The sequence below is a fragment of the Excalfactoria chinensis genome, chromosome 12, assembly GCF_039878825.1.
Source record: "Excalfactoria chinensis isolate bCotChi1 chromosome 12, bCotChi1.hap2, whole genome shotgun sequence".
Lineage (NCBI taxonomy): Eukaryota > Metazoa > Chordata > Aves > Galliformes > Phasianidae > Excalfactoria > Excalfactoria chinensis.
The window spans coordinates 5,463,226-5,588,330 of record NC_092836.1 but is presented as its reverse complement, the minus strand read 5'-3'; the positions used below and the strand labels follow the sequence as shown (position 1 = coordinate 5,588,330).

At 43.9% G+C, this 125,105-nt stretch overlaps 2 protein-coding genes and 1 long non-coding RNA gene across 4 annotated transcripts; 2 read left to right on the top strand and 1 right to left on the bottom strand.

Annotated features, from left to right (window-relative positions):
- The first annotated feature begins 44,703 nt into the window (after positions 1-44,703).
- Positions 44,704-54,752, top strand: KBTBD8 (kelch repeat and BTB domain containing 8). The gene is made up of 4 exons (XM_072347647.1): positions 44,704-44,845; positions 46,658-46,868; positions 47,377-48,491; positions 51,081-54,752. Exons 1-4 carry the CDS (start codon positions 44,830-44,832, stop codon positions 51,542-51,544), a joined length of 1,806 nt encoding a protein of 601 aa, XP_072203748.1. The 5' UTR covers positions 44,704-44,829; the 3' UTR covers positions 51,545-54,752.
- A 9,298-nt stretch (positions 54,753-64,050) lies between these two features.
- LOC140257802 (monocarboxylate transporter 2-like) lies at positions 64,051-92,605 on the top strand. Of its 2 annotated transcripts, none has more exons than XM_072347418.1 (4): positions 64,051-64,302; positions 83,904-84,047; positions 87,799-88,674; positions 90,477-92,605. In XM_072347418.1, exons 1-4 carry the CDS (start codon positions 64,086-64,088, stop codon positions 90,767-90,769), a joined length of 1,530 nt encoding a protein of 509 aa, XP_072203519.1. In that variant the 5' UTR covers positions 64,051-64,085; the 3' UTR covers positions 90,770-92,605. The 2 variants fall into 2 exon arrangements, with proteins under 2 accessions (XP_072203519.1, XP_072203520.1); XM_072347419.1 differs by lacking the exon at positions 64,051-64,302 and adding an exon at positions 75,703-75,919 and having other exon boundaries at positions 90,477-90,769.
- LOC140257803 (uncharacterized) lies at positions 88,881-94,018 on the bottom strand. The gene is made up of 3 exons (XR_011905126.1): positions 93,873-94,018; positions 91,143-91,217; positions 88,881-88,987 (listed from the first exon to the last, which is right to left on the bottom strand). It is a non-coding gene; the product is annotated as an uncharacterized lncRNA (long non-coding RNA).
- Between the last annotated feature and the right edge of the window lie 31,087 nt (positions 94,019-125,105).

Sequence of the window (125,105 nt, the reverse complement as noted above, 5' to 3'; positions counted from 1 at the left end):
TGGCCTGGCTGAGCTTTCTGAATGATGATTTCATGACCTCCCCATGCCAAGAGTGGCCTTGAGATGATCTCCAGAGGTCCCTTCCAGCCCCTGGGTGATTGGATGAGAACAAGCCGTGCTCATGCTTTATGCACAACATATGCCACTGATTTTTTCTGCCAGTACACAGCTAAAATCTTTCACTGGTTGGACAGAGGTGTGTGGATAATGCATATTAGCGATACCAATATCTCATCTTTAGGGTAAAAGGCAGATCTCCTTTAAAGCGACTGCTCTAAAGATTTATGAAACACCTGCTGTTGCTTCACGCTTGATGTTCGACTACAGCCTGCTCTGAACAGCAATCAATTCTGCTTCTGAACACAATATCTGGCATTTTAAAGCACCTTAGTCCACACCAAATGAAAAAAAAACCTTTTCCTCTTAAAAGCTGGGATATTTGTTCTCCTGCTGGTCTGAACATGTGGATGTTTCTTTCCATTCTCTCACTCTGGCCAGCTGTGATTTCCCTCTTTGTCTTCAGACATGTCCAGGCCCCACTTGGGCATGAGCAAAGCTGGATGGCGATGCCAGCTCTTCTCACACAGCTGCTCTGAGGGCTCAGCCCATTGCCACCACACATCTCTGCTGCCCTCCTGTACCATGCATCCCACACCCCCTTTCATGGCTTTGCCAGGACTGCTAATCTCATTTCTCACCCTTCTGGGGGGTTAAACCATTTGACCCGTGACCCCGAGCTGGTCAGAAGCCCCCATCAATCCTTCTGAACAGTTTTGCTGCAATCAGGGCTTTCAAATCACTCTTTACATCGTTCCTAAAAGGAAGAAAAGGGAAAGAAAAAAAAAAGACAAAGAAACACCAGAAAAATTCCCCCAGCCGTGTGCTGTTTTCTGTTGTTCTAGCAGGAACCAAACATCACTCATAAAAACACAGGCAAGAAAAATAGAGCACGCTGGTTGCCAGAAAAACAAACCGTAGCAGAACACAGAGGGGCCTCTCAGAGGGAGGAGGCAAGGAAGAAACACCTGTGATTTCCATCGAAACTCCGCTGAGAGCCCCGTTCCCCCCGTTCTGCTCCAGTGAAAGCTCTAGCCCTGACCCTGGGGCAGGGTCTCCATTGAAGGGTCCCTCCTGGTTGGGCTCCGAGTGCGGGACCGCTGAATCACAGAGCACAGCTGATGAGCACAGAGCGTGCCTGCCAATGTCCTCATGTCATTGCTATGGTTATCTGAAAGTGCGCTGCAGATGTTTGCCTGCTTGGAGAAAAAAAAATAAAAGAGAATCAAGAGAGGGAGATGAAAACAAAGCTTTACATTTTTCCCCACAACTGTTCTACCGCAGCTGTTATAAAGCTCGGATGGAAGCAGAGCTGTTGTTGGGTTTTGGACCGTGGTGTTCTGCTGTGAATGTAGTTACTGAAGAGTTCTTTGGGCCTCAAAATCTGTAAGGAGTGGGTGACTGAAGTGGGTGTCACACTGTGGGCACCAGTCCTCAGGGGTCTCCCAACACTGAGCCTCCAGGGTTGGGAAGTACAACTGCATCAGACTGGCTTCTTGCTGGCAAAGCAGCTGCACCCTTTGGGACCCTTTGGGCCACTGTGCAGTGCAGATGTTTCCACTGGGTGCTCACAGCTCTAGGCTTTAGGAGACAGCTAATTTACCATAAGGAAAGGAATCCAGACAGCTTGGGATATTCTATGTTTGTATGCTGTTGCAAATATGGTCTCTTAGTTGCCTGGTAATGTAATCCCAGCGACTGGGACAACAGTAACGTTGCACGTTTCTGATCACCCTTCTCCAAGTGCTCCTAGATTACAACACACAGACTTGGAGGAGAGATCTGAGGCTTAATATGAACCCAAGCATGGAGCTTAAACATTTGTCTGTTTTATGGCTTTACCAGACTTGGTGTTTATAAGAGACGGGAGGATAAATTATGAGAGAGGTACACACTGAGGATGTAACATGGAAGGTGTATCAAACAGGCCCTCAAGGAACTGTTTTGTGTTGCAGCACTTCTCCCAGCAAGATAAATGCAACTGAGTACAACCAAATGCCCTGCAGGCGTGTGAGAGGAGTGTCCAGCTCAAGCCCACTGGAACCAAAAGATTTGTCCTTCCATTCACATAAGCCCTGAACTATGTTAGAAATGAGGGTGCACACCCTCTGCCCAGCAGCAGCCCACCAGGCTCAGGGGTCTCATGGCAGGAGATGATCCCATGGACAGTGGTGAGGAAGCTGTCCTTAACACTTTACAGAAAGAGAAACATCCCAGGGAGAAAGCTCCCTTGTTATTACACGGGCACACAGTGTGCTCAAGAACATTTGGTGAGGCTGGGCTGGCTACATGTCATTTTGAAATGCAGATTTTTCTTTGCAAAAGGGGATGAAAAATCATGTTTAGAAAAGCAGAGCCCAATTTGTTTGAATAGAAAATGGTCTCTGGAACGCCAGTCCATGCACATAAACGGCTCAAATCAGCAGCACATGCAATGCTTCGGTGACCTGTCAGCAGAGCTGCCTGACTTACCTCGTGCATGGCAAAAGAGGGAGCTCCTGCTACAGCTACAGGAGAAATGATGTATGAGATAAGACTCTACTGAGTAGAGGTGGACCCCAAGGTCTCTGGTACCTGAAGTTTTCCTTGGTGTGCTGAGAGCTCCCTGAGCATGTCCGTGGATGAGGAGTTTCCACTGATACAAGTTTATTTCAACGTTGGAAAACTGTGTAAAGAAACTGCCAATTTATTGAGAAGTTCTTGATTTGGGCTGTCTGTCAAAGTTATCAATGTATTGAGGATGCTCACTAGGATGGTTATTTCTTCCCTGCCTTCTCTTATCCTTCTCCTCCTTCCCTGTCCATGAAAAACATCAGCAAACACCAGCCCAGCTGACAGAGAAAAAGGGCTTCAGGCAAGAGAAGAAATCAGGAAACATTTTAGAAAGTAGTTCAGTAAACATTGGCTAAAACAGGGAGGAAGTGGGTTTCTTTGCATCTTGGAGTAGAGAATGCCTCTTTCATACACTCTGGTAAATTATTTCCCATTTTTTGGTACATTTTCCCCATTTCAGTAGGAGCTTTGCTTTGCAAATGGGTGCCATGTGTCTGTTGAAGCTCTTTTCCCCCGACAGCTGAAGTGCACACATGCACAGTGCCCAGTCCCATTCCTTGCCAGACACCACTCAGCCTGCAGCCAGGCACTCATCCCATCGCTGGATGAGGTTTGAGCAGATTGAAAATGACCCCAAGGAAATTTATAAATAAGGAAAAATTCTTGAATCGACACCAAAATTTCACACTCCTGCAATATTCTGGATAAATGTTGTTTATAAAAGGGAAGGCTGTGCGGCCTGTGCAGTACTGTTGGGCTGTCTCTGAAGCTTGCAGAGATCTGGTGCAGCCAGAGCTTGTGCTTCTGCTTCTTAGCTAATGTTACCACCAGCTCATTGTTTCAGCTTGGTTCTCCATCTGAGGAGATCACTGTCCAGAGAGGGATAAAGGGTTCCTTTCTTCTGGGTAACATCTGAAATCACAGCCCGGGCTTTGGTAATGGGATACGGGTGGCTTCAGTTCTTGCAATAAGGGGAATGCTTCTTTTCCTTGTTGTTGTTAATCCTGGGAGTGGAGATCAGTTGCAGTGCAGGTGTCTGATTTTCATTAAAATTGCAAATTGGACTGGATGCTTGATCAGATAACAAAGACATCATTGAAACCATGTGTCTTCCTTCAGCAGCAGAACAGGGGACAAGACAAAGAGTTTCCCAGTGTATGTCCACTTGTGCATATTTACTGCAGAGAGCAAGTCTTAATACTTTGGTCATGGGTGAATAAATAGCTTCTAAGAAATGCCAACCCTATCAAGCTTGCTGCAGCTTTGCAACAGCTTTTGAGCTGAATACAAGAACTACAGTATTAGCCCTTTGGGGAGAGTATAGGATGTTCTCAAAGGAAATCAATTAACTGTAGCATTTCTCTGGTCCCACTTTGGTGGATCTTCCCTTTTTATCAAAGCACTTAAGTGTTTTCTCAGTTTTAAGCATGGGCTTAAGTGCTTTGTTGAAAAGGATGAACTTCCACACGTGCTGCTGACCACTCCAGAAGTAAGACCATGTGCTTTCTACTATGGGAAAGAGATCAAGTTAGAGAGGTCCAACCATTCCAACCATCTAGAAATCATATGCAAAAAGCTCACCTGGGGTAGGAAAGAGTGAGAGCTGACAGCAGTGGCCTGTTTGCATGGTGTCTGCAAAGCTTTGAAAGGTGTGCTGATAACAGAGTACTTTAAATGACTACGTCACATTAGAGTGAGCTGGAATGACCTTATCTTGGTCATAGGTGGATTTAGGTGCACCAAAATCATAATGCTTGCCCATTTAGGGGTTAAATAAACTGTTTCTGTTGCAGAGCAGCAGGGATTGCCCATGTTAAAAATGCCATTTTTGGAGCCTTTTGACGAAATTTGCTCTGTTTTCCAGTGAATGTTGCAGGAGGTATTTCTCAGGGAGCTTAAACAGGTCCTAGCTTGGGAGGGAAAACAATGCTGAACTTTTACATAGAGGCAGAAATGAGAAGTTCATTGTGCTATGCACGTACCATGAGGAACTCAGCTGCTGAAGTATAATTTGCTGTCCTGGTGTCCTTGAGAAAAACTCATCCACAGCTGTCTGCATTTACCATCTTATCTGCTGGGCAGCCTGGCTTGCTCTGCAGGAGGAACGTGATCTGGGCCGTGCTTGGCCCTGGAAAGAAACTTGGGCAGAGATGGTGCTGCCCAGCACCCAGTGTGCTGCCTGCTGCTAGAGAAGGGCTACAGTCAGCTCTGAGAAATAGTTGAACTTCCTACTCCCAAAATGCTGTGAAAAGACTACAAATGACTATGAAACGATTTGTTTGCCAAGAAATGAGCATCACTGGAATATCACAGAAATATTTCTCTGGGACTAAGACAGTATAGACATACAAACTGATTGCTCTGACAGCTTTCCATGCAACGAGCATCCGTGGTTACTGCTCACTCCCATCCCCCTGTAAGTAGGAGGTAATCTGAAGATATTTTCATTCCTCTCTGAGCATCACTTGGGATATCTGTAGAAACACTGAACATCACAGTTCTGAGAGATCTGCCAGGTTTGTGCTCTGAAGTTTGCTTTGGACAAAAAAGGACTCTAAAGGTCACAGATTATCCCAGAACATATCAAAACACGCATTACAAATTTCCATGTTCTTGATCTTGCAGTGAGAATCAGCCCTGTTTGCTCAGCTTTGCTCAAGTTTGAAACTCAAGGGAACTTCTCTCTGCTTGCCAGTGTGTCAGCTTTTGCTTTAACTTAGTAGGATTTCCAGTCTCTTCAACATGCAGAAAGACAGTGCTGGCTTCCTCACTGCCTTTCCCCTTACCAGCTCTTACCTTTCTCCATGAGTAAGGTGAAGGCAGCACAACAGTGCTACTGCTGTACCTATAGAATATCAATGGATGTTGGTGCAGAAACAAATCTTGCAGATGACCATTAATTTAGCTGTGCCCACCCCTTGGGGTCAGATGTGTTGTCAGAAGATCATCTCTAACTACAGAAGAATGGCTGCAAGAGGAGGATGAAGTCATCGTTGGGCTACAGCTGTAAGATCAGTGTAAGCCCTGTGGCCAAAACTGTCTCATAAATGGAAGTGGGCCAGAACTCCAGCACCAGTGACCCAGAGACTGTTTGGGTTGGGTTTTTTTGGTTTTGTTTTTTGTATCAGCTTAAACAACCTTGTCTGGCAACTTCGCTCTAAACAAAAGCAGGGATTTGTGGCCATCCTCAATGCTTTTCGCCTGTGCTACAGTGGCAAGCCGTGTTTCAGAAGGTCAGTAATGGAGAACAGATGTTTAAACGTCTATAGCAAAAAAGCAAGTACTGCGAGCACGAAGCCTGTCATGACAAGGAGGGTATCTCTGGATTATAGCAATAAAAAACACACATTATGAAACACAGGGCTAGATAAACTGCTATTTTCTAATTGTTGTGCACAGCTGCTCTCATGGCTATAAAATCACAGCCCTTGTAATAAGCCTGAACCAGAACCTTATTTTAGTATCCTGCACTCCTGGTTCATGCAGGGATAAACTACTGCACAAGAAGTGTTGCAGGAGAGAGCTCTGCTGCCAGAAAGACAATACAAGATGAATCATTTGCCCAGCACACTGCTGCCAGGCTCTGAAGAATGATGCTATGTATTCTTTTAATTAAGAAGAGATACTTCCACTGAGTAACAGAGAGACCTACTTTGAAATCCGAGAATTTCCAATCTTTCAGAATTAGTTTCCATTCCAAGCTGGATTTCTAAAATGTGTCTATTCAGAAAGGTTTTTTTGGTAGGGTCAAAACAGAATGCAAGTCAAAATACGGATCTGCTGCAAGACGCCACAGATGAACATTTAGAAATCATTGTCATGAAAAAGAACCCATGTGAATATTCCTTCTCCTTTAAGCATCCATACGCACTCCTGGAGTGCATTACTTGAGGCATGCTTAATTTTTGTACAGAAAACAGCTTCTATTTATTTCCATATGCCAACAGTAGCAATGTCTTTGTGTGTTTCTTTTTCTTTCTTCTTGTCAAAGGAATGTGATGTGAAAAATGGAAGTAAGTGAATTCCTAAAGCTGCTTTCATGGGATGCATATAGACATATAGAACTACAGTGATACGGTGAAAAGAAAGATTGGAATCCTTCTATTTGAAATGATAAAGATCATCTTGTTCTCTTCCAGCTTGTTTCCCTGCTATTCTTGGGTGAGGAATAAACAGTCTCTGAGTAAATGTTGCATTGAAATCCATTGAGAAAAAAATTAAACTTTTATATTACTTACTGGGAAAAATGATGATTCTACAAGCTGACATTAAGGGACAGATTTTCAACATTATTCACCCATTGAAAATAGCTCCTATTGTTTCCAAGTTCAAAAGCCTCTCTGCTTATTGCAGCTTTGTCTTAAATGAGCAGTTGGGCTCAGACTCTCCAAATGCAGCTGCAAAGCTGTGCAACTTGGCCATACAGTTATAGCTGTACAATGCAGGGATGGTGCCCAGCACTGGGTTACAAGGAGCTGCCACCTTCACTCCTGAACCTCCATAAATTCACTCAGCATGAAAATCTGATTTGCTGTGAGATTACAGGAGCATAATCTCAATAGTCACTATATACCACACCGGCCCAACCTGCCACCTACTTTGCACCCTCATCATTCTGGGGATGCACAGCGAGTTGGGGCTTTGATTAAAGGCTTATTGCACAGACAAGCGATCCTACCAGCTCTGCTGGCATTGTGTGGAGCTGTGCAGGTGTGCGCTGGTTTGTCCTCATACGTGGTGGTCTCTGAAGGACCGCTCACCGATTAACCCTCCTCCTGGATCATGCTTATCATAGAATCAGACAATTGTTTGAGTTGGAAGGGACCATTAAAGGCCATCTGGTCCAAACCCCTGCAAAGCGCAGGGACACCCACAGCTCCATCAAGTGCTCAGAGACCATCCAGCCTGATCTTGGATGTCTCCAGGGATGGGACACCCACCACCACCCCACGCAACCTGTGCCACTATTTCACTGCCCTAACTGTAAAAAGCTTTTTCCTTATATCCAGTCTAAATCTCCCCTCTTTGGGTTTGGAATCATTTCCCATAGTTCTGTCACATCAGACCCTGCTAAAATGTCTGTCTCCTTTCTTATAGCCTCTCTTAGATACTGAAAGGCCACTCTCAGGTCCCCCTGGAGCATTCCCTTCTCCAAGGTCAACCTTTCTCCATACAGACCCATCTCCACTAAATCTCTCCATCTCACTCATCTCAAAGGGCTCTTCCTACCAGTAATGCTATCTAGCATGCCTGCATCTCTGTGCAGAACAGTTTCCAAAATATCCCATAGTTTTTACCTGTTTTTCTTCCTGTTAGAAGGCAAATCACTCTGATTTGAGTTTTCAAAATTAATATTAACGTGTTAGTGATCATACTCATGGTGCATGCACTGATTCTTACTGGAAAAACCTGGGAAAGACTAGGATCCAAATTGTGTGACCGGTGTTACAGGTAACAGGACCACAGAACCGCAGGACTGTAGGGGTTGGGAGGGACCTCTGGAGATCTCAGTTCAGCCTCTCTTCTAATGCAGGTTTCCTACAGTGAGCTGCAGCTCTCTTGGTGACAGCAATAAAAAAGGAGGCAATTCTCCAGGTTTTCCAGGAGTTCGTTTACTCACATTCCTTTCTGGCGTGTGGGACCGAAATGCTTCTTTAATTACAATTGCTCCCAAGACCCCATTGCAGCGGCACTGAGCTGGGCCACACTGGGTACCGCGCACTGTAACTATGAGCTGCAGGGTGCATCCTCCCATTTCCATCAGCCTCATGCAGCCCCTTCAGGACAGGTTGTGGATCTCCTTACATAGATCAGAAAAGAAGAAAACAGGACAGTTTCCAGCATGAATGCACCACCCCAGAGCTGCCAAGGGTGCCTGCAAACAGCCACGGCGCCACGTCTGCGCCCCGGCACTCTGCTTTATTTCTTCTCAGCAAAGCGGCTCAAACACTTCCCTGAAATGCAAAATATTTTGGAAGCTAAAGATAGTTCAGGCTGAAAGGCAGACATCTGACTGACCCTGAGCACAAAAAAAATATGAGTTATGAAGAATTCTAAGTGAAAATAAATCCCCATAGGAATGGAGCTCGTTACTGAAGCAGGCCTGCAGCCACTGCAGCCTCCACCCGTAAACATCCGTCCATTCATTGGAACCCTTCTGGGGATGGGGAGAACCCACAGTTTCTGCTAATGGCATCAAAACATGCTGCAGATGAAGGAAATTCACAATGCTGCCATACGTTGCGATGGACCTGTTTTGTCCTCTAGATTTGGTGACTGCAAACACTACTAACAGAGACTGATGTCCTTTCTTTGAGCTTTGTTGCTGTTGTTTGAGGAGGCAGTGGAATCAGGTGGAACTCTAGGAAAGCGTAAGACTGATAGCAGAAAATATCCTTCTTTTAAGCATATAAAGTTTTGGGTGTGTGCTGTTACCACGTGGGCACGGTGCTGATGGTTTTACAAGATAGTCTTAGTCATGTTTTCCAACCTTGGTTATTCTATGATTACCTTCTTCACCTGCTTCTAATGAAGACTGTGTTGGATTGCAGCTGCTATTGATCGCTTACTGATGGTGGTAGGATATTGATGCTGAGCAGAAGTTACCAATGTACTTTCTATGCTGTCCTGATACTTGACAAAAAAAAGAAGTATAGTTGGTTATATAAATTGAGAAAAGACACCAGAGATCCAGGAATGTGTTTGTAGAGTGCAAATCCTTTTGTCTACCTTTCAGTGGCAAGCTAGATTGGTCTCATGGGTTGAAGCCTCATTTTCCCATGAGATCGCTTCTGATTTCCCTGCTGTGAGGCTGTCTCCCTTGGATTGAGGGGATCAAAAGCAATGCCCAGTGCTTACAAGCATGCACCCATGGTACTGATCACAGGCAGACACATCTTCAGTCCTTGGGAACAGAGAACTGATGAAATGATGGAAAAGATTGGCACAGTCAGGTCAGAAAATCTTCTCCTACTTGACAGTGCTGATAGCTGCTGTAGTTTTTATTTCCATTTTGCACCAAGTGGGAGGAAACCCCATTTTGAAATATCACAATGAATATTAGCTGTTAGAAATGCCATGATAGAAACACCAGATACAGCCACAGCAACCAAGAGGAATATGCCAGAGATGATTTCACTGCCTCAGAAGCTGATGAGCTTATTGGAGGAAGGCACTATTATTAGCTCTAGCAGACTTGCAGCTTGCTTTGCTCAATACACTGTTCATGGGAGCTGTTTTCCAGTGTGGTTTATCACAGAGCACGAGCCTCATGTGGTCTCCATCCCGTGAAGCCACCCTGCATGAGATATACCACAGGCTCCATGGACAACTCCACGCACCTACTGCAGCTGCTTTGGCTCCATATTTCTGCATAGAACACAGGAATTTGAGTGAGGGGATTACATTATGCTGTTCTTGTTGGAAGGTGTAGAGAGGAACCTACTGTGGAGTTTAATTCCTTGGGCAGCTCTGGGATGCTGCTTAGGAAGGATATTGCTCCAGCCTTTGCTGACCTGGTAGCTTCTTCATTTTATATAGTGGTGATAAGCAATGAGTCCTACAGCCATACTGGAATCCTGTTCGTGACCTGCATCTCAGAGCAGCCCCGTACAAGGACAAGGCCAGCTGGCAGACACCACAGCAGTGTCCATTGTCAAGCTTTGACCACATTTGATGTCAGGGAGAGATGGACGTAATGGCTCAGCTCAGCTTGAAAGCTGGTGGATGTGAGACCGTTCGCTTTCTCGTTTAGCCAAGGCAGATTCGTTTTACTTAATGTGTCCAGTGCTGCTGGGTAGGGCAGGGAGGGAAACAAGATCAAAGTTTGCCCGATGCCTTCAAAGCCAACCTACATATCTTCTGATTTGGCTCTTAACTAAAAGCCGTACAGCTACCCTTTGAAAATGCAAAGACCTGAGTGTAAATGTTCCATTATGCATGGGAAAAACCGACAGCCAGTGCTTTTATCAGCAAGAGCGATCGGGGCTGGCCATTAGCCTAACGCAGCACTGAGAGGACAAAAAGTGGTCCCGTTGGCATGGTTCAGTAGTATACAATGAGTTTTCCTCCTCGAGAGGAAGAATTTGGGCAGCTACTGAGCTGCAAATGGTGAATTCAGCCAGTATAGCAAAGCCTAAGCACTTTGCATGGCAGTTTGGTATACAAGGGATCTCCACTGACTCTCAATCTCTAGATGTGATATCTTTGATGAAGAAGTGATTTTAAACCACTGAGGTTTTGGCCCTGAATGTCTTTTGGTCATGGCTCTCTCTTGGTAGATGGAAAATGCTTTCTTGTCTCCAAGGGGCTTTGAGCAACGCAGCAGTTCTCACCACTGAGGTGCTTGCTGACCGAGGTGATGAGAAACCTATAAAAACAAATCCCGCTTGCTCAGAGCTGAAGGAAATGAAATGGGAAACAAATGTTTGCCCCAGATCAAAATGAGTGCAGAGGAATTGCTCCTTCAGTTGGACAAAAAAAAAAAAAAAAAAAAAAAAAAAAAAAAAGCAAGAAGAAAAGAAAAGAAAAAAAAAAGCAGCAATTTTGCACATTTCGGTCTCCATTTGGTGTCAAACTGCACAGCTGTGAGTACTCCGGGGTGGAACGACAACCAATCCCTGAGGTTGCTGTTACGAATCCCGCGCCTTCAGAAATACGACAGTTTTAAACAATTTGTTCCTAATTGAAAGAGGTCACATGAGACTGACTTTACGAAGTTTACATAACAAAGAGTAATTCTGTTAAGCAAAATGATTAATTCCTGTCATTGCACATCAAACAGCGCAGTTACAAAACAGTATTGTCTATATTCGCGTTGCACTGAAAGCCATTTTTTTTCCCTCCAGTTTCCCTTCCCATAACGCAACCTTTTGACAGAGCCTTAACTCTTTGGTGTTATTCAGCGGAGGAATTTGTGAATGGGAAGCAAGTAGGCTGCTGCAGATGTGTGAGATGTGTGACACTGGTGTGGTGGCAGGCAAAAGACAACAGCTCTTTAGAGGGGGCCCAGCTTACCCGGGATCCCAGTACACTGAGAAATGCTTGCCCATACAATGCGTTGGTTGTCGCCTTTCCGTGGTACAATAAGGCATTGAGGCAGAGTCACAGCCCCAAAATGGCAGATTGTTTCTTTGAAATGCTTCCACGGTGTGCTGCACAGATGTGCTAAGGACTCAGAATGCCAACAGCTTTTCATGCTTGGGCTGTCTGGGAGAACACGAGGAGTACCTTCATGTCCATTAAGCTGCTGGCTTACAAGTGCATGGGGTGAGATGCTGGCTGTGCAGAGGGACTGAGAAACTTGCATAGTCCTTACATAATATGCATAGATCTGACGCCAAGGGAACCTCTGGATTTGGAGCAGCTCTGTTACTGCTGTAGGGCTGGAAGGGAAGCTGTCTACATGCCCATGACGGTGCAAGGAGGCTGCTTCAGGATGGGGAGCTTGGTTGTCCTAGGGGCAAAGCCATGTCTCTGGGTGCTGGAGGACATGTTCTCAACTCACTGGGCAATGGGATGGTCTCTTCAGCTTGTACATGCTGCTACTGATGAGCATAGGCAGACTGGGAAAGGCTGAGAAGCACTGGGGTGTGCAGAGAACCTTACTTGTAGTTTGGGTTGGTGATAAAGCCCACTGCTGGATTTTAATGCAAAGCCTCCAACACACCATGAAGCTTTGTGACTCTCCTGTTCCCACCTGCTTGCCCCTCTGTTCACCTTTCTATCCCCAAGAAAATCTCTTTCTTACTTGGCCAGTGACAGAGATAGGAACTACTGGACAGGTGAGAGTATGAGGGAGAGATGACATAAATCTATATTTAATCAGGCTTTAGTTCTTTAGCTCCTGGAATTCCCTGTTTGTTCAAACAGTTTGGGATATGCTTGTGTCTAAATCTCCTTTTGACTAGTCTGTAGTGTAGAACTGACTCACTTTTAAGAACTTTTTCTCTCTCACTTCTTTTATGGAGAGTGCATATGTGCTCATTTTGTACTTTTTTTCCCTTCTTATTACAGTCCCTTTCATTCCCTTTCTCCAGACTCCTCTTGTGTCTGTCCTTCCCTGCTTGCCTTTCAATTCAAAGCCCTGTTGGAGTTCTTCATTCTCTTCTAGGGCTGAGTCACTGACTTTTGTCAGTCTCCCACCATGGATAGCAGAGGGGAGGGAGAATAGAAAGAAGAAACAGACAGAAATTGCTTCAACACCAGCCAAAAGTTGCATAAAAAGGCCCAAATGTTATGGCATCTGAAACAAAATCAAGTACAAGCAATTCCTGCCAAATCTCCCTTGAAATGCTGGAAATCTGGAAGCATTCAGTACGGCTAAATGGCAGCTTTCTAGCCTGGATGCCAGTGGGGGGGTTAGGGTAAGAATCTTGCTTTGCAGGTGGGATGTCCATGTTCTTGATCCAATCCAGGCAGCCAGGCTCTGCACCTCTTCCCTGTTGGGAGGACATTTGCTTTGCAAAGAGGAGATGCCAAAGCTGTTGTTGCAATTTGGTGGACTGATCTCCGACTCGAGTCAGGGCCTGGGTCAATCTGGTGAGCACATGCTGGAGCAATGCAGAGGACTTCTGTCTGTTTCAGCCCTGGTTGTGCAAACACCAAGCCAGAGACTTCAGCTTTTTTGAGGTCTTCCCAACCTGTGTGCTCAGGTTGCCAGGTAAGCAGAAAAAATTTGTCTCCCATGCAAATTATCCAGTACATCTTTTTCCTATTTTTCATAGTAATTGATCTTGTATTCAGTTACTTAGAAACCTGCCAAGTCTAATTAACATGTCTTGGATGAGGGCAAGCTTCGCCATACTGAAATCAGACTCCTTTTTATTCTAGAAGAAAGCCCTGGGTTCTTTGTGGAACTCAAGAGTCCCAAACCTTGCTGAAAGTCTTTCAGTTGGACCATTGCTTTCCCCATTCAATGGGAAATGATGGAACAAATTCTTGCTGGCTTGCAGCACGGGGAATCAATTCTCCCAGGTCTTTTCTTTGGGAAACAAAGATTAAGAGTTGCTCCACAAGGACTTTTCAGCTAGATTTTGTCCTTGTTTTCTGTTTACCTCCCAGGAGAGGCATTCTTTTCTTCATTGACTATGGGAGTGCTAACCTCATGTCACATCTCCTATGTCAAACACCAGTCCCCTTGACACCTACCTCCTTACTGTTTTTTGGGGCCCCATGACAAACCCTACAAGGCTCACAGTCAGCTCTGAACGTAGGGAGTAGGTGAAGGTTCGTCTCAATGTATGTGCACTAAAATCCACTTTGGCCATAAAAGGGTAACACTTGCAAGTCCCAGGCATTTTCTACACCTCTTGCTATAAATCTAAGCAGTTTAAACTATATGTACTTATTTATTTGTGCCACCAGCTAATCTGTTCAGTTGGGAAAGCAGATTTTGTATTGCTTGCCATTTCAGACTTTTTCCCATCTCTTTCATGTGCTAAATCTCAAGATCTGTAATGTTGCAATCCATTTTTCTCCATAAAAGTGTTTAGTAACGATAGATTAGATTGGCCCTTCTGACAGATTAGATAGGTTTTTCATCTTTGCCTTTGATGAAATTACAAGGAGAGCACGAGGCAAGTAGTAAAAAATGGCCTCGCAGTGAAAGGTTTGACTTCTTATCTTCATAGATTAGCACCCTGCCTCTGCAAACAGCTTCAAGAAAGCTTAATGAGTCTGTGGGGACTGGCTGTTATCAAGAATAGTTGCTCTCCGGGGACTTGAAGGCCAAGGAGCAGCCACTTTGATTTAATGAGTAAAAATATACTGCACTGCCCACTGCAAGGGCTGTATGACATACAGCCATGGGCTCTCTTACTGCGGCACAGACATTGTCTTCCCTCTCTGGGTCTCATCTACATTTATCTCAGAATATTTTGGAAAAGCCCAAAACCAGTGTGATTAGGGCAAGTAAAAGGGATGGCCAGGCAGAAAAGGGACAGTAAGCCTGGTGTCTTGAACAGGGAACAATTTGGCAAAACAGTGTGATTTCCTCCTAATAGAGACAAGACTAAAGACAACACCAGGTCTACCTACACCTCTCCCATGATATGTATTCATGGCAGACCAACATGGACCATCTCCGCCATTCCCTGTGAGCTGGGTGGGATGTTTGGGGAGCTGTGAGATGAATACACTGAGTACATGTGACGATCCACACTCTGCAGCTGTCACCAGCATTCAGAGGACGTTGAGCACCAGAAGGGCACTGGGTGAATGGGCAAAGCATAAACCAAAGCTTTTCTTGTCTTCTACAGTGGAAAACATGTTGGAAGAGCTTTTGGTGAAAACTCCTTGCAGAGAGTCTGTGACACATGAAACGTGCTGTCAGAATGACACAAGTCAGTTGTTTCTAGGAAAAACAGGAGTGGGTTGAGATTGTAGAAGCCATGGATTTTGGTCACTCACATTCAAAGCCTGGTAGCTGAAATGGATGTGTAGAAAGGGCAAGTGAGGGCAATGAGAACTTGGATGGGGAAGAAGCTGGAGCAGCTTGTTTAGTCTGGCAAGGACAAAGGGCGAGAGGGTGGTCTTTATAAATATACATTTGCAAGGCAAGGCCCCATATTTATTTATTTTTTAATTAGCTCGTGTTTAAAAATGGGAAACCTGATTTTGTGTTTTGAGAAATAAATGTCGTAGAGATCCCAGCCATTTCCACACCTCAGAATCCTGAAATGGCTCTATGTGATGGAACTTTCTAAGCAGTCCCTTATCACTTTTATCTCATTTTCCCGAGGCCCACGTACTCTGGTAGTGGGAGGCAAAGGGTCCTACAGAGGGGACCCTTTATCTGCAGGCTCTGTGGGAATCTGTTTCCAGGTCAAAAGAGGACGATATCCTCCTGTGTGACATTTCTGATCCCCAAATGTTCCCTGTGCTTCCTCCCACAGCAAGAGCATCGCATGGAATATCTCATGGCAGCTCCACCCCAGACTACTGCTTTTATTTTTAATGAACTCAGAATGTTCTCATTTCAACGGGCCTTTGCATTGTGGCTCAGAGCCTCGAGGACTGTCCTGGTCTCAGAACGGCTGCATGATCGCATCCCTACAGGGCAGAGTCCCGGTTTTCATCTGGCTGTGTGGTGCAGTGTCCTATGGCAGCAGGACCTTCTTTGGGGCCAAGCTGGGCGCAGAGCCGCCAACCCAGCACAGAGCTGCTGGGATGCTGAGAGGGCTCTCACAAAGCACAGCAGGTGACTGCGCTGAGCTCAGGAATGCCAGAGTTGCTTTTTTCCCCCCCTTTTTTCCTCTATTTCTTTTTTTCTTCTTTTCTTTTTTTTTTTTTTCCTCCATTCTTTTTGGCCAAAAGAAAGAAAAGATCAGCATGAAGCATTTGTAGATTTCTGAAGCCGTCCTCACCCTGCAACTCCCACCCATGGAAAAAGTCTATGGGGTGTCAAAGCGACATCTCTTCCCTGCAGCAGAGCCCTCCCTAGAAATGGAGATCTGGCTCCCTTTGGGCTCTTCTTGCAGAGAAGAACTTCTCCATTTTATTTATCGTTTTGGAGGCAGTGCCCCTAATTCACATTTCAGCTTCTTACTTCCAGCAGGATTCGTACCTTCCAAACCCGGCGATTCCAACGCAATTTTTCAAATGAGCTATTTAGTTTAGGAACAGCACCTCAGCCTCAGGGAACCACTACCTGTGCAAGTGGCTTTTATTAAGTGTGGAGAGGGATTCCTTGGTGGGGAGTTGGGGGGGGTGGTGAAAAGAAAAGCTTTCTGGAGACGAGAACACAGCCCTAATTTGTACTTCTTCATTTCTTTTACAGAAGGCATGGAAATTGCACAGCGTCCCAAGGATCAGCTCCATCTCCTCTCCTTACTCTGATTACTTCTTGAATTCTGGGGAAATCACTTGAAATTTCAGAGCTGTCTCCTTGCACAAAGGTTATGTCATTAACGTGCATGTTCTTTGGCAGAGGCTTCACATGATTTTCGAACCAGGAAGGTATTTTTTATCTTGCTTGCATTTGAAAGGTGGAAAAGCTGTTTTTCCATTAGGGCAGATCATCAAGGGAAATATTTCGGGCTGGAAGAAATCAGTCATGGGAGTGTCGGCTCAGCTGTGCAGGGCCCCCTAGGAGAGCTTGGAGGAGTTTGCCTCTGTCTGGACTCGGTCTCACACAGCCTCCCACTGAGCCCAATGGCTTTTTGGGAGAGAGAGTTCCCAGGCAGCTTCTGTGAGGATTTCTAGTCACCCATGTATGTATGGGATGTAGCAGCAGGGTCCCCCATAGCTCCTCCAGGTCCCTGGTGCAGAGCTCTGGGCTCTGCCTGCCCTGCACTGCTGTACACCCCCTGGATGAGTTCATCTTTTGGCCTGAAAATACACACAGTTGTTTTACTGTTTGCTCTGCTCCTGTAACAAACACTCCTGATAACGCCTCGCTGCTGTTTTGCAAAACCTTCTCTTTTAGGAGTGCTCTCATACATCAGGGATGCTCAGTTACTGAGAAAACGAGAGCTGCTTTTTTGGGGGGAAACAGGATTGCAGAGACATGGTGGGTCTTTGAAACTGCACAGCAAAGCTGGGGACAGAGGCACAAAGGGACACGGCTGTTCTGCCATCCAGATCTCCTTCCTGGGGCTGCAGTGGTAGTGGGCAAGGCGGACCCATGGTGCAAGGACTGACTGTGAGGCCCCAGCGCTGCTCTGCGACAGAGCATGAGACCCCTGGGGCACTAACTAGGTGCTGGCTCTACTGCCAACCCCATTTCCAGCCACCACTGACCAAAATAACCTCCTCAGCTGATTCTGTTTCTCTCCCTAGAGAAAGGGCACACACAAAAAGGCAAGGGGACAGGGAGGGCCACAACCGGCTGTCCTCTGCTTGGTGGGTGAACCAAAGATGCGTCCCCCGTTCCTCATGATGTGCAGGCACTGCCCTCTAGTGCTTCTGCCTTTGGACATCACTGGAAATATTAAAGAAAGAAAAAATGCTATCACAATGAAAGCGAAGCTCCCATTTGACCCCAGGATGTTACCCTCATAGAGTCACTGGGAGAACTGAGATGTGTGGATGATTGATGTTCCTCTCCCAGTGGTGCCTCATGTCCATGTTGTAGTGTCCAGGATCCCTGCAAGATTGTGGCATATCTGTGCTGGGATGTGCCCACGCAGATCTGTGCTGGGTTATGCCCATACATTCCTCCGCTGGGATATGCCCACACAACCCACCACGCTTTGCTGACACATAAATGGCACTTTGCAACCAACAGGTGGTTTCCTGGAACATGTAGCTGAATTCCTGCTGAAACAAATGCCATTGGCATAAATGTGGAGTACATTTGAATGCTCTCAGAATTAAGAAAATAGCACTGTTGATTTACATTAGGAGCGTATTTCGTATTCACCTTCCTTTTCTTTTTTTCCTTTAAGGAATGCTTTTTCTTATCTTGTAAGTGTTAACTTTTTATTGCTTCGTTTCTATTTCTCAATCACAACTTGTTTGCTGTTGGCTCCCAGTTTTAATCAGTTCTGCTTTCCTAAACAGAACAACACTTTCATCTGGATGCAGGTACGTTTAATAGCAAAAAAAGAAGAAGAAAAAAAAAGAGAGGTAAAAAAAAAAAAAAACCCTCTGGGTTTAAAAGAAATTTTTATTGGTACTCTTGGGAAAAGGCAAAAAGCTTTTCTATTAAAACACAATGAAAGAGGAAATTTGATTCATACGATTCAGCACACGGCCTCTTCCTTCTCATTTCTGGCAGCATCCACCGAGGATATCTTTTATTTTCATGTCATCTTGGCTGACATCAGCCCCAACCCATGTACCACTTCCAACACACCTGAGCACAGTCTTGCTGCTGAAAATGCCTCCCTTTCCTCAGCAAGGATGATGCTGGATGGGCTGACGGTAACAAGAGGTGTGCCGCTTGAAAAGTGATGCTCTGGGAAGTGCCTCAGTTCCTCTGAATGAATGCAGTTTCACTTTGGATAAAACTTGGTTTTTGCCCTAAGTTGCAAGTGACTGAACTGCTTCCACTGAGACATCCTTTCCAAAACCAAAGTGACTTTGGTTGACACATAAATATCCTGGGATGCTGTGATTGTCTATGGATAGTGCTCTGCACTTTCCTGTTGCAATTGGTACTTTGGTACTTCATCCCCAGTGTAGATGGTGCAACATTAACAAAAGAGATTGAAGAGAACCATATTTCCACATCACCATCTTCATTATAGGGCGAAAAAGTAACTCTTTCTTTTTGGTGTGTTGAAGCTCTTAGTTAAGACTCACTTCTTCTTCATTGATATTTCACTGCTACAGTAAATGATCAATTTCTGCTCCTTGTAGCCAAGGTCAGGTGTGAGAGAATAATAGTCTCCTACCTTAGCTTTGCACACCACGTAGAAATGATTTATTGCATTTCTAAAAGAGGATGCTTGACATTTTGAAAATGCAATGTAGTGCAACAGTAATTAAGCAAAAAGCAGACTGCTGAACAATTGATTGCCACTGTCAGCAAATCCTGATTAACTCAGATGCTTGAAGAACTGTTTCTGCCACCTATGAATTAAAGATTAGTAATTAAATTTATGGGCCATGGCCACTGTCTCTGGATGGTACTTCACTTATAAAGGTCCCAATGAGGAACAATCAGATGGAAAAAAAATGCAAGTTGTTAACTCAAAGGCTTTCTACTGAGAGACAGAAGGAAGAGCTCCTGAGGACGGAGTCATGGAGTGACTGAGTTGAGCACCTCAGTGTTGTCAAGGCGTCACATTTCAGTTCTTTTCTTGTGCAGGCTGAGCAACAAGAAGGGCTCAGGGAAACTTTACAACCTTTAAAGACCCCAGATTCAAGGCTTGGGTGTCTATGGATTCAGGCCATGCTTTGGGCAGGGGTTGCTTCAGTCAGGACTCACTGACCCCAGGGTAAACAAAGGGCCAGTAGGTTTTAATGGGAACTGACAAACTTTTTGGTGAAATGAGACTTTGGGGTTGGTTAAACACATGATTTTTGTCCAGATTCAGGAAAGCCATGCCTTCATCATCTGGATTTATTGCAAGTCTATTGAGGTTAGCTCTTCCTACCTGGAAAAGGTTGCAATAACCATGGTTGGCATTGACTCTTGCCCATCTTTGGGGTCCCTCCATCACCCTTCATCGCAGGAATCTGGGGCTCTTCACTGATCCTACATGCTGAGTATCACTGTAAAACAGATTCTGCAAACAATCTATACTCCCATATATATTTCAGTGTGCTTCAGGTGCCGAAATGGAATCAGTTTTTGGGGTAATGAACACCTCAAAGGCCATATTTTGAGTGTTACAGGCCTGTGAAAGCCAAGAGCCCTGGACCTCACAGCTGCTCACACAAACTGTCCATTCTGAAGCATCTCACTGCAAAATGAACTCCATTCCTTTGTGCTCCATGTGAGCACAGCCTTATCCCCATCCAGGGGAGGCACAGAGCTGCTCCAAAGTGTGTTGAGAATTACACCACACACTATGAGGACATCAAAACATCCCCATCGGGCAGACTGGGTTGGGCAGGGCCACGTGGCCAGGGCAACATCATTCACGCACGCAGCCTGAATGGGATAAATAGGCAGCAATTCATATTTCCGTGAGTTTGCACACATTCACACAGCCGTACTGAAAGGAGAAGAAAGAGTTATTTATGATGTGTTCTGAACTATAAATTATATCAAAGTCAAAGCTCAGGGTAATTGCTGCTGAAGTGGATCCAAAGGTTGGCACTATGATTAAATAGTGCTGCTGCCTTTTAGGGGAAATCTAGTTACAGACAAACAACATGGAGGTCAGAAGCAAAATATAATTCAATTCTTAGCTATGAATTAATGAATGTGTTTTAGATTAATTTAAATCCACAAAGAGACTTTGTGTTGCAGAAATATTCATTATGAAGTTTACCAGATTATTCTTCTGGCAGGGATTCAGCTTCCTGGGCTCCTGCAGGTGAACCCATGTCATGTGAAATGAAGCACAAGGAAAGCGCCAGCTTTGCCTGCAAAATGTGTCAGCTTGGGTTCTTCTCTGGGAATGCTTTCTCTCCCTTCCAGCTGACCTGTATGATACCTGTGGCTGCCCTGGCTTGGTGAAAGATTGATGGTCGGACTAGATGATTTTAAAGGTCTTTTCTAACCTTAATGATTCTATGATTCTATAAAGGTGAAATAGAACAAAAAAGTCTGGAAGTGCCATACATGAGCGAAAGGCATTCTTCCATTTTCTGTTCTGGGAGCACGGCCTCCTGCAGGAGAGCTGGGGCTTAAGTCTGTCCTTCAGTGTTTCTGGAATAGTGAAGCTCTTCCCAACTGGTGTTTAAGGGCGTATGTGCTGGCAATCTTTTACATTTGAGGTTACTTGGAACACCTCCTACAGGATGATAGTCTCTGGCTGCCTTCCTCATTGTGCAAGAAAGGAGCTCATACAGCCAGTGACAATCCAGGGGATGAAACAAGATGTTTGCAGTGGTCAAAGGAGAGGGGACAAGCTGTACCAGCAGGCTCACAGCCCTGCCAAGGGCTGCCAAACCCCAGTCCTTCCTCCAGGGATGGTGCCAACATGGGGAGGACCCTTGACCCCACTGTTCTGTCCTCAGAGGGAGAGGAGACCGGGAGGGTCTGGCAAAACATGAAAGTGGCTCCAACACTGCCTTGGTTTCACTGTCTCTCCTCTTCTCTGCACTCTCTGTGCTGCTTCTCAGCACTGCAGGGATCTGTGATGAGCTTCCACTAGGGCAGAAGGTTGCACCCGAAATACCATGAGCACATCTTCCTGTCCCCACTCTGAGCACTGATGGCTTTGGGTTTGCACGAGCTCCTGCCATGGTATTTACAGCTCTCCTTAGCTGTAATCTGGTGATTTCAGATCAGCTTTTGCTGCAATTCTCGCTTTGTAAATTGTTAGTGGCTGAGACAATGCCTATGTATATTATTTGAACATCCGGATTTTTATGACTTGGCATCTCGCTTCTCAATTAACAGCGATGTAACACGGCCTTGCAGGGACCTCCAGTGAGGGCAACTGCTGTGGCCAGCACTGGCTCTCATTTGTGACATCACCCATTGCCCCAGGGATTCTGCATGCTAGAGGGAAGCACTGCAGATCCTAAACATGGCTTGGTCAATTTTATTTTATTTCATCTTACTTTTAAGCAGGACATTTTTCTCCTCTTCCTGTAGTTTTATTTGGTTTCTTTCACAGAAAGCTGTGCTAGCCCTGGGTAGCCCTACCCTTCCCAGCCCACTGCTCCAGATGGTTTTGCTTTCCTTCAACAGCAAGATCTTTGGTTACAGAGGCCAGCAAGTAATAATTCATCAGCTGTTTTTGGCTGCTTTTAGCTCACAGTCAGGAACCAGGGTGGAAATGCATTTATCATGGACAAGCTCTAGCCATTTAACTTGGACTTTGCCTTCCAAGCACGGCAGTCATTTCTCACCCCCAAGTTTCTCTCTTTTCTAACAGTAGGGAATCAGCTGCAGCAGTCTGGGATGCTCAGGACATGGCTTCCTTCACCCCTTGGGTATGACCATGACTGCAGGAACAGATGGAGACTCTTCCATAGCAATAAAATGGTGATTTCCAGCAGTCACTGACTCAGCCCTGGGCTTTCTGGAAAGCATTCGCTTGGCTGAATGCAGACTGTTTCCAGACTCTGTTCACTTCAACTTCCTAAACAGGAATTTAAAATTCTGACAGTCCCTAGCATGAGGACGTGGTTTAATGGGAATGGTGGGGATGGGATGATGATCTTAGTGGTCTTTTCCAGCCTTAAAGATTCAGTGATTCTGTCTGTCTGCCTATGTACGTATGTACATATGTACATATGTACATATGTACGTATCTATATCTATCTATCTATCTATCTATCTATCTATCTATCTATCTATCCATCCATCCATCTAGTGATCACCTAAATACTTGGAAGAGGGCAATGTCTGAATTCCCCATCCCTAGAAGTTCTCAAGGCCAAATTGGACAGGGCTCTGGGCAGCCTGGTCTAGTGACTAGCAACCAAAGCATGGCAGGGACATGGAACTAAATCAGATTTAAGGTCTCTTTCAACCCAAGCCATTCTGTGATTCTATGGTATTTGTAACCCTGTTCTACTAAAGGCCCCAGATGGGAAATAAGCGACACATTGTGATAAATGGGTTTGGCTTATGGAGACTTCTCAAAAACCATAAAATTAATTGGATCAGGCATGATACTGGGGTCTCCAAGGAATAGATGTAGCAGAAGAATTTTGGCCCCTGAGCTGTAGCCCTCCTGCCTCTAAGTTTCTCTAAGCCTCCCCAGCCCTCTATGGAGAGCAATCTCCCAGTGTCCCCATGTTCCCTCACAGAAACTGTTCCCATTTCACTCCATGGGATGCAGATGCTCTTGCAGATCAGTTAAGTGGGAGGTGAGGAAGGAGTTGAAAGACTGAACAATGGAAAATGTGTCAGCTGGAGGTGTATCACCTGCCACCAAGCCATCGCCAACTGTTCAGTGCTCTTCCTTTCAAGGTCACCTGGGGAACCTGGAGGGAGCTTAGCTCCAGCCAGAAGCCCCACTGCTGACAGCCCTAGCAGGAAAGTTGTATCTTGGAGGACAACCAGACTGGAGCTGGTTGTAGGAGCACACCTGGAGGACTTGCTGGGCTCTGATCCTCTGCTAGCTCCCCTACATCAGGCCATCCCCAAAAGGGCATCTCGCCCTGACTCCGGTGCCAGAGGGCAATGCCTGCCACCTCTGCAGACTCAACCTGCCAGATGTTTATCTTCATTAGACATGTCAACTTTATTGCCAGATTTGGAGAATGTAGGATTGTGTGTGCTCACTGACCTCTCCTGGCCAGCTCAGGATGCTTGTCAGGGCTGCACCACATACCTAAGAACCTGCTGGAAGGGTTCCACCAACCACAGCCAGTATATTGCCTCCAGGAATAGGGCAACACAGCAGTGGCAGCCCTTGGGGAAACACAGAAGGTCTTCAGGGTTGTCTTCAGTTAACAAACTATCTCATCCATGTCTGTGACTGCAAGTAGAGCAGAGCTCACAATTGGAATAGAGATCACAGCAACAACCAACAACTGCACAGAGGTTACAGGGAGACCTGGAAGCAACAAAACTCCATCCCTGCCCTGCAGTCCTTGCTGGGGAAAAGGGAGGAGTGAAGTAAAGAACGCAAAATTGGGCTCATAGTGAAAAAGGACAGCCTTGAAAATGCTAAAGGAAGATCAGCCAAGCCTACAGCTTCAGTATTAAAAAGCAACTGGTGTGTTTTCTTCTCTGTGCCTTCTGCTGCTGTACTAAAAGCATCTTTTCTTTGTGTGAGAATGCCTTTGTTTGCCTGAAACAGGTTTTCCCACCCCAAATAAATACTGCTTTGAAAAATCTCATTGCAAAACCTGCAGCACTGGGCATTAGGAAGAGAGCACAGAACATCCATGTCGAGGAGAGCTGGCTTTCATCTGACAGTGCTTAAGGATGATTTGACCTCTCCGTTCCTTTACATGCTGGGAGTTAACTTCTCATGTAAGTGTCCAGCATAAATTCTTCTAATGCAAATTTCCTTGTCAAAACTACAAACAGACATTTGATCAAAGGTCAGCTCTCCTTTGTGTTCCCGTTTGATATAGAAATTTCTATTTCATCTTTGACTGTCATGGTCAGTTAAGGGAACTGCAGCCTGATGGGAAATTACTGATGCATTTCATGTCCCCTCTCTCCAATGAGGCTCTTCCCCTCCCCTCTTTCACATCTTATGGGTGTTTTAATTTGAATATGTTTTCATTTTTTAATGGAATAGTTAAATTAGCTTTGAAAATTTAGCAGTATGACACTGAAAATTGTCTGCTTATTAACTGAAGCTGCTATTTGATACCCCAGGAGCTGATCAAATAATGATTATTCCCTTCCTGCTGGCTTTATTTCATGCTTAACTTGTGGATCTTTCTTTATGGGGCAGAGCTTGAAGGACAGAGATTGCAACAAATGGAAGGTCTGGGAAAGCATGGTGCTTATTTTTGTGATCTCCTGGCTCGGATGGACCCAGAAGAGTTTGAGCTCAGCATGGGAATGAGTGCTGCCAGCTCATCCAGCCCCAGCACTGTGAGGAGCACAAACCCCCGTTTATCATCCTCAAAGACAGCAAAAGGAACCGGGATGAGTGAGTCCCTCTGTTGGCAACACTTAAGACTTACACCTGGGTTTTCTGTCCCGAATTGTCTCCTGAGGGAACAGGAAGCTGCACACCATCTTCTCTTGGAAGGTCACCTGGGTCTCGCAGCATCCAAGAACGCCGCTCTGTAAAAGCCCACGCTGAGAGAGATGTCCTTCACAGTGACAAGAGGCACAACATTTCATTGCCACTGATCTCTTTGAAATAAATCACTCCTTGAAGTGCCATAAACTCTTCCCATAAATCAGGAGATCATCACCTGCCAACATGGCTCAGTGGAATGTGTTTAGATGCATCCAAGGCTGAGTGATGCCATCAGACAGCACGTCCCTGGCGCTCCTGAAACCCGGCCCTCCCCCAAGGTCTGTGCTGGTGCACAAGGGGCAAATTCTCATGCTGGTGGCAAATGCAAAGGAGTTGTGTTGTTTTGTGGTCTTATGTTTTGGTTTTTTCCCCCCCGATCACTGCAATTTATTTTGTTTTCCTGTTGATTAAAATATGCAGTTATGCATCACAGCCAGATGAAGTAGCATGAGAAAGTCAGCTCATTAACGTCAGCTGACCGGATCCGAAGTGACCGAACTGTGCGGTTGTGTGGCTGCCTGCAGGGAGCGGGGCAGCCGGCGCTGGATGTTCCTGTTCAGTTCTCAGCTCAGCCCCAAATGCCGCCTCGGATGGGTAACGTAGGGCTGCTGCAGCCCGGAGGCAAAGGGAGGGAAGTGGGCTGGAAGCTCGGAGCAGGACGCGACGCGGATGTTGGCCGTGCTTCGCCGGAAAGACCCCGTCCTTCCTCGCGTTTGCACACCCCGCGGTCCGCTCTCCTGCCAGGCGGGTGACAGTGACACCAGATGGCAGCAGTGGCCTTCGGATCCCAGCAGCTCCCAGCCAAGAGAAAGGTGAGCGTTTCCCCGCGGCCGGCTACCCGAGCCCAGCATCCCTCCGCTTTCCCTGAGCTGGATCCTGCTCTGCATCCTGCATCCTGCCCTCAGGGCTGCCAGAACATCACTGCGCAGAGTAGCTGTGCGCTGGAGTTGTTCCACGTGTCAAAACAACATCGAGACCCTCAACATTTCAAGGCAAAGGAGACAATCCATGTCTTGGGCTGGGCTTTTGGAGAAGCACTCACCAAGCAAAATTCCCTTGAAGGTGGAGAACATGGGATCTTGCAGAAGCCTTTTGAGATGGGTGATAAACCATACCAACATGCATCAGTGGAAAGAGTGCTTATTTAAACCTTACATTCCTTTTCTCACTGTAGTGCTTTAACCTCCTGAATAAGTTTTGCTTGTGGTAACACCCAAATGTCATTGATTTCTATGCTGATTTAGGGGCTATCCATTTAGCTGTTCACCTCTGTGTCACCCCAGAAATTATTAGTGCACTAACTGCCAACAGAAAAGCAAACCCAAAACACCGGAGTGACCAATGTGTGAGACTGGATAGAGAGTACAGCAAGGAACAACCAGAAATAAATCCTTTTGTCTTCCTCCGTATACGCAGGGCAGTGACCCAGCAAACAGCAGGTCAAGAGGTCTGGGTTCAGCTCTGCTTATACCCAGAAGCTTGGACAAGCCCAGCAGAACCTCCTGTACTGAGAGAATCTCAGAAACACCAATAATGTTGGATCACAGTCTCAGTTTCTTCTCATTCCTCCACTGCTCTGCTCTTTGGGTTTTCCCATCACAGCTGGTATGAGCCCAGGACAGGCTGGGATTGATCCCTTTGGAAGTGTTACACAACCAGAAGACAACAGGCAGCACATGAACAAAACTGTGGGTGTTGGCATGTCCAACAGGAGCTTGCAGTGGCAGTGGATAGCAATAGCATTCCGGCTTTGCAACTTGGGATGCTAAGAAGGTGCTGCAGCATATTGCCTTGTAATAACACGAAGCAAAAGCTCAGCAGAAAGGCTGTGAACCAGATAAGATTGATTAAACAATTTCTAACCAACGGGGTTGCACATAAAAATTTTATTAAAACCTCAAGTGCTAAATTTATTTCCTGGGTCTGTCACTGCTACTTTTTTTTTTTTTTTTTATTCAGTAGTGATAATTACTACATTAGAAATTAAATGAACCTCATATACTACATCTCTCAGACCTCCTAGGAGAGTTGTGAAAGTGATTTAGGGAAGTGAATTTGCTATTGTGCCTAATCAAGTTACAGTAATTGTCACCTATAATTTTAACTTGACTGCTATGTGTTTAATCGGGAGCTTTACCTTTGGATTTTTGTAACCGAGCTTCTCTGTGTTTTCCTACTTCCCAGCCCCTCCCAAAATGCACTGACAGGAAACAAATCACTGCACACAGCTGTGCTGTTATCAGCATTGCCCTTAATGAGTCCCTGATACTGGTTCTGCCAGTATGGATCTGCATCATTCTTCAAGGAGCTCTGTGGAGCAGTACACAGTCCAAAGCCTTCTGAGAAGAGCAGTACGGGACCTCCAGGTGAGTGACAATATAGGATGTATGGGAGCCAAAGGCATGTGAGCATCTCTCAGCAAGAGCCCAGGTGGGAAGATGAGTCACTGGTAGGCTTGTGGAGGCTTCTTGTGCCTTCCCATGTTCCAGCTATGCACAGTGAGCTAAACCCACAGGTTCCCTTCTGTGGTCTGTGATGTGGGCAATGGTTCTGGTTACTCAGCTCTCTAATGGGCTCTTTGGATGGCCACAAGCCTGCTTCTTCCTCTTTCCCTTCTCTTACTAAAGAAATGTGCCATGTATATGCATGTCATGTATATTTTCAAGCTTTGTCAGGACTCTGATGACCTGTGGTGCCTGTGACGAGTGCATTACGAGCTGCCTGTGGTGCTGCTGGGAGTTCCTGTCCAGGCACTGCAACCAGCCTGCTCTACCTGCCCTGGAGCATGCAGAGCTATTGCTTGCCTAGATCCCTGGTTTAGCAGGGCCAGTGGCTGGCCTGTTCATTGATACTCTGCTGTTGGACAACTTCAATAGTATGACTAGGCAGAGAGCATGTTTACTCCAACCTGACTATCTTCAGCAGCAATGCAGAAAGCAAAAGGGGTGCATTTCAGGCTGTAAGCAGACAAACTTTCTTCTGGATTTCAGGAAGGTGGTGATGATTGTGACCGTGGAAACCTTAAATGGGTTCATGGTTCTGAAGCACTCCCAGACAGTTGGCCAATATTAGTTTGAAACAATGGGTCTGCTTCTGACTATAACTAGATGTAGTAAAGGAACACTTGTCCTGCTTGAGTTTTGTACTATATAAAACCTATTTAATTTAGATTGAGATCAGGCCCTCCCTATTTAAAGCTACAGATCTTTACAGATGCAGGGAGGACATATTGTGTTGCTGCAATTAAAGGAGTTCGTCTGGATTTATTTTATCACAGTAGCATTCACAGAAATGATTTTGCTTCCACAGCTTGGAGCTCGCATTATGAAGCGATGTGTGTAGAATAGCAGTAACCTTGCCCCTGAATAATGCATAGTGTTTGTTAGCCACTTTTTAAGCCTTTCTGCTTAACCACAGAAGATTAGCATTTTTGTTGCTTTTTTTTCAGTCTAAGTTTGGAGGGGGGGAGTGGAGGGGAGCAGGAGGGAGAACGTTGGCTTTCTTCTTAGCTTACTTTAAACAGTTCCCCAGGCTTTCAGTATACAACTTAGCTATTCAAATTGGGATATTTTGGCCTTAGAAACATGTTAGCTAGTTCTCAGGCTCGCTCTATTATACAGCTTTCTAGTAAATCATGAATAAGTTGAAAGGCTGTAGAGCTTTTTCCCTAATTTCTCAAGGGCCCTTTTACTACCAAATTTGTTTTCATCCCATGTTATTTACTGACTAGCTCTAATAAGCTCCTCTGGTGTTGTTCCAGTCTGCAAGCGTGGGAGTTCAGCAGGTAATGCGTGGCAGCACGGGGAGTTTGAAAGATCCTGGCTTTGAAATGAATATTGCTGGTTAGAAATGGGACTGTGTTCGTTACCTGCCGGAGCTTTTCTGAGCTCTGTCTTTAGGATGTGTATTGGTTTTAAATGTACAGATGGAAACAAAATGTACAGAAGGTATATAAGTGAATGAGTAAAGGGAAAACTCACCAACGGTGGTGCCTTGACCGAAGCAGCTGAGGCAGTCCTCCCTGGTGAGCGATCTCCAAGAGATACTGCTCCAGTGGGAGTCAGCCCTTAAATGAGGTCTCAGAGGGGATGGAGTCAAGCTCCACCCCTTCCGGGAGCACAGCTACATCACTCTCACCTGTGCTCCCACAGCTGACCCCATACTTGCCTCAGCTGATTAATCAGAGGTTCAGGCTGTGATTACCAATCTCCCATACACTCCACCCCTTCACAGCGTGAACCAATGATTAGGTGAGTTTTCCCTTATCACAGAGACCCAACGCGACGCTGATACAATTTCCCGTCGCACCGAATGCTGATGTTATTCAAATGATGATTGGATGGGTATTCACGATCTTCCGTGGGCCAGTGCTTGATAGATGTTACTGGAGACAAGCCATCTCGAGGTGCAGGTCCATTTGCGTTTCATCAGTCCACACAAATTGTTCTCTGATGGTCCTAGAGGCTTAGAATCTTAGGGAGAGTAATACAGATGTTTCAAGGGTACCAGGAGAGGAAGGTCTGCCCTCCAGGGCAAGATACAGGCCGTATTCTTGTCTTGGGTCAATACTTCTGCTCGCACCGGATTATGTCCCGGCCTCCGATACCATACCCTCTGGCCAGATATCTGTGGCTGTATAACTATATCTGGCACCAGAGGAGGAGTCCTGATCTGCCATAGGGACATGATGGGTGTCCCTTTAGCAATAAAGACCGGAGTATTGACCACGATGTCAGTAGGCCATGTACCTATCACCGAGGGGGTAACTGAACCTCCCACCTCCAATAGTCTCCCCCAAGGTGCAAGTAGGCCACACCACTTAGGTCCTACTTGCACCTTCCAGGGCCAATTTATCTTATGGATTCCTGGTTTTAGATTCTCAGGGGCAGGGAGCAGAAGATTATTGTCATTACCAACCTGCGGTTTTACCTCATTATCAGCACCTGTAATTTGAATCCTAAGAGGGGAGGCCCATATAGTGTGTAACATTTTCAGAGCACTGGGTCTGCCATCCCGAGGTCTTTCGTTCAAGTCCCGCAGGGTTTCGTATAATCTTTTTGTCCACCCCTGCAGGGACTGGGAGTCTGTCTTCAGGGCAGCCTTAAGAATACCATTGTAGCGTTCAATAAGGCCTGCCCCTGTTGGATTATATGGCAGATGGAATCGCCATTCAATGTTGTTCTCTTCTGCCCAGCGCTGTATCATCGCTCCAGTAAAGTGAGTCCCTTGGTCGCTCTCGATGACTTGAGGTGTCCCATATGCAGACATTAGTTTAGTGAGTGCCTTAATTGTATATGCTTGATTTGCCTTTGGTACGGGATAGGCTTGCAGCAGTCCACTTACAGTATCAACGCAGGTCAGGGCATATCTCGCCCCCTCAGACCGAGGGAGGGGCCCAATGTAATCAACCTGCCATCTCTGAAGAGGACTATATCCTCTAGCAATGTGGGATGTTGTTTCAGGCAACGGTCTTGGTCTCATCTTCGAGCAAGCGTCACAGTCCTGACATGCTTGGACGATATCAGATAACTGTACAGGCAGCCCCCATGCTTTAGCAGCTGCCCACATTATCTTTTGTCCAGCATGCCGTAGCTTCTGATGTAACCATCGGGCAATATTTTCGGATTGTGAATTCCCAATCCATCGAACTCGGGCCAGTGTGTCCGCTTCATCGTTTCCTGGTGACTGCAGGGGTTGATGACCAGAGACATGGTAGACACATACCGTCCTGTGTTTGACTGTATTCCAAATGTCTACCCACATGTCTTTCCCCCAGATCGGTCGGGCGTGGATAGTCCATTCCTGGGTAGCCCACTGCGTAATCCACAGAGTAAGCCCCCGGTACACGGCCCAGCTATCCGTACAGATGTTCAGGATGCCATCACCAGGTTCTTTAGTTATAACCATCCACACGGCTCGTAATTCTGCCCATTGGCTGCTCTGACCATCCCCCTCATCAAACCAGATTGTCTCAGTAGAGGGATGGTATGCTATAGCTCGCCACTTGCTCGGGTTGCCTCTGCTGGACCCATCCGTATACCAGGCATCTTCAGGAATAGGATATCTTCCTTCCTGAACAGGGCTCTTCTCTGGTGGAGCGACCATTGGTTCTTTCGGCGTATCACTGCGATATGTCACTGGGCCTAAGATCTTCTGTAATTCCTCCTTGAGTGGAGACGAAGACAAGCTGCTTCTTTGACTTAGATAGGCGACCCATCGTGCTACCGTCTGTGCTTGGGCCACCCCTGTCTTAGGAAGGTGAGTTAGATCTCTTACCCACCCCTGGATCGGTAATGTAGTTTTAACTATAACCTCTGCTGTTTGCGTTATTGGCTCTACCGCTTGTAACGCTGAATAGGCAGCCAATAACTGTTTTTCAATCATGCTGTATCTTTCTTCTGCTCCGTGCCAAACCTGAGACCAGAATCCAATGGGGGTTCGAACAGAACTCTGGCGTTGCCACAGGCCCCAGCCAAAACCATCCTGGGTAACATGAACGTCTAGTTCAGCTGGGAGGGTCGGATCAAATATACCCAATGCCTGGGCTTGTTTAACTGCCAGCTTTGCCTGTTGGAAAGCATCTTGTTCTACCTTCCCCCAGTTCCACGATTGACCCTTCTTGGTAAGCTTATACAATGGCCTCAACAACTGAGCTAAGTGAGGTATAAAGGAGCGCCAATACCCTAATATACCTAAGAACTCTTGTAGCTGTTTTGATGTTGTAGGGACTGGGAACGCTTGGACTTTATCCACTACTGCACTGGGTAGTACTTTGGTTTTTCCGGACCAAATTACTCCCAGGAATTTTACAGATAACCCCGGACCTTGCACCTTCTGTGGGTTTATAGCCCACCCTCTCTTTTGCAGATAAGCTATCAATAAATCTGCTGCTTGTCTCACCGCCTCTAATGAATCGGATGTTAACAGGAGGTCATCAATATAATGATATAAATTTACATTATGTGGCTTCTGCCACTTAGCCAGATCACGCGCCACCAAATTATGACAAAAAGTAGGTGAATGCACGTACCCTTGCGGCAGAACCTGAAAAGTCCACTGCCTGCCTTCCCATGTGAATGCAAACTGGTCTTGTGATTCTTCACTAATCGGAATACTGAAGAATGCATTCGCTAAGTCTAGGACACAGTGATACGTTTTAATTTCTCTACTTAGTGTGTCCATTAGGGAGGCAATATTGGGTACGGCTGCATGAACGGGCGGCGTGACCTTGTTTAATTCCCTGTAATCCACTGTCATCCTCCATGTTCCATCCGATTTTCGCACTGGCCATATTGGGGAGTTGTACGGGCTATGTGCAGGCCTTATAATACCCACTCTTTCTAATTCCTGCACTGTTTTTGTTATTTCATCCTGCCCACCTGGGAGTCTGTACTGTTTTACATTAGTAATCCGACGTGGCTTGGGCAGACAAATAGGCTCATGTTTTGCATGGCCTCTCAATATTGTCTGAATTGCCCGGATACTAATGCATCTCTGCCGCAACCGGAACTCTCCCACTGTTGTGTGGAGAGCCAGACCCCACAAGATATCAATTCCCAATATGTACTCCGGAATTGGGGCAATAGATACCTTGTACTCCCGTGGTGGGAGGCGCCCGACCCCCAATTTTACCCAAGTTTGGGTGACTGGAACGGTCTGTCCCCCAAAGCCTCCAATCATTACTTTGTTCCCTCTGAATTTTGTTGGATCTCCATAAATTATAGATGTTTCCGCCCCCGTATCAACGAGGGCCATAACCTTCTGCACATTTTCTCGGGACCAATATATTGTCAATTCCACATAGGGCCTCCGGTCCCGTCTAGAGGCCCTAGGGTGACTGACGTCCCTCATCACGCCATAAACTGGGCCAGATTCAGGTCTTTTACCTCTGATGCCTCTGGTACTGTGACCCGAGGCACCTGAGGTGGCCTCTTTTTCCTATTTGGCACGATAAAGTCTTCTAGATTCCAAACTGTTGTTGGTCGTCGTTCTATAAGCCTTATCCCCGGTCTTTTGGGGCGGTTTTGAAATTTTTGTTCATCCTTCAGCTGTTTCCACAACTGAAGCAGAACGTGATTGGGCTGCCCATCAATTTTGGCAAATTGAACACCTGCTCGGAGTAGATCATTAAACATTTGTTTTCGGGACACCCTAATGGGTCCCGCCCGAGGGGTTCGTGGAGCCGATCTTCTGGCTCGGGCTATTGGAAAAACTTCAGGATCTTCAATTACTCTAATATTGCGCTTGGTTCTTAGGCGCTCCGTTTCCCCCAGGTCCGCTACCAATTGGGCAGCATGTTGGACTGCTGCCTCTGCGGCCACTAGAGGATTCAATATAGAAACCAATGTTCCATACATATGTGAGGGAGCCTGTTGTAAGATTAGGTCCCTCATTCCCGCGGAAAACTTCACCATGTCCGGACTAACAGATACATCTTCATAGACAGCCTCTCGCATGCCTAGTTCCCAGATATAATTTTGTAGGTCTTCCATAGAAGACCACATTCCTGTATGTATTGGCATGTCTGTTTTATTTGACCATACCATACGGCAGGCAGCCATTATCCAATCTACGATCGAATGATTCTCTTCAGGGAACTGGGACCCTGAGTACAATCTCTGCCTCAGGGCAGGATGGACTGTTATAGTTGCTAGTTTAGATACCTCGGAGCCGCTAACTATTACACTTTCTGCTCCCGAGTCCCATAATCGTAACAGCCAGGCTGGGACACTTTCCCTTGGTCTTTGCCTGAAGCGCTGTACTAGATCCATAAGTTCGGTGGGCGTATATGGACGTGCTGTTACGTGTAAATAGGAGTCAGCAGGGGTCCATTGATCAGGAGGCACCCCTGCTGGTCGCTCCTGGACTTTTTTTGTTTTTTGGGTTACCATAGGACGGACTTCTAATAAGTCTGTCTTAAGTGGCTCTTCTAGGTCAGATTTAGTGACCTTAGTTTGATCCGATGTTTCAGGATCCTTACTATCATCCATTGTAATGTATCTAATTTGGGGGGTGTTTGAAAAAAATGATGAATTTTTCCCCGTTAATAGATTAATTTCGCCCTCCAATTTTTCAATGCGGGCTTTTAATAATTGATTTTCATGTTCAATCTTATCTGATTTAACCTCTGCCTGATTTAAAGCATTCAATAAAGGCCAAGCAGCCATGGATGCAGCCATTTGCCTTTCTTTGGTTGTCAAAATATCTTTTTGCAACCCCTGAAAGTATTCAGTTAGATGGTAAGGGGACATATTGCCCGTTACCCGTAAGGGCCCCCATTGTTCGATAATCGTCGCTAATTGAAAATATGGGGATGCCTCAAACCCTGGTATTTGTCCAGGGAGGATTTTCCCTAAGGGGGTGATCTTCTCCCCCTTGAACCAACTAAACACATTCCACAGGAAAGACATTTTTTTTTTTTCCGATATTCGCAGGCTCCTGCCTGGCTCGCCAAATGTATTGGTTTTAAATGTACAGATGGAAACAAAATGTACAGAAGGTATATAAGTGAATGAGTAAAGGGAAAACTCACCAACGGTGGTGCCTTGACCGAAGCAGCTGAGGCAGTCCTCCCTGGTGAGCGATCTCCAAGAGATACTGCTCCAGTGGGAGTCAGCCCTTAAATGAGGTCTCAGAGGGGATGGAGTCAAGCTCCACCCCTTCCGGGAGCACAGCTACATCACTCTCACCTGTGCTCCCACAGCTGACCCCATACTTGCCTCAGCTGATTAATCAGAGGTTCAGGCTGTGATTACCAATCTCCCATACAGGATGGGATGCTCCAGTGGTGTAAAACAGCAGAGCTCTGCTATGGCTCTTTAGTGATGTTGAATTTCACAGCTTCAGATATGAAATGCTTTGCCTCAGAGTCAACAGGACAGTGGTAAAAGCTGAAGATTTGGGTCAGAGCAGAGTGAGAGGTCAACGCTAACCCTTGAAGATGCAGGATTGGGGTTTCCTTTGCTCTGCTTCCATTTCAGAGTAATGCAAAGCAGCAAATGTTACGTGTGTTTTCTTTACTGGATTTCTTTATTTTTAATCTCAAAGATTAGAAAGGAAGAATTGCATTAATGATACAAAATAGTGAATCAAAGTGGAAACTATCAGCTAGTAGTATTGTTGTAATGAGAGAGCGGGTATATTAGCCAAGCAAATTTTCTATAGGATAAAATATATATGTATTATATACATGTACAATATAGGTACATCAAGCTATACTTTGGAATCCAGTGGTGTGTGTATGGACATGTAAGCTTCCTTAAAAAAGTTCTACAAGACAGCATCTAGCCTTAAATATAACTCATGGTATCTCTCAGAAGGAAGTCTACCAAAATCAACATGTTTCTGCCTGAATTTTAACAGCACCACAAGTTCATAGTGGGAAGTTGGGAACCTTGAGTGGGAACCTCAAACCTATCAGCCCTCCATGCTGTGAAGTGAGCTGGCAGGGAAGCGTAGGTGTTTGTGTGCTCGGTCATTGGGTTTTTGTTTGTTTTAATTAGTTCAAATACATGCTTTGCCTGTTGCTGCAGGGTCTGATTTGTGGTCTTTACATGGCTTGTTGCATCCAGACTGGTGCTCAGAGAGTGGCTGATAATCAAAATGCAGGTCACCTCAATGGCTCAACAGGCATAACCTGTTGTGAGTAAACACTTTGTTCTGTCTGAACAGAAGTGGTAAATCCCAGTCAATGTGGACAGCGTCATCCCAAACAGAGCAGAATTATGGCTGTTGGCCAACGAGCTGCTGCAAAACCTAATGACAGAGCCTGTGTCCTGCAAAGCAGTGCTGAGAGGCATTTGGAGCTGATGACCTTTTGAAGAAGCTCAGATAAGGTCATTTGACAGCAGTCAGCACTGAACCTGGTTACTGAGCACAGAGAGCTGCAAGCAAAGCTGATGAGAATGTCTAGAGGATGTGTGTTGGCACAGACATGATCTCTGAAGGTGTGGTGTGACATTAATGCAAGGTCATTAATATAAGTAGATGCATCTAGTGCCACCAACAAGTAAGTCTAGTGAAAGGAAAAGATGATCTCTGAAGTTACCTCCAACTCCTGCAGCTGATGGGTCACCAGTAAGAAGCAGGTGGCTGACAGCAGCTTGTGAGCTGCTTCTGTCCAGGATGATACTACACAGATTACATGGTTCTTTGGGGATCTGCAGCAGCCTCTTCTGCTCAAGTGAACTAAAATCACTGGCATACAGCAGCCAAGACCAATGGGCAAGAGCGTCTTCCTGAAGGGGAGGATGTTTGGGTTGCTGTGCTGACAGATTTAACACTAACATCCATGTGTGCAGAGAGCTCTGTGGGCTTATTTGGTGGAGGAGAGTGAGATCACTGCTTTAGGAAAAAAATCCTCCCATCTCTGCAGGCACTTCTGCTCTGTTGTTCTGCTTTTCAGTACCTTTTCTTTGCAAACCCTGCTCTGACACACCAGGTGATCTCTGGCAGAGGACAGAGGTGATAGAAGTCGATATGTGGCCACAGCTGCCTGAGTGCAGAGTGCTGCTATGTGGCATTCACAGCTTCCTGCTGCCCTTATCTCACTTTTGTTATTGCTATTCTCCCCCTTACTCTATCACATTTAAGAATAAAAAACAGGGTTCTTCTGGAAAAACAGAACCAGGTTTTGAAAGACTGCTAAATCCTGAACTTTGCAATATAAACTTTCCAATCGAGCTAATTTTCCAAAACAATGGCACTGATTTATTTCTTTTCCTTCTCATGATATTGTTTGTTCCTCTTCTCTTGGAACTGCAGCTCATTCTGTTGTACACAGTTGCCAAGAACCAGTCCACAGCTCATGCTGATGTGTTGCTGGAATGACAGCTCCAGCTTTCACACGCTGGTGCACTGTATTAGCTGGGGAGTTTCTCTGTTCCTATTCCACTATTAGGTTTCAAACCTCCCTGCTGAGTAGCTGTCCTCAAGTCATATCAGGTAAGCTTAGCTATGCATTGAATTCAGGGAGTGGAACTAATCCCACACTTCAGCTTTAGAGAACAATGATGCAGGGAGCTAAGCCTGGCCTCTGTCTGAGAGGTAAGGCTTTTGTATGCTGAAAGAAACAGGTGCACTGTGCTTAAGCATGTGTTCTATCTATTTCAGGTCCATCTCTGCTTAGACAAATGCCTGCATGCTGGAGGCAAATAGTAAGTACATACAATAGTGTGTCTTAAATATACTTACATCATGTCTGTAATACATATAACACGTGCATGCCTCAGTTCATGACTCCTTCGCTAAAGCCAGCATTGCCTGTCTGCCCATACACTAGAAATGACAGAAAACAATATTACCACAGCAGATGAAAACAAACCTCAGTAAATGTCTGCTGTTGCTTGCCCGAGTATTGATATTTCTCTAAGTGGAGTAACTAAGTTCTGTCTTCTCAGTTTTCTCTCCCCTTCTCTCCCTTGGCACTCAGTGAATTTTCTCCCAGCACTCCCTTGGAGTCAAAGGGACATTCCTTACTGATGATGGTAGAATCGGGTTGAAGTTTTTTAATGATAGAAAGACGAATCTTTATTCAAATCTGAACTTATAAAATCCTTATTTATAAAGATCTGAGTCTCCTCCCTGAAATGAGCAGAAACGCTGGCTGCTAAAAATGGTGCTTAACTGTCTTATCAGACATTGAAGAACGTTTGTTATTTTTTTGGCAAATAGAGGAAAAAATTAATTTCCCCTCAGTTAAAGTGTAAGAAGAGTGGTGAGTATGAGTGACTGCCCTGAGATCTTGCCTGCACAGCACATGCTAGAAATGAGAGCAGTCTCTGTAAGAAGGAAGTGGCATTAAAATTACTTTCCCTTTTAGCATTTATACTGCTGAGTAAAAACTGGGTTCTCAGTGTCCTCCATGCATGCATGCAAGCATGATGAATCTGAAAAAGCAGCGATTGCTAGGATCACTATGTTAGATTAACATAGCAGAGCAAAAGAATTAAGACTTTAAATGAGAATAGATGTTATTGCAGGATAATGCAGGTATCTAGATATGAATCTCTACTTACCTTCATATGTCAGCTTATGATGTTTTTATCAAACAAGTCAAGGAAAGTTCTGTAGTTGAGATACAGTAATAATCAGTGTAATCCCTTAATAGTTAGCTTTGAAATCTTGGAAGCCCTCCCCCCAAGAAGCAAACAGTGATTGCCCTGCTTGCTGCAAGTACCATGAGCCATTTTATCTTAACTACTTTCCTAAGAAAGCTCCTCTTTATTCTGTTGGGTAGAAGAGCAGGCATGTTGTCGGAGTGCAGTTAAATCCCACAGCTTATTACCATGAAATATATGAGCTTAGAGGATATGAAAGTGTTCCATCCAAAAGGATATGAAAGTAGTTTGCCCAGAGAGAGTTCAAGGCCTTCTGTACAAGGAACACAGTTCCAGGCTTTAAAGTTGCACCATGTGTCAGGATTTCAAAAAAGACTGTTCTCAAAAATGGCCTTTTAAACTGACAATTATTTCCCATATATCATCAAGAGAGGCTTTAGAGGTGAAATAATGACCTTATAAAGGCTGTTTGGAAGGGCTTGTCTGCTGTTTCAGAGGTGCACTGGCAGGGTGTGTGGGGACAGCTGAGCTATGGCCGAAGTTTCCCTTGCCCTGAGACCCAGCCTTGACCACTGATGCTTTTGGAGCTGAATAGGGTGGCAGCTCTGTATTGCAGCTGGCACCACTGCAGTGCTACTGCTGCTGATATCCCCTTGGGCTGGGTTAAAGTTGTGGAAGATCTGAGCACCTTGGATTCACGCAATTGTAATCTGACTGTAGACTCTTTATTTGCCAGATCAAGCTACAGTGAGAAAAAGCCACCTATTTTGGGAGGGGGGTGATGAGACAGTGGAAAACCCTGAATCATTCAATTTAAATTCCAGAGTCATCTTCCTTTTATATTTCCAAGTGTAATTGCAGGCTATTTCTAGGGATCCCTCCTTCTGACTGATCTATTCTGTTGCACAGAGATTTCAGAGGCAATAGCATTTCATTTTTAATATGTAAATATTAAACACACTTCTGCAGTCAATACCAGACCAGGCATGCTGCCTGGACCTCAACCTAGTTCCATTCAATAATAAAGCTATTGACTACAATAAGGATCTAAAGCCACAAGGAGAAAATTAAAATAGCCAGTGCCAAGAAAAATGTAAACTGAAGTTTTCATAAACGTTCAAGTATTCCAAATGGAATCCACACAAGATAAATTATGCAACCGAACTTGGATGAGCCAAGTAAGATAATGGCAGGTAATGAGACATCTGTATCACAGCATGTTATGTAGAAAACCCAATATAACACATTAGACTGATTTCTTTACAAGAGCTGTCACAGTGAGCATTCTTCTCTATTAAAAAAAATAATAAAAAATGGGGAATTTTATTTAAAAAAAATTAAAAACCCAAACCTCTCTATTACCTTTAGGGCTGTTTATTGTTACCTTTCCCTATTCAGTGGCTGAGTCTGTAAAACCAACCTGTTTCGGTAATGCTAGATTTATTGTTTTATTTCATAGTAACAAAAAGAAAAGTGAACAAAAAAAACACCAAATAGGCCTCTGAAGTGATTGAAAAAAAAAAGGCTCCTGTATATTAAGCTTCAGGTTGAAAGTCTGATGGAAAGAGAGACGTCCCTTCCAGTTGTGGCTCCAGAGATCGACTTTCCCATATTCTAGCTCTTTTTTAAGAGGAAAAATAATTACTGTAGAGAGAAAGAAGTAGAAAACAAAGCAGCTTTGAGTGATACATTCAGAATGGCTCAGGGATACAGGATGGCTTTGAGTTATTTGTTTTTACTGTATTTCCCCTTAGAACAAACAAGTGTGGTTGCAGCCATGCCAGCTCCACTAGTTTGGAAGGAAAACTAATGTGCTCTGTCTTCTCTGCTTGTTTGAAGCAGAAGAGGGAGTTTAGAGAAAGCAGAGAACAAAAAGTAACCATTCTTGGGGGAGCATCTGCACCTTTCTTGCAGCTGTATTGCGTTCTGACTGGCAGCTGGATTGTTAGCATTAATATTATTGTATTATAGAGCAATGTCTTAATTGCTGGAGCTGACCAGGCTAATAATGAATTGGTTTTTTGGAGGTTCCTCCTCCCACCAGTTGAAGGGCTGTAACAAGCACACACAGAAGAGCAAAAATGGGTAGTGGAGACTGGAAGCAGCAAGAAGTCATTCCTTTTCTGTTGCCACCTTTCCTACAGTTGCAAGGGCCTGTCGGATCTGAGCCATGCTTTCTGCTTGCAGCTGGAGCATTAAAGCTTGCCCATGTAGCACAGCTGCCAGAAGCTCAGGGTTCCTGGCAATGTTAAGGAGGGAACATCACAGAAATTACACTTAGAGAACTGACAAATTGGACCAGAACTCGTACTGAGTCTGCTGTAACACAACCAAGGCTGTCTCCTTTGATATTACTGTTGGGTTACCTCTGCTGAGAATGAGATCTCACTGGGACCAAACCTGAAGGATCTCTTTCCTGTCCCCTGTGCTGAGCAGATCTGGCGCAGTACAGATTTCTCATCTCTGTGCAAAGCTGCAGTGACGGTGGATGAATGGGTATTCTGTTCTAAAGTGACTGTTCCAGAACACATCACTGTCACGTCACTTAAACACCACCAGTCATCCAGGTTTTCAGTAGCTGCTGGGACTTGCTGAAAACAGTAGGGCCCGTCATTCTGAGATTAAGGAGGGATTAGCTGTATGATTTCAGTCAGCCTTAAGAGAAAGGTTAAACACTCTGGGAGGAGGAAGTGTGTGCGCGCATATGCATCTTCCAAAACAACAGATGGTTTCAATAAAGTTGCTCCTGCTGCTAGGAAGTGGCACTTCTTGACATTAGCGGAGCCATATCTCATTAGGGTTCTTGTTTCTACCAGCCTGTCTCAGCGAGGCCAAATCCACTGTACAGTATGGGGTAATCAGAAAAGACACTCCAGTATCTGCCCCATTAATTGCCTCCTGCCAGTCTTCGCTCTGTTCTGATGTAATGCCCACTGTGCTCAGTATGGAACGATCAATTGGCTTTGAAGGGCAACTTCCCCTAATGATCTGCGATTCCCCCTACTTAAACTGCAGCAAGAAGAGTCTTTTTAAAGATTTTGCGAGAAATGTGTGATTTCTTGGAACCGCTAAATAAAAACTCTCTGCTTCAATCAATGTATCGATGTATTAAATTATTGTGCAACTAAATTAATGTGCCCCTTGGTGACAGAGCTGCAGAAAATGAGCGGTGTTTTATGCATTAAAGACAAATTGGGAAAAGATTGTTTTCCAAGGTTAGATTGTTCCTCAGTGAATATCGAGATCTTTCCAATTAAAACAGGAAGGTTTTTCAGAGCGCAGTTGTGTCGGGTGTTTTACTTCCCACAGGTCCACAGCACAAATTAACTCGTACAAATAGCTAAGCAATCGTCAACGTTAGAATTGGCATATTTTGAAGAAGGCAAGTAATATTATTCATTTCTACTGGTGCTGTATTTAAATTCTAGAGTTAAACAATTTTGCTGGGAGTGGGCTTTTATTTTAGCTTCTTTTCTAGTTTTTAATTGAAGATTCATGAAAGAAGAAATGAATGATCAAAATGTTGCTGTGAAAGCCTTGCCAAGCTTTTGCCAGTCCTGGCTGCCCTTGTCTGGGGTACGTTGTGCATGTGGAAGGAAGGTCCTTACTCTCCTGACAGCTCCCACCTGTCAGTGAAAAGCACCATGCAGAGGAGGGCCAAAAAACAAAAGCAAGAAGGGCATTGCACTGTCTGCCCACAAACTGAAATGAAACAAGGCCTTCAAAATGGAAACATTCATGTGAATTAAATGCTGTTTGGTTGGTGTTTTTCTTTGCATTGTGGTCTGCTCTCATTTATTGTCTTCTTTTGGTCTTCAGGACAAAAAAAAATCTTATCTGATGTTTTCTGTCTGTAAGTAGACCCTCCAAATCTGCTCTCTGCACCAACAACATCAGATGACCCGAACCAAAATTTACTGAAAATGGGATGTTTTCTTGGTCCCTTCATTGAAGGTAGATGAACCAAAACGTTCTAATTAATTTGTTCTGTAGATGTAATGAAGAAGGGAAATGTTTTCAATAACTTCATTGTTCAAACTTTCTATTTTTTCTGGTAACTTCTAAGTTCTCAAATATCTGGAGAAAGAAAAAAAAAAAGTGAATATTTTGTTCATTCTTTCCTGAAACTTTTTCCTTCTCCTCTTTTCTTGCTCGGGCTTCTGACAAAGACATTCTTTATTCCAAAGGCAAGAATCCCAGAACAAGCAGTGCCAGCTCTGAGTTCATAAGGAGGGCAGTGTTTCTAATCACTTATAAAAAGCAGACTTGGATTCTGCATTTTCTCAGTCGATATTATTTAATCCTTACGTTGGAATTCTTGGGATATCAAATGGGAAGCACTTTCTCCAAATTCTTTCAGCTGTAATTTTTTATTGTTGTTGTTCAAGAGGTATCTGCAGGAATGATAAATTAGGTGTGAAATTCAAGCATGAAAGAAAGTATCCTAGTATCTTAATATTCAGGACATTTTGTATTCTTGCAAAATCTTAAATGATATCATCAGTTCTAATGGATTGCTGGCCAGAAGAGCTAAAGTCGACCAAGCAAAACACCATACAAAAAAATTATTACCATGCTGATAAAGGAATTTACGTCAAAATATCTTAAAGGGCTTCACAACTCCCCACTGTCTTCTGGGAAGCCAAAATCCATGGAATCAAATGATTTGATCAACGGCACCCAGTAAATCAGTGTCAGCTCTAAGATAAAATTCCAATTTTCTGACTTCTATGCTCAAATCCTGGGCTTGTATTGCTTCTCAGGCAGAATACAGAAGAGAGATAGAAATAGATGCAGCAGAAACAAAGGGAGCTGGAACTCCCTTCCTTTTAGCACCTTGAGATTTCTGAAAGCACTGACGGATGCTAGTATTTGTGTGCAATGCAAGTGCTGTTTATAAAACTTAGCTTTAACATCGTGATTGCTGCAGATCTTGGAGCAGCCCGCATGGGCAACACGCTTCTCATTTTGCATTCAAGAAAGCAAGTAAACAGAATGTAGACCTGGGTGACAAAGTCTGTTCCTTGGGTTCCTATGGATGTGTGTCACTCTGTGCTAAATCTTCTTAGTGTTAGGGAGTGCTAATGAAGGTTTCCAGACAGGGAAGTGGATGACAGTGTATTTACTGTACCTGAGAAGGAATTCAGAGTAATAGAAAGCATTGATAGCAGTGCCTCTTAATGAATAGCCAAACCTGCTTGTATGGCAATTTATTTTCTTCACAGGAATCTTACAAAGGTAAGCTATTTCATGAAACACTTTACTCCAAAGTACCAGTTCAATGCAATATTTATATTAAAAAACATTTTCCATTTCACTTCTGCATTTTGAACACTAAATCCAGCCCAGCTTCAGTGTCCACACCAAAGGAAATGAACTGCATTAGGCAATGTCAATTGCTAAAAGGTAAGAGTGGAGTCCCCTAGTTTTATATTTCTAGGGACAATTTCACAGGCCGTGCCATTGCTGAATGGGGAAATTGGAAAACTGCAGAATCGATTTGCAGACGCGCAGTTCTATTTTCTTTCACACCTCCTTCATCAGTGCCCCCATCATCCCTGTGTTGTGTTGCATTATTACTGACAGCAGCCTGGACATCACTGATAATGGCAAAAGTAGGGAAAGGCAACTTGTAGCAAGTGAAAGCTAAACCACATGAGAAGCAGTCAGAAGATGCCGAGCACTGCTGTTTTTGCTTCTAAACTCATCTGCTTCAGAGTACCGTAATGCACCCATGGTACATTGTTGCTGAGAGCTAAAGGGAAACACTGCATTAAAAAAGAATCTTATCTAAATTGGTTTGGGTTTGTTTGCATTTATTTTTTTTCCTTGAGCGAACGGCTGTACCGCAAAGTTGCATTACATCCATTTTGATTTATAACAGAAGAAATGTGTAGTCCTTCAAAACGCTTCCACTATTTTTTTTTCCCCGCTATTAGTACGCTGCTGCTAATGGCTCAGTTAGCAGAACTGAAACCAAGGGCCACTCATGGCCAAACACCAAGGAGAAAAAAAGAAAGCAAAAAAAAAGCTGGTGACTGTCAGCTGCTTCATCTCCAGGGCAGAAAAGGTGCCTTGTGACGTTAAAGGGCATCGGCAACAAGATGGGGTCTGTCTGTTGGGGTCAACCAGCTGTGTTCTGGCTGGCTGTGTGCCAGGGGCACCATTACAGAATGAGGGAGAAAACGGTGAAAGGCCGACAGGAAAATGTTTGTGGATCGGTCCTGATTATAACGGGACGGAAAGATCCGGGGTTTTGCAAAACCACAATTTGCTCTGCCTTTGTGGCAGCAGGAAGACAGCAAATACTGGGTTTGTTTGTTTTGGTTTTGGTTTGTCTGTTTGTTGGGTTGTTGTTATTTTCCTGCCATCTTTTGTTTCTCCAGCAGGGCTCATGGCAGCCGCTGCCCCTGCATGCTGGGTGCCATCTTTGCTCTCCATTGAGGGCTGGGGATGGCTGCCCAGTGTGAACGGGAGCAAAGCAGCACAAAGCCTGACAGAGCAGAGACTGGGGGTGTTATTATCCAGAAGGGCCGTTTCTGAGCAGCCTCCAAAGGGGAGCTCGTTCTGGCCACGTTACACCCTCACGACCCTTTCTGAGGACCCCAAAATGGCCGCTCCGCCCTTCAGTTCCCTCCTCCACGTTGCTACGCGACGAACAGACCGCAGGCCTCCCCGCTCCGCTTTCTGCGAACTACAACTCCCAGCATTCCCCTCGAGGCCGAGGCCGCGCGACTTCCGCCTCCAGCACTACATTACCCGGCAGGCTTCGGTAGCGGCCGCCAATCAACGCGCTTCGTGTTGGGAGGTGCGGGGAGCGGGGTTGGCTTCCGTAGGAGAGAGCGAAGAGGAAGCGGCGCGGAGGAAGCGGCGCAGGTGACGTTTCCTGTCGGGCCGCCCCGCCCTCTCCCGCTGCCGGAGCTGGGGCCCCGAGAATGGCAGCGTTAGGAGGTCGGTGCGGCGAAGGGGGGAGGGCTGCACGGGCCTCGGAGGTGGGGGTCGAGCTGGTAGGCCCAGCAGGGCCTGCGGGGTTGGGGTGCGGCGTGGGGGGAAGGGAGTGGGGTTTAGTGGGGGGGTCTCAGTGGGGAGCTGCTCCGGAGGGGAGTTTGGGGGCAGGGTGAGGTGTCCGGACTGAGTCCTGGGGGGCCTTGGGAAGAAAAGGGATGTGAGTGGGGAAGATATTAGTAGGAGATAAAGGTGCTTGTTGTGATAGCGAGACCGAGGTGGTGAGAGGGGCTGCGTGAGACCTGCGAAGTGCACGGCGTTAAGGGTGAAACAGGAAAGCGGATACGTGGGTGAGAGCGTTCCTGCTTGCTTCCATCAGTGCTGGAAGCTGCCTTAATAGCATGTGCTCATTGCCTGGGTGACTGGCAGGGTCAGGGAGGGACAGGTTTGAACCTTTTCAGCGTTAGGATGTAACTGAAATTGCTCTGCAGTGGCAGCTGTATCGCTGTGTTACTGCTGGACATTAAGGTTTGGCCAGGTAGGAAGCCTTGGCATCCATCTACCAGGTATTATTTCCTTGGAACTTTATTACTAGTGACAAACACTCCTTCCGAAAAAGATCTGAATTTCCTACTTTCCCTGTGACTGGTTAGTTACTGAATGTTGATGTTTAGTTACTGCAATCAATCCCCCGCTGAAGACTTTATCCTTAAATACAGTATTTACTAACGTTTTTTGGGATGGGAGGAGAAAGGTGTTTTGAGGAATTCTCCTAGCCGTGCTCTGAAGAGGCATTGACTATATTTGGCCTTAAGCCTACCAGGAAAATGCGTGCCTGACCAGCAGATCCCCACTGACTTAATTGAGAGCGCTCAAAGCTGTATCTGAATTCTAAGAGAAACTATATCTCCTGTGTATTGCCATGTGTTAGAATTTCAGTCTCCTAGTCCTTGTTGTTCACTGCCCTTTACTCCCCTTTGTGTTGACCTAAATTTGTTGAGGGTTCTCAGTTGCAGTCAGCAGCTTCACCTGATTTGCAGCTTTTACCACCTAATGTTTTTCTTTTGAGTTCTCCTTTGTTATTGTTGCGTAAAAATCTTGTTGCTATTACGAAACAGATTTTTGTGCTTGAGGTATTGCTCAATTTTCACTTTGGGATTTACTTCGTTAAGCATATCACATGTTAGTAAGAATTGTGTTCTCTTTCCGTGTTTTCACAATGATATGCAAGTATTTTCACACCTGGGTAGTCTTAAATGGTAATTGCATTTAACTGGTAAATAAAAACAAATGTACAGATTAATGTGATTTCATCTAGGTTTGTTGCTGTATATATTTACTGTAAGGCAGTTTCTTTGTGATCTTACTCTGTTAGTCATCATTTGTGGAAGTTAGTAGCCAGTTCCTGTTTCAGTGTGAAGTACAAGCACACAGAGTTGTGAAATGGTGATTTTGGTTGTGGGCTTGTCCTGCTCTTCTGCGTTCTTTGTTCTTCCCATTTTAGAAGTCAGTAAGCACTGTGATGCTTCCTTCCCTCCAACACAAGATGTATCTAGTAGGGCATTCATGTGAATATTCTGTATTTTTCTTAGAGTTAGTAAACTAGGGAAGGAGGAAAAAAGGCAATAACAAACAAAAAAACAACCAGGCAAACAAATTCAGTCTACTCCCATATATCCTTATATATTTACTCACCCTTGAGCATGTTAGATTTGCAGTTAATGGATGATGACAGTCAGGCCATACGGAATATTAACTTTCTGCACATGTATACTTTCTCTTTTTTCTGTTTTAAATGGTTTTAATTTTGCTTTGTAGAACCAAGTAAGTTTTCACAAACACTGAATGGAATTCCTTCTTCAAACACAGTCAGCAGTGGAATGGACCCCTTCCATGCTTGCAGTATTCTTCAACAACTTAAAACCATGTATGATGAAGGACAACTGACAGATATTGTAGTGGAAGTGGATCATGGGAAAACATTCTCCTGTCATAGAAATGTTCTTGCTGCAATCAGTCCTTACTTCAGGTACAGTAGCCTGTTGTTCTAGGGATGATAAAAAGGGGGATTATAAATTATTTCCATTTAATGACAAAAAAAAAGGGCAACCTTTACTAATGTTCCATGTAACTATTGATGATACAGTGTACCTAGTAAATACCTTTCTACAGTAACAGTGTAGTTAAACTGTTTCATTTTATAAGTATTCTGTCACGTTGGAATATGCATATGGATAACTTGTTGAAAGTTGAGGGCAGTGACTTGGATATGTCAAGAGCTTTGCTTTTAAAATGATGAATTTTTATATGGAATTATTGGGATAACTAAGGAAGAAATTCCAACTTGCCATTTTGACTTATTAAGTCTGGGACTGATCTTAAGGTTAGGTTCCCAAGCAGACCAGTGTAACATCACTGTTGAATGCGTTTGTGCTCACAGAAGGGCAGAGTTGTTGGGGTTAGCTTACGGTATAATTTCTTAGATCTGTAGTTAGAAGGTAATTGCAAATAAACTGCTAAATATTTTTCTTTTGTAGATCTATGTTCACTAGCGGCCTTACAGAGAGTACCCAGAAAGAAGTTCGTATAGTTGGTGTTGAAGCAGAGTCAATGCATTTAGTGTTGAACTATGCATATACCTCCAGAGTAATGCTGACAGAGGCCAACGTTCAAGCTTTGTTCACTGCAGCTAGTATCTTCCAGATCCCTTCCATACAAGACCAGTGTGCTAAATATATGATCAGTCATTTGGACCCACAGAACTCCATTGGGGTGTTTATCTTTGCTGATCACTATGGTCATCAGGAACTCAAAGACAGATCACAAGACTACATTCGTAAAAAGTTTCTGAGTGTCACCAAAGAGCAAGAGTTTCTTCAGTTGAGAAAAGACCAGCTCATAAGTATACTCGACAGTGATGACTTAAATGTAGACAAAGAAGAACACGTTTATGACAGCATTATAAGGTGGTTTGAGCATGAGCAAAATAAGAGAGAAGTGCACCTTCCAGAGATATTTGCCAAATGCATCCGTATGCCTCTATTGGAAGAGACATTTTTAGAGAAAATCCCTCCCATGTTTGCACAGGCTATGGCCAAAAGCTGTGTACAAAAGGGACAACATAGTGCCAATGGCTATACACAACGGCTCGGAATGACTGCTTCTGAAATGATCATATGCTTTGATGCTGCCCACAAACACTCAGGAAAGAAGCAAACAGTGCCTTGTTTAGATTCGGTCACAGGGAGAGTGTTTAAACTATGCAAGCCACCAAATGACTTGAGGGAGGTTGGAATTCTTGTATCTCCTGATAATGATATTTTTATTGCGGGTGGTTACAGACCGAGCAGCAGTGAGGTCTCCATTGATCACAGAGCAGAGAGTGATTTCTGGATGTATGACCACTCTGGCAATAGGTGGATTCCGAAAGCTCCTTTGTTGCGAGCCAGAATAGGCTGCAAATTGGTTCATTGCTGTGGTAAACTGTATGCAATAGGTGGTCGTGTTTATGAAGGAGATGGGCGAAACTCTCTCAAGTCTGTGGAGTGTTATGACAGCCGAGAGAACTGTTGGACGGCTGTCTGCCCAATGCCGGTAGCAATGGAGTTTCATAGTGCTGTGGAATATAAGGATAACATCTATGTTTTACAGGGTAAGGCGGTTTCACTGGCTATATGGTGTTTTATTGCAAGTGGGGGTTGTTCAAGCCAACTGTCTCTTAAAAATACCTTAGGAAGCCCAAATGTCTGGGACAGTAGAATGGGAGAAAAGTTGGGGAGGGCAGCGAGCAGGGAAGAGTGAGTTTGCTACTTGAGTTCTTGAGGCCTAGGCTATGTGTTACTGAGTTGTATCAAATCCTGCCACATCTGCCATTTCTGCTAACAATTCAGTATTAAATTGTATGGTGAAAATTCTGTATTACATCTTTATTTGGGTGAGATGCACTAATGTTGAAGAACAGCGATTGTCATGAAAAAGTACTTTGCATTTGATTTAGCTGAACCTGTGAAAATTCCTGGAGTCTCTTGGAGAGCTGTAAAAATCAATTAGGTTGGGTAGGCCTTCCCTCTCTGCTCCACCCTGCTTTTTGTTAGCTTTTTAGCTAACTAAGGAAGGGGCTTTACCTTTTTCTAATTAGCTTGTTTTGTTTGGTTGGGAGTTAGTGTGCTCTTTCCATCCCATCTTCCAATAAGTGATCAAGCTTACTGCATTTTGATGCCTCACTTAATGATTTAAGCACAGTTCTAGTACCAGCAGTGTTTATATCCATATTTGAGAATTACATCAAAATAATCCAGAGGGATTAAAACAAGCATGTTCTCAATGATGTATTGCCAAGATGTACATGCACACGAAACTGTTGTGATGGAAAAGATGCAGTTCTTTTAGACCAATAATTAGAATATTTTGGGACTCTGAAAAGGATTGTTTTGGGAATGGATGAAATCATTTATTCTTCACTTTCTAACTTCATTTGTGTAGCTTATGTGAAATGCATAATCTTGTATGTATTTCAGCCCCGTAGCACTCTACACTTAAAAGTGCTGAGGCTGTATGTGGGGTTGTAGTAAGGCTCCCAAGTGGAAAGAAAGATTGGATGGAGAAATATCTTAGTTTTATTTTGCTAATGTCCATCCCTGTGGAAACACTTTCAGAGCTTGAGTTCTAGATCTGTAAACTCGCTGTAATTTATCAGAAGTCAACCTGATTTCTTGATGCTGCACTCCTGCCATTCAGCAAGGTTGGAGGGCTTCTGCATGGCATGTGGATGGTTTAGTTCTTTCACCGTGTCCGTATTACATCTGATCTTTGTTGTGGCTCTAAATAGTTGTTACTAGTGTAAGTTTTCTCAGTCTGTTGGGTCAGACATCTGCTTTAGATCATTAAGGAGGAACACTGACGAATCTTTAACTTATATATTTGTTCTTTAACTGTTTCTTGGAACCACTATAAAGCAGACAATTTTTATAGACATATTACAACCTATAGAATAAGAATGCATCTTGTTTACAGATCTTAGTTGCAGTAGTTCTGAGCTTCAGTGGTTTTAATGACAACTCAATGCTTGCATGAATAAACCATGTCATTGCACTAACCAGCAAATGAAATAATCTGTGTTGCAGAAAATAAGTGACTTTCTGTTTGTGTGATAGGTAAGAACCTTGACTGAATTGCACTGTAGTAGTCTATAATAAGTTAACTATTAATAATTTTTGTAGAGGAAACTCATAGGTTTGAAGTAGCCAGTAAGGATTAATGAGTCTTAAAATGCCAACAGGGTTGCAGGCATCAGTCATAGGAGATCACACTGTGGAACAAAAGTGAATCAGAAAATGCATTACCTGTGGGACTCAATGTCTTAAGCTACATCCCATTCTTTTTACTGTATTGTGTTTGTATTCTTTGTCATGCTTGAATTGCTTGGTTAGAGTGCAGCGTGGCTGAAATTCTTTAAAATATCCGTGTGAAATATACATGAAGTTGAATTATGCTAATATTTGGCGAATTGTAGCCCTTTGTTCCCCAGAGCTTCATAAAAGACACGGTAATTTTCTTCTTACCAAGTTTGCGGAGCATAATCTTTCAATCGTCTGAACTTCTGCTATGTGCAATCTGCATAAGCTGCTTTGTGCAGTCAACAGAAGAGGTACCTTATAGTCCAGTCACAAAACTAATGATGAATCGCAGCTTCATGCAAGTATTCACCTGGCATCCTTTGAAACCCAGTCAACCTGTGTAACCCAGCCAAGTGATACAAACAGCTTCTGAGTCTGTAGTGCAAGACACATTATTGGCTCAGATTTAACAGCTTTCAATCACTGAATTGTGGTATTTTCCATAGTCTGTAGGTTACACTTGGTGAAGATACCAAAGAACAGAACGAATACTTTAGATGTTTGAAGGATGGAATCTTGACAGGTTTTATCTCAAGTTCTTAAGCGTGGTTTAAAAGTAGCAAAAGATAGCTGGGAAATATGCATTCCAACACAGTGTCTGTAGTATACTTGAAATTTGGTTTTCTTCAGCTAGGATAGAAACCCAAAGTAAATTTTACTACTGATATTTCTGTGTGCTTTGAAGAAAGCAGATGATAGCGTTAGATTTTTTGTTCTAGGATCGGGGCTTTTAAGAATTTGTAGACATTAATGTGTGGAAGAATATAACTGGAAACTTAATAGCTGCAGAACTGCTCTTATGGAAATGAAGCATAAGCTATGTTGTATTTTTCCTCTCTTTTCAGGGGAATTTTTTCTCTGCTATGATCCTCAGAAGGATTACTGGGGGTTTTTGACCCCAATGACTGTGCCTAGAATCCAAGGCTTGGCAACTGTGTACAATGACTCCATCTACTACATAGCTGGAACCTGTGGAAACCATCAACGTATGTTTACCGTAGAGGCCTATGACATTGAACAAAACAAGTGGACTCGAAAAAAAGACTTCCCATGTGATCAATCCATTAATCCATACATAAAACTCGTACTCCTCAAAAACAAACTCCATCTGTTTGTCAGAGCTACTCAAGTTACCGTTGAAGAACACGTCTTCAGAACCAGCAGGAAGAATTCACTCTATCAGTACGATGAGGTCACTGACCAATGGCAAAAAGTATATGAGACTCCAGATAGGCTCTGGGATTTAGGCCGGCATTTTGAATGTGTAGTTGCTAAGTTGTATCCACAGTGTCTTCAGAAAGTTATTTAATTTTCTTTCTTTTTCAGTAACAGGCCTTAGTGATTTCAGTGGTGATCTGATGCTAGAGAAAACGTCTTAAAACAAAGAAATTGTCAGTATTTATTGTAAGCTGAAACAGACAGGTGTTTTTTTTCTGTGTGTGGGGATGGGTGCTCTTTAAAGGTTGCAGTCTGTGAAGGGTATTTACTGGTTCAGTTTCATATTTACTGATATTTTCCTGGGAAATGAGAAGGAGGTTACGAAGTGCAATTATCAGCATATTTTTTTTTCCTGGTGAACACTTAATCACGTCATACTGGAGGGGTGTATTTGTGGTAAGAGCAAGCAAAGTGGAAGAGTCAGGATAACTATGCACTACAGTGGAAGAAAATCTAGCATTAATAGCTAAGGATGTCCGAGCTGTTTTGGAGTGACTTCATTTTTTTTCTTTTTTATTTTAAATACGGGTAAAATTTGAGGCAATATCGATAAGTTGTTTGGGTTTTTTTGGCTTTTTTTTTTTTTTCCTCATTTGAAATTAAAATGGCATAGAGGAATGGTAGATCCTGATTCATAACGATCTCTTTTTTTTTTTCGTATTGTTTTTTGAAGTCTGCAAAGATGTTTTGTGTTGTTGTTTGTGCACTGCAGTTTGGGAGGACAAACTCAAGTCAGAATTGGAGCATGGAGTACCTTTGCCTGGAAGGAGGCCTGTTCAGATTGCTGTACCACTTGTCCATGGATTTATTTTGTTGTTGGAGTTTGAGCTTAAAAGATATGGAAAACAAATCCCAACACCTATTTTCTGCCATTTAGGTGTAGTGCTGTTAAAAACAAAACACATTGATAACACTGCTTAAAAAAAACTTTCTTTCATCCCATAAAGGGCTTTAATCCAAAAGTTGATGGTGCTAGTACATTTTTAATACTTATTTGTCTGAAATGGGCTAACCTTATGCTGCTGTTTAAGACAGCCTGTTAGTTTTCATTCAGCGTCTGTTTCCAGGCCCTGTTCTGTCATCATATTGTCTTTTCTAACATAACATTTTTACTGTAGTGGTATTCTTGCACAGGATGGTGACAGGATATGGCCTTAATATTGACGTATTTTTGTGGAGTGTTCCTTTAGTCTCCACTGAAGTTCAGTGCTGTGTGCAGTGTTAGCATGTGCTCCAGTAACTTTAAAGTGCGTGGCTTAACTTGACAAGTTCTATTTTTATTTTTCTCCCTGTGATTGAGCCCTCAAATACTTTGTTTCATTCTGATCTATAATGTGAAAATTTTGCACTACTGAGCTGTCTTCGTTATTCAGTGTATTAAAGCAAAATTGATAACAAGTGTCCATGGCTTAAATAATATTAGATGCTAACCTAGAATAGGAGCCCAATGTATTGCAACACTTTTCTCTCTGTATTAAACATGTAGCTTACTTTTCCAGAAGTAAAAATATTTTTTTGAAGTTCAGCCTCTACTTCAATAGCAGAAACTTGATGTAAAAGGGAAAAGGGGAATCCTGAAAACCTTCATGGCTGTAATTTGCCATGTTTGGTTTGCTGCAGGTCTAGTTTTTCCAGAGCAACAGGTGCGTGCTATCTTACTCTATCCTATTTCTCCGTTCTACTGAAGGAATAAACCAGCTAACTTGAAGTGGCAGTGGCCATCACTGGCTCTGAGTTCTTACTGTGTTATCTGGCTTAACAGCTGATATTTCAGTAAGCCAAATAGTGACCTCACTAATGTTTATCCCTCTGGCATGGTTGAGGATTTGGATAACATTCACTCGCCATGTGGTCTTTATGTTCCCAAATGGAATCTTTCTGATTTACAGATACCGGCCTGGATCTATTTCTCAATTCTTGCACAAAACGTTAAAAAGAGAAAAAGACAAAAACAAAAAACTGTGAAATGATAAGGAAAAAGAAATAAAAGTAAAGCCTCTCTGCATGACATACCTCATCTTCCAGAGATTTACCAAACTGCGCCGGATTGTTTTCTGAAGTAAAGCTGATGCTTGCTAAGACTGCGTTTTACAACAGTGTTGAGGCGTGTTGTTTCTTTGTTTAGTTTTCTTCTGGATAGCATTTTATAGATATCCATAGCCAAGAATAAGAGCTTTTTTGTTTTTCTTAGTACAGCTAATTTCATTTGTAAAGTTATCCTTAGTCCTTGGCTCTCTTTGTGCTGTTGTAGGCCCCTCGCTGCAAGCTTTCTGAAGCACCCTCCCTATCAGTGTTGCATTTGTGTGCAAAAACCATTCTTTTGCAAAGTGTTATAACTTTCCTTTTTTTTTTTTTTAAGCTTGGTTGAATATTTACGAGACTTCTTGCTGCTTTTTGACAATCTCCTATATTTATTTAGTAGAACAAATTTCAATATATTACTTGAAACTATGAAATAGAGTTGAGTTAGCAATTGACTGGTCATGTGATGTATAGAAGTACAATATGCTGTGGTTAATTCTGCAGTAGGTTTGTTAATTTTGTTTCTCTGCACTAAAGTACGAAGATCTCCATTCTGTTTAACCATTCAAACCCGAGGGTGTGATCCAAGCCCGTGATGTGTTTCAAAGCTAAATCCTGGAACTTGCTGTGGGAGTAGAATATACTGAATCTTTTGCATGAGGAGTTTGTTGAGGCGGTGATGGAGCTGTGAGACTTTGCCAATTCTTAAACGCTTCTACATGTTGCTGAAAGTCAGATTCCTGGTAAAGTTTTTACTTTAGAGTCGAGCTGAATTAACCTTGCACAGCACAGGAAGAAATAATTGCACCAAAGGTACTAAAGGTACTGCTAATATTTAAACAGTAACCTGTATGTTTTCTCCCCATTTAGTATCTTCTGCATTCATTACTTCTTCCCCCCCCTCTTTTTGTTAAATTAATTTCTGGTGTTGTAAGGATTTTACAGAGGTGTAAATCTCTTCCGAAATTACAGATTACTTTAGAAGGAAGCGCTTTGTAATTTCTGCTTGATTCTTTCAGTAAAATTCAAGGTAACTAAAAGCAATTCTGGTGCACCAAACATGCAGTGTTTGTATGTTCTACGAGAAATCGACGAGCTCCCTGTTTGTAAAGCTGTTTAGAAATGGCACCCAACATTCAGTGCTCAGGTATGTTAGTAAGAAGTACTGTAGTCCTATGAGGGCAAATGTGTGGATTTTTAAACATTTTGCCATAATTGCACAATTTTGCATTTTTACTTAATGTCATGTTATGTTTCTTAAAATAAACCTATTGTTGAAATACAATCGAGGGCAGCTGGTTTTGTGGTAAATGTACTGCATCCATTTGGGTGGATTTCTGAATATGGACCCTCTGCTATCATCTTCATGGTTGTTAATTTCTCTTTTTTCCTATTTATTCTTGTGGCTCAGCTCCTGTCATGTCACATCTCCTTTAAGGCAGCTCCAGACTTCTGCTTGAGGTGGAAGGTGCTTTGTTCTGTCTCGCTCCTTGTGGCTCTCTTCCCATTTGCTTGTACAGGTGCCAACGTTTTGCCCCTTCCCCCTTTGAAGGCGGGGATCTGCAGCTGACACTTCAGCTGAGATGTTAAGGACTCCATATATTGACAAAGCCTAAAATATCACTTAATGGATTTCCCGTTGTCCTTGCTGAGTAGAGAAGTGACTTCCCTGTGCACAGGCCACCATGCTGATGTGCAGGCTGTGAGCTACTCGGTGCAGCACACACCTTTCTGAAGAATGTTGCACAATGATCCTCAATCATCTTGGGTGAGTCTGAAATGATTGCTCCCAATTGCGGTTCAGAGCAGTACGCTTATGTCAGACTAAGGGCTTGTTTCTATTAAAAACCAAAGATATTTCGTCTTGAAGAACTAGCACAAAAAGAGGTAAAGCCAGCGTGGAGGAGATGGGCTTGCTGTTTAACTTAAAGTGAGCTGAATGAATCAACACTGCGTGCTCAACTGTAAGCACTCTTTGCTTGCTTCCACATCCAAGGACTCTACTTGGACACAGACTGGCCTAACTAGATTTGGCTGTACTTTCATGCTTTTTCTGGAGTTTGCTAATAAAATGGTAACTGAGAGCTCAATTTGTCCCTGTGATAGAATTCACAGTTGTAGTTACTCAGTACTAGAAGAGTGAAAACATCGTGCCTTCTATTTTCCTGCTGTCTTCTTTGGTTGGAACACCTGTCTTTTGACTCATGAGAAGAAATTATCTATTGCAAGATTATGGTTTAGCCATGTGTTAGTATGTAATAAATTGTTGAGACTTAAGGAAGTTAAGAAAGAGATGAAGGGAGGGGGGAGAAAGACCTCCCTCTGTTGTCTTCAAGGGAGAAAGGTAAATCGCTGTCAAATAATAACTGCAAGGAAAGGATAGCCAAATCGCACTACGTTGGGACAGGTTGATTCAGAGTCTGCAGCTGGGACAACAAAACCAAAACTGCAGAAGCCAGATGGAATTATCTCAACTTTTTCCCCACCAGCCAGAAAAGGAAACAACTGAGCAGTTGTAGCAAAAGCCCTGGTGAGTGCTTCACTCTTTGCATACATCCGAATGGTTCTTATGCTTAGCTGCTCTGTTCAGGGCTACTTCCAAAACGTGTCTGTGAGCTGAGTAGTAGCTGCTGTCTGGTTTATAAAATGTTTATGGAGATGTCTGCAAACTTTCAGCCAACTCATAAAAGTCATATCTGGAAGACACTCTTGGTTTGTAATGGCTGGGGAGAGGCATGTTATTTTGGAAGTCTCTGCTGGGGGAATGTTTACACCCTAATAAACCAAACTGGCATTTCTTAAGTAATCTATCAGGTTTATTCCATGGAGATCCACCCACTGGTTCTTCATTGCCCCTAAGCCTTCAGTTCAGCCCCTAGAAGCACATTATTGTACACTGCTCGGGGACATATCTGGCAGTAGGGCACTCGTGCAGGCAGTATACAGAGAAATACACACCCAGGCGTTGCCTTTTCCTTATCTCTTGACAACATGTAGTCCTCTCTGCCTTTGCAAAGGGAACGAGTTAAGCTAAACAGAGCTTGAATTCTGTTTCTTAACATCCGGGTAAGGTCCCATGAGCCTTGCTACTGATCTACCTGTTTCTGTACTTTGCATAAATCATAATGGAAATATCGCCTGTAAGAGGAAGGTACCTATTAACTTTAGCTAACTTCAGGTCATCAGGGTACTGTTTAACATGTTTTTTCAAGAGTAGGAAAGCTAACAACCTGTTTACAATGCGGTGGTGGATTTTCTGAAGCACAGGGCTGTGTTGTCAGCTTTCCCTTCTCCTGAGGTAACAGAGGGACCTCAGTCCTCTTTAGCCACCTCGTTTCACATATGCCCTATTACTTCCTTAAGAGCTTGTGATCCCGTAGCTTAAACCTGGCACCACCTTAGGAGATGAGATGTGTATGGTAGCAAGCACTGGGAATGATTGAATATTGGTACTAAACCCCACGTGTGTTTTGCCAGGAAATAATGCTACAAATCCTCACTTGGAAAGTGTTCGGCTGTGCTGCAGCAGGCAGTGCTGTACAGATGGCTCATTGCTGTTCCTTCTCACTTAGCCTGGCCTCACAGCAGGGAATGGCAGAGGAGACTGTGTGCCCTGACAGATTCGCTTACTGACTCTGAAGTGTGGAGTCTGACCTGTTGGAAGACAATATGTGCTTATTTAGATCTTGAAGTGTCACTGAGTACCAGCAATGATAACGTATCTGTAAAACATCAACGAAAACAGTACCAAATAAACCCATTTAAAGAAATGCTTTCTGTGTTCCAACACCTTAGCCCTGCATGTGATCTGTAGCTCTGTTACTGGCACAGAAGCTGATGAGGGGCAGTCTGAGCGTAAGAAAATTGCATATTTGGCCTGTTTTGGTTCTCTTTTGATGCCGAGTGTGTAGCGCTTGATCATGTTATCTCAGTTTCAGTAATTACACGTCATCTTGATTGCAGATTAATGTATCAGTTGCATAGAAATACTTACAGGTAAATTCTGTAGCGTACCTTTTCAGTTTGATTCTGATCGTATTCCTGCAGTTGCAGATTTCCTCGGATGCTCCAAGAAATAGGTTCATGGGCAGGAATATTTGGTGAATGTCAAATGAGCTTTTCCCACAGTCAGTACATAAAGTGAAACACTTAATTTGCAGAGCAAGTATGATTTTCTTTTGTGCTTTTTTTATTTAAATAAAAGGAGTGCTTTATCTGCTATGTTTTGCATCAAAACTAATGCATGGAGAGCAAATGATAAAAGAACAGTTTGTCATAGGGTAATGAAGCACGTGAGTTTCTGCTATTCTTATCTATCTCAACTGCTAGGGGAACTGACCAAGGTTTTTCAAGCTCATTTTGAGAAGCAGCTTGAATACTTTGAGTTGCTGTTGTGTCTGCAGAGTGTGTCAGTGGTCACAGCCCAGTAACTACCAGCAGAAAATCGTTGCAGTTCAGACAGTTGCTATTTTCTTACATGAATGTCTGTGTTGAGAGCCCACTTCCTTGGGTATCCCACAAATGAGAGTGGGTGGTGTTTGTCGAGTAGGTTGTTTGAAATAGCTTATTAAATGCTGTTTACAAGGGGCACTTATGATGATAACGAGTCCCCAGTGTTGCAAAGTAACTGCTTCGAAGACTCAAATGCAGTTATTAATGGAGAATGATTTGGATGGGAAAGCCCTTGTCATTTAGCCAGCATTGAGATGCAATTACATACAACGCTGCAACATAGCATGGGACACTTCCTTGGAAATGAATGGAAATGGATTTATTGCTGTGGGTATGTAACAACCTTTGACACAGGTGGTCAATGTGATGTGAATCTGGAAGGTTTCAGTACGAGTGAATACAGACCTCTACTGCTGGATCTTGTGGAATAACTTAATTAACTGCTGTGGCCAATATGCTGTTCTTTTCCATCAGAATGAACTTTAGAATGTGGGGTAAAAAGGACAATGTAATTTAACATAACCAAACTCATGGTTTGCCACAGATGGTAAAGCACCATTCTGGAGTGGGTTGGAGCCTGGGGAGCTACTGAGCTAGTATCTGCAGGGAAGAGAGAAAATCCATTTCTGAAAGAAAGGGTCCAGCGCTGTAGGTGCTACTTTGTTCTAAAAATCAAAAGGGTTTTCACCATTTGTAATGCCGTCAAGTCTTTACAATAATGTTGTTCCTGAAGTTCTGATGCGGAAAGATGCTCTTGTGAACTCTGGCTGGTGTGACTGAAGTCTCTTTAGTTGGCAGCTTCTGATGGCAGAACAGAGGACCACGTGCACCTGGATCAGCCTGTAACAAATCCTCATAGCAGGGTGACAGTGTTGTTTATTCCTTCTAGAGCACAGAAAAACACCAGGTCTCCTTCTATTTCTTGTGGAGAATGTTGTAAAACCTTTTAAGAAAGGTAACAAATGACTGAACGGTAGAAGCCTTCCTTATTAATGCCAGCAGGGAGCTATAGCATGGTTTTATGCATCCTTGCAGGGAAGCAGCTTTTTCTGGGCATTCCTGAACAACATGGATGGCTGCATGTGGCTACGAGGCAGGAAGGAGGGCTCCAGCAGATGCTGACTTGCAAAGTCAGATGGGGTGAATCACTTTTCTCTTTGTTTACCTTTCTGCTGGCTTTTCCACTCAGATTGGATGTGAACGTTACACAGGCTTGCCTACGGTCAGATTTTTCCTGTTTTTTCTTGTGCCTAAGTAGTGTGTTGAAGTGTTTGGATTATAAACCTGGCAGGGGAATGTTTTAAATCCCCCAAACGGGGATTTGCAGTGTAAGACTTACGGAAACATTCCTGTTGAAACTGGGTTATGTAAACCTCTGCACGGTGCACGCTCATATTGTGGATGTTCCTCTTTCTCTCATCCAATTTCACCTCTCAGACACTGGCAACGAATTCAGGAACTTTCCATATCCCCTCCCATCACTCCAGGGTGAAATTTACCCCTTGTTAAGGGTCACTGTGGCCTATGAATCCCTTTCTTTGTTCTTGAGTGATCAAAATAAGTCTGACGCAGGATTTTAGGTGACCCAGAGGTCATGGAAGGGAATTTCTGCCAGAAGGTTAAGATTGCCATAGCAAGACTGGCAAAAGAGGGGTATGCTCTGTGCAGATTGCCTGGAGGAGAGCAGGAGCAGGGCGTGCAGAAACGTGTCCTAAAGAAAGAATAAGTTAATATGTACTGGGGGAGAGGGAGGAAGGAGAGAAGATCTCTGACAAATAATTTATTAACATCTACAGAGGTCTGGGCGAGGCCAGGGCTCAAAATGCTTCTAATGGGGAGTTTGCCCTGAACTTGTCTCTGGTGGGCTAAGAGCCATCACTGTTTGTGAAGGGTTAGTTGATGTGAGATGCTGTTAGTGCTGGATGTGAGCAGAGGGTGCTGCGAGTTACAGACAAGTCTTGGATCTGAGGATACAGCTTCTGATTTCAACCTTTGATCTGAGCTGAACCTGGGGCGGGGGAAGAGTTCAGCATTTGGCTTTAAAAGCTGAGTGGGTCGCTGCCAGGGGAACCCACTGCTGGAACCCCACAGGGAGGGGAGCCTGAGGGGTAACTGTATCTGCTGAGAGGAGAGCTGTCAAGAAGGGAACTCAGCCCCAGGGAGCCCATGGACTGCCAGGTGAAGTTGTGTTATGCTTAGGTTTGATTTGTCACGGTGCTCTAATTTTATGAGAAAATAATAATAATAATAATTTTATAGTCCCATAATATTCTGAAGCTGGCTAGACTTACAGAAATAGAGGACTGAGATTGTGTATCTGGTTCTAAAAGGGAAAAGCTCAATAAATCAAGGACCCAAACTTGTAATGTCATCTGGATTAAGACCTTGTTGTGGCCTTGGGACTGTGTAAGAGACATGGAATTTCTTTAACGGGAAGTTTTTCATTGTAGTCTCAACCAGTTTTCTAAATAGAAGGGAGGAATAGTGGATAAAGAAGATTCAGATCTAATAGTATTAAAGCAGAAAGCCTATGGGGAATGGTAGATGGAAAAATGGGAAGTCTAGACGTAAAACCACAAGCAAAAATAAATAAATAAAAAATGAAATGAGGGCCCCTACAGTGAATGTGAGTTATACTGTGGTTATATTGTGGTAATCTCTGAATTTTCCTTTGCTACAGTAAAAGGTAGGAAGAGGGGGAGGGGGAGGATACAGTGCTCTCTGGGTAAAGCAAAGATAAAACTCCTTGGTGATGGGGCGAGAAGGGACGATCTGCAAGAGGTGATGAATTAAATTCTACACGCAGACTGAAGAACAGCGTGAAATATTCAATGCCCCTTTGTTTAAATGTGACTCGGACAACTGCAGGTCTGTAATTCCACTTCAGTAGCGTGGGAGGACTTGAATGATATTGAGAGGAAAAACCTGGGGTGGTTCCTGGAGGTAAGTAAGCATTGGTGTATGAAGGAAGGGCTTCCCAGTTGGCACTGATAGTTTACAGAACAGTTGTTGTTGAGAAAGGAGAATCAAAATGTAAAAGATTTCCTTTAAATGGATATTGTAGAAGGAGCTGCTGTGTTGCTAAGTGGAAATACAGAGCAAACCTGTAGCGGATGGGAAGTGGTGTAGGGAAACGATAAGGTGACAGAGATGTAGCTAAAAGGAATGGTGGTGGGTGCAGTGGAATGGGAAATGCCAAATGAGGGAGAAGTCCTGTACCGTCCTTAGTGCTGATATCCCCAGAAACCAAGGGGCTGCCACAGGAGGAATGAGGGGAGGATGTAGATGTGTTACATTGCTGACTCTTTGTTCTGAGGCTATTAAGCCTTGTTCAAGAGATCATTAAAGCTGTACTTCTCTTCTTACAAGTTGGAAGCCTTGTTTTACCACCAAAAAAAAATCAACTGCAGGAATTTATATAAATATTTTTAGCACAGGCCACATTTTCATTTACCTTCAGTTCCTCTCTGGTTTTCTGCATTATGTAAAGTTAGGCTTGATGTCAAAACGCTGGACAACGCAGCTTATACCACCATCCAACTTCATACAAATGTCTTCTCAATAAATCTCCCATTAAACAGGAAATGAAATGAAAGGAACAAATATATTCACAGCATACAGACTCCTAAAGGTGCTGGTGCAATTAGTCACGGTTTTACAACTAGAACGAATTGGTTGTAATAAAAAATAACCTTTCTTGTTAATCCCTGAAAATGCATTTGAAGTTCAGGCTCAACCTCTTTTAAAGACCTCCAAGAAAAATAAATAAATAAATGAAGAGGTTTGGATTTGAGACTTTTTTTTGCATAGCCCAAACTTTGGTAAACTATGAATATCAATTATGATATTAAATAAGGAACATATCCTCCCTATGCTCACCCTTCAATTTGACTTTGCCTAATGTCAGAGCCTCTGGGATATGTCAGTGTGGTTATTTTTTGGGAAGCTTGAGGTGCTCAGCAGTATTTGAATGGCTTAAGTTGGGTAGTGTAAATAGGGTGATAAAATGCGTATTTGGTAAGTAATAAAACGTCTTAAATGTCTTGTTAGTAGATGATCATTCCAACATCACCACTATTACTCTTCAAGACTAATCTCCTTCTGAAGTTCTACCCTGCAGTAATGTTGTTAAAACTCCTTTGAAAGGACTGCATGGTATTTTTGTTCCTTTGGAAGAACTTTGACAACAGGAAAAAATAGATCCTGTGTCAGAGTAAGTTCTTCCACATATTCTGGATCTCTGTAATGGAAAAAAAATAACGTTCCACCAATTTATATCCAATTGCTTAATTACTTGATGTCAGAATGGGAGAAACTTTGCAGGTGTTGTTGTCTTTGCTACTGAAATTCTGGCATGGTGTCATAATGTAATGGGATGTTATTATTTGTTCTTTTGTTGTTAATTGTTAAGGCTTCTTAATTGATCTTAATTTGATAGACCAATGAAATCTAAGCAAACCCAACAGCTCCCAAAACAGGTAGATTTCTTCAGGACTGGATTTGGTAAATGTTGGTGTTTGGGGCTTATGTGTTCTCCAGTTACGTCTAAGTTTTGCTCACCTGCTTAGAACAGGCCTTAGGGGATTTAGTTCATGCTAGAAGAGAGCTGAGCAGTGTGGTATGCACTTGCTGGTGGCCCTCAGAGCATCTATGTGAGTACAGCAGCACCTGGACCTTTTAAAGAGTGCTTACAAGTGAGGATGCAGACAAGCAAGGGAATTTGAAGGGTAACTAGCCAAGGACTTCTTCCTCCACACCTTCCTTTCATCTTTCAATGAGATTTCAGGGTAACAATCAGTGAGTCCACCCGTGGCTTGTGGGGGAGCCAAGCTTGTAGCCCATGTGTGCAACCCCTGATGCTGTTGGAGGTTTGCTGACCATACATCCTTCTGCCACTGGTGGCTGCAGTGCTGAGGGAGGAGGGTGAGACCAGGACTGACATGTGCCCATCCTTATTCAGCAAAACCTCTTACTGCACCAGCAGTGATGCTTCTGCAACTCTGACCTTATACAAATGCTCCTAAATCAGTAAGAGGTGCTGAGCAAACCGTGCTTCTCAAGAGGTGATGGGCTCATCGATAGATGCAAATTACACTTCACTTCCCCTGAATATTCTTTTATTTATTTACTTACAAGGTCCCTGTTTCCCCAGTGAGCAACCTGAGGTTCAGCAGGGTGTGTCCAGCTGATCCCTTTGCTTTCTGCTTCCCATTATCTCTGCTGATGTTTGTTCCTGTTGGCTTCTCTTGCTTCTGAGTTTGCAATAGAGGATGGCAATAACCCACCTTTTATGCACAAGGCCCTCAGCTGTGGGACGTGCTCCTCTCTCCTCCAGCTTCACATCTTGACCTTAGCAGGAGACTTGTGGATTAACTCCTGAGAGGCACATAAGTTTATTTATTTATTTTAACCCTTATTTTATTTTAATGGTCAGGAAACATGGGAAGAATGCAAATGAGTGAATGCCTTCTTTGATTTGCCTTGATCCTGAGCATAATCTGCTAACCTGGCAGGCGCTGGCCATGAGTGGAACTGCTGACCTAAACTCTGACCACTTAGCAGGTAGTTGGTTGCAGTTTGTGTGTTGGCTCTGGAGAAGCAATCAGCCCAGAAAGCCTCATCGTGGTACCGGATGGGGAGCTGGAGGCACTGTGGGGCTGATCACCTGCTGCTCACGTAATGGGACTTATTCTTTTAAGCAGGGATAACCTGAAATCATGAGGCTTTCCACCCACGTCTGAAAAACGCACAATGGAGCATTTACCCTAAAAAAAAGCACAAGTGTGACATCTCCCCCCTCCCCAGAGGGACAGGCTGAGTGACTGCAAGAGGAAAACCCACAGCAGCCAGCAGTGAGGTGAGAGCTGGGCTGCAGTGTCGCGTGGGGTCTGTCCTCACCCTGGGGTCTGAGGGAGGGTTCTGGGGAAGTGTGTTTAAAGCACAGAAGGAATAGCTGGCTGGGGTTGTAAGAGAGGGAAGGGTGGTTTTGACTGTGATAGATTTGCACCATAAAGCTTTGAATAGCTAGGAATAGGCTTCAAGAGTGAGTCTAAATGATTTTACAGTTCTGGCATGATACGCACGTTCTGTAAGACACGCACTTGCTTTGCCCTGCAGGGTGCTGGTGTTCAGCTTGTGCTCCAAGCTCTGCTGTGACCATGTCCCCTCCACTCACCTCGGACCTGGGCTACGTTCCCCCTGATGGCGGCTGGGGCTGGGCGGTGGTGTTTGGAGCCTCCATCTCAGTGGGGTTCTCATACACCTTCCCGAAAGCTTTCACCATCTACTTTAAAGAGCTCCAGGCTGTTTTCAGCATCTCCTACAGCCAGCTTGCCTGGATCACATCCATCATGTGTGCCACCACCTATGGGGGAGGTAAGTGAAGCAAGAGCTCAATGTTTCCTCATATGGACAGGAGAATGTATTTCTTTGAGAAAGTCCTTGGAAAGTTAAGATCTAAAGCATGGCTTTTTCTGATGTTGTGCATTGGCAAAAGAGAGAAAAACACCTCTGCCAAGTAATTATTGACAGCATGTTGTATGTCATCAGCTCCTGTTATTTCATTGGAAATCTTGCTATGCTTGACCATAGGGAAATTGTTTTAAATTCAGACAGTTACTACAGCATATTTGGTATGATAGTTTTTGTTCTGCTCCTATTCTTTGCTGTCTTTTTAGAACAACAGAAACAACAAAATAATGTTTCTGGCACCCATGGTTGTAGAGAAGACACTGGGAATGAAACCCAAAGCTCTGTTGATGAGCAGGCATGACATACGTACGTGTAAATCTTGTGTCCAACCTGCTAACTTTATGGTTTTTCTGCTTTCTTTTTCTTATGTTTAAATTAAAATTATATACATGAAAAGATTACTTACTTATATATACTAACTCTATGATATATTTTGTATGCAGTGCCAGACAATTCCTCTTAATTCAGTGAGGCCCAGGTCAGATACCCCTGGTGTAAATCTTGAGTTAGTGTATGAACATGTTTTCTAATGTTCCCTAATTCTGGTGCTACGATCTTGCTGTCAGTCATTAAGGCTTACTTTGCCTTCGCTTGTTGCCTTGCCAGCACCCAAGTCAATGTTGGCTATGGCAAACCTGCATCGTGGCTCTCTTCAGGTGTTGTTTTCAGTAAGAGGTGTTGATGTCTCTATAGATCTGACAGCAGCAGCATAGTCACAGAAAAAGGAGCCATGTGTAATAATAACAGATTTAGGAGCTTCATTCTGGAAAACAAATATCTGAACAAGTAATTGTTTACTCAGTTTGATCTTTCACATGTGAGCATATAATATAGGGGAGTTCTGCAGCACCCAGTGAGGCTGTGTGTGAAGGAGGAGGAAAGCAGCAGCAAGCCTTGCCAGAGGGGTCACGGGTGTGCAGGGGATGCACGGGGAATCTAAACAATATTGGATATTGCTTTGGGTTGAAATTTTGACTGCACTGAAGTCCACAGACATAGTGCCGTATATACACAACCCAGATGATGAGTATGTCTTGGAAGCTGCTTTATATGAGGTCGTATTGGTGACACAGAAGGGTTATTGGGAAGGTTGCTCTGCAAGCCCAGGATTACAGCAAGCTTCAGCAAACACTGCACTGGACCCAGTGTCTCCTCTCTTTGATCTCATAGGGCAAAATGGATGTACAGTGTCAAAAGTTCAACAAGCTCCTACAGAACAATCTGTGTAAGACCTTGAAAGTTAATACTAAAGCATCGTGCTCGATCGGCTGGACAACGGTCAGCCAGAAGAGCAAAGAAACATAGAAAATACAGGCACAGGAGCCTGGCTGCTTTTGTCTACAGTAACACTGTGTTGCATCACCCTGCGTTAAGGGCAAAGGGTCTGATCTGCAGGGATGAAGCACTCAGCTGTCCACACTGCCCGTTGCACACACCAGACCTCTTTGTTTGGTTCTGTTTCTTGCTTCTATGTTGCAGTATGGAAGAAAGCAGAAACAGTCTTGAATTAAGGGTAAGGCAAAGGTGCCTACTCCTATTGAGATTATATGGGTTGCCTCTCTCAGAGCATTACAGGGAGGTTTGTGGGGGGCAATTGCAATCACTCAGCAGGTGAGGCAGACTGGAGAAACATGGGACATAGCTCTAGTTTTACTTCCCCAATGCCAAAGGGCCTTTCTTCACGGCATGCTTACCTTGAGCAAGGAGGTATGCACTTGTCAGCCTGGACTTGGGGAGATCTGAACCCCACATCCTTCAGCAGAGCCCCCTTTGCTGTCAGTACATGTAAATGAGTGACATGCTCTGGGTCTGTATTTACCAGTGTGTGATAACACCTCCAGCACAGCCTTCCATCCCAGCTGTTTTCTTGCCTGTTTGTGTGCATGATTTGAAATGCTGTTCTCAGCTCTGCATTTGGTGGCATTTAGGAAAAGCATGGTGTTAGTGCTAATCTTTTTGTCATTCAAGGCTTGGCATGGCCAGACAAGGGTAGAGATCTTTTCCAACCTTAATGATTCTGTGACATCTGCCATTGATGTTAATAGCTGAACTCTGCATCTTTGAGTACTCCAACTATGTTGTTTTTCCTCTTATAATAGAAATTTTCCAGTTATATCAGAGCAAAGCCCTTCTGGGATTAAGATGTAAATGAGACCAAGATGCAATAGCAGAGGAATAATTTGCTTTAATTCCCCAGTGAAAATATTCTGGCTATTAGATTTAAATTAATTGTCGCCATCTTCTTACCAACACGAATGTTTCTGTTTGGGCTACTGATTAAAATCCTGCAGTGAGGGAGAAGCAGAAGAATTGATGTCACAGTTGGGTTTAGGCTGTGGTTTCTGGGAATCCAGTGCTTCAGTAGGGACGCTTCATGTACCTGGTGGGGTTTCCCAAATAATGATCTATGTTAGGATGAATTGATCCCTTAGAAAACAAAACAGTATTATGAAAATAAATGCATTTGTGTATGTATTGGTTTTAAATGTACAGATGGAAACAAAATGTACAGAAGGTATACAAGTGAATAAGTAAAGGAAAAACTCACCAATGGTGGTGCCTTGACTGAAGCAGCTGAGGCAGTCCTCCCTGGTGAGCGATCTCCAAGAGATACTGCTCCAGTGGGAGTCAGCCCTTAAATGAGGTCTCAGAGGGGATGGAGTCAAGCTCCACCCCTTCCGGGAGCACAGCTACATCACTCTCACCTGTGCTCCCACAGCTGACCCCATACTTGCCTCAGCTGATTAATCAGAGGTTCAGGCTGTGATTACCAATCTCCCATACACTCCACCCCTTCACAGCGTGAACCAATGATTAGGTGAGTTTTCCCTTATCACAGAGACCCAACGCGACGCTGATACAATTTCCCGTCGCACCGAATGCTGATGTTATTCAAATGATGATTGGATGGGTATTCATGATCTTCCGTGGGCCAGTGCTTGATAGATGTTACTGGAGACAAGCCATCTCAAGGTGCAGGTCCATTTGCGTTTCATCAGTCCACACAAATTGTTCTCTGATGGTCCTAGAGGCTTAGAATCTTAGGGAGAGTAATACAGATGTTTCAAGGGTACCAGGAGAGGAAGGTCTGCCCTCCAGGGCAAGATACAGGCCGTATTCTTGTCTTGGGTCAATACTTCTGCTCGCACCGGATTATGTCCCGGCCTCCGATACCATACCCTCTGGCCAGATATCTGTGGCTGTATAACTATATCTGGCACCAGAGGAGGAGTCCTGATCTGCCATAGGGACATGATGGGTGTCCCTTTAGCAATAAAGACCGGAGTATTGACCACGATGTCAGTAGGCCATGTACCTATCACCGAGGGGGTAACTGAACCTCCCACCTCCAATAGTCTCCCCCAAGGTGCAAGTAGGCCACACCACTTGGGTCCTACTTGCACCTTCCAGGGCCAATTTATCTTATGGATTCCTGGTTTTAGATTCTCAGGGGCAGGGAGCAGAAGATTATTGTCATTACCAACCTGCGGTTTTACCTCATTATCAGCACCTGTAATTTGAATCCTAAGAGGGGAGGCCCATATAGTGTGTAACATTTTCAGAGCACTGGGTCTGCCATCCCGAGGTCTTTCGTTCAAGTCCCGCAGGGTTTCGTATAATCTTTTTGTCCACCCCTGCAGGGACTGGGAGTCTGTCTTCAGGGCAGCCTTAAGAATACCATTGTAGCGTTCAATAAGGCCTGCCCCTGTTGGATTATATGGCAGATGGAATCGCCATTCAATGTTGTTCTCTTCTGCCCAGCGCTGTATCATCGCTCCAGTAAAGTGAGTCCCTTGGTCGCTCTCGATGACTTGAGGTGTCCCATATGCAGACATCAGTTTAGTGAGTGCCTTAATTGTATATGCTTGATTTGCCTTTGGTACGGGATAGGCTTGCAGCAGTCCACTTACAGTATCAACGCAGGTCAGGGCATATCTCGCCCCCTCAGACCGAGGGAGGGGCCCAATGTAATCAACCTGCCATCTCTGAAGAGGACTATATCCTCTAGCAATGTGGGATGTTGTTTCAGGCAACGGTCTTGGTCTCATCTTCGAGCAAGCGTCACAGTCCTGACATGCTTGGACGATATCAGATAACTGTACAGGCAGCCCCCATGCTTTAGCAGCTGCCCACATTATCTTTTGTCCAGCATGCCGTAGCTTCTGATGTAACCATCGGGCAATATTTTCGGATTGTGAATTCCCAATCCATCGAACTCGGGCCAGTGTGTCCGCTTCATCGTTTCCTGGTGACTGCAGGGGTTGATGACCAGAGACATGGTAGACACATACCGTCCTGTGTTTGACTGTATTCCAAATGTCTACCCACATGTCTTTCCCCCAGATCGGTCGGGCGTGGATAGTCCATTCCTGGGTAGCCCACTGCGTAATCCACAGAGTAAGCCCCCGGTACACGGCCCAGCTATCCGTACAGATGTTCAGGATGCCATCACCAGGTTCTTTAGTTATAACCATCCACACGGCTCGTAATTCTGCCCATTGGCTGCTCTGACCATCCCCCTCATCAAACCAGATTGTCTCAGTAGAGGGATGGTATGCTATAGCTCGCCACTTGCTCGGGTTGCCTCTGCTGGACCCATCCGTATACCAGGCATCTTCAGGAATAGGATATCTTCCTTCCTGAACAGGGCTCTTCTCTGGTGGAGCGACCATTGGTTCTTTCGGCGTATCACTGCGATATGTCACTGGGCCTAAGATCTTCTGTAATTCCTCCTTGAGTGGAGACGAAGACAAGCTGCTTCTTTGACTTAGATAGGCGACCCATCGTGCTACCGTCTGTGCTTGGGCCACCCCTGTCTTAGGAAGGTGAGTTAGATCTCTTACCCACCCCTGGATCGGTAATGTAGTTTTAACTATAACCTCTGCTGTTTGCGTTATTGGCTCTACCGCTTGTAACGCTGAATAGGCAGCCAATAACTGTTTTTCAATCATGCTGTATCTTTCTTCTGCTCCGTGCCAAACCTGAGACCAGAATCCAATGGGGGTTCGAACAGAACTCTGGCGTTGCCACAGGCCCCAGCCAAAACCATCCTGGGTAACATGAACGTCTAGTTCAGCTGGGAGGGTCGGATCAAATATACCCAATGCCTGGGCTTGTTTAACTGCCAGCTTTGCCTGTTGGAAAGCATCTTGTTCTACCTTCCCCCAGTTCCACGATTGACCCTTCTTGGTAAGCTTATACAATGGCCTCAACAACTGAGCTAAGTGAGGTATAAAGGAGCGCCAATACCCTAATATACCTAAGAACTCTTGTAGCTGTTTTGATGTTGTAGGGACTGGGAACGCTTGGACTTTATCCACTACTGCACTGGGTAGTACTTTGGTTTTTCCGGACCAAATTACTCCCAGGAATTTTACAGATAGCCCCGGACCTTGCACCTTCTGTGGGTTTATAGCCCACCCTCTCTTTTGCAGATAAGCTATCAATAAATCTGCTGCTTGTCTCACCGCCTCTAATGAATCGGACGTTAACAGGAGGTCATCAATATAATGATATAAATTTACATTATGTGGCTTCTGCCACTTAGCCAGATCACGCGCCACCAAATTATGACAAAAAGTAGGTGAATGCACGTACCCTTGCGGCAGAACCTGAAAAGTCCACTGCCTGCCTTCCCATGTGAATGCAAACTGGTCTTGTGATTCTTCACTAATCGGAATACTGAAGAATGCATTCGCTAAGTCTAGGACACAGTGATACGTTTTAATTTCTCTACTTAGTGTGTCCATTAGGGAGGCAATATTGGGTACGGCTGCATGAACGGGCGGCGTGACCTTGTTTAATTCCCTGTAATCCACTGTCATCCTCCATGTTCCATCCGATTTTCGCACTGGCCATATTGGGGAGTTGTACGGGCTATGTGCAGGCCTTATAATACCCACTCTTTCTAATTCCTGCACTGTTTTTGTTATTTCATCCTGCCCACCTGGGAGTCTGTACTGTTTTACATTAGTAATCCGACGTGGCTTGGGCAGACAAATAGGCTCATGTTTTGCATGGCCTCTCAATATTGTCTGAATTGCCCGGATACTAATGCATCTCTGCCGCAACCGGAACTCTCCCACTGTTGTGTGGAGAGCCAGACCCCACAAGATATCAATTCCCAATATGTACTCCGGAATTGGAGCAATAGATACCTTGTACTCCCGTGGTGGGAGGCGCCCGACCCCCAATTTTACCCAAGTTTGGGTGACTGGAACGGTCTGTCCCCCAAAGCCTCCAATCATTATTTTGTTCCCTCTGAATTTTGTTGGGTCTCCGTAAATTATAGATGTTTCCGCCCCCGTATCAACGAGGGCCATAACCTTCTGCACATTTTCTCGGGACCAATATATTGTCAATTCCACATAGGGCCTCCGGTCCCGTCTAGAGGCCCTAGGGTGACTGACGTCCCTCATCACGCCATAAACTGGGCCAGATTCAAGTCTTTTACCTCTGATGCCTCTGGTACTGTGACCCGAGGCACCTGAGGTGGCCTCTTTTTCCTATTTGGCACGATAAAGTCTTCTAGATTCCAAACTGTTGTTGGTCGTCGTTCTATAAGCCTTATCCCCGGTCTTTTGGGGCGGTTTTGAAATTTTTGTTCATCCTTCAGCTGTTTCCACAACTGAAGCAGAACGTGATTGGGCTGCCCATCAATTTTGGCAAATTGAACACCTGCTCGGAGTAGATCATTAAACATTTGTTTTCGGGACACCCTAATGGGTCCCGCCCGAGGGGTTCGTGGAGCCGATCTCCTGGCTCGGGCTATTGGAAAAACTTCAGGATCTTCAATTACTCTAATATTGCGCTTGGTTCTCAGGCGCTCCGTTTCCCCCAGGTCCGCTACCAATTGGGCAGCATGCTGGACTGCTGCCTCTGCGGCCACTAGAGGATTCAATATAGAAACCAATGTTCCATACATATGTGAGGGAGCCTGTTGTAAGATTAGGTCCCTCATTCCCGCGGAAAACTTCACCATGTCCGGACTAACAGATACATCTTCATAGACAGCCTCTCGCATGCCTAGTTCCCGGATATAATTTTGTAGGTCTTCCATAGAAGACCACATTCCTGTATGTATTGGCATGTCTGTTTTATTTGACCATACCATACGGCAGGCAGCCATTATCCAATCTACGATCGAATGATTCTCTTCAGGGAACTGGGACCCTGAGTACAATCTCTGCCTCAGGGCAGGATGGACTGTTATAGTTGCTAGTTTAGATACCTCGGAGCCGCTAACTATTACACTTTCTGCTCCCGAGTCCCATAATCGTAACAGCCAGGCTGGGACACTTTCCCTTGGTCTTTGCCTGAAGCGCTGTACTAGATCCATAAGTTCGGTGGGTGTATATGGACGTGCTGTTACGTGTAAATAGGAGTCAGCAGGGGTCCATTGATCAGGAGGCACCCCTGCTGGTCGCTCCTGGACTTTTTTTGTTTTTTGGGTTACCATAGGACGGACTTCTAATAAGTCCGTCTTAAGTGGCTCTTCTAGGTCAGATTTAGTGACCTTAGTTTGATCCGATGTTTCAGAATCCTTACTATCATCCATTGTAATATATCTAATTTGGGGGGTGTTTGAAAAAAATGATGAATTTTTCCCCGTTAATAGATTAATTTCGCCCTCCAATTTTTCAATGCGGGCTTTTAATAATTGATTTTCATGTTCAATCTTATCTGATTTAACCTCTGCCTGATTTAAAGCATTCAATAAAGGCCAAGCAGCCATGGATGCAGCCATTTGCCTTTCTTTGGTTGTCAAAATATCTTTTTGCAACCCCTGAAAGTATTCAGTTAGATGGTAAGGGGACATATTGCCCGTTACCCGTAAGGGCCCCCATTGTTCGATAATCGTCGCTAATTGAAAATATGGGGACGCCTCAAACCCTGGTATTTGTCCAGGGAGGATTTTCCCTAAGGGGGTGATCTTCTCCCCCTTGAACCAGCTAAACACATTCCACAGGAAAGACATTTTTTTTTCCGATATTTGCAGGCTCCTGCCTGGCTCGCCAAATGTATTGGTTTTAAATGTACAGATGGAAACAAAATGTACAGAAGGTATACAAGTGAATAAGTAAAGGAAAAACTCACCAATGGTGGTGCCTTGACTGAAGCAGCTGAGGCAGTCCTCCCTGGTGAGCGATCTCCAAGAGATACTGCTCCAGTGGGAGTCAGCCCTTAAATGAGGTCTCAGAGGGGATGGAGTCAAGCTCCACCCCTTCCGGGAGCACAGCTACATCACTCTCACCTGTGCTCCCACAGCTGACCCCATACTTGCCTCAGCTGATTAATCAGAGGTTCAGGCTGTGATTACCAATCTCCCATACAGTGTATTTTTGGAGGACTGGGGTATCTCTTTTATGAGACACCTGTGCTGAGGAAGGTACCAGTGTTGTGTCTGTGTCACCATGGGGAGCCTTTGGTTTTGCAATGAGTGCTGCTCGTAATCTCTTTCATAAATGGAGAAGCAGTTTTCACCTCTGCCATCGATTGGCCTTTGCTGCCACTGCATTTTGTTAGTAAATAGAAAGTGGCAGTTTTGAGAAACACAACCACGTGAGTTACAGAGCTGTAGCTCCCACCTCTGGCTGCAATAGAACACCTCATGCAAAAGGCTCCAGGTAACATCATTTCCAAATACCAGACTGGCCCACCAAGAATGGAATGGTAGAATGGTTTGGCTTGGAAGGGACCTTGAAGATCACCTAGTTCCAACACTCCTGATACAGGCAGGAACACCTCCCACTAGATGAGGTTGCTTAAAGCCTCTTCCAGCCTGGAAAAAGAAATGCTTTCCATTCTCAGAAGAGCCCACGTTTTCTCTTACTGGAGAGTGATACTAGCCACTCTCCTGGCTTCAATAGGCAAAGGACACTTGATTTAAAAAAATCAAGACTTAAAATATCAGCGAGAACTGTAAGGAGTGGAAAATGGGTGGAGGGGGAGTAGGTTCAGCCCTGGGCTTGTTCCCAGCTCCTTTCCCCTTTGCCCCTTTTCTCTCTCCAGCTCTGGAGCTGAGTGCTGGGAATACAATAGCACTCATGTATTTACATGGAGGATTGCGATAGGGAAATGAGTCAGTGGAAGAAGTATTTTGCAATTTTAATCAATTTTGTTGCCTCCTGCCAACAAATTAACAAACCTGCCCTGCAGGGAGTGGCTGTTCCCCATGGATGCAGGAGCAGAGTCCGGCCCCAGGGCTGTGCTCCTGCCCCGCACTTCCCTGCATTATGAGGAAGCCCTTTTTGCTCTCTCCAGCCCAAGATTTCTGCTGCAGGCTTGGTGTTGGAAGAACCCCCGCCCCTTCCTTTCCCTCATATGGGCACATTCTGCTTGTGATCATCTTGTCAGAGCAACGACACCAGTGCAAAGGGGAATGGTTTTCAGGGATCTTTAGATATCATTTGTTCCCTTTCCAGCATCGCCTGTAGCTACCGATTTCCTGCTCTGGTTCTGTTTTTACATCCAGTTTTTGTAGGCATTTAACAAAAAAATGCCATGCCAGTTTTTGCTGCAAAGGAAATCCATTGAATTGCACCAAATTTAGCATTTCTGCAAAAGGAACCTCTTTCATCTCCCAGCCCCGGCCATGGCTAAAGCTGTGCCTGCTTGGAGAAAACCATCCCATCCCCATGTCCCCTTGTTCAGCTGCAGACAGGGATTTTCATACTGGGGAGATTTCACTGTCCCCTGTGAGGGCAGATTTTATGTTTGCAAGGCTGTACCATAAAAGTGGGCTGTGCGAATGCCTGCAGCCCATAAACTGGTGTTGGGCTGCACCATGACAAAACTCCCCGGGTCACTGTGCTGTGGCCCCACACTTGCAAGTCAAGGACTCCTTATACTCCTGATCTGCTTGAGTTTACTCAGTTTTGTAGGAAGGAAGGGATGGCTGTAATACACAAAAAACATATTACAGATGTGTTGTAAGGGGATTTTTAAAGCTTAACAGCACCAGGAAAATGACAGAGCAAGAGAACGATTACTTCCCCCTCTCCATTATTTCTTAATTGCCTATGTAGAAAAGTGGGATTTATGGTGGCACAGACTGCATGGGGAGCGCTGGAGTGAGGCTGGGATAGAGAGGAGGGAATCTCCTTCTCATTTAATTAGTGACTGGCATGTTTGCACCTGAGCCAGAAGTTAGTAATTTGTGGTGATAAAATGAGAAGGAATGTCATGTGGGTCCATCTCCCTGTGTCCTTGGGGAAGCCCAAAGGATAAATGCGCTCCAATCATGCCTCAGTCTCCATGTTTGCATATGAATGGAGGTGGCCATATCAGGTTGCCCAGAGAGGTGGTGGGTTCCCCATCCCTAGAGACACCCAAGGTCAGGCTGGATAGGCTCTGAGCACCTAATGGAGCTGTAGGTGTCCCTGTGCATTGCAGGGGAGTTGGACCAGATGGCCTCTAACGATCCCTTCCAACTCAGACAGATCTACAATTCTATGAAATCCATATGAATTTGCCCAAAGTCAGTGCTGAGAAATGTCCTCTGTGACCTGTCAGGCTGTTACTTGAACCCAGAGGAGGCAAGGCTGAGCAAGACCTGAGCCTGGCAGCAATACTGCAACTTTCTAGCAAGAACAAACAGCACTGATGTTTTCCCCAAACGTGGGGTGCTCATCTGCCAAGCACTGTTGTGTTGTAGCAGTACAGGAGAATAGTGCACAGCTCTGTAAGGAGACAGGAAGAAAGCTGGTAGAAACATAGAAAAACAGTAATTTCTGTTTAAATTACTGTGGGTGGTTTAATTTATCCCCAATAGATGGTTGGGTGCTGGTGCTTGGTGTTGTAGGGGTGGAGAACAAAAGATAAGGAGGGGGGAAAAAAAAGGAAAAGCAGCAATATGTGTAAAGGAGGCTTGGTCTGCTGGCTCAGCATGGGGTGCGGTTTGGGAGGCTGTCCCATCCCATCTAGCACCGCCCAGAGCTCAGAGCTGCTCCTGCAGGTGGGTGCTGCGTGGAGCTGTGGGGTCTCAAGTAGGGCTGGGGATGCCCTGTGGGGCTCCCAGTAGGGGCTGTTCTGGGCTGGAGAAATTATTTTGAATCTTAGCCTAATCCACTGGGATTTTCAGTGCTGGCCCACTCTTTCCCCAAGACCTCATAGAGATGCACTATTAAACCTGGCTGATATTTGCAATATTCGCGGCACCAAAAATCAATAGCTGGAAGCTGTGCGGGGGCCGTGCTGTCGGTGCAGCCTGGGGAGCACCACCAGCACTGACCCTGCCCATCTGCACTTTTATTTTGCAGGGCTTCCCAAGGAGCACCGGGTGCCCGCTCGCGTCCTGTGGCCATGCCTCCCCACAGCGATGCGGGGCCAGTCGCCAGCCCCCCGGATGGTGGTTGGGGCTGGGTGGTGGTCTTTGGGGCTTTCATTTCTATTGGCTTTGCATACGCCTTCCCCAAAGGCATAGCCATCTTCTACAAAGAAATCCAGGATTTCTTTGGCACGTCCTATAGCGAGATTGCATGGGTCTCCTCCATCATGCTGGCCACGACGTACGGCGCAGGTGAGTACGCCTGCCCCAGCTGCTGGGTTTGCTGTAAGGCATATATCAGTCAGCTATCTCTGCTTTAGGGCAGCATGAAGGGAAAGCACCAGCAGCTATCTGTGCTGCTTTATCAGCAGGTTTGTTTTCTAATTGCGTTTTCCAATGTTGTTCAGGGAAACGTGCCCACACACAGAGCGTAGTTGAATGAAGGGGTGTTTCTTTGGGATGGGGTTCTTCTTTGCTCCTGATGTGCAAATAAACTGCAGCTGGGACAGGGTATGTGGCTGGAGGTGGTAGTGGTGCTTTGCTGTCCAAAAGTCAGATAACTTATGACAGAGTGAAATGATGGGGGCTCAGCCAAGGGTGAGCACAAAGGAGATCAGCTGCTTGATTCTTGTGTCTGGTTATAATCACAGCAATGAAATCGCTAGGGCCAATCATTCTTATCAGTTGCAAAGCAGCACACCAGTTTGTTTTTTCTCTGCTTTGTTTTTTTAAAATCATAATGGTAGCACTTTCCTGACTCAGAAAGAGACTTGGTCCGCCTTTGATAAAGTCTGCAATTAGAGAGAGACAGAAAGTAAGCTCTGTGATTGCAAGAAACATCAACAGAATTTATCTTGGCTATTGAATCAATTCTGGAAATATTCCTCATTACCAAAATTGTGTGGTTTTCTTCCTTATAATGCACTGTGATGCAGTAGTTAATGAAAGTAATGATGCTTTATAAAGAAGTGGAAGCAACTCTCGATTCAGAACCTATTGTGATCCTCCCTGTTACAACCCAGAGCAAAGTCTTGGTATCACTGCTCTGTTTGAAATGTAGCAGACAAAGAGAGCAGCTTGCTGAGTCCCCTGTGCTGTGCCACCAGCCTGCGGCAGTGCACCTGAGCAGTGCCCAATGCCCTGCAGATAGCAGCTGTTGTTTGCAAACATCCTCAGGATGCAGTCCCTCACTGCCTAGCCATGCTCTTTGATGCAGGGAGTTGTTTTGGGGGGACACTCCTTGCTGTAGACAGAGCATGTGTTTGCATTTTGTAATCAGAGTGAGGCTGCAGAAAACAATTCCATTGCTCGCAATCAGTAAAATGGATCAGTGTGCAGCAAAGCAGGCAGCCCTGTGCTCTTCTCTATCAAATAGTGTAATTGTGCTCTTTGTATCTGCTGTAGTTTCAATAGGAATAAGTAGGGGACATTACTTTCAGAGCAACCTGTGTACCAAATAGCAGCAATGTTCTTGTAGCAGCACTGGGCTTCTCTGAGGCTTTAAGGAGTTGAGAGCTGTGAGCAGAAGTGATGCCTTACGTTACCACCAGCTGTTAGTGTTTATGGAGCACAGTGCAGTCCTGATCTTTGCCTTGCTATGCGTGCTGTGATACTCCCCAAATCTCCAGGTTGCTGTTCATACATCTCCAAATTTCTACAGATATTAGGGAATCGCTTGCCTGTTTTACAGAGGTAGGCACAGTGAGCCACTTCTTGCAAACACAACAAAAACCGAATTGTTTCTGAAGCAAAAACCTTATCCCCAAAGCCAGGCAGTATTCATTACTCTTGTTATTTATTATTTATTGTTCTGAAATTGAATGAAACGTCTGAAGATTTAATTCTGGAGATGCCCCACAACTGAGTCTTTTCTCCAAAGAAACTTTCTCTCAGAGCTTGTAAGTGCTTAATAGAGCATCAGCTATAGCAGCAAGCAAGAGACTGGGGAGCTGAAAGTCAACCATTGACCTTGAGCATTTAATCCAAAATTTTATAGCTGTATTTTATTACATTGCTGGCATGATAAATTGCAGTGACAGGTTTAGAAAGGACCTTACAACATGCAGTGGCGTCAAGCTATATTAATAATGAGTTTGATTCTGCAGTTCTTAACTTAATCAAAGCTGCATACGTTCTTCTGATCTGGTCTAAACCTCTTTTGCTACCAGAAGACCTCACCCATGTCTATGTGCTCAACTCAGTTGCCTGCAAATAGCCACAGCTCCAGGGCAGGAGGGGCCCCAACCAGTGGAGTTGGATGGTGTTCTGTGTGTCCTGCTGAAATATTGATGGTAGGGATGTGACAATTGGACAGTTGGATGATATTAGAGGTCTTTTCCAACTTCTGTGATTCTATGGTTTTGTGATTCTAAAGAGTAAGTGGCTTATCCTTCTGCTTTATGTTTGAGGGGCTGCAGTATGGTCTTTCTATGGCTTTTTGTAGCTAGACATGCACTGTTCTGCCTGGCTGTTTTGCGCAGGCTAAAGCGAGAGGAACCCCCTGTGGCACACCATAGTGTTAACTGCTGTGGCCATGCAGACAATGGGGACCAGGTCCCTGTCATGAGCACAGCTCCACTGTATAATGCTGGATCATAGAATCATGCCATCCTTTTGCTCATTATGGCCATTTCTTAGTGTCCTATCAGGGATGAGGGAGCTTCCCTCTGTCATTGAAGCACAGCATCTTCCCACACCAAGGCAGTACATGGGGTAGCAGCACCACTATCAGCATGAATTTGTTAAGGAAACCAGGTGAAAGATGATTTGATTTCTGTAATGGATGATGCTATGGATTCATATACTTCTCCTGACTCTCAGAAAGCACCCAAACCCAGCAAGGTCACCATGTATGTGCTTATATTTTTTATTTTTTTAAATAGCCCTGTTCTGGTTAAGAGCAATAATAGCACTATAGGTTTGGGTGAAATATTTCTGTGTTCGTGGACTTCGTCACAAAGCTTTATCATTTTGTCCTTCATTGGAGCTAGTAAGGTCACTGGGCAGGAGTAATAGAGATGTGATAGACTTAATAAAAGCAGAGATTAATATGAACTAGAAGAAAGCAAAGGATTTGGGTTGAGGAATTGTTAATGTTTTTCAGGCAGTCGTTAAGCCCAGGAGTAAGTTATAATTCACTCCAAAATGTGAAGTTAATGTGCGTGAAGGCTTCTTCCCTTAGCTAGTTCACAATGTGTTTGTGTGTTGCTGTAGGAAGCGGTGCAAGAAAGTTGATGCCAACCTGTCAAGAGGCGACGGCATTAAGTTGCACCAAGAAAGGTTCATATTGGCTATTAGGGAAAATTTCTTCTCAAAAAGCGTGGTGATGCTTTGGCACGGGCTGCCCAGGGAAATGATGCAGTCACTGTCCCTGCAGGTGTTCAGTAACTGTGGAGATGTGGCACCGAGGGTCAGTGGACACAGTGGGGATGGGAGGATGGTTGGACTTAGTGGTCTTAGTGTTTTTTTTCCCACCTTAATGATTCTATGATTGCCCATCATGCATACTCTCTCAGCTCAGTTACATAGGGCTTCTGGGATGTGCACAGAGGCTTTGGAGAGCATGCCAGGTAGAGCAGGAATGTAAAGAGGGCCAAGCAAGGGAAGTTAATCTAAAGGAATGAGTAGGGAACTGATCTGGAACTGGACTTCGTGATGGAAGGGATAAGAAGCTGTGGTTCTGCCAAAGTAAAAGCTTAGCTACAAAACTCATGGGAAAGAAATTCAGAAAACATGAAGCCGTGACCTTCTGAAGGTGAGCAGCTGTGATGTGCTGTGGTCCAACCCAGTAGCCCAAGCAAGTGCTGAGCACAAGCAGCTGCGTGTTTGGCACCTGCCATGCTGTCCCCTTGCAGGAACAGTTATTTAATTGCCTAAATACAAAGTGACACAAAGGACCTTGGCTCCAGCCCTGATTTTGGAGCTTTTGGCCTGTGGCTGCTCTGCAGCGCATCAGTAGTGCGGGCTGGGAATTGAAATGCCAGGGCACTGATCAGATAAGATTGCTGGATAAGGATGAGGACGCTTTGTCTCTCTCAGGCTTGGATCTTATCTGCTTTGTTCTTTTTCTTTTTATTCTTTTAACCTGAGGATGCTGCTGTGAAAGATGGATATGTGTGTAGGGTCCTTGGCTTTCCAAGGATGTGTCTGGTGCGTGCACGTGCTCCTCAGCCCCTCATGTTGTCCTGGCAGCCTGTTAATAACACAGGGCACTTCTTTCATTGCCTGGGTAATGAGGAGGCTGCTCTGCTACAAAGGCCTGGTACCCTGGTGGATAAATTACGAGACCAATGGCAGTGTTTTTATCCCACCAAGGGAATGAGATTATTACTGAGGAAATTGCAGGCCTGCTGCTGCTGTTGTTTTACTACTGGTGTAATAATAGGCTTTGGTTTATTAGTATAAATGATTTCCCTCCCTTCCTCCCAGCTGGGTACGTTCCCTCCAGTGTCCCCAGTGACTCCACACAGCCCCAGCCAGTCCTGTCCGGCTGAGCCTCTGCGCATTATCTGTTTTTTCACAGCAGATTGGAAAACATAAACTGTCATCTGGGCAGCTCTGACCAATGTCTGCACAGCCACAGCTCCTCAGAAAGCTGGGAAGAGCTGAACTGTGCATGCAGCCCCATTGCTGGGGACGCTGCTGCTCCCACATCTCCGCCCCACACAGAGCGCACTTTGAAGCATTGCTGTTTTATCACCTGCATGGCCATCACGTGGTCCTGGTAGCAGAAATGCAGTATTTGGACGGTGTTTGCACGGTCAGAAGGTCAGTGTTGTGAAACAAGGGATAAGCCCACGTTGCATAAAGGCCTCTCAGGTATGGGCTGCCTGAGCCTGGTGCAGAAATATTTCAGCAGCAGTTCATCCCAACCAGGTTCCGCTGACGATGGAGAAAGTTGGTGCTGTTAATATCTGGTCAGGTTAAAAAATGAGAATAAATCACAAAGCAGCCTTTACAAATGAGGAATAGATATGTGGTCACAGGTAAGGGAGAGAAGAACACTTGAAGTAGAATCCTTGTTAAAAATACATTGGAGTTTTGCACCAACACTGGAAGTTTCGCTGCCCATAAAAAATTCATAAGGCTTACTGAGAAAAACAGAAAAGCAATTTGGGTGTCTATTTCTTGAGCACTGTCACATTTGTGGGAGCTTAAGCCAGTCTGGATTGATATTTCTTGTTAAATGCTGCATCCGCCTTACATCCTGCCTGCCCCATAGTTCAGTGGCTCAAGAAGAAATGACAAGAAGGCCTGGCTTTGTGGGGGAGTGATGGGGAGAGCCCCAGATATTTTGCATTTTCTTCATGGTTTTACAGTCTCCTCTTCAGGGTCCTTTTCACTTCTGCAAACACAAAACTCAAGGTGAAAAGTAATTGGACAAGCTAACAAATGAGGCAGGGCTTGCGTGCTTTCCCAGCGACAAGCTGCTGTGCTCTGCACGCTGCCATGATCAGCCTCTGACATGGCCTTCCACACCCCAGCTGACAGCCGATGGAAAGCTGTCACAGGTATGAGAAAGGAGAGGCTTTGTGCAGGAAGGGCACTAAACCAGGATGATTTATATGAGCTGGGGACAGTGCTCTGTGTGACGTCAGTCTTCCTGGAGCTCAATGGTCCCAAGCAGCATCTTCAGGGGATATATGGTGTGAACAGTTCTCTGGGTGAGATATGCCACCCCTTCTCACCGTTGGCAGCCTCGTGTCAGCAGCTTCATCCTTTCAATGCAGTGTGGTGTAAAGGAATGACTGAGTCTTATCTCCAGCTTCCCCATTAGAAATTGCTGTGTGCTCCCTGCTGCAATGGGGAGGTTGCTGGCTGCTCTAGTCCCTATGGTGCCATGCCTGGGGACATGCTCTGCAGCCAAGATGGTTTTTGCTCCTTAGAATGACTTCTAAGGGAGTGCAGCAGCATTCCCATTGCAGTCTTGGCAAGGTCAGGCTGGGCAAATGGCAGTTTTTGGGAGCATTTAGTCAAATATTTCTCTTGTTCTGTTCTCACCTGGCTCTGCAATTGAGAAACAAAATCAGCCCAACCCCTGTTAGCTCCTTGGCCAGATGGGGTGGGTTGGAGGGCAGGAGCCCATGGTTCCTGCATGGCAGGGCTGTGTGAGCAAGCAAAGGTGCCCGGGGATTGAAGTTCCCATAATAGGTTTGTGTGTGGTAATGCACAGCATCTTTATTCTTTTCATGCCTGCTGAATAACTGGTAAATGACAGGTACTGTTTTTTCAATTCCACTCTGTTTCCAGATGCTGTCACACTTTTAATTTTTTCAATAGCTGCAAGCAAAGTAGTAATCTCGTTTCCCATTTCCCACCACTGCGGTCCTGGCTTTGTTGTTCCCTCCTCTTAATTCCTCTCCCTGATGTGAGCTATTTGATGGTCTCTCCGGCTCCCCAGAACGCTGCAGTCTGATCTCATGTCTGATGGCTGATCCCTATGAGCAGTGTGCTGTGGGTCCTGCAGGGCAGGAGCGGAGCATTGGCATCTGTTGGGGTGACACTGATGGCTGCAGACACCTGGGCAGGGTGGAGGTGGGGGTGTCTGTGATTTGTGCCCATACTGGCAGGGTTTGCATGCTGAAGTGTGCACAGCTATATGACATATTGCGTGTTAGAGTTTCTGCCAAGAGATGGGACAGCTTCTAAAAGGCTGCTCCTTTAAAGCCTATGGACAATCACCTCGATATTTTTCAAGGTCCAGATGACTTAAGTTGAAGTAATTTGGAGGATGTAATTTGCTTCAGTGCATTTAAAAGGTCTGCTCAGGACTGTTATGAAACCTTTGCCCTGTGAGAAGCCCAGGGAAGTTTGGTTTCCCATCTGTTTAAGGCCATGTGTTGGATTCTCCTGTGTCTCATAAGGCATCGGTCTGGCAGATGCATTCCCTGCAGGCTGGGCACTCATCATGACCTCTGCTGTGGATTCTCTGGTGTCTGGAAAAGTTCAGTGCAGATGCCCTACTCCTGGCTTTCTCCTCTCTCTGGTTGCAGTTGGTATCTTCAAGGTCTTCAGCACCAGTGTGATGTGGGTCACACTGGTCAGAGTGCCCAAATGCTGTCGCTCACAAGCATGGACTGTGATCCCATATGCTGTGCTGCTTGAGCAAAACAAGCTCATGGTGCCTTGAAGTTAAGGTTTCAGGGTGCAAAGGGGAGACACTAAGGCTGCTCCTAAGCTCTTTGCCATTCCCTGCGGGCACAGCCCAGCCTGGGCTGATAGCACCTTTGGGACTAAAGCTCTCCACCCAGGCAGGCAAACAAATGGACTGATTATCCCCCTGTAAAACTGATAACACTGATGATAGCAGATGAAGACTGTTAGCTGAAGGTCACCCAGACCTGCAGTAAAACCTGCCTGAGATCCCACCCCCCTTCAACTGCTCAGGAGAGCAGGGTGTTGTGTGGTTGGGACATTGCCTTCATAGAGGCTGCCCCAGGGGAGAGCTTTGTGTTCTTCTTAGATAGCCACTCAGCAAAATTAGTTCTGCTTCGAGCAGGAGCTGGGACCTGAAACCTCCCCAGTCCTTTCAACATCTGTGATTCTGAGTTCTACAGGTCCTATGGCTAACTTGGGCTACAGTAAACAAGAACTTCTGCCCAAAGCCACCGTCTTGTTTCACTTCCTCTGATCTGAATGCTTCCTTTTGGTATCTGTAGTCTTTGATAAGCCATTTCTCTCTTTCATAATTCTGTGCTTTCCTGAACCGCTTCTTTAATAAATACAAGACCAAACTGGTTCTCTGGAACCAGTTCATCCATCATCCCAAACTGTTTCTACCGACAGAGGCTGCTATTAAGAATTAATTAACTGTTCTGCTCAAGCTTCAATCCTGGTCAGCAGTATCGGAATTGCATTAAGTAGAGACATTAAAAATGCAACAGTGTTCATGATATCAGCCTCATAATATGAACCACTGCTTTGCGTGTGTGGTTTAGCATCCTAATAAATCATGGAGCTCCTGTGCTGGGGTTGTGTGTTCACCCAATATCACTGTTTGCCTGCTGTAATGAAGTTATTCATTCCTGAAGCAGGGACTGTCATCATCACAGCCACAGCATGGCATGGGACACACTGCCATCCCCACACAGTGCAGATCGACTTTCTTTTTCTGCTCTTTCTTCCTGAAGTCACACTGGAAGCTGTCAGCGGCACCCAGGGGTAATAATACTGTTAGTTCTACCTGCCTTCTGTCGGATATGCCCACTTTGAGGACCTCATTTCTCTCTTTTCTCAGGTCCCATTAGCAGCATTTTAGTGAACCGCTATGGCAGCCGACCCGTGGTTATCCTTGGAGGCCTGCTGTGTGGCATTGGGATGGTCTCAGCTGCCTTCTGCACCAGCATCGTGCAACTCTACATTTGTGTGGGCTTCATTACAGGTAAGAAGAAAGCATCTCCTTCTGACTCACACTTGAAGTTCATTTCTGATGGTTTGGGCATCCTCCTTCAGGCTAAAGGCAATGGGAATGTGGTGGCATAAAGCTGATAGGGGTTCCTGGCTTGTTGACTGCAGCAGCTGAGCCTTAGCACAAAGCCTGTTCCCAGCCTAACTCCATGTCCCTGGCTGACCATCGCGTGCAGGGATGCATTCTTTGTAGCTGAGTGCTGTCAGCCAGTGGCAGTGGTGAGGATGCCCACCAGTGCCCTCAGCTCCTCCTGAAGTCAATGCAGGTTGACTGTGCTTTGCCCAGGGCAAGGCCAGCCCTCCCAGATACATGTGCAGCTATGAGGAATGCACCCATGCTTTGATAGAATTGTGTGTCACCTTCCCTATGTGAGACGTATGAAATGAAATTACAGGGAGCTGCTTTGGTTTACGTGCCATTTGCTTGCACATCAGGTTGGGAAGTCTTTATTTGAAAATAATATTCATTAGACCCACAACAACTATATTTCCTTGTTAAAGTTATCTTTTGAATTTTCTGTAGTGAAATATGAATCTCCATGTCAGAAACTCTATCAGGAAAAGGCATAGGCCCAGTAGTTCAAAACTGGCTTTTGAGGTTGCAAGGTGTATGCTTTACCTGAACGTTGCCTGGCTCAGTGCAGACACATGAGGTGTTGATGCTCTCTGAACATGAAAAGTGTGAATCCATCCGTTAAAATCAATACAGCCAGCTACTATCAAGGCAAATCAGGATGGACCAGTATTATTCCATCTCAAAATGTAGTGATCCATGGATCTGTGTTATTCCCCACCAAAACTAACCAGCATCCTCTAGCAAGCTGACTAATGCTAGACGAGCTTGTGGAAACCATAAATTCTTGTTGATAGAGCTGGGATGTTTCCTCAGAGAGACGCACATTTTTCATTGGAGATGCCTCCCCTCCTGCATGCTGCATTTAAGGGTGGCTGTATGGATGAGGTCTTAGCTAATAAACCATCATTTCCAGGCATGGTGTGTGTGCAGGAGAAGGAATATTAATTTGACAGAGAGAGGAAGAGGTTTGTAATCCTGCTAACGTGCTTGATGCCTCTAATTATGCCTGAAGTGCTGTTGCTGGTCAGGCCTAACATGGAAGCATTCAAGGGCAATTATGAAGCTGCCTGTTCATCACATGGGACCGTGTTGCTGTACAAGGAGAGAGCCTTCTGCAGGGGTGATCTGCTAAAAAGCAGCCTGTAAACATCACACATTTTCCAGCCTCCTTTCTGGACTGATGTCAAGGTCTGTGTTCCCGGAATGCCCAGGGATGGAGGTACAACTAAACAGTTGGTGCTGGGGGGTCCCCACCACAGTCCTGTGCCTGTGGCATGTTAATAGAAATCTCTTCAGAGGAGCAGAGCAGGAAGTGCCTGTTTACAGCACAGGGATTAGACAAGGCAATCATGCTTGCTTTCTTCATTTTGTCCCCTTCCATTTGTATGCAGAGCAGGGGCCAGGCTCCTGTTGGATTGCTGTCAGAGGCAGCTCTGAAGCAGCTCTATCCGTGATGGCACTGAGCTGTGGGCTGCATGAGACACTTCTCTGCATGTGCTGTAAAACCCAGGTTCTCTTCCTCACTAGTCACTTGTTTCCCTGTGGCACTTAGACAAAGAAAATGGGTGTGCGAGCTGTGGGCTTGGAGGGATGCCAGCCTGGGTGCATTGGGTAGATATTCAGGCATGTAACTCTTCATGCCTGAGGTAGAAACAGCAGATTTCAAAGCTAAACACAAGTCAATAAGGACTGGTCTGATTTCAGTTTAATCTCTATCAACAGGGAAATGCCTATTAAATAAAATAGAATCTAGGGTGAAGTACATGGGAAAATGAAACTTGAATCTTTGCTTTAGCTCTTGAGGCTGAGCATTTAGATACCTGGTAGGCTCTTTGCTTTCTAAAAAAGGAAAAACAAGATCAATAGCTACTCATCTCACTTGTGCAGCGCCATTACTTCCTTCTGGGGAGGATGAATTTAATCTAGGGAAGGATGTTCTGTGGAGCACAGGCTTGGTTCTGTTCATACAACACTACCAGTAGACCTTTCTGTCATATTTCTGAGGAGAAAATGTGGTTGTTTGAGTAACAACTTCAATCATAGCAAAGTTACTGTAGTTTCAAAAAGCAGGAATAAAATGGAAATGAATATTTCCACCTAAAGCCAGCCAAAAGGTTAAAGTAAATTGAAATTCCAGTCAGCCAATTTGAAACTCTCCAAATTTAATTAATGGGAAGAGCATGATGTAATATTAAATTAGATTTGTCTGACTGGCAAATTAATGTTCATATAATAAAAGATTCAAGTTGATTATTGGCTAAGTGGGCAGCTGGCATCCAGTCTGATTTTCCTTCACCTCACGACATGGAATAGATCTAAGAAGGACTCTGTGAAAAAGGCGGTTCAATATTTGCACATATCAGTCTGAGAATATGGACTTTGAGCAGATTCTAATCTAACATGCTGGATCTTCTTGGGTGAAAACAATTCCTATTCCTGAGCACTTCCAGCTGTGCTCTCTTACAATGCTGTGTTTTATCTACGCAGTTTTGGGGTCAGTCCTCCTTATAGGCAAGAACTCAATCCCTTATAAATTAGGAATAAGCTGTATTTCCTAATGACCTACCAAATGCATGGGCTCTCCAGAATCAGAAATTCATATTGAGAATGTGTTTCCTATCAAGGCTAATTTCAGTGATGTCTTTTTGATTTCTTTTTGGTGTTGTAAACTTGCAAGTAATTAAAAAAAAAACAACATATCTGAGACTTGGCAAAAAAGCATAATTTTGTTAAACCGTTCAGATTTAAGCTATCTAACATCAGTCAAATTCCCGCATCAGTTGGTTTCTACTCTATCAGTGACTAATGATAGCATTCCTTAATTAATTTTGAGGACCTTGACCTTTCTAAATTCTCTTCTGTAAAGCAATATGCCTAATTATGTACTGCAGAGTTAAACAAACTAATTATATAGACTAATGAACAAGAAAAAAATCCGCGCTACCCTATTTTCAGGATTCATGTTCCCCAGTATAATCACTTCAAGGATTACATTTCTACTCTGTTCTAATGTGGCTCATTCTTTCCTAGATGACGGGGTGTAAAATATGTGGTATAGTTTTAAAGTGTCATTTTGACAGAGTTTTGCAAATTTAATTTTGTAAGGGAACACCACAAATCATAGGAATGTGTAAAAAGAAGAGATTATCACTCGCTAGTGCTCTTAAATGCAACCACAGAGCATTGAGGCCATCACTGCATTTGGTGTTTCTTAGCTGTGCAAGAGAAGCTGGACTGCTGAATTAGCAATGCAGATTTGTAATATCATTTACATATCTAAATGTAATAAAAATAAATTTTAATTAGAAGAAGCACTCCACAGTCCAGTGTCATTGGTATCCTCAGTAGCTGTTTTGCTGTGTACTTGCAGACCTCTTAATCTCATGCATCAGACCCGGCTCCCTCACGCCACCAACTCAGGAGCATCTGGGAAGTCTGATGTGACATTTCTGGGCACGTCTGGTGTCCACCACCCAAGGAGGAAGTGCTGTGCTGGCAGCAGTTTGCATGAGAAGGATGCGCTTTGGTGCTTAGCACCAGACTTTCATACTGAAGAGATACTGGTTCTCCACCAATTTGCTTAGAACAATGAAGACACAACAGGTCTCAAACTTTCTTTGTATGTCTCAACTGTTTTTCTTTGTTTCAGGACTGGGACTCGCTCTCAACCTCCAGCCATCAGTGATAATCATAGGGAGATACTTTTTGAAGAGAAGACCTATCGCCAATGGCCTTGCTATGGCAGGGAGCCCCGTCATGCTTTGCACCTTGGCTCCTCTCAACCAGTTCCTTTTTGACAACTATGGCTGGAGGGGCAGCTTTTTAATTCTTGGTGCAATTTTATTGCACTGCTGTGTTGCTGGAGCTCTCTTCAGACCCATCAGTGCAGACAAAGCCCCAGTCAAAACCCAATCAATTGAAGAAGGGAAGGAGGTCCTGAAAGAAGAAGTCACGAAAGATGCCATAGTAATGAACAGTCCCACTAACATCTGTACGGAGACCAAAACAGAAGAGGAGGAAGAAAGGGACTGTTGTGAAAAAGTCAATAAGTATCTTGATTTTTCCCTCTTTAAGCACAGAGGGTTCTTGATTTACCTGATTGGAAATGTGCTCATGTTCCTGGGCTTCTTTGCCCCCATTGTTTTTCTGGCACCCTATGCAAAGCACATTGGCATTGATGAATATTCAGCTGCTTTCCTCCTTTCAATTCTTGCTATCGTGGATATGGTTGCCAGGCCAGCCACTGGTATCATTGCAAACAGCAAGTGGGTGAGGCCACGGATTCAATACTTCTTCAGCTTCTCCATTGCTTTCAACGGTACTTGCCATCTTCTGTGCCCATTGGCTTCTGGCTACAGAGGGCTTGTCGTTTACTCTGTCTTTTTTGGCTTGGCCTTTGGCATGGTTTGTGCAATGCTTTTTGAAACTCTCATGGACCTTGTGGGAGCCTCCCGCTTCACAAGCGCTGTTGGTTTGGTCACCATAGCAGAGTGCTGCACCATATTGCTGGGACCACCCATTGGAGGTGAGTGTCCTTCCTCCTGCTTTCACTTTGCTCCCTCAAAGGGTTTTTTATGTAACTTCTTGCCAGCACAGTTTGTAAGAAATGATTCAAAACATCTTTTCCTCTTCTTCCCACCCACCTTTCTTCTGCTGGTAACCTTAGGTGTCTCATCCAGTAATTCTTCTCTACCCCTTTCTGTGTAGTACCAGAGCTGAAGTCAACAGTTTGGGGGGTGATGGCCCTTACAGAGCCATTCAATTCTTCATATTACTATATAGCTCATCCAGTGCGACAGAAGCAGCTGTATCCTCTTGCTGCCTTAGAGATTCATTAACTAATGACAAACAAAGAAAATACAATTTTAAAATGACCATTTTCTGAGCTATGTAATTTTCTTTGTGGGAAAATAATTTAATGACCAGAGACTGCTAATGAGGCTAAAGCAGTACTGTGTAATAATCAGTAATATTAGTTTTGTAGGGCTTTCCCTGCTACTTTAATAAGCAGCAAATTTATTGGTTCTTTGGCATTTTAATAACCTACTGCAGGGTTCTGCTTCAATGAACTAAGTAAATTGTTTCCAGTGTGTTTTATGGCTTTATCTTATTCTCAAAGGAAAAGAGGTAGGCTATCCTACTGTTGTATTTTCCAATACTCTACTCATTAAGACTCTCATTGAGACCTATTTAGGAGACCTCTAGGTCATCCTGATTAGCAGAAAAGGAAAAAAAAATTGCAATTAACATTTGGTTGATGTTTCACCACCCACATGAAATACACTGTGCATTGAAAACAGTGTATGACGACATCTAAGAGTGATTCAGGAAGAACTAGTGACACAAACAAGTTGAAAGTTACTCTTCTAGAGATCAAGAAATGTATTTGGTGGCCACAAAATCCCTTGTTAGTGTTATGCAGTGGGATAATTAATCATCAGCTTTTCACATTAAGGGTCAGTCAGGAAGTAATTAAGATCCCCCACTTTAAGGAGGAGAACGTATTCCAAAACGTCAGAGAGCTAATGGATGATGGGCCAGTTTCAAGGAGTTCTATCTGCACTACGAATGCCAGGTTAGGAGTGGGGCTTTCTTTAATTAGGACTGGGATGTTACGAATGGTCTGCGATGCTCCAGTAAGTGGGAATTAATGCTTAGGATCATAATCCCAATAAGATTTGCATTACATTTTGACATAATGGAGAACACTGACATTTCAATTAAGCTGTCTCCCTTCAATTACTCTGTTACTCCATAACAGAGGCATTAACCTTTCAAAGGAACCTGTCACATTTGTCTTGGCATTGAAATTATCTGACACTGAAAGCATCATCTTTGCTTTCTCTGGAACTAATGTTTTCCAGCTCTACATGGTGCACTTTCATCCTCCGATCACAGATAGAAATGCAGAAAGGGCAGCTGTGACCAAAAGCTGAGTCCTCTCTGATGCTGGAGAATGACCCATGGTGGAACAAATTGATGGGTCATTGTCACTAGTCTGAAACCAGACTCAGTGGCCAGGTGCCATCTTGCACACAGCTTTCAGAAAGCTGCCACTATCCCGTTCCACTTTAATATACAGACTTCTGGTGGTGTTACCTGCATCAACATTAACTACCCACAGGCTGTAAAGTGGAGTACGTGTGAAGTATTTGTGGGATCTGAGTGCTTGGGGAAGAGATCAGAAGTACAGAGAATGTTTTATTTTATCCTCAAGCCACAAGGGTGTCCCTTTATAGATAGGAACTGGTAGCACAATAGTACTTCCTTCATCTCAAAGTTTCTTTTTTTCTTTTTTTCCTCTTTTTTTTAATATGTTTCTTACAGGAACACTCATTGATACCTTTGGGGACTATAAATATATGTTCATTAAATGTGGGGCTGTGATGGTCCTGGCAGGAACGTTCCTGTTCATCATGAACTACTATAATTACCGTATGCTTGCCAAGGAGGAGAAGAAAAGAAAGGCAAAAGAAGAGGATACTAAACCCGTAAGGACAGAAAATGAAGGCGGAAATAACTGGAACAAAGAACACGTACAGGATGGACCTGAGTTGGAACCTCTGAGAGAGGAACAAGAAGGACTAAAGAAGGAAGCAAATGGCATAAATGAAGTTTAAACCTGTTCTCACAGGCTGAGCAGGGAATTACCTCCATGCTGCTTATGTTGGCACTAGCAGTGAAATCACACAAGATTTTTAAATTTGCCCTGTACTTTGCCATGTGTCTTAAGAGAAGACTAGAACAGAAACAAATTTAGTTTCTTATAAAGTGCTGGGACACAGAGCAGTATCCATCCATGTACCAAAGGATCTGAACTGTTTTTCTTCAGACATTCACCATTTTCCAGAGGGCCTGTAACCACTACCCTACTATTATTCAGAGTACTATAGCTCTGGTGAAAAGAACTATGACCATCAGGATCAATGCTGAGCCCTTCCACTGGCTTGTATGGGCTTTGCATTGAGCACTGGGGTGGCTGGATCTACTCACCACGCAGTCCAAACACTTTGACTCTTTGATTGCAGCATCAGAGTTATCCCAGGAATTTGGTACCACCTCTATCTCCTGGAAAAAGAAAATAGACAATATGCTCATCTTAAATACAGGAGCTAGAGCCAACTGAACACACAAGGGCAGTACGTGCCTGCGCTGGCAGCAAAGCAGCTTGTCCTTGTGGCCAGAGTATGCTAGGAAGGGGCTGACTCAGGTTAGCTCGTGGTAGCTTGACCATGGACTTCCTCAGGGACCTCTGCACGAAGCAAAATAGCATTTTTCAGGGGGAATACACCAAGCTAACATGCTGCAGGAGTTCTTATTCCAGGTCATTTGTCTGTTCTGGGCAGAAACTTGGTCTTAAACTGCTCAAACTTTGTCCAGGGTTTTGTTTTTTCTTTTCCCCTAGGAGATCACATATTACTAACCAATATCTAAATGCCTTACAGTTTTTAGTTTTTTTACAGCACCGTGGTGAAGCAATAATTACAAGTAGTTAACTGTACAAATGAAGTACTGAGAAGCTATGGGTGAATAAGTCAGTGAATAAAGCTTAGACATGCCACAGCTGAAATGGGACCCACTGCCCTGAGTCAGGAGCCTTGGCCATGTATGGAAGAAAGCAATCAGCAGCTGAGGAGGGGAGCTGACAGCCTGCCAGCTGAGCACAGGCATCCTACTGCTAGAAAATAGAAAATACCAGCAAGTGTGCATTAAACCACTGCCTGCCTCCTTTGTGCATTGTGCTATTTAAGCTTAATGATTTAAAACACTGTCTTAGAGCTGAGACTTTGTGCATCCATCCTGGAGGGAATCTGAACACAGCTGCGTCCTCCCAGCTAGTCACCGTCCCATTGCTGGTGCTGCAATACCTGGTGGCCTTGTGCTATCCTTCATGCTGCAGGAAATACTGCTTCCCTGGGTCAGTGTTGCAGAAGTAGAGCTAAGGCCATGTAGGAATCTCTCCTCTGCTGATGATAATGTTGATCTGGGTTCTGACAGCAAGCACTGATACATTTTGTAATAAGTGGCCATTGCCTGAGAGCTGTGGATGGCCAGCATGTCATCCCATAGCGGAATCGTACGTCTTTTTGATTTTAGCTCCTAGTGTCCAGGTAAAAACAAGGACTTCAGAGGCAGATGACCCAAACCTGAAGGTAACAGCTGCCCATAGAGCAGCTATCACCATTCTTTGCTTCAGTGGAACCTGTATGTGATCAAAGAAAGTCTTTTTTTTTTCCTCCCATGTCTTTATCAGCCAAGAGCTGTATTTAATTATCACTTATATACATGCTATGAAGAACGACATGTAAAAATCCTTCCATAGATACACTGTCCTCTTAAATGTAGATTGCTCATATCTCATAGAAAAGTTCTACAGTGAAACCATGGAAGAATAATGGTCTTTATCTATTGACTGCGGTAGGACTTGAATTTATTCCTTATATTGCATTTCTTGGAAAATAAAAACAAAATTTGTAAAACATACTTAGCATTTTGTTGCTGTATTTTTCATATTCCTTATTTCTGTCAAGTATATCTATGGATGTTCGGTAAGAAAGGTCTCAGTAGGAGGGCCTGAACATTTTCTAATATACCTTCTGGATGCTTTGAGATGCTTAATAAATCTCTTCTAAAAAAAGAAAATAATAATGAAATTATTTGACACTTGTTCATTATAATCCATAGGGCAACTCTGTCCTTCTGCTTGGTAAGTACTTTATCCTTGTAGGGTTTCTAGACTGTGCTCTGTGTACATGGTAATACAACTCTGATTTGCAGCCTGTTATCCCAGGGCTTGCATCAGGAACTGCTTACAAGACAGTTCCTCAGACATTCAGATATTTTCAGTGACTTAAGCCAGTTTGACTCACATATCCAATTGCAGGAGCCCACAGTAAGTCTGAAAGTAGGTGAGAACGACCTGGTGAGGATTTGACAAGATTATTTTCATATCTCACCACCGGGTCACATCAGTTAATTCTAAGAACAATGACCCAGATCCTCCACTATCCTCACTGCAGGAGCTAGTGCTAAGGCTCTTTGTCTAAAGTAAGCTTTTTAGGTCATAGAACACCACTGAAACAGATAACATTTCTAATAGAAAGGCTTTGTTTGTTTGTTTGTTTAGCTATCTTTGAAAATCCCCAGGAAGAGAAACACCTTTGTTAACTTGTCCCCAAGAGCAGAAAAATGCCATGTTGAATAACCCAATGCTTTATGGCTTCCAAAGTCTTTTATATTAAGCATCTACTTCATTTAACCCACTCAAGCCCCTTGTCGTAGAAACAAGTATTCTTTATCACATAGGAAGCCAGACTATCTTAATGCAGTTTTGGAGATGAAGGCTGTTTTTCAAGTCGGTTGCCTGCCTGCTCCCTGTCACCCTGTCTGCTGTTCCCACTGTGGGTTCAAAGTTCAGATCACAACATATTACTGACCAATTCAGCAAAGCAATGCCAAGTAACTTTGTACTTTTAAGCATATGAGTAGCTCCAGAAATGCTTTGCTGAATCAAATCTCTTGGATTCGATACCATGCAGGCTTAAGATAAAATCCAGGCTTGGAAAACTCTCAAACTTTCCTAAGAACATTTTTCAGTTATTAAAAATGTTTGTTGTGATATAAAATATCCATTAAAAAGAGCTCTTGTGAAGGAGTAGAAGCTGCCTGCGCATCTAACATAGTGATATGGGAGGCAAACTGGACACAACACAGTGTACTTACATGCATTCTTAGGCCTGGAAAGCACCAGTGTAAGCAAGTTGAGAAGCGTGAATATTGTTCCCAGGGTTGCCAGGGCTTCTACAAGAACCTGTCTGTGAAGCTGAGCCATTGTTCCCCACAACCAACAGACCAGCAGCAACACAGCACTCGGCACAGCCTCAAAGTAAAAAGAAAAAAATGAAGCATCAATTTAGCACACAAAACCCTGCCACGAATCTCCAGGTGATATAGATGTGCTTGAAATATGGAATTGTGTTATTCTACATGAGATTATTCAGGACGGTTCCCATGGCAGCTGACAACAAATTTATTTGACTGCATTCAGAAAATGCCCGGTAGACAATGCAGGTGCATTCAGATTATATTGAGGAACGAATTTAGAAGATGACTTTTGTGCCCTCCACAGCAACAGTGACATTGACTATGAAAGAGTATTATTTAGACTTATCAGAACCACGTGAGAGTGTTTTGATGGCTGACATTCATAACTGTCAGCAGAGCTTCCCATACCAGCCACACAGCTCTGAAATGAAGATTTGATCTGCCATCAGCTTTGTCACTTACTAAAGTATTGCTACACTTCAGGATGTGTATATACACATTTTATAAAACATATAAAAATATATATGAGTATGAAACCTTCAACACGACTACTAATCACAGTTTTGAACTGAAAATATCTCCTCTTTGCTCTCCTGTCCTTTATTCTCTCACAGAACACCTCACCTGCACACACTGACTTCACACTGATCGTGGCTTTCACATCATACTGTGTTTTCAAAAGCGCATTGGCCCCTATTTTGGCATTTTTGAAACACTATAAACTCAGTAACAAAAGAGCTGCAAACCATCCTTGAGATAGAAAGACCAAATTATGTGAAAACATAAGAAAGTCAGTGGCAGATATTTGGCTAGAAGTGTCCATAGCTGTCCCAGATGCCTCAGCTTTGCTGTTTTTGTAAGCAAAGGACCCTTTAAGGCTTACTAAAATCTCTCCAGAAGTTTGCATTTAGCTGAATTAGTGTCTCAGCCAATGAAAGGTTAGGGGAGGTCCCAGCAGGCCTGGATATATTTTCAAGTCTTTTGGTGAATGCAGTTCTGTTTTACCTCTGTTTCTGACCTATTGAGGCACACTCACCCAGCAGATTTTAGAATCACAGAATCATTGGGGTAGGAAAAGACCTCAAAGATCATCTGGTCCAACCCTTCATCTACTACCAACATTACTTCTATGCTTTCCTGGTCCAATTCATCAGTTTTTAAGGAAGGGAAGATATTCATTCATCAGAGGTATCAATTCACCAGAGGTCTAATTCTGGTCATTCTAGATCTAATTCTGACTGAGCTCAGACACATCAGCCTCCTTTTGCATCCTGCATTCTCTTTGATGTGCAAAGCAGAGTCGATCTATGCCCGCTGTTAGCAGCTGATGCACTAATACCACTGCAATGAGATATATAGGGACAAGCACTTCCCTTGTACTGCAGGCCTTTTTATCCCCTTCCTGGACAGATGAGATTCTTAAGTAGTTTTTAATCAGCATGTAATCAGCCCCGGCCATTAGTTATGCCATCTGATCGCAAACATGACTCCAGACAGAGATCCTTAGGATATCTAGGAAGATCCATGCATTATTAAGTGAAACAACCGCAGACTCAACCTATCACCCATTACTACTACATATAATAAGTGCTTGTTGAGCAAACTTGCCAAGTCTAATTAACTTCCCAGCAGAATACCGTGTTTTTCTGGTGTTTTTTTTTTTTTTCCCCTTCTTTTCTTTCTGGCACTTGTACAAGCCTGACGGGAACCACAGCAGGCCTGCTCCTGCAGAGTGAGAGTAGGGAAGGAACTCTGATGTGCTTCAGGCTTCTAAGATGGTCCCTACTGTACGTGCAGATGCATGCATCCACATCCCAGCCTCAGACACACCAGAGGAAAAACCCACAAGCTGAAGCCTTGCACCAAGGGGCTGCATTCCCCAGTGACATGAGGACGGATGTCTTAAAAGACTGTGAGGTTGCTTAAAAGTGGAGGCAAGAGGGATCTCCATGGCTGGGCCCTCCCGTTCATAGTACCATAAAGTTTGGAAAACACCTCTAAATTCATCTGGTTCAACTGTCCACCTACCAGTATTGCCCACTAAACTATGACCCTAAGTACGACATCTCCACGTTTCTTGATCACCTCCTTTCTTATCTTCCAACCAGGACAAGAACATGATAACGTTTATTCCTAGCTTATGACTAGGGGGATGATTTGCGATTTCCCTTTGTACTTACTCTTTTGAAATCTATTAGCATTACTCCTAAAAGTCAACGTAATGCTGCAGTGGGTAATTATTAATAAGGAAGACTGTGCTGATTAATTAAGACCAGAAGCAAAACCTCCTTGCTGCCTTGGAGGGTGGGCTATAGCCATGTGGGTCTTCCCCTACAAAGAGTGAAAACTTCATCTCTATTGTGATATTTAAACAGCAGAAACACCACTCCACTGAGCTCAACATTATAGAAAACAGCCCTATGGCTTAGGCTCATCTTTTCCTCTTTTCCTTATTATTAGCAAATTATTGCCTCTTTTTTTCCCCCTTTCTTCTTCTTTTTTAACAGGAAAAGATCATTAACGTTGTGCCTAGAACCACACTGACTTCATTTACTCAGCAATGTGTGTCCTCTGACCTACCTGTCAAAGACACACTTCAAAATACAGCATTGTGCAGTACATTACAGTACAAAACACAAAGGACAATTATATCATGATTTCAACTTCCAACTAGAGAAGTTGGTAATTACACACTATACAAATAGATGTGCAGAGAAGTAGCTTTGTAATTGCAGCGTAACTAAGCTGTAGCTAATTTACTTACATTCTGAAGTGTATCTAAAGTTAGTAATTATGGCCAGCACATGATGAAATACGAGCAATATACTTACCTTCACACAGTGGATTATTTTTCACCCATATCTATCATGAACCTAGATATTTTCCAGGGATTAATGATAGGCTGTGAAAAGTTGATAGCCTGAAGTTCAGCAGAGAGCCATTAAACTGGCCTGGTCATTAATCCCTGGAAAATACCCTGCACCAAGGTTGTTATAAGGTGAATATGGAAAATAACTTTCCACATGTGTTGACTTTTAGTTTGGCTGTGATGTCTTTGACAGCGTGAGGAAGGAACACCCCAAACATGAGAGGCTCCCTCCCCCTGGTAGCTGCATGTATCTGATGCTTCCTCAGCCCACCTCTGTACATCACTGTGGGATGTCTACAGAAGACCCTGAACAAGCAGGTTTCTTCCTGCCTTAGCCACAGCTGTTTGGCAATATTTAGATGTTAATTTTAAACTGAACCTCCATTTCCTTTAATGTGTAATTCCAGCTTCTCTGAACTGAGAAACAACAGTAGCACTCAAGTAAAAATGTCCATTACTGAGGAATGTGTAAAAACACTGTTTCATCAGTCATCCTGCTCACATGATTCTCTCCCAGAACTGAAGGTGGTAATGAAAGTAATTTAACACACATCTATAATTAATTTACTACATTCTTCCTGCTGATGGCAATCATCTTACCTAGCAAAGTTCATGAAATTGATCTTAATGCATAAAAATAGAGATGGAAACATACTCAAAGCATCTAAATGTGGTGGACTTCTAAGCCTGGAGGCAGTTCAGCACTGTCTGGAGAGATGTGCTGGGGCTCATTCAGCAGGAGCCATTACCTTTGAGCAGTGACGCGGGTGCAGGGGGGTAGGGCCTTCCCCTGGACACAGAGGTGAGGTTCTGCGTTGTGCAATGTGTGCTGTGTGGGTTCAGAGGTCTTGCACAAGAGGACAAGCTGCTGGGCCACAGCTCCTATGCACTATTTGAAGGACAGCTCTGGGCAACACATAGAAAATCCAGTTGTGTGGATGTGTGCAAAAAAGCAGACCTAGAAAAGCGGAATAGCAAATCAAAGCATGCATTCATTACCTGTAACAACTATATGAAGTAACGATTCCTCAGCAAGGCTCAGGAAGAAGCTCTTCCTTTGTGCACAGGGCTGAATAGTGGCATCAGGACATGCAGGACAGGTGTTGCTGGAGAGGGGGTGAGGACCAGGTTGAAGATGTATCCAAATGGGCATCCAATCGTCTCCAGCAAGAGGCAGGAAAAGCCAGTTTTTCTGGAATGAAAGAATAATATCAGATGATTCTCACCTACATAAGGGGACTTTAGAGGTGAGGTAAGTGGGAGGAGGATTAACCTAGCACTGGATACTGAGAGACAGAACAAACCCACGCTTCCTATGGATTCCCACATCCCTCGGCATGTGATGTTAGCTGTAGAACAACCAACGCTCCCAATGGGATATGCAGAGCTCTCTTGGATGAACTGTGCTAAGTCAGTTTGAAGGAGTCTTAGCTGTATCTTCTTTAACCAAAGGAAGGTGATACTGTATCTGGGGGAAAATAAATAGATAAATCCTCGTCTGTTTTAGATTATAGTGATGGACAAAGTAATTTACTGAATAACTTCGTAGGCTTTTCTCTCAGGACATAGGTTGGACAGGATGATCTCAGAAGTCTCTTTTAGCCTCGGTGATTCTATAACAAACAAAGCTTGCCAGCAAAGCCATTAAGCAACGGTTGCCAACAGAATATACAAAACAAACAGCGCTCCGCGTTATTCAGAGGCTCAAACCAAACCAAACCAATCAATCAATCAGGGTCAAATTTCCACCCTGCTCCGGACCGCAGCTCAGGAGCGGGTAACCCCGCAAACAGCTCCGCTGTCCGCTGCAAGCGGAGGTGCTGGTGGGAGCTCAGCGCGGCCGCTAGAGGGCAGCCTTACCCCGCTCTTCCTTGCTTCTGTCTGAAGTTCTTGTGCCGGTGGATGCGCACGCTCTTTGCAGCGCACTTTTAGGCTCAGGAAGCAGCAATGGCAAATTATCACGTAGACAGAAAAATGCAGAACGCAAAAGGACGTGACGCACCAGGAGCTGGGCTCCATCTTCATTTCTGCCACAGGACCTCAGTTTTAAGTTTGCCACAGGTGCTCACCCACAGGATTTGTCCCAGTGCTTTACTAATAACTGGGATCATCTTCCTCAATGAGGAGCACCTGTGGGACCTGAGGACAGATATGGGTTAAGCATCCTCCTGCTCTTAACCACCTGATGCAGCAGCCCTGAAGAGCTGGGGGTCCCTGCAGGTTGGCACTGCCCTGAAAATGGTGCTGGGCAAGAACCCAAAGGGGGGAATTTGCAAGTTCCTCTCTTCAGGTGCTGGAAAATTTCCTCCTGCTGCTCATCCCCGGGAAATGACTTTGGAAAGCATAGAAATGCATCCAGAATTAATTTCTTTATGAATTCTGCTGAGACTTTTGTTATCATGGTTTTCTAGAGCTGGTGGTTATTGTACGTAGCACCAAAAGGCTGTTTTGCTACCAGAAAGGCAAAGACCAGCTGGCAAGAAATCCAGATCCTGGTATTTCCATCAAGATTAAAAGCCCCAGATGCTGATGTCTGCCTGTTAGCACCACAATGAGCAGGAAGACTCTGAAAAGCTGAAAGTAGGGTGATGGAAACCAGAGTGAAGAGAGGAGCAGGTCATCAGCTTTTGATGCCACATCCTCCCTGCAAAATGGGACCTGGGAGTCAGCAACAGGGTGGGAAGAAAGAACACAGAAAAGAACAGGGTGGGAACAGTGCACGTGGGCACATGGTATCCTTATGCGTTCACTTAATGTCACCACAACCCCTTTGACTGCAGGGGAGAAGTGTGGGCCCAGCACAATGATATCCGTTGTCACATGCACGCAAGCACAGAGGGTTTTGAAAGAAACATGGCAGTATCTGAGAACCTCATCTCTATCCAAGAGAGAAAATAACCAGGAAGCCCTGGAGCGAGTCCCAAAAGAGATGTCACTGCATTTAATGTGTATTTATGCAGCTATTTAGAGGCAAACGAGCAGCAGTGATTATGTATAGAATAAAATGGAACAACAAACTGAGACTCTTTTAGTTTCCGCTCTATCTGATTAGCCAGGAAGAACAACAGACTGATGTGCTCTGAACAAACAAAAACAAGTCTAAGTGTTCCATCCTTGGGGGATTCATTGTTACTTCCTGGATGGAACTAAATGGGTGAACAAAAGAGTTGTCTCAAACCAGCCCAGACGCTTGGCAGCTGGGGCTGAGCACCCCTGCTGTGCACCTGCCTGGTGCTGGAGATGTTGGGACTTACTGGTGCCACTCCTCTGCTCTGTGGCTGAGGAAAAGCCATCAGTTAGTTTTAGCTCAACAGCAGCTGCTCTGCAACTGAGTGCTGCAATCAGTGGGAACCATCGCACAGTAAAGGGCTGTGGCGCAAAGTAAGCCTCTCCTAGACACGTTTAAACACAGAATATTGAAGATTATTCAGCTCTATAGAAGAGCTGCACCTGACAGCTCACGTCTGCTCAACGCTGTGAGATGCCAGCTGGATGCTGAGAGAGAGGAAACGTTCACTAAGTAGCAGTTTATAGTGATCTCTCCCCACCTTGCATGCAGCTATCAGAAACAGGGTATCCCTGACACTGTAACAGTGCAAAGAGAGCCTTCCAGGAGCAGGTATCTTAAAGAAGTCGTGCACAAGCACCTTGCTGGACCCACAACGTTACATCTCAAAGTCAACGTCACCAGCCCAACTCTGCTTTCACGGCAGCCTTATGGGTGCAGGGAAGGGGTGCACTTGGGCTGGGCAGGAGCTGCTGGAGGAACAATTTGAGCTTCACAGTTTCATCCACTTGAGGTATGTGGTGTGGGATCACAAAGCACTAGTAAGCGTCATTGCTCAGAGCACCAGGTACAGTTACCAAGGCCTTAGGTACTCCACTGAAGGGTAGCATGGCTTGGATAAGTGATAGAGTGGCTGGAACAACTCCTTCAGTAACAAAGATTACAGTTTGCTAGCTTTCTTTATGCAGCAAATATCCTACACCAACAAAGTTCCCTGATCTAAGTAATAAGTAACGCTACCAGAGCAGGCAATAAGACTGCGTGGAACATGTACTTCATGAACACACAGACAAACAAATCTTGCATACAGTGAGAGGTCAGGCTAAAACTTATTTACCTTCTGTGCTTTGCAGGGCTGTGCTGGTGCAGGTACAGTACAGCAGCAATTAATCCACCAATTCCTTTCCTGCTCCATGGAGAGACAGTAGAGCTGCCCGTGAGATAGGAAGTCTGAGTTATACCCTAAAACCTGCAAAACAACTGATATATGGCTTAATAAATGAGGTATCTTGTTGCCTTATCAAAGCATAGGACACCAACTCCCTCAGCACTTTCCCCTATTAACGTCTCCCTTTTTCTTTAAATGTTTTAATAATATTCTTTCCATTTCTCAATTACTTTTTAAATGGGATGAGAAAGTGAGCTTTCCCCACAAACCATGTTGTGCTATAAACACCATTACAGCTGTGCTTAGGAAACATTTAAATATACTCACTGACACAGAATGGGAAGAACTACTCCTACTTAAGAGTCCATGGTATGATTTTCAGCCTGGATCCTGTTTTATATATATATATATATATATATATAAGGTCAGCAGCATAATTCTTTGTTCCTTTCTTCTCATCAGGGAAGATTCATCAGAATTAAAAATAATAACAATAATAAAATAATCTGTGGTTTCTGCAAACACACTTCAGCAAATTTCTAAATGAAGAATGGCAATAGCTTTAGAAAGCCTGGTATGGAAAAGGTCATTCTCAGAAAGGAGGGCTGGTAATGCAAAAACTGAGTGAAACAGAAGCGACTTAATAGAATATGTCAGAAAGGACTGTTCAGCTGTGATAATAACAAGGCTTCTGCATTTTATTATTTTTTAGCCTATATTCCCAAGCAAGCAAAGCTCACACAATCACACTGTGTGTGCCGCTATGCGCCTCTGTCTGTTCCTTCTGAGTGATTTTGGAATCCTTTGAGCTGTCTGCACTGAATTTGAAATGGAACAGCATTCCAGGGGGAACTGAGCTCCCTCCACTGTTGCTCCGTGTGCAGATTTCCATTCAAGCTGGTGCTAGGTGAGGCATTATTGGCACAGGTTGGACAAAGGGAGAGCGAACCCAGAAGCAGTGCTGGTAATCTTGGCTTGAGGAAACACCTGTGTTGATCAGAGCCTGATATCCTCCATTTATCCTCATCCCTTCCCTGGTTCAGCTGGCCAGCAAGGTTTTCCATCAGCCACATTTGGTGGTCTTCCCTTTGTGCATCTACCCTTTCCTTGTTACCCTTGCAAACAAAAGCACACACACCACACAGACTATTTTATCTCTATAATGCACGCCCTATCATCTCAAATGAATGCACCAAGAAGGTCAGAGTATTCAGCTTGTACTGCACATCAGCACCAGTTATGTGTTCTGACAGCACCAGATGTCAGCTCCAAAATGAGCTGCATCTGCTCAGTAGTACACAAGGAGCAATGTATGGCAGGGCGAGACCAGGATCCCAAATGGCCCCTTGGCAGCCCTTGCCTGGAGCAGTTTTTCCTGAGGGGTTTTTGGGACAAACTTTCCAATGTAAAATCATAGATCATTAAGGTTGAAAAATGACCACAAAGAACATCAAATCCAACTGCTGATCCATCCCCTCTATGTCCACCAAATGTGATCCTCAGTACTAAATCTCCATAGCTCTTGAACATCTCCAGGGACCGTGATTCCACCACCTCCTGGGCAGCCTGCCCCAGTACCACAACACTCTGAGTATAAATGATTCCTAATATCCAGCCAGACCCTCCTCAGTGCAATTTGAGGCCCTTACCTCTCTCCCTATCACTGTCACCTGGGAAAAGATGTCATCCACCTCCTTATCAATAAGGACTTCCCTGAGCCTCGTCTTCTCCAGATTAAACAACCCCAGTCCCCAGCTCTCCACAAGGCTTGTGTTCCAGACCCCTCACTAACTTACTTGTCTTTCTCTGGACATGCTCCATGGCCTCAGTTTCTCTCTTATAATGAGAAGCCAGAAACTGAACACAATACTTGAAATGTGGCCCTACCAACGCTGAGTACAGCCTGTTGCAGATATGATTCATGCCACTTTGATGGGTGGTCGAGATCAGCTGAAGATCAGAAACATGTGTCAGCCTTTGCAGCTTGGTTGCAGTGTACCCACAGGTGGATGATGCCACCTACCCAAGGGGCTCTTGGAAAGACTCTGGAAAGAGAGGTCCTGCCACAGCCACAGCAGAAAGCCAATTGGAGGATGAAGGTCTGTGGCGTATTTAGTGAAGAAGCACTTGGGCTGCCATGCTGTTCATGTCTTGGAGTCTGGGCCGATTTTTTGCAGTGTCAGAAGATTCACTTGCACTTGGTTTCACAGCTGTTTCATTCAGAGCCTGACCTGACAGCTGTGACTATGCTGATGGGAGTACGGTCAGGTTTATAGCTGGAGCTATGAAGATCTGCTTTGTTGAGCAGCTCTCCCAGTTAAAATCTTTCTACTGTATTTGTAAGCCAAATAATCGGCGCCTTTGAGATATCCACAGCCTTGTATAGATTATCAACTTCTACATTTACACTAAAATACTAGGAAACGAGTAACTGCCATATCAGCAAGCATTTTAGGACAAATGCTGTAGAGCAAAACATTACACACATTAACAGCTTTAATGCTACTTGTTCACAAGTATTAAAAATATTCATTCATTTCAATAGCCATGACATTAAAGAGTGATTTCTTCCCCCTTGTCAAGACCCCAGGTAGCATCTCACCTCCAAGAGCTGTTTCCATGGGCACCAGGGGAGAAGTTGTGTTGGTGGCAGCAGCCCAGACAGAGCAGTCATTCTGGTTGGCACTGTTAGAGTTGTGTCCCTTCAGAAGCTTGGGAAATACACTCTTGCTGAACATAATGAGGATCATTTGGCTTATATGTCTGTTTGCTTTAAAAGGTAAGGGCACAGAACGTTTTCCTTTCCTCCTTTGCACATTGCACCCGACATGATAAATCTTAGAACAGTAATGAGAACAAGTTAATATGGGACTATATTTTCTCTGCTCATAATGAGCTTTGTCATGGAAATGGATTGATTTTATGTCACTTTCTGTTCTCTTTATAATTTTTATGGGTGGAATGAGGTAGCAAATTTCATCTCTCATAAATTCAACGTAGCCTACATAACTCACTGTGTATTTTGGCCACCTGTTTCACTGCTCCCCTCTTTGCAGACTGAAAAAGAAGGAAAACGGCCAATCCTACACAACCTGTAATACTGATAAGGCGACAGCCATTCAGCCCTGCAGCCTTGGCACCTCTCAGTTGCTGCTCCAGATGTGCCTTGCCCTGTTTCTCCAGCAGCTGTCTGAGTGTCTATTATATACAGATCTGGCCACTGGAAGCCAAAATGGATCAGTAATTTGGATCCAAAATAAACTGGTGCACAGTCAGAAGATAGCTTGTGTCTTTGAGACTTGTGGCCCACTACAGTACAACTGCAGATTTCCATAATAAGAGCAGAATACGTTGCTTAATGGATTCGGGAGTGATAATTCTTAGCAGAAAAACTGCTCAGTAGAAAAATAAAGCAGAAAAATTGCAATTCTGCATTTCATGTGATAAGTACAATGGGAATATGTGGCTGCTATTGTACAAACTGTGTTGAGGAGGCCAAGCTCCAGCTTTGCTTCCATTATGGATTAACATCTGGAGATAATAGTTTAAAAGGCAATATTGCCTCGAAAATCACGCACAGACACAGCTTCAAGTCACTGCCTTGGCTTCATATTCACAGCTCACTGGTTTTATGCTTCATGTCTGCCTCTAAATTATTCATCCTGAGCACCCCATGTTGCATTTTCTTTACATCATGTCACAGTGGTAAAGGGAGGAGCAGATCCTGCAGGAGAAGCAGCTCCTCTTACCCCTGCTTTCGAGATTCGGGTGAAGTCTTTTCCTACCTCCTTTGCTCTGGTGAAGCCCAGTGCTGGCAGGTTTAGGGTCCCTCTTCTCCCCTCATCACACCCGTCACACTCAGGTGGGTATGAGGAGTGGGCAGGTGTGCACACAAACACTCACAGGGCACCGAGTGCCTCGAGCTGAGCACAGGAAATCAAGCACATTCCTACTTCAGATCCTCTCCAACCTGCATCACTCTTCAAATAAAAATTACTCAGCACTCCAGCAGCTGCTTCTGCTGCCTGGTGGTTGTACTCCAGAAGTAATTCCAAGCTTATATCAGAAATATAAGATCAGGATATTCTCCTGAGCTCCCACGTGCCCCATCAGGACTGGCACCAGGACTGGGAACAGCTGGCAATGCAGAGGGATGGTGGTGGGGACAGACCCGTAAAGTGAGATTATTCCTCTCCCATCACACTTTTGCTCTTCAGGGTAGCACGTCTTCTCCCAGCACCCCATAATCATCAAGATCCACTTGCTGATGACAAAGATTCATTTTTGTGACGTTAGGCAGAAACTCTTTACACAGAGGGCAGTGAGGCAGTGGCATGACTGCCCAGAGTTGTGAGTGCCCCAGTCCTGGAGGTGTTCAAGGTTTTGGATGGGGCCCCGGGCAGCCTGAGCTGGTTGGTGGGTGGCAGCCAGCTCAGGGCAGGGGGATGGAACTGGATGACCTTTAAGGTCCCTTCCAACCTAAGCCATTCCATGATTCTGTGAAATGGGAAAAAATAATAATACTGTAGTAAGTACTAATTCAACCCCTCCAAAATTTTAAGTCTCATTATTTAAGTACCTAAGTCCTGGAGAAGGAGAAAAGCTACTTCAGCTATTGAGCAATGCCAACGTACTCACAGATGAGTATCAAACAGATTTCTGAAGCTTGGAAATTAGCAGCCAAGGGTTTATCTGAAACTCTTGCCTTGAGAGAGTCGAAGAGACAGAAAGAAAAGGCATTTGCTTAGGTCCTATGATAATAATATTAGGTTTGAATCTCTTTTCCTGCCACATCACAACTGAATCAACACAGGGAATAAGAGACTTCTAACTTATAAACAATGTGTAAGAGGGAGATCTGAGTGCATTACACATTCACAGAAAGTGAATAAAAAACTCAAAATACTCTATTTAAATAAACACTTTTTAACAACAAACGCAGTGTGTCAGTTCACCTCAGAGGGGCTGGGAACAATTTAACCATCAGAAAGGTTTACTAGATTTAACACAAATATAACCTTCCCAGAAACCAACAAGCAGCGATTTTATGCAGTGATTTTATGCTGAAATCACAGACACTTCTTCTACTATGTGTTCTGAACCTTGGCAAAGAAAAGACATGAAACCAAACATAACTGAAATCCACAAAACACAACACTGAGGGGTCACAAGTGTGAAGTCAGGTGAGATATTCTTTACCCATTTTTTTTTCCCCACTTCTGGATGGGTCCTCACACCCACTGAAAACAACCAGGGCAGGACAGTAGAAACCTGTACTTTCAGAACTGCAATGATTATAGAATTGTTTGAGTTGGAAAGGATCTTTAAAGGCCACCTAGCCCAACCTCCCTGCAATGCACAGGGATGCCTACAGCTCCTACAGAGCCTGCCCAGCCTGACCTTGGGTGCCTTCAGGGACGGGGCATCCACCACCTCGCGGCAACTTGTGCCAGTGCCTCACCACCCAAGCACATTTTGCTTGGCTGCATTATCTACAGCACTGAGCACATTCACCAGCTAATTGACAGTTAACGAGCTTGTCGGCTTCAAGTATTCCTTTCTGCCTCAGACACAAGAGGTGAGGAAAAACACCAGCTGGGAGTCTGAAACTGTTTTCCTATATGCAAAGCTTTCGGGTAAATCATATTTTTTGTCAGCTGATGCAGAATTGGATCTGTTTGCCAGAGCTCTATTGCTTAATGCATGGGCTCTAGCATACTGTTCACATATGAATGGAGCTGTGAAGACACACTATGATTTATAGTGCACCTTTCATGCTATATCTCCAATTTTGCAAGACTGGGATTTGATTCTGTAGGGATCTTTCCACTGACATTTGCAAAGCACCAGACTATGGCAAATTGTGAAGAACTTGAACGTAAAAGAAAAACTGTCACTGTACCTCTATAACTGAGCCAGACATCTCTGAATGAGGACAGTAAGAAATGTTTACCTTGCAGATGCTCTTCCAAATCCCCCTTTGAGAAACCTGATCCTCCTACAGAACTCCTTCGTTGTCTCTGTTTACAGCATACCTACAAGGAATGAGTCAAGGGACAAAATTTAGAGCAAATACAGCTTTCATTTTCTAAATTAGGAAATAAATATATTGCCCAGGTTAAATGAATCTGAAAGGGATACCCATTGGCTTTGGTTCCATCTGTTGCCTTTGCAGCAGAGCAGAGCGCTCCATCAGCACACTCAGGTCTCACCTCTGAGACTGAACGCTGAACATGGTGACATTTATTTGCTTTCCTTTTGCTTCCATTAGTGCTGGTTTTGCTGTTAGATTTGTTTGTTAATCCCACAAATGAAATTAAACTAAGGCTGTTATGCATAGGGGGTTTGCATGGATCAGCTCTAATAACGCCATATTATGATATATAAAATGATTAGCTAGCAATTGGTTTAATAGAGGAAAAAAAACATACAAAAGCCTCCACACAATAGCTATTTCACATGGCAGGCATAGCTGAAGTTGGGCTAACTGTGTAAGTGGTATCAGCTACCTCATGCTGGACACAGTCCTGAATCAGAGTGGGCCCAGCACTGGGAATGAGCTCAGACCAAGCATGCTGTCAGACAAAAGGCAGCTGATGCATTTTACTGTCATTTTACTGACTCTGGCACTGCTGAGCGTACAGTAGGGTTTTCTGGTAACAAGCACATCTCCCCCTATAATGTGTTCTCAGTGCTACAGGAATATTCCATATTCTTTTATATTGGTGTGACGGTGAAGGAGACAACTAAGAAGACGGCAGAGATTTTCAAACCAAATCTTTTTTATCTTAGTATCATTATCATACACAGCACATCAAGGGTTTAAGCATCATTTCGGTTCAGTGTCTGTTTAGAAATTCCACTCCACTCGGTTAATATCAAGGGAGCTCTCTTAATTTACCCCTGTAGAGGATTTGTCTCTTGTTTTGCTCAGTGGCATGACCAGGGGTATTTGTGTGTTTTCTGTTCTAATGTCAGAGTGATTTGATGACATGCACAAGCTATTATTCAATAATGATGCCTAAATGGAGCTATCAGAAGGGTTATTATCAAGGTTATTAAAAAGCAATTCTTTCCGCCTTCAGTTCAACCATGAATTGCAGAGCTCACCACCATCTAGGTGAGGATGTGCGTATTAATCAAGTGGCTTCCTGTGGTCCACCTAGATATCCTGAGAATGGATAATGATTGATTTACTCTACTCTTAGATTAGCACACAACCAACTGGGGGTGGCGAACATCTGACCAGCCGAGTTAATTCACAGTGCTTGGCAACCATTTTGTAATTTTCTCACATCTGTTCTTTCTGGCTGAGATGTTGGATTTCTTTTAGGAGCCCAGAAAACGGCTCATAGAGAAATGTTTGTGGAGCAGCATCCCCTGCTATCAAAATGGTTATGGTCCTTCTAGAACCCCTTTCACTTCAGTGCTTTTCCAGGAGAAATAAGCTTCCTATGACATAATATGCCAGATGCTAAAGTAAGGAGTAAGCCAATAATTTTTTAGTAATCATTTGAAGGTAGCTGCATGTAATGACATCCCTATGTAAATCAGATTTCATCAGGTAAGTCACTAATGAGGTCACGAGCACCATTTGGGCTTAGTCACCAGCTTTAGGGAAATGTATTTAATTTTACCTCTTGCTTGCTTTGGGGGTAAGGGGCAGCTCAATATTGCCTTACACACTTTTAGCAAAGCCCAAAGTACAACACAACCTGCATCTGTTGCTGCAATTTCTTTGAGTGCAATCATGGCAATAGAGCTGGCTCAGGTCTTTTCTGCCGACTCCGCGCTATCCGGGCATACATTTCAGGTTTGGCAAAGTCCTCACTGTGCTGTCAAGCTAACCCACACATCCAGCATTTAATGGTTCTCCTTTTGCTGTTGTCATCATTTTCACAGGCTAAACTTCATCTTTGCTGCTTGCATGAGTGCAAGGAGCTGAGATCCAGCAGAACCGGAGATACAGGAACACAAAGAAAGTTTAGCTTTAAGCTTTACATGGTAGGCAACGGCGTGTGGACAAATGTCCTGTGGTGTCTTCTCAAGTATAAGTGTGAAGAGTGACAATGGTTACACCAGCATGGAGCATCTGCTCTAAGTGCCCAAGATGAAAAGAGGAGGTGGTCTGTGGGCAGAAAGATATCACCTATTCCAAATTTCCTACCATCACCCAGTCAGTGTCCTTGAAGGAGAATTCACAGCAAATCAATGACTCTACAGCTCTGGTATTATGGCATAAACTTAGAAGAGCAGCATCTTGCACTGAGGAAGTTTAGCTGCTTCATAATAAATAATTCCTTTGCACAAGTGCTCTGTTTGTTAGAAGAACCCCAGGCACTGAGTGACGTGGTTACTGGGTATGGTGATGGATTGGTGGTTGGACTAGATGACCTTAGTGGTCTTTTCCAACCTCAACGATTCTATGTCTCTGTTAAGGAGAGACTCTATTACACAGGGAACTACTAGAGTCCTACTTGCCACACAGTCCTATCTGCCAGACCCAAAATGGAGCTGATCACTTCCAGGAAAGCACCTTAGCTACAAGTCAGAAAGGATCTCAAGCTTATGTTTGGACTGGCCACTTTGCCCTGGGGTAAAATAAAGCCAAACAGCCTTGCATTTCCCTTTTACAGCATTAGGCACCACAGCCAGATAACACACCCTGCTTTAGGATTAAAGCTGTGGGATAAAAAGGGAGCCTTTTCTGAAAAACTAAGAGAAAAACTTAATTTTAGAAAGTATTTGGCAATGCCAACAGACAAGGAGTGCCAATCCACCAGTCTCCCCAGAATACAGCCTTGTGGGAGCTACAAAGCTGCTGAGCACCATTACAACCAGTGCAGTTTTAGATATGTCCAGCAGACAAGTTTCAGGGGGAGGATTTGCTGTAGGCTTGGCTGCACGTGCAGCTGAAGTGTCCCTGAGGTGGCACTGGGGGTGGCAGGTGCAGGGCTTGGTGCTTCCCCCAACACAGCTCAGTGCAGAGGCCTCCCACGGCCGGATTATTTATGCCTTGTTATGTCTTAGCTCTGTAATTTACCAAAATAAAGAATAACATTCCTGTAACAGAGATTAATGGTTGTCAGGCTGCAAAGTAATTTTTCAATATGAAATGGAGCAAAACTTACATTTTTAGCACAATTTCCCAGTTCAGTGATGCACCTGGTAATAATTATGATTTACATTAACCATAACATCATCCTTCTTATATCAACTCGCCTTAGTGAAGAATGAAATAGGCCCTTGTTAAATGTTTCATGAAATAATTCAAATTACATATGCTAAAATTTCCCAGCTCCCACCAGCCAGGCTAAAAACCAACGAGAAGAAAAATTGCTTGCTGCTGCTGAGCCCCTGATTCTGCATTCTGAATCGGGTGAGAATAACCCTAAGTTAATTACACCAAGAGCAGACAAAAACTTTAAGTCCAAATAGACGACAAAAGGAATTCTCTGCAGATTTTCCATACCCTGAGATTACGCTCAGGATAATGTTCTCCCACAAGAATTCCCTCATAACAGCACTGCAACCAACAATCTGCTGTCCCCAGTGTTAGCAAAACGCAACCCCTCAGGACCACCTAACTAATGGACTTCCAGGCAGTGGGTCTGTAGCAAGAAGTTTGTAATTTGTTGCTTTGCTGATCTAGGGGTTGAGCGTCTCCTCCAAGGCACAATAAAACACTTTTCTAATGGGGTTTCTTGCCAATATATAAGAAACAAAGTACCTAAAGCAAAGCAGGAAGACAACATACTTCTCCTAGCATTTATGAGGAATGCAATGCATTTACATGCTAAAACGTTGCAGCAAAAAAAAACAAAACACTGAAATGGTGTGAATTATTTACATTAGAAACACAGATAAATGAAATACAGAACTAATGTGGCCCTAAAAAGCAGGTAAATTCATTTGAATAAAGGGATTTTGAATTATGATCTGCCTATTGCAAGAACAAATTTAACTTCTGCAGTCCTTAATTACACTCTGGCTTGTGCCAAAGCAGCTCCGCCCCCATGCATGAAGCCCCAGAACCCCTCAATCACCATGCACAGCCCGGGCTCAAGATGTTCCCCTTCCTGGGGTCCTGCTTTCCACCAGCTTAATCAGTGGCCTACCAGGAATGCAGGGGGCTGGAATTACTCCTCCCCATAAATGTGTTCCACATTACCCAAATTTTCACTGGAGCATCCTCCAGAGACAAGTATTAGGCTTCCCCTTTGCAGATGTCCTAGCATCAGACCATAAAACCAACACAAATCTCTTGTTCCACCTTACTATGTCTTCGCTGCAGTTCATCCCGGATCTGTGTAGTGCCATCATGTAGCACTAGGCTCCATCACTATAGGTCAGGATGCCCTGATGCTGGTAGGGACACAAGTGCCCGCCGGCAGTGCTGGTCCTGTACCATACCAAAGCATTGCTTCCTTCTATGCAATCTCTCCCCATCAGCTGAGATAGTAATAACTGCTGCCACAGCCCGAGTAAAGTTCAGCATGGAATCATTAATTAGGATGACTGGATACTCTGGGATTTAAACCAGTGATTAATGAGCCTTTCTAGCTCCAGCTCCATGTGAACAGCTATCTAGTTCATGTTATATTTAATTTATTTTAAGAAAATCTCACCGAGACAGTAAATCTCACCCAGAAGAATTAGTAGAGGAAAAAATAACACTCACACTACATCTATAATGTTGATTGCACGTTTATATTCACACGCTATTGCACTAATGCAAATGCCTTCCTCATAAAGACAATATAATTCACAGTTTGGCAGATTCTTTAGAAATCTGTTTAGAAATGGGAAATTGTGAAGGGGATATCATGATAGAATTAGTAAAATGGGTATGGTAATGTCCAAATAATTCAAACCAAGCAAAAAAAACCAGTGAGTTTTGTTTTAATCTTGGCATCAAGGTCCCATTCCTTCTGTGGTTAAGACTCTATATTCTGCCAAATCCATCAGCTCTCCCTACGGTTAATTAACTTACAAAGAAAGTTTGACTTGTGCTAATCACATCTTCATGCAAGGGCCGAGCCATCTTTGGATTTCCTGGTGATTTTTCTCTCCCCCTCCCTCCCTTCCTCCGCTCTTTCCTTCAGCAAAGGTTACAGTGCAAGGTGCATGGCAAGTGCATTGGATATACATTTTCAAATTCATCTGTTCTGAGCATTAATCCACTCTTAAGCTCCCTTTGCTCCTGCATGACGCATAATCGAAGCTGGGATCATGGCTACTTGAGCAATGTTTCCCCTTACATCTGCATGCAGACACCAAGAACCCAAAGGCCACCACTAATTCCTCTAAGGATGTGCTCAGCAATCTCCCCGCCATGAGTCAGTCCGGGGTCTCTGCAAATTTCCATGTGTTTGAAGTTTTCTTCTCCTGTTTTATCTTAGTCTGAAAGCTGTTAAAATGCAGCTACATTTTCATAGGGTAACAAGGAAGAGATTAAGGGAAGCACACATCTGTCACCTAAACACGTGCAATAAGGAGAACATAAAGTACATAAAATTAGGGTCCCATAAAAGCAAGCAGCAGCCGTTCCTGCAGCAGGCAGCGCTCCAGGTTAGTTTCTGTACCCCAGCAGCTCTTGGGGTGCTCTCATTATGACCAGGCTTGTGCCCCATGGCACGAACAGACTGGGACTATGTCTAAAAATACCACCAGCCAGCCCTTACCTTCCTACTCACCTTTGGGACTGCAGAGGTCAGCCCCAGCCTGCACACAGCAGGTATATACGGGGAGCACTTTTTGGATGTAGGCTTGGGTATCTGCATGGATTCCTCCCCAGGAGGTAATAGGGAGCATGCAAATGGGCTCATTCTCCATGTTTTCATAATAACCTTCTGAAAAAACTCTCATTTTCAACCTTTCCCCAGAAATGGTTAAGCTTCTAAATTAGATCCATTATCACCCAAATGAAGACACATACCAGTAAGCTAATTACATTTCTTACCAAACTCGTGAATAATTAAGTATTTTATTGTGATGTTATAATTTGTATTTATTATCCCTTGCTAAGGAGCGAAATTAAACATAATGAGGCCTGTTAGTTTCTCTCTTCACAGATGATCCCATGTTACAGGAACCTATATCATTTGCACCAATAGTGATTAATGGGTTTAATTTACTTGACTTGCATATGTTGGAATCTGTGAGGGGGAGAGAGAAGGAAACTCCGATTGTTAAAATCCTCTTAATTAGACTAATAATGCCAAGTTTGCATGTGTTAACTAGGGTGCACTATTAATTAGTTTTAGTAGGCTGTTTTCTGAGAGGTGGCACTGTAGCATTTAGGCATGTCTTATGATCCCAGGAGAGCTATTAAGATGACAAACAGAGCATGACATTACACATAACTGCAAACAAACAGCCTTTAATCTTTCTGGATGAAGAATTGGGGGTAATTGATGGACAAAACACTCTGTGCACTGTAGCTGTCTCTCCCTCTCACTGCCCTTTCTTGCTTGGCTATGGCCCAGGACCTGCAGAGCAGTGTTTGGGCTGGAGGTGTGCCAATTGCCATGGGACTGGCTGAGTAAGGTACTCATTTCTGGGGCTTTCACAGGCGGGCAAATATAGAGAAGGGCCAGGTTCTATCTCTGGTCATATTGCAGACCTCAGCAGGTCCATGCAGATGGAACTATCCTGTTACCCAGTCAAGCCATTGGCAACATGACTTGGTTAAGCAGACAGAAGCGGTGCTGTCAAATAAGGATGTCTAAAGGACTTAAGATTTTAATTTCCACTCTGATTTCTCTGCCCATATTAAATACCTGTCACTGTACTAATGCACGGAACTTGCATCAACTTCCTTGGAGATGTTTTGAGTGCAGAACAAGTGGGGATTATGCAAGATCCTTAGAGCAGATAAGAACTGCAATAATAGGAGAAAATAGAGTTCAGTCCTTTCCTTCTGCAGCTCTGTCACACTGTGCTCAAGAAATAAGGGTGAGCCCATGGTTCACGTCCCTATAGGATTGCTCAGATATAATGAGAAAGGAAGTAAAAAATGAGTATATCGGCCCAAACAGAGGAAAGTCTCCAGTGTAAGTAACTGCTCAAAATAATCACTCAGAGCTTCTCATTTATATCTGCTAGCATTTAAAAGCAGGCAATATAGGTCAGAGCAGGACCCATTCTAGCCTAGCATCTTCTCTTCAGAGTGACAAGTAAGGGATAGCTCTGCTTCTCACAATGACCGTCCGGCCTTGAGTTACACAATATTCCCAGTTGCTAGAAATCTGCAGCTGAGATATTTATTTAATGGGTTCCAATGGACCTTTGTTCAATTAATTTTTCCATTGCTTTTTATTCCCTTGGCTCTGCAGCATCCTGTGGCTATGAGTTACACCATTTCATGATGCATTAGTTTTTTATTTCAATGTTTCCACTCAGTAGTTTCATGTGATATCTCACTCACTGCCACGTGTGTGAGATACTGAGAATAACTGTTTCCTGACATTTCCCAATGGTTAAAAAAAAAAGAAATAAATGATTATTTACTGCTCAGAAGGGAAAAACAGATTCTATCTCAATTTAATAATAAGATCAGTGACTTAGGAATACAAAATAGATACAAATTATCTGAGTATATAATTGCTTACTGAACACTGCTTGATTCTTAAAGAAATACTGAATCTTTGTGTATGATACACACACAAGGATTCCCATGAAATAAATATTATATCTTGAGTAGAGCTCAAAAGCCAGAGATGTCAAAAATCCCTTTTGATTTATTGGTGAAATATACTGACAGACTAAATAACATAGCTGCCAAAGTATGAGGATTGTTAACTACCTGTAAGGTAAATCCCAGCCTTCTTGGTCCATTTTTAGGGAAAAAAATAATCCTAGTAAACCCAGATGAGCAAGCTGCAATGGTTCAATCAGTATCACCAAGGTGAGATCACACCTGAGGGGACCAGTCACTCTAGAAGCAATGCTGTAATCTGCTCCACTTCACCTCTGCAGCAACAACAAACCCAGAAATTCAGATTACCCACCCTCACTGGACAGATAGTTTGAACTGAGCTTTGCTGATGCACATCCCTTCGCACCCTACTTCAACTGCTCAGCTCACGTCTCCAAAACATGCTCCCAGCCTTGTAGTCTGTTTGCTTAATTCCCATAGAAGACCTACTGAGTTGTTTTCAGGCTAAGCAAAGACAGATCAGGAAAGCAAAGCCTCAGAACTGAAGCCTGAAAAAAAACCCATCTTGTTCCCACTCTCTAAAGTGGGAGCCAGGGCAGATACATCTTGCAAACTTCACAAAGACTGCCGAATAAGTGAAATGTTTGAGGCAGAGGAGCACACGGCTGGCAACGCTGTTTGTTCTATCTGCTAATCTGTCTGTGGCAGACAGCCCTCTGCATCTCAAGCACTGGTTTTCCAGTGCACTCCCACCCCACAACATCATCATCCCTTGGATGCTGGTGCTCTTCATCCTTCTGACCGACTTCTATGCATTGTCAAGGCAGCCTGTTCTGGGGATCACGTCCACATTTCTCCAACGTTTCCAATCACATTTAACTAATTTTTCATTTCCTCCACCATGTCAGTTTTAATCCCCACTGAAATTAATGGAAAGTCTCCCCAAGCTTTGGGCCAGACAGGTGAGGTTGTAAGAAATGCTTTGAGTCCAGTGTACCTGAACCCTACATGTGCAGCTCAAATACTTCTGTGGCACCACCGAGATAAGCGGTGGCAGCTGAGCACAGGTAAGGGCTGCAGCTGAGCCAGGGATGCAATTCTAATTGCCACTATTATGAACCCTCCAGCAAAAATATTTCACCTGTTCTGAATGAGCATCAAGTGACTATCAGGACACCACCTTACAAATGTGCTAGCTTCCTTCAATGAAGGAGGTAGTAGCAAATAGGCCCCTCTTTGTATCATTTATGCACTGAGCTGGCGTTTCAGTCAGACCATGGCAGCCCAAATTGTAAATCATCACTCTGAAATGATATCTTGGGATTTGGAAGGAGACAAGTGGCAGGTTCTTTGAGGAAAATGGGGTATGGGAATTCATTTCTGTTACAAACACACCACTGCGGAGCACATCTGGTGCTCTGCACACAGACACAATTCAAGATCTGTTTTGCAAACAGAAATGAGGTGGCACACTTGTCCCAGGAAATAAATATGGGTAAAATCATGTCTGGTTAAGTCTGGGATCCTCTCCTGCCTGCAATGAGCTGACACCATAAACCATGGGAAGAGCAGACTGTGCAACCACGACAAGCACTTCTAGCACATGGCAACCTCAGTAGGGAACTTATGAGGCTTCCTCCACAAGCATTTTGAGCAATCTGAGCAATTTTATCCTGAAAAGGGATAAGACGAACTCTCAGTTACGTTTACATACTAAGCAAGTTTTCACTCTGAGTCAGCTGAAGCACTGACCTTATTTGAAGAAGTTTTAGACAATAAACAAGCAAGCCTTGGGTTAACTTACATTTCAAACCACAGTGCCGTTCCACGATAAGAAAGAAACTAATGGTTTAAAAGTACACAATAAGCTTCTTCAGCTGCATTCCAGTAACAGAGAACCACGAGGCCTGCAGTTAAAAACAAAAGCAACCCACACAAACTATAGACTCAACACGGTTCCCTGGGACTAATTTCCCAGTAGGTCAAATGAGAGAAATACCAAGTCCTTTGACACAGATGAACAAATATGCTTATTTCTAATTCCTTCTGGCAGGTGGAAAGTACCTATCACAGCACGAACAAAGACACCCAGAAGAAAATACCAGAAGGTGGTTATGATAATAAGCTTATTTTCATTACGGAAGGATTATGTTTTAAACCTTTGATTAGACTCTTAAAATTTCAGAACATGCTTCTTCAATCCCAGATTTTTCAAAAGACAAAAGAAAAAGTAAATCCTTACTCTGGTGGATGAGCACAGTTTTGTTGCACAGTGAAAAAAAGTCTTTTTATTGTAAAGTTATTTAATTACATTCAGAGGGCATCTTTAATTTTGATTATGACTAGAACCATGCATGTCTTAATTTAGGAAGCCCTATTGGAGTCTGTGTCCTAAGCAGAGGTTCTTTGAAGCATTGCTAAGTGAGGTAATTTTATTGTATGAGTTTTCTTGTAAAAATTATTGTCTTTCTGGATGTCTAATTAAAATAAAGATGTAATAAAGAATTTATGGTTTTAATTAGAGCATAGATCTTAAAGCAATTATAGTGTGATTAATAATTTCTTAACAGGCTTTCTTATACGAGATGAAGAAAAAAAGATTTGAGCCCCATGAAAAATCAATATGCGTTACTCAATTACATTAACAAAGCTACACAAAGCAGTCTAGGTCCCAATTAAATTGCTCCTCGTGTTAAACTGGCAATGGAGTCTGCAGTAATTAATGAGTCCCAGACTATTTGTTTAGTCATCGTGGATATTTTTGAACTACATTCATCATTACTGGGAGGATGCTGCAATGTACGGATGTATCTATGGACTCGTGATCCCTGATGGGGATTTTGGAAAGGTTGGGACCTGGTGCCTCATTCTGCTGGTCACAGCTCCAGGTCTGCAGCACAGGCTCTGAAGCTCTACCAGTATCAATTGATACAGAATAGAAAATAGCTACTCCCTATTTGGCAAAGAACTGGGAGCTCTGAAGAACCAAAGCACTGGGGAGCAGGTAGGAAAAAGGAACATTCTGGAGCAATGCTGTTGCAAAAGTCCCCAGTGAAAAGATATAATAAATTCAAGGACTACAATCTGATTTAGAACTGAAAAAGTTAAGTTGTACAGCAAGCTCGTAGTCAGTGTTAAATCCAGCACACCAAGGGCTGCAGCATCCCAGAAAGGTCTGACATGGCCCCAGAATTTAAACACTGACAAGAAGACTTTTGATGGGTATCGGAACTTAGTGTACAACTTACATACCATCACTGAAATATCTACCAAAAATTTTATTTTACCTGTCGTTAAGAACCCAGCTGAACCAGCAGGGAACAAGATTTGATCTGTGAAATCTGAACCTATTAGCTTTGATAACAACTATGTATCTACATTCATTCATGCACAGACAGCTCCTCTGATCAAGCTGCCCAGCAAAGGAAGACACACTACTTGTAATGCCCAAGATGGGGAAGTGACCTCACAAGAAACCTCTGATCTGTCATTCTGTAATATGGCTTGTGGCCTCACTGCCTGCAGATCTGGACCTTCCCCACTATCTGTGAGTGATGCTTCCCTCCCACAGCACTGCACAAGGTCGGGGATAGCAGATCTACCTGCAGATGGCCACATCAGAGGAACTCCAGCACTGATCTGGATTTCACTTCTCTGGCAGAACTCCTACAGCCTCCTTTGAAAACACAGCTTACTTCAGACAAATGACTGCAAATTCACACTCATTTCAAAGAGCTGGTCAGATTACGGAAAAAGAAGTTTCAGTAACTGTAATAGAGAAGAGTGAAAACTGCTTAATTCCAAACTAATGCTATATGACAAGAGTGAGTGCCTTAAGTCTGTTTTCAGTTACGTGAAAATTCAACTCTAAAGCCACTTAAAACACTTCAGAAGCAGTGTAACGTTTTCGTAAGATTTTCCTTTCCCATCTTTCCTTTTCGAAACCTTTGGATTTTCCTGATGCTGTGTGGCTGTAGCATTCACCAAAGACACAGGACAGGGAGGTGAGCAGCACATTTTGGCTGCAGGGTATCCATCCAATCTGAGATAGCAGGTTGTGCAGTCCCCTTTCTTCCTCTTGCTATCAAATCCAAGAAAAGACCAGTCTACATGCAGGGCCACAGGTGCCAGGATGCTCTGATTCTCTAGTCAGTGCACAGAGGAACCAAAATTGAGAAACCCATCTATAGATCTTTGCACAACTGATAGGAGCTGCAAGAATTCATTACCTCTCAAGGCCATGTCCCAGCTACTGAAGGGACTTCAGAGGACTGCAAGCTCATCAAAAACTGAGGACAACTTCTAGCAAGGACCTGTGCTCCTCCTTTATGCACTGTCACTGCTCTAAGCATGCCTTGCTCCCTTCTGCTCATCTCTCCTTCCATCAGGAAACCATTTATCTTGGCATGTTTTTTCATCTTCTCATTTACATGTCTCCTGCAAGACTGAAACTCCAGCATTGATTTACCACAAAATAATGTTAATAGGATCAATAAACCACAACGACTGTATCAAAAGTGTCTGTTCTGCACCCTCCAGGACTGCAGAAGGTGCTTCAGTCTTCAAGTACATTCAATACTCAATTTCTCACTCTTCTTGGTCTAGTCTTATGCATGGGAGACTGTCTGTCTGCCAGGTAGAAAACAAATTATTAGCTTGCTGAAATAATTTAAATTTTAATACCACTTCAGCACGCATAAAATATTACTGATGCAATTAAAAAGAGACAAACAGCTCAATGCATCTAAAAATGGGTGCTGCATACCCTGACAAGGATAAATGAAGTCTTTTGGGAAGACTATTAAAAGGACAGATTTCTTTTTGTTATAAAGGCCATGTAGTCCCAGCTGTTAAAACTCAGGTGCCCTATTGCATCTGGGTCAGATAGCATTTAATCATATCACTGGGGGAAGATAAGGAAAGACGTGGTTCCAAACAAGCTGGATCCTCTGATGGTGCACGCAAGAGTAATTCTCTATGGCATGAAGGAGTTTACCTGTTTCTAAACCTAGATGGACCCTTTGGTTTCTTGGTTAGCTATTATGTGTACTATTTAGATGATTCATTTCTCAAAGGTCACAAAGTAGAGGGTACCCTGGTTACAGGATGGGGCAATAGGTTGCCATAGAAGGTTAGCACTGGTGCCAGGCACCCCAGCACACATTTACATGGTTCCAAGGTTATTGTGACCAGCTGTGAAGGCACAGGAGCAAAAAAAGAACACTATCATTTTAAAATGAAACACTTCCTCATTCTTTTTTATTCTAACCAATATCTGACACTAGGTATCAAAGTGTTTTACAGAAGGGATTAAAGATCTGAAAGTCATTCTAGTCATTTTCCTCAAGATCAGATGAAATGTTTCAGTGAAAGACTGATGACTTTGTTCAGATTTATGTCTGTGTTTAACTAGCAATTCCTGTGGCACTGGTGAGTTTGACAGGGCATATGATAGGTCTCTGTACAAATGACAGTCGGGCTGGGCTGCCACCAAAGGGCATCATGGTCATGAGAATAGGAATGAGGTTTCTACCTCGGGTGATGGAAATCATCTTAGTGATAGATAAAGGTAAGCAGATTTTAGCCTGAAGAAACAAGAGTCTGAGATGAAGCGTGTGAAGGCAGTCTGGATGAGCAGCGACCAGAAGTCATCACCTTTCAGGAGACACTTGGAAACATGGGAAAGCTCAACCTCTATTCTGGGAAATGCTTGTCTGAAAAAGCTGTGTAAAACGCCATCAGCCTGTGTAAATCAAGTCCAGCAGACTGGAATCATGAGCTTTACTGGAGATAAAGGGTGAGATTTATGAACTGCCCATGTAATTCAGCAACACAAGTGAAAATTCTTCCCTAGGGGCACTTGTAAATCCAAAATCTATATGAAAACAGATTTTGTGAGTTATTCCTATTGATTTAAATGGACTCTGGATCATCCCTAGAGCTATTTAAACTTCATATCAATATCTTTTCCAGTTTTGTTTGCATATGCCGAGCAAAGCAAAAGCCTTATTATTATCCCCACGCACAAAAAAGTAGATTTGTTCTGACAGTTTAAGGTGGCTTCAATTTAAAGCAAAGCTCTGAGCTTTAAAAAGCTAGCTGAGATGTTATTGCTGTATGACAGAACGTCGCTTTGCCCAAATAAGAATCTGTTTTCCATATCAATGTCTTTACAAAATTATCAAGAAGCTTGAAAAACATAGTTGTAATTCTGTTTAAATATTAAAGAGCCTCTGTTAATAAATAAGCTGTCTAGTCAGGTGAACTAGCACAGTGTTCTCAGTTACATGGATGCAGAGCAGAAGTGTTGATAGGGAAGGATTCTTAGAAGTCATCTACAGAGTAACCTCCTACTCCATGCAGGAGCCAACACTTGGTTAGGTTAGGTGGGCTTTGCCTTACTGAATCTTGAAATCTTCAAAAAACATCTGATTTATGCCGATTCTACTCTGGTGGAAAACACATCTACCTAGCAAATGAAAGCAATGCATCCAAATTAAAAGTAGGCATCAGTATGAAATGAACTGGTTGAATATTCAGATTCATTTAGGCATGCTTGTTCATGATTAAAAAAAGGAATAATTTGGTTTTTGTTTCCAAAGTGAACTAAGTTAAGCCCAATTAAATCCATCCTAATTCTCTGCAAGATTGCCTTTCGAGAGATTTAATGCAGTCCAGCAAGTTGGTTATAAAAGACATTTTGGATTCAGTACCTTCAAGTTGGATCAGGGACATTGCATACACTTCAAAAGTTTCTTGAACACTTTTGTGACAATTAATCTTTTTTTGGTCTTATGAAAACACTCCTTAACCTTACTGTAGAAAATTGGAAGAGCTTATCTAAAAGAAAATCCCCAATTAAACACTTGGAAGAACATTGCAGGCTTACTCTCAGTATTGTCCAAGGGAGATGGGAGGAACAGACCCACCGCACTCCATGAGATTAGCCAGGCAACCAGGGACTGGGACTTAATTTCATTATGTAATTAAAATTTCCTTTTATTTACAGTGATGAGTTAGCTGTAGGTTGGCTTTTAACATCTCCCTAACTGACTCTGGAAAAAGAGCAGGATGAAATAAGAATGAACGCAACACGCTCAGCTAAAAGGTCAAATTCTGGTCGCAAAGCCACTGGCTTTGGCAGTTCCCACTTGGATGCAAACTTCCTACCAAAGACCTTGGCCATACTCTGGCTCACTGAGTCCCCAAGAAGAATTTGGGTAAAATAGAGCTGTAGAAATTACTTCAACCTTTTAAGAAACATTCAGCGCAGTTACAAACAAATTCCAAGGCAAAATGTCATAGAACATCTATAAACAGCAGGGAAAACAGTAGAGGAAATTAAGGCCAATTTATACTCTGAGAGACCAATACTGCCCTTTTTTTCCTTTCTCCCTTCTGTAAGTAAGCTTGCTCTGTATAAATACAGCTAGACTGGCCTCAAAGAACAGAATACTGTGCCAGTTTACTGTCATACTTAAAAATAACAGTCATTGCTTTCCAAATTCTTAATTTGTATTTTTACTGCACCTACAGTTAAGCAAAACCAAAGTTTAGAAACCCATTTCTAGAAAGCCTCTGGAGTTTCAATTAAAGGCACATTACCCCAAGAGCTTTGGTTTAAATAGAATGTTAAGGATTTAGTGCCCTTGTCTGAGGATGAGAAAATCCAGAAGTGTCAGCAGGGATGAGCAAAGGGCAGAGCTGGAGCAAGGGGCTGTGCTGGGTGTCTGGCAGATGCCGTGCTCCCACCCACAGGGAGCCTGCTTGCGTGCCAGGGAGGATGTTTTCCAATGCTGAAGGGAATCCCATGGGGAAAAGGCTGATCAAAGCAATGATTAAAGGCAGATCTCACAGGGTCAAACTGAGCTCCTTTGTTCTTCTGACTTTTTTCTAATACATTTGCACTCAATAAAGCTAGCTCTATTCTTGAAGGCACAATGGTAATTAAGTGCTTGCTTGGCTAGCTGGGCTATCTCAGCTTTGTTTTAAGAATATGGAGGAAAGTGGTGCATCTAGACTCTGGTAACCTGAATTCTTTGTGTGACACTCATTTCTGGACAGCATGGTAAAGATGTGTATGGAACTATATTTTAAGAAATGAACTTGCATTGTTTCACCAGCTTAACTCTATATCTAGCCCTCTTGCATTTCCTTAGTTACTCAGCACACCCATTGTCAATGTTTCCAGAAGTTCACTACACCCTTCAGTCCAAAGGGCAATTCTAAAGAGAACAAATTGTACCAAAATGGCAGCAGTCCATGACACACTCAAAGATGTGGTGAGAGCACTCCATTCCCACTTCTACCAGATGTGGACTGTCCCTACAGGAATTAACAAGCCTTATTTACTGCACATAACCAAATTAAGTCCCTATAAATAGATAAATAAGAACTGGAATACTGCTAAGTTTAAGCAAGATGCAGGTTTTGCAAATTTTAATCACTTCTTTCTTTTTTTGCAAGGATGCACAAATATGTACATAGATTAAGCACTATTTAGAAAGAGAATTTAAGCTACATGTTAGTTTCAAAATATGCCACAAAGACTTTGTTCACAAAATACTTGACAAGATGAAAGTGATGCTGCTTCAGAAGTCTACAAAACAGTTTGACCTACCGGTAGCAGATCCCTAAACATATTGGTGCAAGAGCAGAATTACTCCAAAAGATGTGTCATACAATGTGTCATACATATGCAGCACTATTTTCATGAAGCCTCATGTTGCCAGCCTGTAGCATTTACCCACTTGTGGCCCCCACAAGGTTGATGCCACAAGTAAACTATCTGCACAGTTATTGATTGCCCACAACTGTAAACCATAAGGAGACCAATCAACTTGAATCACATTGGCATTAAAACAAATTAAAACTGATCACTTACATTAGAACTTGTATCTTCCAAGTACGTGCCTTACTCCTCCCACACATGAAGAACTGGATTGGGAAGTCCTCCCTTAGAGTGAGGAAACACAGGCAAGAAGCCACTTCACAGCTGAGGTAGCTACCCTCCTTCACACCCTCAAATATCAAAGGGCGGCCAGACATTGACTGGCTATGTGGGATTGGCCAGGTTACACTTGTTTCTCCAGATCACCATCTAACACCAGCTGGAAGTTGATGCACAGCTGAGGAGTTCACTTCAGGATCCTACTAGAGGCAGCAGCTGTAATCTTATTGCTTTGGGTTTAATGGGTATGGGCATGCTCACAGCTCAAAGAAAGCAGAAGTTCCCAATGTCTATTGATTTCACAGACTCACAATAAAGTTGGGTAGAGGGTCCTTAGTTTGTAGGTATTGCAGATGATTAAGCAGATGAACAAGGAAATACTGAAGAACCAAAGGAGAAGCCAACAACAGCATTGTGCTGTCTTAGTTCAGCTGGGATGGAGTTGTTTCCTTTGGAGTGCCAGGCATGACACTACAAATTGGTTGTGGGATAAAAGCGATGTTGATATCACACCAATGTTTATAGTTTCTGCTCAGCAGTTTTGTACAGAGCCAAGGCTATTCTCGGAGAAGGGCTCAAGGAGTTAGGAGGGAACAGAATTAGAACAGCAGACTTAAACTGACCAAAGGGATATTTCACACCATATGACATCATGTGGAAGGAGTTTTGAAGGGGGTGGGAATTCATCTCTCTTCTGCTGCCAAGTAGTGGTGAGCAACTACTTGTGCACTTGTTACAAACATTCATACATATCCATGTAGGCATAACCATTACCCTTATCCTTTTCTCTGTCCTAGTAAATAGTTAGATCTCAACCCTCAACTTCTACTTTTTTTCTTTCTGATTTTCTCCCCCATCCCAGTGGAAAGTGGGTGGGAGGAAGGGGAGTGAGTAAACAACTGTGTGGTGCTGAGCCACCTGCTGGGTTAAATCACAACACCTGCCAAAAAAACCTGAATCTTAAGTGACCTACTGCTCTTGTAATCAGTCTATAATGGTACTCTATTATCCTTTGTATGCTACTGCTCTTTGTGAAATGTCATGTGTCATCCACCTTTTAGGGGAACAAAGCCCTGCCTTCTGTAAGTTTGGTATTATATCCATAAAGAAACCATAACATGCTGTCCATAGAAAGCAGCCTTCTTCCAACAGGACTGACCAGAGCAAGACAATTACATCTTAAGGTAATGATTCTCACCACTGGAGGAACTTCAGGTGCTGAAAAAACATGGTTAGTGATGTGAAAGTAGGAAGGGCAGCCATTATCCCACCAGATTAACATCGCCAGAGGATCGGAAAAGAAATGCCATGTCTTGCACCCAAGTAGTGTCCTCTGGATAGGAAACAATTAATTACTGCCAGGTAATATTATCAAAGCTGATTAGGTGACACAGTGACTAATAGATTTCCTCAACAAGCCCATGGCTGCAATGAAGATGCAGCAAGATTCTCTTTCACTAAAAGCAAATATTAAAAC

Bases quoted from the DNA above. Each gene is read 5' to 3' on its own strand.
- KBTBD8 (XM_072347647.1), top strand. The intron at 46,869-47,376 runs GTACAGTAGCCT...TTTCTTTTGTAG, and splicing joins GCAATCAGTCCTTACTTCAG to ATCTATGTTCACTAGCGGCC. The intron at 48,492-51,080 runs GTAAGGCGGTTT...CTCTCTTTTCAG, and splicing joins TAACATCTATGTTTTACAGG to GGGAATTTTTTCTCTGCTAT.
- LOC140257802 (XM_072347418.1), top strand. From the start codon at position 64,086: ATGTCCCCTCCACTCACCTCGGACCTGGGCTACGTTCCCCCTGATGGC. The intron at 84,048-87,798 runs GTAAGAAGAAAG...TCTTTGTTTCAG, and splicing joins TTGTGTGGGCTTCATTACAG to GACTGGGACTCGCTCTCAAC. The intron at 88,675-90,476 runs GTGAGTGTCCTT...TGTTTCTTACAG, and splicing joins GCTGGGACCACCCATTGGAG to GAACACTCATTGATACCTTT.